At 37.9% G+C, this 144,179-nt stretch overlaps 1 protein-coding gene across 1 annotated transcript; it reads left to right on the top strand.

Annotated features, from left to right (window-relative positions):
* The first annotated feature begins 41,234 nt into the window (after positions 1-41,234).
* LOC149170224 (uncharacterized) lies at positions 41,235-115,817 on the top strand. Its single transcript, XM_089428955.1, has 6 exons — positions 41,235-41,707; positions 41,839-41,946; positions 114,447-114,611; positions 114,934-115,105; positions 115,279-115,352; positions 115,468-115,817. Exons 1-6 carry the CDS (start codon positions 41,387-41,389, stop codon positions 115,543-115,545), a joined length of 918 nt encoding a protein of 305 aa, XP_089285081.1. The 5' UTR covers positions 41,235-41,386; the 3' UTR covers positions 115,546-115,817.
* The last annotated feature ends 28,362 nt before the right edge of the window (positions 115,818-144,179 follow it).

Here is a 144,179-nt window from a genome sequence, read left to right as displayed (position 1 = left end):
ACTCTCTACCAATCCTTCTTTGGTGTCTAGGTGCACTAGTATACGAGCCATCGCCAGGCAACCTGTGTCTTGAGAGGTTCTATCATGATCCAAGTTGACACCTAAGTCTCCTCCCCCCAAAACTGTAACGGGAGAGCAGGAAAACGAACCCAAATTGGGCCAGCTCCATGGTTTTCCTTTTCTAGGTCGAACATCGGTGACCATCTTTTCAACAGCACTGGGGTCATCTCAATGTGCCAATACTGAGTAAGAACCCAGTCAACCTGATCCGGGTGGGCAAATATCAGAGCAAACCAGCCCCGGGAAAGCGAGAGAATACCTGGAAGCTGAATGAGAAGGTTTCCCCAAATCTTCGTCGTCCACTTTCGCAGGCGCATCGGAGTGTAATTTCTGCCTCTTACCCTTCCAACTAACACAGTGCTCTCAGTTAGAGCAGCTTGTGCCATAGTGATTCCTTCACCAAAAATTAAACGCCTGTCCCTTTCTCTGATTTTCGAGTTTCTTGATTTTTTTGGTCGCTTTGGCGGCGTCTTGGCAACCTGCTCACCTTCCGCAAGGCCAATGTCTTCAGAGTCTAGAGAGCAATTATCCTCCGTATCTTGATCTTGCCCAGGAATGCCTATGAAGCAGCTTGATGGAGGGGCGGAGCCAACCAGTTGGAAGGCCGTATAGAAAGGGGTAGACCCTAGGATGCCTAGCTGTTCAGGCAACAACCCTTGTGTAGAAGGTCGAAGACCACTCGTTCCTTCTCCTGAAGAGCCCGCGCCTCCTTGTGCATTTGTTCCTACCAGAAAGGCCTGCGACCATTTGTTCAGTTCCGAAGGAGAAGGGATGGGAAGGAAAGGTGACTCTGAGCCCTCTTCTGTGGTAAAAATACCCTCTGAAGCTGCCGGTAACTATTGCGAGTCTAGGGTTTGAGTTGTAACCTCCATGTCTTCCATTTGCAAAATAATTGCCTCAACCCTTGTGACTGGTAAACTGGCTGCCACCGGCTCAGTCAATGCAGGAACCGGTCAGGAGAAATTGACCCAGATGTCTTCAGTGGTCAGGGAGTTAGTAGAATAGTCTAAAAGCTGCTCGTCCATCCGAATGCCAGCTGCCTGGGAGATCAGTGCACCGTTCCTAGAAACCGGGGAAAGGAGGACCACTGTTGACCAACGATGGACAAAACACTTGGGAAAGAAAACAGAGAAGATGACTCCATTCCGTAACCTAACCTTCAGCTGTCGTGACCTCAGCGGCTTCTTGTGAATGCTGCAAGCACCTGAGACCTCTGGGATCTTTTGTCGTTCCCCTCCTTGAAAACTACTACTAACCCCTTAAACGGTTGCGGGTTTTGACAAATGACAAAGGGTTCTATTTTAATGAGGTTGCCAGACCTGACCCACAGACCCGTATCCGCCCGGCAAGTTGCTCGTGACCACAGATGGTCTACACCTTTTGATTATCAAAAGAAACTGTAATCAGACTTGAATGACGGGGAATACAAAAATAGAGGGTTATGCACCAGCGCGCTTCAACCAAACAGCAACTCTGCACCACAATAAACTTGAAGAAAATAACATTTATAGAGGGTTACATGGAATACAAAGCGCAGCCACCAGCCAAGAGCACCCAAACCCCAAACTGTTTAAACTTTACCTCTTTGGAGTTGGAGACCCACCATCGAAACCTGCAAAGGATCCCTCATCGAAACCTCCATTTGCGCTCCACCGTCCTCCCACCGTTTGCCATTGCGCAATGTATTATGTACAATGTTTTGCTTCTTCTTTTGATAGGCTTTAACATCTATTATTTCTACCATTTTCTAGTCATTGTTCATCAAACAATTCCCAAGTTATGCCTATGAAAATGGGCAATTGCTAAAAAGAACAATATAGTTTCAAAAGTGCTCACTCTCTTTTTGTTTCTGCTACCTTTGATTTCTCTATTATTCTCCAATTCTTGCAAATATATAATATAAACACACAAATTCCTCTTAACTCTACAAAAGCATGGCATGCACCTCATACTATGCAATGAAAGGAAAAGAAAGGAAAATAACATAAGATGCATCACAATACAAAATTTCTTTCAACTTTTTCAAAAGATTACCTAAAATGCATTCTTAAATTTTTGCAAGATTTACATATATAGTCATATGCTATTAAAAACACAAGTCCCTTGAAGCCAAGTAATTTGCAATATATTGCACACACATTAATTATAATATACTACACACATTAATTATAATATAATCACAAACACACCCCATAATACACAAATATCATTCAACTATCTCAAAAGTTATAGACGTTACGTTCTCAAATTAGAGCAAGTTTTGTATTATATAGTCAAGTGCAATTACTCCTCCATAAATGCGCATTTAAATTAATTCCACTATGTACGAGATAAGACTCCGTAGCAAATCTATTAATTATATAATTAATCAAGACGATGGGCTTTTTATCGTGAGGTTCTTCCTCACTCACGACGCTGTAGCAGATTCGTCGGTCTAAAGAATATGCTTTTTTTAAGACACGTGGCAATTGTGAGTTTATTGCAGACCGGCTATCCATTTGTCGTATTCTCTTCAAGGAAATGGTGAACGAAAGAGGCAGCGGAAGTCGTTGCGGAGGATGTGGCGGTGGTTTCAGCGTTCACCACCACGACCCTAGGCGTGAGGTTCTTGACGAGGCAAAGAAGTCGCGAGTTCGAGTCCAGGGAAGTGAAAGGAGAAGGCAACCGTGAAAGATTAACCACCAAGACCCTAGGCGTGAGGTTCTTGACGAGGCAGAGAAGTCGCGAGATCGAGTCCGGGGAAGTGAAAGTAGAAGGCAACAGTGAAAGATTAACCGCCACGGCCTCTTGCTCGCGGAGCATCAGGGACTCGATGTGGTCGATATGTAGGAGCTCGAATTTGAAGGGGACATTGAGTTGCTTCGCAAAATTGCATAGATTGTCTCTGGTAAGATGGAGCTCCAGGGACAAGGAGGCCGAGGAGCCGAGCGCGGTGATGCGGACAGGACGGGGCGAGGTGGATGGAATGATGAGAATGAGAAATTGCACTATCCCGTAAGATGGATCAGTTTGTTCTGCCATTATATACGTAATTATCAAACAATAGGCTCTCAACCTTCATAACGCTTACCCAACCGATCCAGCTTGACCAGTTCTATTGTTCGAATGAAAAAACCTACTCTCAGGAAACTTCACATTTTGGATCTCTTCACCAACCAGTTCATGGGTCAGATTCCCACCTCTATAACCGGTCTCCGCAACCTCACTACTCTCGATCTCCATGGAAACCTGCTCAGTGGCTCCATTCCTCTGTCTCTGGGAGAATTGTGTTTTCTGCAGACATTGGATATGTCTGACAATAGGCTCATGAGAAGCATACCGGATTCTATTGGTATGTTAACCAATCTGTCCCTCTTGTACCTCTTTAGCAACAAACTCAACTAATCATTACTGCAACAAATCATTCTACACTTCTTGTTATAGGCATGATAATCACACCGTTGGTGTCGTTTGTTTCACCGTCCCATTAGAGGGAAACAGTTCAACTGCAGAGCGCAAGACCATTCCCATGCTTTATACACCATTCCCTCACATAGTGCGTCATCAACCAGCTTAGCCACGGATAATCACCTGCAGGTCGTGTATATTATTAATCTCACTCAAGGTCATGCGTGTCCAGGTTGGACAAGATGGTGGGGAAGAGGAGGGCAAGCCAGCAGAGGTGATTATTCTGTGGGAGTTGAAGAAAGAGGAGGGCAAACAAGCGCTTCTGTCAAACTCGTCGTCGTGGGAATGGGTGGAGATTACACGAATGCCTCCTTTACTTTTAGAGCAATGGATGAGTAAAATTACGTCAACTTCTCCAGTGGATTTTCTATGGAATTGTTGCATAGGAGTGGGAGATCACGTGTGTTTTGCACCATCAGCGAAGACGGTTCGATCAAGAGAAGTGGTAGAGGTAGTTTCATACAATTTAGTTGATAACACATGGGATTGGCTTGCCAGCTGTCCAGTAAACCATCGTTGCGGAGATGAAGGTTGTAAGGGGGACTTTACACAACTATAGCGTTTAAACCGAACCTAGATTCGAAGGTCGAGTAAATCTTGCGTAGTTTACTTCCATTAAAATTTGTTCGAAAATTGAAGTTATATAATGTTTAGGTGATCTTGTGTTGATATAGGTTGATGTATTTAAATTTAGTCTTGAGAATTTAAGTGTATTCCCCGAATGACCTTGACGACAAGAGACAAGAATCAGCGCACTTCTGACAAAATCGAATACTTCGTCACTAAAATTCACAGGTCCATACAATTACATTATAAAATGTGTATATAGTGTTACACATGCACCAGATACGTAATATTCAAAATAAATATTATCTTGACCCATCAAACGCCTCAATGACACCAATCGCTGCTAACACAGTGTAACACATTTAGAGAATATCTATGTCAGGGCTTTACTCTATTGCCGCTAATGAGATAAGTGACTTACTCATGAAAATTGCCTAAACATCTTGCTTAACAAAAAAACGGTGTGGTCTAACGCAAACACAATTTTGGCTGGACGGCTAATTTTCAGTCAGAATTTGGTGAGAAAAACTTTAAAAAAAAGGTGTGGTCTAACGCAAACAGAATTTTGGCTGGACCGCTAATTTTCAGTCAGAATTTGGACGGCTAATTTTCAGTCAGAATTTGGTGAGAAATTGTTTTGAGAAATTTGATTAGGGAGTGTTTGGATCATTTTTGGAAATGGATTGAGCACCATTAAGAATATATGTGCACTCAAAATCTTGAAGCTTTACTGCTGTAAACCAATTTTTCAAAAACTTTAGCTAACTTTTCTCAAAATCGTGCCAAAATTCTCATATTTTTGTAGTGGCATGTTCAAATTGCGCAAAAAAATAAAAATAAAATAAAATAATTGCCTTGTTGCTGAAAATGATCCATCGATCCTATGAATTTCAGAGAAGAATGGGTATGGGAAGGGCTTAGGTCTTAAATGGGACACAAAACTCTTATAACCATAACTCTCTGCCCCAATTAGAGGGAATGTTTCAATGTCAGTGCCGGTGCGGTCGGCAAAAGTCCCATTTGCCCCAACACTGCAGTATAAACACACAAACTCCGTGGAAGAAACAAACAAAGTGTCAAAATCCAGATCACAACCGACAATGATCCAGGTGGATATTGGTGGCCACCCGCCAATTCCACTTGGACCCCCAACATTGTTTCTTTCAGTTTTTCAGTTTCCTTATTTGTAGCACAATTGACTGTTTGTGGCAGTTTTTCCGGCCCTGAACTTCTAGAGCCGTTTTGAGGCTCTAAACAACATTTTTTGGGAAAACTAGGAGCAACAAGGGGCGTTGGACTAATGCCACTCATCCCATCGTTGTAGTCCTCGAATAGATCTTTCTAATGAGGTATTGTGCATGTCAAACAGAGAATGTATGCCAAAGTTACGACCCCGGGAAGTTGATGTACCAATTTACCCAAAACGGGGCCATAGTTTGGCGCTTCATCTCCTAGGGTTAGGGTTTTGGATGTTTAGAGTTTTCCATTGTTTCTCAAAAATAAATAGGCCTTCGAGCCTCATTGTAAGACAATTCAGAGGCATGTAGCTGCCATATCTCTCCTCAGAGATAAGCTACCATCGCCCGAGCTAGTTTATTTCCATTTCTGTTTGTAAGGATATTTCACTGTTTTACATTAATGAAATGAAGTATTATTGCTGTTGCATCTCTGTATTTATGGTTATTTCTGTAATTTGTTGCATTCCTGTTTAAATCCGGATCAGTCTAGGAATAAAGAGATTTGCTTCTAAACTTTATTCATTTTTTATTTAAATGGATCCAATTGTCCATGACAACTGCCAGGTGAGCCATCCAATACTTAAGAAACCCTTAGTTGCCCTTACATTGTTAATAAGATAAGATGGCCAAAACAGATCTCCAATATCAATAATGTAATTTAAGATGATCCTATGATTTGTGTGGTTGGTGAAAGTGAACCAGTACTGTTTTCCCAAAGTTTTTCCTTGTATAGTGTTCCCAAGTGCATCGGAAGGGAAAAACTAAGAGAATAAAAATCGAAAATGTCTGGAAGGAAAGAGACCCACCAGCTTACAATTTTCTGTTGAAAATGGCAATAAGAAATGCTAAAAATAGCACTGTTATAAATAGCAGTTCGGATACCAATGTTGGACATAGCAACAAGGAATGAAAAATGGAAGTGGTAAAAATAGATTTGCTGTAAATAGCATTTTGGGATGGATTCGTATTTTAGTTAGTCCCTGAACTAAAATAGTGAAGTAAAATTCGAATTTGATCTTAGCAGTTGTTTGTAAATTAAATAATTAATTCATCTTGAGTTAATTAATTAAGGAAAAATAAACATAAAGTCTATGTGAGGACATGCAATAATTATTCCTTTGATTGAGGAATTTATCCATCAGTTAAAGAGATAAGGATGAGTTGTAATATTGAGTTGTAATTAGTTGGTTCAGTTAACTGAGTCAAGTCCAGTTAGATTAATTCAAACAGTTTGTTGAATTAATTGTGAGTTCAGTTAGTTAATGCATGCAGGCATGTAACTGTTGCACTTCAGATAACTGAATATTCTCTCATAAATAACTCATGCATGTCAGTTCAGACAGAGACCCAGTTGAGATCAGATGGAGGGGCAGTGTACTATCAGTTGGATGGATTTTTCCTATAAAGGAAACTCATCCATGCAGAAGGAATCATCTCCTTCAGGTTTGTGCAGTTATTTATGAGCCAAGTGAGCTGTGTGAAGTGGGAATTCACACAAGTGGAAGCATTGGACCCCAGGAAAAAATGCGCAAACAAATAGGAGGCTTGGAGGACAGAGGAGAAGGTTGTGAGAGCCTTTGACTATCTATGAGCAGTATTGTTTGATTGCAGAGAGAGCAAGATAGCTTGAGAGCTAATTCTTTTTGTAACTTGAACAAGATTTCCACTTGTATGATAATATAGAGATTGGGGTTTTAGGCTGAGGCTTTCCCTGGGTTATTTCTTTTGTGTTATGTGTCATTGATTTCTCATTCTCAATTATATGTGTTCTCATTGATCTTGCTCAATTCGATTAAGCTTCCGCAAAGTTTGTTGTAGAAGTAGATCTTGTATTTTGCTTTAGTCTATTGCATAATCTGTTGATCTACAATGGGAATTTCTACATGGTATCGGAGCAAAAGTGATCAAGGCGAAGAACATATAAAAGAAGGGAGAAGTTCGAAGTTTGCGGTTCCTAAATATAGAAATCGAGTTCTTATCACATCTCAATTTCACCAATGGCGTTCAACGGTTTAAGACTCGAATATGCCCTTGATGGCAGCTCGAATTATATAGCCTGGAAGGATTGCATGGAAGCAGTATTAGAGGATAACAGTCTAAAGAACTTCATTGATCAAGAAGTCCCCAAGCCGACTGATGCTACTCAATTGGCGGAATGGAAGAAATGTGTGGCTAGAGCAAGGAGATTCCTTCTGGAGGGGGTTCGAGACCACATAGTTTCGAGTCTCCATGGGAAGGAGACACCATTTTCAATCTGGAAAACATTGAAAGATCTATATCAGAACAACAACGATCAGAGGAAGCTGGCGCTGAAAGACAAGCTTCGGAAAATCAAGTGTGAAAAGGGAAACACAATCTCTACATATTTGAACAAGCTCACCACCTGCAAGGATGAGCTTGAAAGTGTAGGGATCACCACAGCCGATGATGACATGGTGAGTCTTGCACTCCTCGGCCTTCCTAAGAGCTAGCATAGCTACCAAGACTCGGTTAATGGAAGAGAGAAACTGCCAGATTGGGAACGACTTTGGTTGGATCTGATGCAGGAGGAGATAAGAAGAAGCACCAGAGATAGTTCTTTGCACCTTAGCGAGTAAGGCAAAGAAAGGGAAGGAGAAGGATTCTCATTCCAAATTGATTTCTTCCTATGGTGGGAAGAAGTTTGACAAATCGAAAGTGTAATGCTTTCGTTGTCATGAAGTGGGCCATTTTGCTACAAATTGTCCACTGAGGAAATCCAAGAAGGGATTCGTGGAAGGATCAGAAGGTGAGGCACTGGCATCACAGTTCGAGTTGGATTTCACACTTTTCGCATGCATGGTTTCATCCATGGTGGGATGTGGTTGGTTTCTTGACAGTGGAGCTTCTTTCCACATGACCGACGACAAGAGTTTGTTCAGTACCTTAGAGGAGAAAGATCTCCAGATACTCATAGCGATGGGTAATGATGAAAAGTATAGTGTCTTAGGTGTAGGTACGGTTGTTTTTCAAAGGGAGCATGGAGCTCGCATTACCTTGACCGATGTCAAGTATGTACCAGGATTGAGGAAAAATTTGGTGTTGATCGTAATGTTGGAAGACAAAGGTTATGATGTAGTGTTTAGTAAGGGAAAGGTTTTCCTTAGACACGTCACCACTAGACAAGTGAAGCAGATCGGTTCACGAGTCAAGAACCTGTATGCTCTTGAGGTTTAGGATGTATGCAAAGCCTTGAGGAGCAAGGCAACTGATGAAGACTTGGTGGTTGACAGGGAGAATACATTACCTCTCAACATGCAGCGCCAGAAGAAGTCTTAGACAATTGTGGAGGAGCCACAATTGGTGAAGCAGCTTCAGGAGGTTGTGGAGCAGCCACAACTAGAGAAGCCGAGAGGAGATCGAGTGGAGGCATCTACTCATGCAGAGACCTCTAGTAGGGGAAATTTTCGAGCCAAGTGGGCAGAGGGATCACGTGCATCCATACCTCTAGGTCGGAGGTGGGGCGATGTGGAGTGACATTCCCAAGAAGGTTGGAATAGGGGCAGGATCATTGAGTTACCCAACCTATCTGATTAGAACTTGCTACGGGAGCCTCTATGAGGAGTAGCAGGACTGGCTGAGTGGGTAGAGACAGATGCGGATGGAGCGGAAGAGAGAGCTACGGTGCAGGAATCCCAAGACAGTGCAGAGCTACCAGGCTGCAACAATGCAAGAGGCACTTGAGTGTTGCACCAGTGCAGGATGGCACAGAGAGGTGTGCAATGGTGCGAAATGCATGGAGTGTTGCAGTAGCTCAAAGGTCAGAGAGGGAGCACTTGTCAGCGATAGAGGGAGCTTCTGCATCAGAGTATGTTTCTAGCCCAACAGAGAGGTTAGTTGGGGTTTTTTTTTGTTTCTAGAGTTGCTGGAGCAACCACACTTAGGAGAAGTGTTGCATGCAGAATATTCCAAAGGTTCAGGATCAGGTTTGAGTTGAATGCCTTTCTTGTTGAGAGGGAGTGTTGAAAATGGCAACAAGAAATGCTAAAAATAGAATTGCTAAAAATAGCACTAATTTAAATAGTAGTTTGGGTACCAGTGTTGGACATAGCAACAAGGAATGAAAAATGGAAGTGCTAAAAATAGCTTTGCTATAAATATCATTTCAGGATGGATTCTTATTTTAGTTAGTCCCTAAACTAAAATAGTGAAGTAAAATTCGAATTTGATCTTAGCAGTTGTTTGTAAATTAATTAATTAATTCATCTTGACTTAATTAGTTAAGGAAAAATAAACATGAAATCTATGTGAGGACATGCAACAATTATTCCTTTGATTGAGGAATTTATCCATCAGTTAAAGAGATAAGGATGAGTTGTATTTAGTTGGCTCAGTTAACTGAGTCAAGTCTAGTTAGATTAATTCAAATGGTTTGTTGAATTAATTGTGAGTTCAGTTAGTTAATGCATGCATGCATGTAAATGCTGCACTTCAGATAATTGAATATTCTCTCATAAATAACTCATGCATGTCAGTTCAGACAGAGACCCAGTTGAGATCAGATGGAGGGGCAGTGTACTATCAGTTGGGTGGATTTTTCCAATAAAGAAAACTCATCCATGCAGAAGGAATCATCTCCTTCAGGTTTGTGCAGTTATTTCTGAGCCAAGTGAACTGTGTGAGGTGGGAATTCACACAAGTGGAAGCACTGGACCCCAGAAAAAACTGCGCAAGGAAATAGGAGGCTTGGAGGGCAGAGGAGAAGGTTGTGAAAGCCTTTGACTGTCTATGAGCAGTATTGTTTGATTGCAAAGAGAGCAGGATAGCTTGAGAGCTGATTCTTTTTGTAACTTGAATAAGATTTCCACTTGTATGATAATACAGAGATTGGGGTTTTAGGCTGAGGCTTTCCCGGGGTTATTTCTTCTGTGTTATGTGTGATTGATTTCTCATTCTCATTTATGTGTGTTCTCATTGATCTTGCTCAATTCGATTAAGCTTTCGCAAAGTTTGTTGTAGAAGTAGATCTTGTATTTTGCTTTATTCTATTGCATAATTTGTTGATCTACAGTGAGAATTTCTACATTTTCACCAGAGGCCTGTACTAAAATGAGAAAAAGTAGGGATATTCTGGTTAAGGGGAAAAAATGCTCCTAAAATTTGTTGTGCAGTTGAATTAGAGGAAGAGATTTCGTGCAACTTCTAAGGGTAACAAAAAATGAACACCCATACCTCTCGTTAAAGGAAAAATTGCTCCTGAAATTTGTTGCGCAATCGAATTAGAGGAAGTGGAACAAGTTTGGATACGAAATTCCACTCCCTTCTACAAGTGTTATTAAAATTTAGTAATAAAAATCTTCATCATCACGGAAATTTTAATGGAATTGTTCTAACCTTTGTTAATTTTCCTACATTTGCAACACTATGATAGCAACAAAAACTCACATAACATTTCTTCAAAGTCACAAGTTGAGCAGGAAGAGTTGGGTTTACTACGTAGTAAGAAATACATTAAAAAGGATTAGGAATTTTATGCTGGAAAATTCGAGAGGAACAATGGTATTCAATTTTTATCATCCTTTTGTGTGCATATGCCTTCTATAATTAGATTCTTTTCTGCACTTTTATGTGATCACAATAAAAGGAATGTTGATTCCTCGCTTCTTAAACTCGTTATGCAGAGCTGCTTCGTCGATTGCAGAGTGAAGAGCTGAAAAAGGCATGGATATTGTCGTTGGCCTTCAAGGTGGACAAGTGGGACTCGCACCTATCGCTGGCCTATGTGCTCGGAGTTTCCGATAGGCCCGAACCTGATCCCACTTTATGTTTGATTTAAATCTGATATCAAATCCACCACATTGGAACTCTTCTTATGACCCTTGTTTAAAATCTTTAATACCGCTCGGACACGATTTCTTTCAAAACTTCAATTTATTATGGCTCAAATATATGCATGTTGTTACTTAGAGAGTTCGTGTCATGGTCCTTCTAGAGGGTGGGAATTGCATAGTTCATGGTGACTTTCCTGTTTCTTTACATGACGATCCTCACGGTCATGGGTGTCAAGAGGGTCGATAATGTTTGCACCTGCATGAAATAGTGGTATGGCGTGGGTCGAGGTGAATGTCATAAGAGCGAGGTTGCGCCATGGAATTACCATCCCAATCGATCCTTTTAGTTAAGCGAAAGTTCCTCCTCGGGAGAATGGATATTAATACATGACTTCCAAATATGATTATATCGAAGTTGATGGTCTGTCACTACCAAGGTCACAATTGATGACCACCAGTATTCAATATTAATGAACAGGAAGAGATTTCGTACAATTTCTAAGGGTAACAAAAGATGAACACCCATACATCTTGTTAAAGGAAAAGCTACTCCTGAAGGGCGTTAAAAAATGAATCGAAGGTGGGAAGGCAAATCTTATACTCCATGCCACGATCGAAGCGCATCAAGATTGAAGGCATAGGCATTTTCTCGAGATTCAGAAGCAATTGATCGAGTTGACTCAGATGAACACCCACACCTCTTATTAAAGGAAAAGCTACTCCTGAAATTTGTTGTGCAATCGAATTACTTTTTTATGTTGCATATTGTTCATATCATAGGAGATTGTATCAAATGAACCAAGTGTAGTATTGATTAAGAACATGATATTATTGCTAAAGAAATCAGGGCATGGAGAAGAAGGTTTTACAAAAAGTTTTATTACCATGATGAAAATGATATTATATACTATTGGTTCATGGTTCTTCTGATAGGCCAGCTACCATGCCTCCCTATACCACTCTTTAATTTGATGTGGAATTATTGTCCTGGCCTTATATTGTTGAAGCATGCAAGAATGGTGGAAACTCTCAAATTCTGATGTTGGATGAGCCATTTCATTTCCAGAATTGAAATTTTTAGAAATGCCAAAAGCACCTGCATCTCACAATTATTCTTCTTTTTTGGTTGCATTTTTATTTTGATTCTGGACTGTCAAATGTAAACCTATGCTTCTTAGGCATTGATGTTTTATTTGTCGTGTGGGGTGAAAGGGTTCACACTATTTGCAAACAAATTTTTGATTCACTGCCCCTTTGTTGTTATGATGACACCATCTGCTTACAATTTTACTCATAGCATTTATGATGATCTGGACTTCTCCAAATCACCGGCCCAAAAAGATCAAGCAAATTCAAGGCGACAGAGTGCTTATGCAAGCAACTTTTGAAGGCGGGAAGGCTCATAATGCGATGTCACAAAGAGTCTAGCGAGAATGTGATGTTGCAAGGAGGTGAATGAGTCAATGCCATATCATTAGGAATAAGGCCACATCACAAAGAACAAGTCTTATCAGTGCCTCATCGCAAAGAAAAAATGTTCCTGGCGCCTCATCACAAAGAAGGGAGATTAATAGTAACTCAATCACAAAGTAGAAGCACTCATTGCGCTACATCGAATAGAATCAAGAATCATTGCACCATAGTGAAATCAAATGCATTATGTTGCCGCATTGCATCCCATTCTTGCGCCATTGTGCCATCTCAATCTGTTAGCCCACACTATTCAACTAACTTGCATTGCACTGAGAACCATCGTGTGTTACTAAAATAATTGTTTGTCCCTTTTCACTTTGTCCTCATCTAATCATTCTTGTGTAAAAATCCTTCTCCTAATTTCTTGAAAAGATCCATGTATGAATTAGATTTGGACATCGATCGTACCATGTATAAAGCAAAATCTCTAAAGGAGTGCTAAACTAGGGGAGGAGCTTGTTGTAATATTTTTTCAATTATAGTTACAGTGGTTCTACTTATGACATCAGATGAAAGAATACATCAATTGGAAAGTTGTAGATTCAATGGCTATGGGTTAAAGAACGTACCATTGTCATCTCTTCAAGAAAAATGAGAACTCACGATCCAGAGAATGATCTGATTGAATGCCCTTAAAGGAGTTGCTTCAAATATTTAAATGGCCAAAGTGGACCCTTCATGGTTTCCATGAATTATCAATTAGTGAACTGAATATGGAAATCTCCTCAACATGTTCAAGAAAATCTCCAAGTCTAAGGTTATCAACATAGATGATAATGAGGTCATGACATGTTAAGAAATACATCTTGAATTGAAGAAAATGGTTGCTAACGACACTTGCAGTAGAATATATTGGATTTTGTTTAACTTCTTGTAATGCAATTGTCTTCTTGAGGCACATCTCTTCATTTGTAAACCTTGTGGTCCAATTTTGATACCACCACTAGAGACGAGAGTAGCAGACCTGACAACAACAATTTTTGCTGAATTTCATAGCAAAATGGGTATGGGAAGGGCTTAGATATTAAATGGGATACATAGCTCTTATAACCATAACTCTCTACCCCACTTAGAGGGAATGTTTCAATGCCAATGCCAATGTGGTCGATAGAAGTCCCATTTGCCCCAACACTGCAGTATAAACACACAAACTCTGTGGAAAAAAAACAAACACACTGTCAAAATCCAGATCACACCAGTCTCAGAATAAAGAGCTTTGCTTCTAAACTTTATTCATTTTTTATTTAAATGGATCCAGTTGTCCATGACAACTTCCAGGTGAGCCATCCAATACTCAAGAAACCAATATTGTTGTATGGTTGGTGAAAGCGAACCAGTACTATTTTCCCCAAAGTTTTTCCTTATATAGTGTTCCCAAGTGCGTTGGAAGGGAAAAACTAAGAGAACAAAAATCGAAAATTTCTGGAAGGAAAGAGACCCACCAGCTTACAATTTTCACCAGAGGCCTGTACTGAAATGAGAAAAAGTAGGGATATTCTGGTTAAGGGAAAAAAATTCTCCTAAAATTTGTTGTGCGGTCGAATTAGAGGAAGAGATTTCGTACAACTTTTAAGGGTAACAAAAAATGAACACCCATACCTCTCGTTAAAGGAAAAGTTGCTCCTAAAATTTGTTGCGCAATCGAATTAGAGGAAGTGGAACAAGTTTGGATACGAAATTCCACTCCCTTATACAAGTGTTATTAAAATTTAGTAATAAAAATCTTCATCATCACAAAAATTTTAATGGAATTGTTCTAAACTTTGTTAATTTTCCTACATCTGCAACATTATGATAGCAACAAAAAATCACATAACATTTCTTCAAAGTCACAAGTTGAGCAGGAAGAGTTGGGTTTACTATGTAGTAAGAAATAAATTAAAAAGGATTAGGAAGTTTATGCTGAAAAATTCCACAGGAACAATGGTATTCAATTTTTATCATCCTTTTGTGTGTGTATGCCTTCTATAATTAGATTCTTTTCTGCACTTTTATGTGATCACAATAAAAGGAATGTTGATTCCTCGCTTCTTAAACTCGTTATGCAAAGTTGCTTCGTTGATTACACAGTGAAGATCCGAAGAAGCCATGGATATTGCCGTTGGAATTCAAGGTGGACAAGCGAGACTCGCGCCTATTGCTGGCCTATGTGCTTGAAGTTTCCGATAGGCCCATACCTGATCCCACTTTGTGTTAGATTTAAACTTGATATCGGATACACCACGTCGGAACTCTTCTTATGACCCTCGTTAAAATCTTTGATCCCACCCCGGACCCGATTTCTTTCAAAAAATCAATTTATTATGGCTCAAATATGTGCGTGATATTACCCGGGGCGGCTCGCATCATGGTCCTTCTAGATGGTTGGAATTGCAGAGTTCATGGTGACTTTCTTGTTACTTTAGATCATGATCCTCATGGTCATGGGTGTCAAGAGGGCCGACAATGTTTGCACCTGCAGGAAACAATGGTATGGTGAGGGTCGAGGTGAAGGCCATAAGAGCGAGGTTGCGCCATGGAATTACCATCCCAATCGATCCTTTTGGTTGAGTGAAATTTCCTCCTCAAGAGAATGGATATTAATACATGATTTCCAGATATGATTATAGCGAAGTCGTTGGTCGATCGCTACCAAGGTCATGACCGACGATGACCAATATTCAATATTAATGACATCGCACGACTTGCATTTGGAAAAGTCTTTGGAATGATATGGAGTTTGAGCTATACAGAAGGAATACAGTACCCCAAGACAACGAAAATAATCCACCCATCAGATATCTTGATCGGACCTTATAACCTTCGTGTAGGCCTGAATATTTCGAGAGTCGAAACTGAGTCATGACTCGTGGACATTGAAGTCTACAGGGGAAAAGGAAAGAAAATCTAAATACTATTTAAAATAATTAAAAAATAATAATAATCTAGATACTATTTAATATTCTAGATTTAAAAGAAAAATCAAAATTAATATTAATAATCTAGATACTATTTGGTTTTATTTTTATATAGGTTTGAAAATTTTAATTTCTTGATAATATTAATGATCAATTTTAGTGTTTTTTAAATGTTTGAACTTTTAATTTTGTTTATGATATTTATGATTTTTAGGCTATTTCTTCAGTTTTTGTGTGAAACAATTTGGTGTTGTTTTTCACCTTTCAATTCCACACAATTCCATGGATTGTACAAAACACTTGGTTTCTTCTCTTGTGCTCCAGATTGACATGGTATGGTATGCTATTTGAAAAGATGGACACCCCAACGTGCAAGCACCTTTTTGGAAGCTTTTAATTCCCATGTCTTACATTAAGAGTCATAGTTAAGCTTTGAATTAGGTTTTTCATGCTTCCGATGTATTGAGGCATAATACGTTAAGATTTGAATTGGGTATTTTATAGTTTGGATGTATTGTTTAACTTTGCTATTGATGAGCTCTTGATCTTTCAACAGGTTCCAGTTCCATAGAAGGCCCATATCACAACTTTCATATAGTCTCACCTCTGATAATGGACGATCGTCGATATCATATGCAGATGCAATTAGTTTTTTTTTTAATGTTTTGATGTGATATCACATTCGTTGTGTGAGAACTTTGCACTATAATAAAACACTCAATGCTCCGTTTTTTTCTAGATTACAGGGATAATCCAGGGGGCCGATTATGGAAGATCTTGTACTTCCGATAAGCTACAACCACTTTTAAATTTTCGGACTTTGGTTATATAATACGTTTATTATTATAAAGGGCCAATGTTATATGTATCGGAGTTTTGGTATTGCAAAATTCTCCGATCAATAAACTACAACCACTTTATGGAAATACACATTTGCTTTATAACCTAAAAGTCACTATTCAAACCTACTGAATATCGCAAGTATTTCGTCTTGTCTCATTTTAAAAGCTCTGATATCCATACCTCTGATACCACTCCTCCTCTACCACTTGTCACTTCCTAATAAGCTTTGTTTTACTCAAACATGGATGAACTTAGGGTCCGCATGTCCTATCGGCTTTACTTTGTGCGTCTTTATGCAAATGCTAGTTATAAACATTGAATGACATGAAGGAGTAATATGATCTTAAACATATTGGCCAATCATATTTAGAGAGCCATTTGTTTTAATCATATTAAAAAAATATCTCTCTATTTCCTTTCATTAAGCATTAGAATTGGCACACAAATATAAAGTCATAGGAAAAACTAATATGAAGTCAATGGGAAAACTCATTGCTATAGTTCCATCTTCAATGGGGGCTAACAAGACTCTTTTGTTGTTGACTCGAGTTGGTATGAAATTGAAAGTGCTTTAAAATTAGCCTCAAAACTAACACCATCTTTACTCGACAATGGCTCTAGCATTATAATGTTGCATTGGGATAGAGGAACTTTTCAATGGTGTCACTTCCCATTACCATCACTTGAGTTATGAAATTTAGAAAAAACCAAGATGGAACAATGAATTCGTGGAATCATGGATTAATTAGATTAGTCAAATTAAATCCTAGTTGACCTTTAGAAATAAGTTTGCATAGTATATAGGACATTTATCAAAGATATTTTTAGCAAATATTTTGATTTGAATTGGGATTTTTCTATTGTGTATTGGTCAAAGTGATTATTGGAAGTTTGAATTGGGATTTTCCTATTGTGTATTGGTTAAAGTGATTATTGGAGGAATGCTTATGGTAACTTGGAATCTACAAAATGGGTAGCATATGTTACCAAAGTTGCCAATATAGAGTTTATTGCTTTTGGATTCGGTAGTCATAAAGAAGGCACCTTATTGGCCTTTAAAGGCCTTCTACGAAAAATTCCAGTCTTCCAAATATTTTGTTGTAGGCTAGACTCAGCAAGTCAAGGACACCACTACCAAGAAGACAGAAAAGACTAAACATAACACCATGAACAAGGTCAACGAATATAAAGATATAGATTAGGCTTGGAAGACCAGGGATTATATAACACACACGATTCGAGAAAATGAAGATACCACTATGAATAAAGTGCACGAGTATAAGGATTCTATTACTCAAAAAACAAAGGTTTCCACTATTCAAAAAGCTAAGGGGATTTAGGTAAATTCAAGGCCACGTATCATACAATACTATTTAAACATTTGTCATAGTCACAATTTACTTAAGACTGAATACTTGATAAGTAGGCATACATAAACCTTTGAATGACATAACTTTCCATCACCATCACATGAGGTCTATCATTTAGAAACAAAGGTGCAATAACGAGTTTGTGGAGCTATACATTAACGATTTTAATCAAATTAAATTCTAGCTAGACCTTGGAAATATGTTTTAGAGAGTATATAGGCCATTCATTAGAGATTTGTTTAAGTAATTATATTAATTAATTTCAAATAGGGTTTCAGAGTTGTGCACTGGTTGAACTGATAATTGGAATAATGCTTCCAATAACTTGGAATCTGCAAAATGGATGATATATGTTGCCAAAGATGCCAATATAAATTCTACCATTTCTACATTGTTAAATCTCAAGGATAACACCATATTTTTCTTGAAAGGCCTTCTAAGAAATTTTTTTATAAGTGAGAGGCTCTGTTGCAAGCTAGATTCATGAAGTTAAGGACACCATAGTTGAGAAGACACAAAAGACTAAAGATTCCACTATGATCAAGGCCAACCAATGTAAGAATATCATGTGTAATAAGGTTTGATAGATAAATGATTTTGTAACAGATGCGACTTGAGAAATTGTAGATACTAGTATGAATAAAGTGCACGAGTATAAGAATTTTATTGCTAAAAAAGATAAGGATTTGATTTTTTGAAAAATTAAGGGAATTTAGGTAAATTCAAGGCCACATTCCATGTTTGGTCAATTCAATGTCCTTGAATTGGCAATCATAAATTGTCAACCAGGGTGTGTAGACTGATGAAGTATAGGTGCACAATATGTGCTTAGAAGTTGTTTACTAGGTCGTTATGTATTTGTCAAGGTCTAAACTTAAGATGGGGTGATGTTTGTCAATTGTATTAGTGTTGTAATTCTTAGGGATGTTGATTAAGTTTCCTAGGAATTAATCTCTATCCAATCCGTTTGTGGATGATGTGAGGGTGATTTTAATTATGTTAGATTGTTGGAATTTGATCTTAAATCTCTTTGTTGCAACTTCTAATTCTCTAAGTGCAAAATAAAACCTTACTCTAGCAGCTATGAAGGAATACTGTTGAACTCAATTGTTTTAGGAGAGGTCTTCTCGCTTGTTCAATTTATGCTCAAACAAAGTAATCCAAGCAACATCTATGAATTGAACACACTTCAATTATGTTGGATAATAAGCAAAGGAAATAATTGTGCAGTACCAGGTATAAAGCAAATTAAATAACAGTCTAATCTAGGTATAAAGAAAATTAAAGTTCTTATGCAGATAACAATTCGAGATCATTATACAACATTATCACACAAAACAGAGCAATTGAATAATTAAAGGAAATCAGATTGTATTTGATTAAAACCTGCCACTGTTTGTAGGGGCCCTCCACATAGCAGTTTAGAGCTTCAAATCAGTACAACGCTTGCACACAAAAACCAAATTCATTCACACGAAATTCACAAATTGTTTAGAAAACATATCATTCGGCGCACACCCAAATAACAGTGCGGCCATTAGCTTTATAGTAGGTCTCTTTGCATAACTGTATGAAGATCCTAAGCCTAATATCTCTTAATCCTATCTAAACTTATATCGTGAAACCGTCGTTTTGCTATTTCAAAAGCAAAACGATAAGGTTTCAACTGATCTCGGGTTTTGTTTTGCGTTAATCCGGTGGTTGACTCGGAGTTTGACCGCGATCTTTTGTGCCTCTTTTAGCAAACAGTTTCAAGTGGATATGAAGGTATCCATGAGGGAGTCATCCTCTATCCATCCGCACCTTTCATTTCTAACCTGGAACTCTAGAACCTCGTGAACAATGAAGACAACTACGGAATCCTAGACTAGCTGCGGAAACAGACTAATTCGGTAGCTAATTACAACTTTAATTAAAACAATAGGGTATACAGTTGAATATGAACAAGAAAACATACTAATGCATACCTTCATCAAAACTTGGTAGATATGGCTTTATTAAGTGGTAAATATATATGAAAAAGAGAGGATTATTGGGCAAAAGGATGTCATGGTAGGACAATCTTCAGACTCTACATTCCCCCAGACTGGAGATGTTGTATGTCCTCATACACTTCTTCCTTGTCTTCTGCTTGTGTCTCTTGTTTGTCATCTCCCTGTTTCACTGTTTTCTTCTTTTTGGTAGAGATTGGAATTCTAGGCTTCCTCATTAGGATTTTGTACTTTAAATTGATTATCTCTCTCTGCATAATTCTGTTCTCTTTCTTCATCTTCTTGTTTTTCTTATACCACAAGCTTAGATGTAGGATTAGATTGTCGCTCTTGGCAATCTGTATCTCACTCTGTGTCTTTAGGGCTTGATTTTCATTTTTAAGATACCGATTCAGTGTTTCTAGTTCAAATATCTCCTGCTTCAAGATGTTTGAGGCCGATTGTTCATTCACTTGGTTGCTTCCTTCTCCAGGGCTCTGTATTGTCTCCTTTGTTGTTGTCACCTTCCTTTCCAGTGACTCTATGTAGTCATATATTTCTTGCTATGCGGGGTCAATACCTAGACTATGTATCGGGCTTCTTAGAGGTGAGATGTAAGGCTGTGGTGATGATCTTGGTGACCCTTTTGGAGAATTCCCAGGGCTTCCAATTGGCTCATCCTCTATTGGCTCAATCTCTGTTGGAGTGTTCTCTGTTGGCTCAATCTCTATTGGAGTGTTCTCTGTTGGCTCAATCTCTATTGGAGTGTTCTCTATTGGCTCCTCTTCAGTTGACTCCTTTCCATTTGGCTCATTTTCCTCAAGGTTAATGTGTCCTGTAGTTTTTGAGGTTGTTTGTTGAGTCGTGCTCAACCTCGTGCTCCTTCTCAACCTTGGGGTTTGTGTTTTCTGCACTTTCCTCCTCTTATTCTCTTATTTTTCTTTTAGAGGAGAGGTTTTAGTTTGTGAGAGTTCTTCTTTACCTGGGCTAGCTTTCTTTCTTCTAGGGTTTCCCCTCTTCATTCTCTGCAAAATATTTACTATAGGAAACTCTTCTTCTGTTACCTCTGTCTGAGTTTGAGGTACCTGTTCCTTTATCATTTCTATGGTTCTTTTCTCCATATGAGGACCCTTTTGCTACTTGGTTTTCTGGGGATTTTTCCTCGAAATGGTTCCTTATTAAGAAACTTTTCCAGTCATCCCTTGTACTTCGGAGGTGAAATTCGACCAATATTTTCACCAGACCATGATGGTACATGGTGTTTTCTATGCATTGAATTTTCTTCTGAACATTTGTAGCCATTTTCCTGAGGCTTTTCAAGAGAAAATATGGGAGGTTCATCTGATGATCCTCAAGGAAGTGCATCATCATTCTAACATGATAAAAGTACATTTGTCCAAACCTACCCTCACAAGTGATAAACTTCTTAAGCACAAGCAATAAGTTTCTCCATTTATATTTAAGAGCAGAGCTTGGAATACCTTTTTTGTACACTGTTGTGCCCATGTTTGGATTGTTGAGGAAAACCTTCTAGTCCTTGCTATCAATCCCTATGTTTTTAAACAATTTTTCTCCATGCTTTGGCAACTCGGTGGCCTCAGCAATCATAGACTCCGTTACTGTGAGCTTTATGCCCCCAATTTAGGCCTCCATTCCATTGAAGGAATGTGCAAATGTCTCGGTTACATCTTTGTGGAAACCGCTAAATTTCACAATGAACTGCAGTCGTTGTCTTCTTTGTAGCAGCTCCCTAGTTTGTGGGTACCCCTCTAGGAATTGCTTCCCTGCTGGCTCAATTCGAACAATTACCCCCATGCTAAAGGATGCTTTGCCTCAAAGATTAGCTACCTTGACAGGAAAATGGGACTGGTAGGGTTTGCTAGCTGGCGGAAAGATGGAGTGATTGTGAAAGAATAGAGGAGTGTAGGAATAGGGAAGAATGGATGGGTTATCAAGAGGATTATGGGAATGGATTCAACCATTAGGTGCATTCAAACTTATGATTTGGTAATTAATTTGGCATATTTGGCACAAGGTCGTGACATGACTTTTAGAGTGGTGGCATATGATATTTCGTTAGACAGCCATTACCCTTAGGTTATAATGATTGCACTTTAGCACTATATTTTCTTACTCATACATGTTATATATATTTCCCTATTGCTAAATTAAAGCAGCACGTACCTTTAATTTTTTGTTGCTAACCTTATTTGTTGTCCTTTAATCTTCTGCAGGTAAACTATCCTTTAATCCAGATCACCAAGCATTCTTGTAGACTTCAAAATTATTGGGCTGCAGAAATTTGTTTAGCTGCAGAAACTTGTCCAAGCTATGGAAAGTTGTCCAAGCTGCGGAAAGTTGTTGTTTCTGCAGCTTAAGAGAAAGAAAGCTTTATATATATATATATATATATATATATATATATATATATATATATATTTGAAAAGAAAATTTGAAGTGCCAATAAATTGGTTTTCACTTAAAATTTTATGTATAAACATGCCAACAACATGTTGGTTTTCATGTTTATACAATTTTATTATTTATATTTTTTTCATATTATTATATGTGTATATATATATATATATATATATATATATATATATAACAAAGATATAATAAATAAATTTTATATATATATATATATATAATTTATTTATTATATCTTTGTTATATATATATATATATATATATATTTTGAAGAACAAATTGAATGAAAATTTCTAAGGTGGAAAAGAGGAATTCTTCTTCTTGACCATCTTTAGTTCTGAATTATCTTGAAATATTTTGACAAATTCTATTGAAAATGGCAACAAGAAATGCTAAAAATAGCACTACTAAAAATAGTAGTTTGGGTACCAGTGCTGGATTGGGCAACAGGGAATGAAAAATGGAAGTGCTAAAAATAACATTCTATTTTTAGCAGTTCATGATGGATTCCTATTTTAGTCAATCCCTGGACTAAAAATAAGAAGTAAAATTCAAATTTGATATTAACAACAGTTTGTAAATTAATTAATTAAGTCATCTTGAGTTAATTAGTTAAGGAAAATCAAACTTGAAGTCTATGTGAGGACATGCAACAGTTTATCTATTAATTGAGGAATTTATCCATCAGTTAAAGAGATAACGATGAATTGTAATATTGAGTTGTAATTAGTTGGCTCAGTTAACTTAGTCAAGTCCAGTTATATTTGATTTAAACAGTTTGTTTAAATTAAGTAAGTTCAGTTAGTTAATGCATGCTAGCATATAACTGTTGTACTTTGGATAACTGGAGATTCTCTCATGAATAACTCATGCATGCCAGTTCAGACAGAGACCCAGTTGAGATAAGAGAATGGACAATGTACTATCAGTTGGATGAATATTTTTCCTATAAAGGAAGCTCATCCACGATGAGGATTTATCTCCTTCAGGACTGCGTAGTTGGATCAGAGGTTAGTGAGTGTGTGAAGAGACCAATTCACACAAGTGGCTGCACTGGACCCCAATCAAAATTGCGCAAAGAAATAGGAGGCTTGGAGGGCAGATCAGAGGTTAGATAGAGGCCTTTGACTGTCTATGAGCAGCAGAGGTATTGCAGAGAGAGCATGATAGCTTGTGAGCTGATTCTTTTTGTAATCCAGACTATATTTCCACTTGTATGATAATACAGAGATTGGGGTTTTAGGTTGAGGCTTCCCCGGGTTATTTCTTCTGTGTTATGTGTGATTGATTTCTCATTCTCAGTTATATGTGTTCTCTTGATCTTGCTCAATTCGATAAAGCTTCCGCAAAGTGTTGTAGAAGTAGATCTTGTATTGTGTTTTAGTATATTGCATAATATGTTGATCTACAATGGGAATTTCTACATGGTATCAGAGCAAAGGTGATCAAGTAAGAACAATATACAAGTAGGAGAAGTACGAAGTTTGGTTTCTGGATATTGAATTTAGTTCTTATCACATCTATTTCACCGATGGCGTTTAGTGGTTTAAGACTCGAATATGCCCTTGATGGCAATTCAAAGTATATAGCCTAGAAGGATCGCATGGAGGTAGTACTAGAAGATAACGACCTAAAGGACTTCATTGATCAAGAAGTCCAGAAGCTGATTGATGCTACTCAACTGGCGGAATGGAAAAAGTGTGTGGCTAGAGCAAGGAGAATCCTCCTGGAGGGAGTTCGAGATCACATTGTCTCGAGCCTCCATGGGAAGGAGACTTTGTTTTCGATGTGGAAAACATTGAAATATCTTTATCAAAATAGCAGTGATCAGAGGAAGCTGGCACTGAAGGACAAACTTCGAAAGATCAAGTGTGAAAAGGGTGACACGATCTCTATGTATCTGAACAAGCTCACCACATGCAGGGATGAGCTTGGAAGTGTAGGGATCGTGACAACTGATGATGACATGGTGAGTCTTGCACTCCTCGGTCTTCCTAAGAGCTAGCATAGCTACCAGGACTCGGTTAATGGAAGAGAGAAACTGCCAGATTGGGAACGACTTTGGTCAGATTTGATGCAGGAGGAGATAAGAAGAAGCACCATAGATGGTTCTTCATCCATGGAGGATGAAGAAAATTGTGCCTTAGTGAGTAAGGCGAAGAAGGGGAAGGAGAAGGTTTCTCTTTCCGAATCTAGTTCTTCCCATGGTGGGAAGAAGTTTGACAAATCGAAAGTGCGATGCTTTCGTTGTCATGAGGTGGGCCATTTTGCTACAAATTGTCCATAGAGGAAATCCAAGAAGGGATCCGGGGAAGGATCTAAAGGTGAGGCACTTGCTTCACAGTTCGAGTTGGATTTCACACTCTTCGCATGCATGGTTTCATCCATGGTGGGAAGTGGTTGGTTTCTTGACATTGCAACTTCTTTCCACATGACTGGCGACAAGAGTTTGTTCAATACTTTGGAGGAGAAAGATCTCCAGATACTCATAGCGATGGGTAATGATGAAAATTATAGTGTCTCAAGTGTAGGCACGATTATTTTTCAAAGGGAGCATGGAGCTCGTCTTACCTTGACCGATGTCAAGTATGTACCAGGACTAAAGAGAAACTTGGTGTCGATCTCGATGCTGGAAGATAGAGGCTATGATGTAGTCTTCAGTAAGGGAAAGGTTTTCCTTAGACACATCATCACTAGACAAGTGAAGCATATCGGTTTACGGGTCAAGAACCTGTATGCTATTGAGGTTCAAGATGCATGCAAAGCCTTGAGCAGCAAAGAAACTGATGGAGACTTGGTGGTTGAGAGGAAGGGTCTATTACCTCTCAACATGCAGTGCTAGAAGAAGTCTCAGACGATTGTGGAGGAGCCATGATTGGTGCAACAGCTTCAGGAGGTTGTGGAGCAGCCACAACAGGGGAAGCTAAGAGGAGATGGAGTAGAGACATCTACTCATGCAGAGACCTCCAGTAGGGGGGAAATTCGAGCCAGGTGGGGAGAGGGATCACATGCAGCCATACCTCCAGGTAGGAGGTGGGGCGATGTGGAGTGATCGTCCCAAGGCGAAGGGGTAGGATCCTTGAGGTACCCAACCTCTTTGATTCGACTTTGCTATAGGAGCCCTGATGAGGAGTAGCAGGACTGACTAATTGGGTAGAGACAGATGCAGATGGAGCGGCAGAGAGAGCTACAGTGCAGGAATCCCAAGACAACATAGAGCTAGCAGGCTGCAACAATGCGAGAGGCACAAGTGTGTTGCACCAGTGCAGGATGGCACAGAGAGGTGTGCAACGATGCGAGATGCATGGAGATGTTGCAGTAGCGCAAAGGTCAGAGAGGGAGCACTTGTCAACAGTAGGTAGAGCTTCAGCATCAGAGTATGTTTCTAGCCCAACAGAGAGGTCAATTGGGAGTTTTTTTGTTCTAAGAGTTGTTGGAGCAACCACACTTGGTAGAAGTGTTGCATGCAAAACATTCCAAAGGTACAGGATCGAAGGAAGCCTTTCTTGTTGAGAGGGAGTGTTGCAAATGGCAACAAGAAATGCTAAAAATAGAAGTGCTAAAAATAGCACTACTAAAAATAGCAGTTTGGGTACCAACGCTAGATTGGGCAACAGGGAATGAAAAATGGAAGTGCTAAAAATAACATTTTATTTTTAGCAGTTCAGGATGGATTCCTATTTTAGTCAGTCCCTGGACTAAAAATAGGAAGTAAAATTCGAATTTGATATTAACAGCAGTTTGTAAATTAATTAATTAATTAATCTTGAGTTAATTAGTTAAGGAAAATCAATCTTGAAGTCTATGTGAGGACATGCAACAGTTTATCTATTAATTGAGGAATTTATCCATCAGTTAAAGAGATAAGGATGAGTTGTAATTAGTTGGCTCAGTTAACTGAGTCAAGTCCAGTTATATTTGATTTAAACAATTTGTTTAAATTAAGTAAGTTCAGTTAGTTAATGCATGCTAACATATAACTGTTGTACTTCAGATAACTAAAGATTCTCTCATGAATAACTCATGCATGTCAGTTCAAACAGAGACCCAATTGAGATCAGAGAAGGGACAATGTACTATCAGTTGGATGAATATTTTTCCTATAAAGGAAGCTCATCCATGATGAGGATTTATCTCCTTCAGGACTGCGTAGTTAGATTAGAGGTTAGTGAGTGTGTGAAGAGGCCAATTCACACAAGTGGCTGCACTGGACCCCAATCAAAATGGCGCAAAGAAATAGGAGGCTTGGAGGGCAGTTCAAAGGTTAGATAGAGGCCTTTGACTATCTATGAGTAGCAAAGGTACTGTAGAGAGAGCAGGATAGCTTGTGAGCTGATCCTTTTTGTAATCTAGACTATATTTCCACTTGTATGATAATACAAAGATTGGGGTTTTAGGCTGAGGCTTTCCCCGGGTTATTTCTTCTGTGTTATGTGTGATTGATTTTTCATTCTCAGTTATATGTGTTCTCTTGATCTTGCTCAATTCTATTAAGCTTCTGCAAAGTGTTGTAGAAGTAGATCTTGTATTGTGTTTTAGTATATTGCATAATCTATTGATCTACAGTGGAAATTTCTATAAATTCCTCTCTTGTTAATGGTTTCTGGTAAAGCTTGAGTCGATGTCCATTTACTAATAGAGAAGTTCTTTCTTCATCAATAGTCCTGATTCTAACTGCACCATTATCAAAGACATTCTCAGCCTCATAAGGTCCAAGCCAATGGGTTTGGAATTTCCCTTGAAAACTTTTGAATTTTGAATCAAAGAGCAATGCCCAATCTCCCGGATGAAACTTCCTTTCTTTAATGTACTTATCATGCCATCTTGACCTCTGTTATTGCATTAAGTTGGTCCTTTGAAAGGATTCTTGTCTGATTTCATCGAGCTCATTTGATTGTGTCATCCTTTGCTTCTAGAATTCTAACAAGTCAAGATCTAACTGGACTATTGTCTTACAGGTCTGGATCTGGAACTCTATTGGAAGTAAGACTTTCTTCCCATAAACAAGTTCACAGGGAGTATGTTATATACCTAGGGGGGATAATATGGGGTACCAAGGGAGGTATCTAAGGTAATAATGTAATAATGGGATGGGCCATAGTAATAAATAAGGTGGTTAACCCATGTCATGTAAGGGACCACAAGTAGTTAATAATAATATAATGGGCCCATGGTATTAGTTGATGGTATGAGGGAACCATGGTAATGACCCATGGTATTGTATGTATGAGGCCTATATAGAGGCTAGAGACTCCACATGGGAGATAGTGAATAATTATTGTATGAACAGGCATATGGCTTGTGGAGTGCTCTCATTCCTTAAGGAGTAAATGTATGGTGTTGCCCTACCTTAAGGGTTTGATCAATAAAGAAGTTTTTCTATCTATTTCTCTCTTATTGTTTCTGGGTTTATTTCCATTATCATATGTTTCTAGGTTATATCTACAACAAGTGGTATCAGATCTCTTTCTTGGGCACAAAAGTGGAGATTTTTTTTTTTTTTTTTTTTGCAGGGTTTCGGGGGCGGCAACTTTGCAGGTCAGATATGTACATTTTGGTGCAAGATCTGTAAAATATAATTATATATCTGGATTCTTTGTGCAAAAATAGTCGAATTCAAAAAAAAAAATCAGTTGAATCGGAGTTCGGATGAAGGAGATATCACTGATCTAAAAATCAGTGGGGTTGCAGACAATTTTCAGAGCAGCGATTTTGCGGCGCAGATCTAGACGTCCTGGTACAAGATCTACAAAATATAATTGCAGATATGAATTCTTTGGGAAAAAATACCCAATTTCAAAAAAAAAATCAGTCGAATCGGAGTCCGGATGAGGGAGATATCGCTGATTTAAAATCCGCTCTTTTTGCAGAAATTTTGGTGACGGTGGGAGAGTAGCAGCACAAATCTGAAATTTCAAGTGCCTGGATCAAGATTTCTACCACATGGGCAGATGCAGAATGATTGTTCCATTTCTAAAAACAGGTTATAATAGAGATTCTGAGAAATATTGACGAAACTATGACAATTTCAAATTTTCGCTAAGTGTGTGTTTTTTTTTCAAAACTCTCTTCATGGCTTCTAGCAAGGTTTTATGTTTTACAGGAACAGATAATGGTCCTACTATTGAAGAATGCATAAAAGAACACAAGTTATTATGGACACCTCATTGGAAAACTTTTATAGTGTTTAATTTTAAAGATGAGGCAGCGACATGGTGGGGATTACTTAACCAAAAGAAGTGTTCCGACCTGCCCGATGAAGGATTTGAAAAATTACTTTTAGACAGATGGTCTCATGCCAGAAAACAAGATAAAGAGAAACATGTGGGGTTATTTCCTACTGGTATATCCTTATTGCAGGTTCATGGATTGATTCAGAAAGAAAAGATCATTGTTTCTATAAATCCTAGTTGCAAGCATAATCTCATAAATGTCAACTTGGCAAAAAAATTGCAAGTTCCAGCGAAACAAATTGAAAGTACACAAGTTGATGATGAGGTTGTTCAAATTTATAAGGATTTGAAACTTTCTATGGATAAATATGTGTTTCATGGTGATTTTTATGCTTCAGATATGGATAACATGGATGTTGTTTTGGGATACCATTGGATGGAATTAGTGGGTACTATAAATATTAATGTGCAGAAGAAATTCCTAAAGCTCTGGTATAAAAAGAAGAAAATTACATTACAGGATATTTCCATTAATAAGCAGGTAGAGTCCAAGGAGGTTGAAGCAGAAGATGTTACAAGGACTGACATATCAGATGATGAGCAGTTGATGGTCGACAATCAAACACAAACAGAGGCTGAAGCCGAAAAGGTAACAGGTGCTGACACATTTGATGAGGGTTCAGTGGTTGAAGTAATATTGGAAGATAAGGCACCACATCAGGCACTACAACATGCACCAGATAACAGTCAGGCTCCAGTAAGGGGTGAATTAAAGAAAAAGACATCGTGGGTTAAAACTTCAACATATCATCACCCACATCACCCCGCAAGACAACCATCAAGATGGAAACCAAGTAGTCACATGACGGATAGCGAGGAGAGAAGATCCACCCACTACACATCAACATAGAAGAGCTTCCACGGTCAACTTCCATCTCAAGCGAGCGAGATCGAGGGCTCACCTTTCTCTTGGATGGCTAGATGCACGTGCATGGTATCAGTGGACTACTATTTTGAGTAGATCTTATTATTTATGTTCTTCCCATGTTTCGGGGACGAAACATGCTTAGGGGGGTGGAATGTTATATACCTAGGGGGGATAATATGGGGTACCAAGGGAGGTACCCAAGGTAATAATGTAATAATGGAATGGGCCATAGTAATAAATAAGGTGGTTAACCCATGTCATGTAAGGGACCACAAGTAGTTAATAATAATATAATGGGCCCATGGTATTAGTTGATGGTATGAGGGAACCATGGTAATGACCCATGGTATTGTATGTATGAGGCCTATATAGAGGCTAGAGACTCCACATGGGAGATAGTGAAGAATTATTGTATGAACAGGCATATGGCTTGTGGAGTGCTCTCCTTCCTTAAGGAGTAAATGTATGGTGTTGCCCTACCTTAAGGGTTTGATCAGTAAAGAAGCTTTTCTATCTATTTCTCTCTTATTGTTTCTGGGTTTATTTCCATTATCATATATTTCTGGGTTAGATCTACAACAAGTCAAGATCTAACTGGACTGTTGTCTTATAGGTCTGGATCTGGAACTCTATTGGAAGTAAGACTTTCTTCCCATAAACAAGTTCATAGGGAGTATGTCCTGTAGTATTCCTCCATGTAGTTAAGTTGGTCCTCTGAAAGGATTCTTATCTGATTTCATCGAGGTCATTTGATTGTGTCATCCTTTACTTCTAGGCTTCTGACAAGTCAAGATCTAACTGGACTGTTGTCTTATAGGTCTGGATCTGAAACTCTATTGGAAGTAAGACTTTCTTCCCATAAACAAGTTCATAGGGAGTATGTCCTGTAGTATTCCTCCATGTAGTCTTATAGGCCCATAAGGTTTCTAGAAGTTTCTCCACCCAGTCTTTCGTGTGTAGATGTACAGACTTTGTAAGGATAGCCTCGATCACTTTATTTGTGGACTCAACTTGTCCATTGGCTTGTGGATGATATGGAGTTGACTTTCGATGTTTTATCTTGTATTGGTCCACAAGCTTCTGCACTAGTTTAGATGTGAATTGTGTCCCTTGATCTGTTACAATTTCTCTTGGCACACCAAAACAAGTAAAAATATCCTCAAAAAGAAATGAAACTACAGTATTTTCAGTAGCAAAAGGAAGTGCATTAGCTTCTACCCATTTAGTGACATAATCAATAAATACCAGAATATACTTCTTTCGCTTTAAAGGTGGGTTGATTGGTCCAACAAAATCCAATGCTCATTTTTCAAATGGTTCGATAAGTACCTGTGGTTGCAATGGCATCTCATTTGAAGGAGTAGGTTTGCCCATTCTCTGAGAATTGTCACATCTCTTAACATATTCCTTGGTGTCCCTGAAAATGGAAGGCCAATAATATCCTAAAAGCAAGATTTTGTAAGCGGTTCTCTTGTCAGAAAAATGTCCTCCACATGGCTCGTCGTGACAAGATTTTAGTATCTTCGGTATTTTGCCCTCTCGAACACATCTTTTGATGATGAGGTCTGGTCCTGTCTTGTATAATTCCTCATTTATCCATGAATAGGATGTGCTATTATGGACTATTCTTCTTTTTTCTCTAGGAGTTAAATGAAATGGCATTTTTCGTGTGGCCAAATAGTTAGCAATATCTTCATACCAAGGTGATTTAGTAGATACTGCAAAAAGATATTCATCAGGAAATTTATCTTCTACAGATCGATCATTGTTTTCATTTTGTATTATAGATAGAAAATCAGCGATTGTGTTTTGTTTTCCTGGCCTATCTAGAATGGTTATGTTGAATTCTTGTAAAAGTAAGAGCCATCTGGTTATTCTTCCATTAGTGACTGGTTTATTCATTAGGTATCTAATGGCAGAATGGTCTGTGTGGACAAAAGTTTCGTAGCCAGTTATATAATGTCTGAATTTATTAATGGCATGAATCACAGCTAAGAACTCCTTCTCGGTTACAGTATAATTTAACTCTACAGGGGTTAAATTTTTACTGGTATAATAAATGGCATAAGGAGTGAGGTCTTTTTGTCCTAAAACAACTCCTAAGGCTGAATCTGAAGCATTTGTTGAGATATGGAAAGGCAATTTCCAGTTAGGTCCTTTTAAGATGGGTGCTTCAGAAATTCTCTTTTTCAATGTTTCAAAGGCAACTTGACATTCAGAATCCCAACTGAATTCACAGTCTTTTGTAAGTAATTTAAAGAGTGGGGATGTAATTTTTGTGAAGTTTTCTATAAATCTTCTATAGTATCTGGTAAAACTGAGAAAACTTCTGACATCCTTTTGACAACTTGGCACTGATAACTTGGAAATGACTTCCACCTTAGATGAGTCTACCTTAATTCCATCTCCGGAAATATGGTGACCTAAAACAATTCCTTCGTTAAACATCATGAAACATTTTTCATGGCTTAATGAGAGGTTTGTTTCTTGACATCTTATTAAGACTTTCTCCAAGTTTTCTAGTGCTTCATTGAAAAATCCCCATAGACTGTGAAATCATCCATGTATGCTTCCAAACAATCACGGATAAGGTCAGAGAAAATGCCATGGACTGCCCTTTGGAATGTTGCGGGAGCATTACATAACCCAAAGGGTAGTATCCGATAAGCATAAGTTCCCTATGGACAAGTGAATGTGGTTTTATCCTGATCTTCAGGGGCCACCTGAATCTGGTTGTATCCACTGAACCCATCCAAGAAGGGAAAATATTTTTTTCCTGCTAAAGTATCTAAGACCTTCTCTATGAAAGGTAGCAGAAAGTGGTCCTTTAATGTTGCTTTATTCAACTCCCTGTAATCGATGCATATTCTCCATTTTCCATTCTTTTTAGGAACGATTACTAGGGGTGCAACCCACTTGATGTCAGATATTGGATAAATTAAATTTACATTTAATAATTTCTGCAATTTTTCCTTAACAATTTCTTTTAGATTTTGGTTCATTCTTCGCTAAGGTTGTCTAACTGGTCTTGCATTTTGTTAAATGTAGATATGATGTATGCAAGTTTTAGGATCAATCCCTCTCATGTCAGTATATTCCCATGCAAAAGCAGAAGAATGTTTCTGTAAAATTTCTATCAATTGTTTCTTTTGAATGTCTTCCAAGTTTTCATTGACATTTAAGGTTTTTCCTGGAAAGATTTCTATCAAGGAATTCCCAAATTTTTCCATGGAAAACAATGATACTTGTTTGGAGGAGAGATATTCATTTCGACTACGCTCATAATGTGAGGAAGATTCATTATTTTCTAGCAGATTTAAAAGTTTGTCTTCCTCTTCTACTTGTTCAGTGACAAAAATAGGTTGTATGTCTTCTCCATCTTCTACCCATTCTTCAGTTTCTATATCTATTGTTGTTCTTGCAGGGGGGTATAATGTAAATTTCTTTGTAGAATTTCCATCTGAGATAAACATATCACCTGACCTACAGCCGATGAAAGCATCTGTTGTAGCCAACCAAGGCATTCCTAGAATTAAGGGATGTTCTCCTAGATTGTTCTTGGGTGTTAAGACCATGAAATCAACAGGATATTCCCAAGAATCTAAGGATACACAAACATCCTCTAACACACCATCTGGTTTAATAATAGATCTATCTGCTAATTGCAACAAAGTTGGTGTGTATTGAAGGTTAGGAAGCCTAAGTGTGTCCATAACTTGTTTGCTCATTATGTTTATGGCTGCCCCTAGGTCAATTAGTGTGTTTGGTATTTCAGTTCCATTGATGTGAATTTTTACAATGGGGCTTCCTGGGTCTAAATATTTTTGGATTGTCATCTTCCCCATCATAATGTTTGTAATTTTTCCTACTAATTGAATTCTTTTTATATATTTTCTTCTTCTCCCTGATCGTTGTGTACTTAATTCCTTAATTGTTTTTGCAAAAATTGGTATTTCTTTTATGGCTTGCAATAAAGGAATCTTAATACAAAAATTTCTCAATTCATCCATCATATTGTAATCAGGCAAGATAATTTGTTTCTCTACTCCTTCATCGATTTTCAACCTTTCTGAGAAAGGTGGTTTAACTGATATTGAAGGTTGTTCTATGATGGGAGCATTTATTGGAATTTCTTCTGTTTGTCTAGTTTCTTTTTGAGGGAGAGAGGTCTCCCCTTCTTCTGATTGATTCTTATGTTTTTGAAGATCCGATTTTGTTTTTTGAATGACAACATGAGGTTTTTTTGGTAATACCCTTCCAGACCTTAATTGGACATTGTTTAGGTCTAGTGGGGTTATTACATAAGTTTGAGGATTCTGACCCTCCATGTTGTATATTGGTTGTTGTGGTACTTTATTATTAGGATTTGGAAGTGGTTGAGCAGGTAGTTGATTTGATTTTTGTGGAAATGGTAGGGAAAGTTGCGGGTTTTGACTCTATATTGGGACTTGTGGCAATTGATTGGTTTGAGGAATTTGATTGGATGGGGTTAAGAATTGTGGTGGAATGTAGGATGGCGAGTATTGTTGATATTGAGCATAGGCTCCATAAGGATTTTTCCATCCTTGATTCCAAGGTTGTGATTGTGGCAGAGCCCAAGGCTGCCAGGCTGAATTCCAATTACTTTGTGAAGATTGGGAAAATTGTTGTGGTCTAAATCCTTGTGGTTGATTTGGTTGGGGTTTTTGCCATGGTCTTTTGGCTATAAAGTAGAGAGGGTCTACTGGTTCTGAGATTCCTTCATCATTGAATACAACCTTAAGACCTGGTAAGGATGGACATTCCTTTGTATCATGATTATCTGCACATATGACACAGGTTTCTATGGCTTTTGAGTCTAAGGGACACTCTCTCAGAGCATGTTTCTTCCGACATTTGGGACAGAAGATAGATAATGCAACATTTTTTGAATTTTGCTTGTTTTGTATTTTAAGGGTGTCTATTTGTTCACTTAAGCTCCCTAAAATATATGTTTTAAAGGTGTCAAGCAGATTTCCTATTTCTGCCCTACTAACTGTCCCAGCTGCAGACTTGTTTATTCTTGATAAGAGAGGGTCTCTAGGACTCTTTCCAACTCTTGCTTTTCCCCTTGAGATATGTACACATAAATCACAAATATCTGCAAATGGTAGTTGGGAAATATCTCCTTTTCCTGTTAGGTTAAGTAGATCGATCCATTCATCTTTAACGACTCTGAGTAAAAGAGATTTTAAGGTTTCTTCATCCAAATTATCCATTTTTTCTCTTTTAACATTATAAACAAATCTTTCTACCAAGTCTTCAAGATTCTCATCTTCTTTCTGTGTCATTTTGAAGACTTCATCTTTAAGGTTACTAGGCAAATAATCATTTCTATACTTGCTCAAGAAAGCCCCCTTCATTTATGCCCATGTTGTTATGGAATGCACTCCTAGACTCATGAACCATTTTAATGCTGAGTCTTTTAATGTGGCAGGGAACAATTTCAACTTTTGAGCATCATGCAGATAGTCATATGATCTGCATAATACTTCAAATTCGAAGAGAAATGTCTCTGGATCTTCGTTTCTTTTCCTAGGAAATTAGGAAGAATCGAAGGTGATATTTTTTTCATTGTGAGGGTTGTATCTTCATCAAGAATAGGGAATCTTGAAGGATATTGATTTCCTCTGCCTCTACCCCCTCCTATACCTCTGCCTCTTCCTCTTCCTCTGTCTCCAATCCTATCCTCTTCACCATGGACATTGTGTACTTCTCCTTGTTCTTCATCCATGATAGATTATTCAGAGCTAAGATAGCGCTCTTCTAATCTTTCTGGGTCCTCTATCAATGGTTGTTCAGAATAAGTTTCCAATTCCTCCTCTTCACTAGGAATTTCTAATTTTCTCCCACAATTTGTTCACGAGTGGGGGACATAAAGATTACTCCTGTGGTTGGGGATGTAGGATTTTCTTCAATTACAGCTTCAGTAGAAGAAGTAGGTGAAGTTTTGGATTGAATTTCTGATCTTGAGACTTCAGGAAGTCTTTGTCGACCTCTAAATGGAATTCGGGTTTGAGTAGGTGGTGTGGAATCTCGAAATCGTGGTGGAGTGAGTGGATTTGTGGGAATTAAACTTCTTTCTCGTCCTACAAATCTACCCCTACGCATGTCATGTTTTAAATTAATGATGGTTTTGTTTGTTTTTTTTTTAACTTCTAATTATACTTCCCCGACAATGGCGCCAAAATGTTTGGTCAATTCAATGTCCTTGAATTGGCAATCATAAATTGTCAACCAGGGTGCATAGACTGATGAAGTATAGGTGCACAATATGTGCTTAGAAGTTGTTTACTAGGTCGTTATGTATTTGTCAAGGTCTAAACTTAAGATGGGGCGATGTTTGTCAATTGTATTAGTGTTGTAATTCTTAGGGATGTTGATTAAGTTTCCTAGGAATTAATCTCTATCCAATCAGTTTGTGGATGATGTGAGGGTGATTTTACTTATGTTAGATTGTTGGGATTTGATCTTAAATCTCTTTGTTGCAGCTCCTAATTCTCTAAGTGCAAAATGAAACCTTACTCTAGCAGCTATGAAGGAATACTGTTGAACTCAATTGTTTTAGGAGAGGTCTTCTCGCTTGTTCAATTTCTGCTCAAACAAAGTAATCCAAGCAACATCTATGAATTGAACACACTTCAATTATGCTGGATAATAAGCAAAGGAAATAACTGTGCAGTACCAGGTATAAAGCAAAGTAAATAACAATCTAATCTAGGTATAAAGCAAATTAAAGTTCTTATGCAGATAACAATTTGAGATCATTATACAACATTATCACACAAAACAGAGCAATTGAATAATTAAAGGAAATCATATTGTATTTGATTAAAACCTGCCACTGTTTGTAGGGGCCCTCCACATAGCAGTTCAAAGCTTCAAATCAGTACAACGCTTGCACACAAAAACCAAATTCATTCACACAAAATTCACAAATTGTTCAGAAAACATATCATTCGACGTGCACCCAAATAACAATGCGACCATTAGCTTTATAGCAGGTCTCTTTGCATAACTGTATGAAGATCCTAAGCCTAATATCTCTTAATCCTATCTAAACTTATATCGTGAAACCGTCGTTTTTCTATTTCGAAAGAAAAACGATAAGGTTTCAATTGATCTCGGGTTCTGTTCTGCGTTAATTTGACGGTTGACTCGGAGTTTGACCGTGATCTCTTATGCCTCTTTTAGCAAACAGTTTCGAGTGGATAGGAAGGTATCCATGAGGGAGTCATCCTCTATCCATCCACACCTTTCATTGCTGACCTGGAACTCTGGAACCTTGCGAACAATGAAGACAACTATGAAATCCTGGACTAGCTGCGGAAACAGACTGATTCATTAGCTAATTACAACTTTAATTAAAACAATAGGGTATATAGCTGAATATGAACAAGAAAACATACTAATGCATACCTTCATCAAAACCTGGTAAATATGGCTTTATTAAGTGGTAAATATATATGAAAAAGAGAGGATTATTGGGCAAAAGGATGTCATGGTAGGACAATCTTCAGACTCTACATGCCATAGAGTGATAAGTTAAACTTTTAGCACAATCACAATTTGCTCAAGACTAAAAATTGAATAAGTAAGATAGGCGTGGAAAGAAAAATGGTGAATTACATTGCTTCTAAATTTTGATTTATTTATTAATTTTATCACCAATTTTAGAATTCCTCATTATCAACATTATATGACAAATCTGAGCCTAAAAGCCTTTGGTTTAAATGTTTGAAAAACCAATCTAGTGTTCTTTGTTATAGCTCTAAGTAAATGAAGTACTATTGATTGATTTTGATTGGTTGTTTTAATATTTTCAATAACAATAAAAGGGAGACTTAGGGCCATTTTGCACTAGCAAGCAAAACAATCATTTTTTATTAATATGGTTTATATGAGTAGTTTATCAAATCACAAATTTATCTTAAAATGTCTAGTTATAGGGGTAATATTATCAAATCATCACGACTTAATCTATCTTAACATGTTCAACTATAATGAGAGGAACTAAGTACTTTAATAATGGGTTGGATATATAGTTTCTTTTTTCAAAACATTAAATCTGCAAGAACACTAAATTTGAAATTACATATTACAAAAACATACATCAAATCGAAATATGATGCTTACTTGGAGATGCACTTATAATTCAAATCTGAATCTCTTAGTGCCTTCTCCTTCTAACACTTGTACTCCTCATATCAAATATCCAAATTGGTTCCAATTATGTATTAGGCCAAATTTTCTCGTCATTGTATCTTTTGATTAACTGATTTTGAAAAAAATCATTATTTTGCATGTAAAATGAAAATTAATTACTTATCAATAATCAACTCTACGACGACGAAAAATAAGTGATCCTTGCTTAGAGATAACCTATTTGGAAATGGATGCCTTTGGTCTAGACTTGGGTTTGTCTAGTTATAGGATCAAATTTCAGGACCTTGCACTATCCTCTGTAGTAGTGTGCCAAATTTAGCGGTGTGAATTTTCCAAAAGCCAAGGGGAAGTCATGATTTTTATACACAAAACCTTCCAATTTGATCTCGACACTATGCTATATAAGTTCACAATCTAATAACGCATATTCGAAAGTTCACTTGCAAATTTTCTTCTCCCAAAATTTTGAGCAGAAGTATAAATTGTGAAAAGTTCGATTGAACTCTACCTTTTCTCAAATGTTTGCTACTCCAGGAGATCAATCAAGGCACTGAATAAATGGAAACCATTATAAATAGTTTGTGGTGAATTAGAAGATGCTTCCTTGCAACTTACAACTTTCTATTTTGCATGTGAAGCTAAGTGGCAAAAGATATGAAGATCAAGGGAAATCTCGTTGGATGAAAGAATGACTACACTATTCATTACTCAACAACTTCGCTTGTGTTTAACACATGTGAATTGTCTAACTTTAAAGTGATGAACATTCGTTGCATAACTTTGATCGTTAATTGTTGGAGGACATCCAAATAACAAAGGAGAATGGTGATACACTTTACTAGTTTAATGTGATAGAACATATTTGATTTATAGAGTGATGAACACTAATGGAGTAATATCCAACAACATGAAAACCATAGTAGTGCACCAAATTTATTGGTGCACAATTTTCAAAATCCAAGAGGAAGTTGTGACTTTGATCTAAGGTAGCCTAAATTCACAACACAATAAAACAAAATCGAGAATTCACATGCAATTGTATAACATAGGGAATTGTCTGTCCTTAAAATGGTGAACAATAATGGAATAAGATCAAATTACAGACAAACATCAATATAATAACACCAAACAACATAAAGACTATAATAAACTCTCAAACATATTGACCAATCAAAATTTAGAAAAATATTTTTGATAATTATATTAAAAACAAAAAAAAATATTTAATATACCAAACATTAAATTTATTGAACAAATATAAAGTCAAAAACAATTTTTTTTTTTTTTTTGTAAACTAAGGAGGGACCATTCTTTTTCCATTACTTCGAATTGAAACCATTACATTTTCATGGTGGCCTCAACCCGCCCCGAGGGGAAACCGGGTCTGTTGGCCACCTTAAGTTTTTGACAGCCATCCAAAAACAAAAAATACTGATTCTTCTTGTCCATGCTATGTAAACTATACATTCAAAAAGATTACTACTGTCTCTTGTTTGCATTCTTAACTGAAAATAGAAACTAAACTATTCAACCATTTTCACAAAAAAACTACAGACAGTATACATATCTTCTAGTATTAGTCCGCCATGACTTCCTGCTGCTCCTCTTCTTTCTTTATACCCGGGTTGGTTTCCTTGATCAGCTGTTGAATCTCCTCCAGTTTTTTATCCTGCATTATCAGAGTGACCTGCATGTTTTGCAATTCTTTCTTCAAGTTTGGGATTCCCTGTGACAGTTCTGCCATCTCCATGGCCACTTGCTCCATCGCCTTCGCCAGCAGCCTTTTCATGACCCAGTAAACATGCAAGGCCTGTTTATACAGAGTCATGCGGCCTCTCGTGTTCCCTGGATCCGGGAGGAGGTATTCCCAGTCTTCCATTTCTGACCCTGATTGCCCCTGGGTTGCTTCTTCCTCCAGATGCTGGATTATCCTTCTGATATCTTTATTGGTGTTCTCACAGTATGCTTCCTCCGCAAACTGAATCCTCTTCTTTAATGTTTTCCTGTATTTTCTTGCTGGTGCTGGTTCATTCTCTACCCGTCTCCCTTCCGATCCTCCTCTTCCTCTGCTTCGTTGCCCTCGTCCCCGTCCTGCTCTTCCTCTGTTCCTGTAATTTCCCCTGCCTCCCCGACTCTTCGTGCCTGAGGTGCTTCCGAAGTCACCTCTCTCCTCTCGCCATTTGTTACTCCTGTCTACCTGCTCCCTGTCCTCCTGTCTTTTATCCCTTGCTGACCCCGCATCCTTCCATATCTTCTTGCGCGGTTGTTCCTCTCTATCCTGGTCCGAGTCAAACATTTCTACTTCTTCTTCCGTGTCATCTTGGATCGTCTGATACTCCTCTGCCGCTTCTCCCTCTTCGATTCCTTTCCCCTTCTTTCCCTGGCTTCTCCGTTCTCTGCTGTCTTCACCCTCGTCGTTCCTCATTCTCCTCCTTGTCGCCATTCGATACTTCCTTCCGGCGTTGTCCGCTTGTCTTCTCCGCCTTCCCTGCCTTACTATTAACCTGCCCAGAGCTTTCACTGCTCTGTCTCTTCGCTGATCCTCGGCACAATTGTTTAACGTTCTCCTCTGTTTATCTCGCCTTCCTTTATGATGTCTCCTCCGACGGTTCTCCTCGTCTCTCGTCGCTCGCTTTACCTGCCACCTGCCGATTTCATCACCTCCCACCTCCTTTCGTCCTTCTCCTGTGCGGTCATTCCCACGTCCGAGCTCTGCCGCATTACCTCCACCAGCTCCTTCCTTCATTACCTCGTCACCGTCCCTTCTCGATATGATACCTTTGCTGATCATCCCTCTGTCCTCCTTCATCATTACCTGACTGTCTTCTGCCTCGTCATCCTCTCTTACCTGATCTGTATTAATTGCCCTGATCGCCGCCGTTATCACCCCGATCGGGGGAAGTCAAAAACAAATTATTTTTTAGTAGAAGATCAACTTAAAATATTAAGTGAAAGGACAAATTTTAACTCCCTAATAATTAATTTCTTTACCTATTAACTAATTCACCAACAACTAGTTTTTAATGGCTATTTCTGGACAATGTTGCATCCTTACTATTTATTCTTTTTGATCGATGGATTTCTCACCTAGTCTTGAGGATGAACCACATTATTTGATGGATTTCTCACCTAGTCTTGAGGATGAACCATATTATTTGGTTAAAACGTGGACCAAATCCTATGAGTATAATTAACCCGAAAGACTTTCTTCTATAAAAGAAAAAAATATATATATTAGTAAATAGCTCTGCCAAAAATAAACCACACCAAAACAAGTTATTACAATAGTTCCACCTGAAATAAAATTAATAAAAATCCATAAAAATTACATAAGCAGTCCTTCAGCGAATGAAAAATAAAAAACAAAAAAACTACAGAGACCAAATCCTATCCATTTTCTTCTATAAAAGAATAAAAAAAATAGTAAATAGCTCTGCCAAAAATAAACTAGACCAAAACAAGTTATTACAATAGTTCCACTTTAAATAAAATTAATAAAAATCTATAAAAATTACATAAGCAATGTTTCAGCTAACTAAGAATAAAAAATAAAAAAACACAGACCATGATCCGTTACTAATGAAAGAAAGAAAGAAGAAATAAATTATTTTAACGTTTACGAGGCTAAAAATAGCTTATGGGACACAGTGCTTCTTCATCTACCGTATTCGACCCTTTTTCTATTTTTGTGAAGCTTTACAATAAATGCTCCCAATTTTTTGACAAATCCCTAATTAAATAAATTATCCCAAGAACTAGCTGCCACACAAAAACTACATACCGTTAAACTTAATGGAAAAAAAACCACATAACTGAATAAAAATTCAACTCAGTCATCAACTCGGAGCTTCGCTGTGTTGTGCACACGTGTCTCTGTTCCCAAGAAAGGTTTAAGCCAGGCAATATGGAGCCGAGTGAATCAGCCACGGGGAAGGTCGTTTAGGCTATCATTTGAAACAATCAAAACTTTCCAAGATACTATTCTACCCTTCTCAAATTTCTTCATTTCATTCGACCATGAACATAATTAGGTGGAGCTTCGTCAATGGCATCCGGAGAACCCGATGGCTGTCAATTTCATCATCAATTCACCGCGATCTCAATAATCCCCCGCTCTTCCATCCTTCTCAGTCTCCTCTGCGAAATATTAATAGGCCACTGCCCTACAATTTAAGGGCGCTTTCAGACGATGCATCCTCTTCTTCGATCCATGAAGATGTGAAGCCCGAGCCCACGCAGACAGGCTCGCAGGAGAAGCACACCGAGGAGGAGAAAAAGACGACTCATGACATCAAAGACGATCAGACTCGAGTTCTGCAAGCGGCGCTCGAACATGTGGTATGTATGTATTTAATATCACTGTTAATTTATTCAACTTGCTTTAATATTAGTGCTAATTTATTCAACTTGTTGATCACAAGGGTCTAGGGCTTTTATGATAATAATATTTTTTTGGGGATTTTGTACAGCCAAATTTGGGATGGACACATGAAGCGATGGTAGCAGGCGCGAGAGAGGCGGGTCTCTCACCTTCAATCGTGGGTGCATTTCCCAGGAAGGAGGCTGCCCTTGTTGAGGTATTTATTGTTCATTCGTTATTTTATTATTATTATTATTATTATTGTTAATTTTTAATTTTAATTTTACAAATTTTTAACTCCACCCCATGTTACAGATCTCCAACTCCTTCAGTGGAAGTATTTAGACTGTTAAAATCACCCGACACTTGCACCCAGCCTTACCCCTTTGAAACTCATGCTACGGATGGGATTTGCAGACTCCAGTGTGAGTGTGGACCCCTGGTGGACAACTGAATACTTCGTTGACCTAATCAGTGAACCAACACCTTGTTGGCATTCCTATCATCTATACCTTATTTACTCAGATACAAAATGTATGATATGCATTTTAGCTTAACAAAATGACATCTACTCGCAGTTCCGGACTCTTTTCAGCGCCCAAATACAAAATATATAATATCGATTTATCTTTTCAAAATGACATCTATTCACAATTCCAGACTCTTTTGTTTAGACTTCTCTAGAAGCTATGGCCGGTGTCCATAATCACATTTTGATCAGTGGTGTCTTACGTCTTTTGAGTAGCAGAACCAAACTTGGGTCAAGGTATTGTGATGATGAGTCATTTTGAAATTAATCATAATTGTATGAAACATGCTTTGTGCAATTCAATTAATTTCTGGCAAGTTCTATTGTAGAGTCAATATCCAAATCATGTTCTTTGTTCATGAGAAATTTGGATTTAGTGTTGCCAAAGGCTTATTCAGGGTACGAGAACATATTCTGTGAGATTTCAAAGCAGTTTCCTTGCTTCTTACATGACTTACTGATAATACCTTTAATTTTGCTAGCAGAGTATATGGAATATACCTTAATTTACTTGGTACTAATTCATATACAAATCTATGAACAAGTTGAATGTATTATCAATGTTTGAACACTTTACATACATTTTGCATTACTGACAAATATAAATGGAAAATTGGCATTATGATTTATCTCCTTATCCTTATTTTTTTTTGGTAAAGACCGGTTTCCAATAATCCTTATGCGGAAGTTTGGCCTTCCCCAATATGGGAGAGATTGACCTTGTTAGAAAATCAGAAAGGCAGAAATATTTTCTTATGTTGATAATTACTTGTGATATTATTATGTTCTTATTAACTTCTTTATGTTTTTCCTTTATCTTCTTCTCATCAAAAAATTATCTAGACAAGAACATGAAGATCATGGACACTAGATGTAGGCGCTTAGCCTGTTGAGAAATCTAAAGGGCAATGATTAGAGTGATTTCTCTTTCTTTGATAACTGCTTGTGATGTCTTTTTACTTATCTTACTTATTAGCTTCACTTATTATTATGTTTGTGTATCATCAAACAACTACAAAAAACAAGAAGAACAAGAACACAAAATATAGGCTGCAAGCCAGGGCCAAAACCTGTCCACTTAAGAGGAAAACTTGCAATTCTCTTCTCTTCCTTAGAGATTCTTCAATTAATGAATTCCAAGACCTTTAGACCAAGACCAATACCCTCTAAGACCAAGTCCAACCTTTCCGGATGATGTGCTTTCCTTGTCTAAGTCAAACATAGTCAAATCTCTTCCAGCAGCACAACTTCGACCTCCAGCTGCAAAATTTCCTCCTCTACTGCAGACCTGAAATTTTCGGCCCTCTTACAATTGTTGTTGCCACACGTGTGAGCTTCTTTTAGCCTCCCAGGACTTCTTTAGACCTTTTCTTGGCTTTCTCTGACTTCTGGAGCTTGAGGATGACTTCTTGTGACCTTTGCTTGACCTTCTTGCCTTCTCTTCTTCAAGATCAAACTTGTAGAGGAAAACCCTAGATCTGTTGTAGAAACCCTAGCCTTCCTTCGCACGTGTGAGAGAGAAATAGCCCAAAACCAAGTCTTCTTCGTCTTCTTTCGTTGCTGCCTTCTTCCTCTTCTTCCTTCGCTTGAATGAGTGAGAGATGAATGTACTCCAAGGAGGTCGAGTTTCCTCCTTTATATAGGCTTCTCAAAGGTGGACGTGGCTCCTCAAATTAGGCCGACTTGATCTTGGAGGGTATTTTGACACTTTTAAGGACAAAAATAATTTTCTTTACAAGTTACAATGTGCCCGAAGGGGTCTTCAACTTATGACAATGACTCTTTTGACTTCTTGACCTAGGACAAACCCTAGAAGCACTCAATGGGTGCTTGACCTATAAAATAAAAGACCTTGAGCATGAAACCCATGCTCCAAAAATAATAATAATAATTTTCTTTCATTTTACAATTTACAAGAATCAAAAGTACATTATGAAGACCGAACCCAGTTACACATTTTTCGACACTCCCTCTTAACTATGGAGGTATTCATAAATGGTATATGGACATTCTCAATCTAAAGAGATCTCATAAGAAGAGTCAGATTGGTAACCCATTTGTTTAGCATCATAACAACCAACATTGTCATATAGCAAGGCCTTGACTAACAACTCTATCTCTCCACAAGATCAAAGCACAATGCTGGTGAGACCAATGATTTATAGACACCATCATCATTGTCTCTCAAGGTACATACCCCACCTGGGTGTTGGGTGTTCACAGAGTATGACCTTCCTTGCACTATTATTATCTTGGATAGCTAGTCCTCAAAGAATATTGGTCCACGACTACTCTTATCTTGGATGCCCTACCTCATCTTCAAAGAGTATCGGATGCCAGATGCTTACCCAATCCTCCATTCTATCTTCCCTAGTGAAGACAAGAATGATGTGCCTATGTGCCTATCTCTCTCTCTCAACTAGGGAGGATACATCAACCAAACCAAGCTTGTTTCTCAAATACACAAGCTTATTATTAGGAAGAGATTTTGTCAATATGTCAGCTACCTGCTCATCGGTGGAGATATATTGTAGTTGCAACACACCATCTTGTACTAGCTTCTGAATGTAGTGATACTTGTTGTTGATATGCTTCGTTTTTCCATGAAACACTATGTCTTCAGATAATCAAATACAACTGGAGTTATCATAATGTATCATTGTAGGGCCCATAGGTCCTTCAAATATGTCAAATAACAACGTCCTCAACCAGACCACTTCTCTGCTTACTTCATAGGTTGCAATATATTTTGCCTCAACACTACTCAAAGCAATTGTATCTTGCTTTTTGCTCATCCATGAGATCATGGAGGATCCCAAACTGAAACATCCTCCTGTAGTGCTCCTTCCATCTTGCTCATTGCCTCCCCAGTCGGAATTTGTATATCCAATCAAGTGGACATCATTCCTCCTATCGTATTTCAGGCAATAGTGGATGGTTCCTTGCAGATATCTCATAATATGTTTTGCTGCTATCCAATGATCATGCTTCAACTCCATTTGGAATTGGCTAAGAACATTTACAACAAAGCATATGTTTGGTCGAGTATTCACCAAGCACATTAGGGAGCCAATCAATTATCTATACTTGGAAGGATCTAAAGGGCTCGATTCAAAACTCCTTAGTCTTTACAAATTTGTGATCATTGGGGTTGTCATTGGTTTGCAATCCATCATGTCAAACTTCTTCAACATCTTGATCACATACTTTCCTTGACCTAGATAGATCTCATCAGGTCCTGTTGACACCTAATCATTGGGACAGGGTGAATATATGTAAATAATGTAAATAATAAATAATGGAGGATAGGAATATGAAGGGACATTGACATTGGGAGGTGCAGCCCAAGAGTGTCTCCCTCCTTGTATATATCCATGAGCAATCTCAATGCAAAGACAATTTCATTTGAGGAGTTATCTCTTGGCCTGACATGGTATCAGAGTCAGCTCCATTTTTTTAGCTTTCCTGCCTTTGTAACTCCCTCCCATTCTACCTATTTTGCAAAACTGTCACCTTCTCTTCATCTTGCGCTGCCACGGTGATTTCTCTGTCTTATCCCTGCAAGATTCCGTGGAAGCGGTGGAGACGCAGTGGGAGTGCTGAATGTTAAATTATGGTATGTTCTATATGCTTAAGAGCAATTTACTTCAAATTTTCTTATTAGTCCAATATCATTTTCCAGAATAGCAATCACATCAGCATGATAGTAAAATGCAGATGGAACATAAATGTAAACAGTAGAAGACAAGCCAAGACAAGAGACACAAGATGTGGCATCAGGCAGGGACAAACCCCAATGCGGGGAAACCCTTGATCAATTCTTCCTATATTCTTCAATTCAATAGAGAGAGAGAGATAGTACAATTACACAATTCTGTAATTTTATGACAGCAACAACAAAAACCCTAACCAACAAAGTCAAAGTTGGTCAAATAGGTCAGAATTGACCTCAAGTCAACCTCAGTCAACTCGGCCTCCAACAGCAAGTACAGGCAGCCCAAAACAGTTTGAAAATGATGGTCAAACTGCAGCCAATGAAGGTGCAGGTCTGCGGTCAACCCTTGACAGTCAACGCTGGTCAAAGGGTGGTCAAACAGAGGTCAACGTTTGCTGTCCAGAACTGCGTCTTGCCTAGGAGAGGCTCCCCACACTAATCCGCAGTCAAAGATACCCTCACGCTGGTCAACGCTGCTGAAATAGTCCACCTGCACCTCAGTCAACCCAAGTCAACGCTGCCCTAGTTCAGATCTGCGTCCTCCTTTTAGCCACACGTGTGAGAGAGAGATTCTCCTCTAATGCGTAGGGGAGAGAGAAGAATGTGTGTTGAGATGAGTGAGTTTATGCCACAAGGTCTCCTCCTTTTATATGCCATGTTGAGGATAAGCTGGGGGTGTAAAACATTGTTTTGCTTCTTGGTCGACCTTGACAAATTGTCAAGAATACAAATAAATTTACATCTCCATGAATACATGTCGAAATTGGATGATCGTTAGATCAATCCTACGCCTCTCGATGAGAGGAATCCAAGAAAAATATCAGCTGCCATAAATAAGGTGATCCACATGGAGTTTGGCCCTTGTTGCCAATTTTAACACTGAAGGGTCGATTTGCTGCATTGAGGCATTGCTTTGCCTCCTGTGAAGACTGGAGCGCATTGCTGCAGGAAATTGTGTTGCCCGGAGGTGCAATTGCGTGAGTGGCACAACAGAGTGGTGTGACTGTGTGCGGAAGTGTGGCGCAGCTGGAAGCGTAGTGTTGTGGTCGACGCTGTGACTGCGACTGCGTTGAGGTTTGGGATATGTTATATGTCGATTTATTTTTATGACTGTGAGCCGGTATAATTGCCAAGTTTTTGTTGTGACATCCATACCACCGCTCCTTTGCAGGTGGCCTAAAACCACTGCTCGTGGCTCCCTGTTGCGTTGAATTCTATTACAAACATGCTCCAATACCATTACTGCTCCAATACAAACTCACTCCAATACCATCGCTCTCGGTCATACCGCTCATCGAATCCACCATACGTGTTTTATAATACTTGTAATTTTAATATATAATAATGCTGTCAACTTCCATACACTGTCGACTACCATACGCTATCGACTCCCAGTGTTACCGTGACTTCTCTACACAGTTAATACTGCCTCCTCCCTCCAGTGATATATCTCCGCCCCTCTACTACCTCCATATCACAAGTAATAGCGCTCTCTACTCCTGCGTTAACACCATACCATTGCTGCTCAGTACCTAACACTCCCCATTTACATAACACCCGCAACAGTCATACCACATGATGACTACACCTCCCAGTCCCGGTTATAATAACCCATGTCACAGGTCCCAAGACCGAACCTTGTCTGTTGCATAAAATATATAACACAACCCTCCACAACGTGGTCGCTCCTCCACTTGCGATACCACTGGTTTCTCCCTTCCACTCCTATACCGCCATCACACCATCACCATATGTTGAACGCTGTCCGGTTACCTATCCAGCTAATATCTCCCCCATATAACCCGTCCCCTATATAACCTTCTCTCCCTCATATACTCTCTCCCTTACATAATACCTCTACTACATATTTATATCATAATTGTAATTTTTTTTACAATACTACCATTGGAAGTGCAATTTCTTACAACATATTGGCAGCAGAAGTAATTTTTTTTTTTTCTTATATTACACACATTTAAAATGCATTCATTGATATCTATTGTTGGAGTAGTTCTTTCGGGAAAATAGAACTATCCTGAATGGTCAAGGAAGATAAAACACACTCTCATTTTCAATGAGCTGTGGAAAGCAGTTTGTGTCGGAGAAGGAGATAATGAACCTGTAAAGGCCATCTCAGATAAAGAGATCGTCATTTGGGAAAACAAGAACTGCAAGACCTATGCCTTGATTGCAACATCTGTAAATGAAGAGGCGAGTTGCCATATTTCACCATTTTCAAATGATTTTGAAGCCTTATAGAAGTTGAAGGAACTCTATGACTCACACTCTAAACTTGAAGTTGTCCAATTGATGATTAAATTGTTCAGTCTTGAATTGAAAAATGATGATCCTCTTGCTTTAGCATCAGAAGTAAGATCTATTATGCATGATATCAAAACCACTAATGTTCAACTAGACATTCCTCTCATAGCTTTTGTCAAGGCACTATATCCCACTTATTCAAATTATCTTGAGTCATTGCAAGCAAGTGGAAACCTCAAGGAGATTACCTTTGACTCCCTTGTGAAGAAATTTGCTGAGAGAGAGAAGGCTTTTGGGAAGAAGACAACTCCTCAGTCTTTTGAAGAAGTTGTGTGTCTTGCACATAGAGAGAAGAATCATGCTCAAGATTCTTCTAGAGGAAGAGGTGGTCGAAGAGGAAGAGGAAGAAGAAATTTCAGAGGCAGGGGGGGTAGACACTCTCAAGGAGAAAAGTTTGATCTTCATTGCATATGTTGCAATAGAGATGGACATGATGCATCTACATGTAAGTTGCCTTGGGACAAAATTGAGTAGGAAAGAAATCAAGCCAAAGGTAAAACCAATGACAAAGAGAAAGGTAAAGCACCTGAATCTGCTCACTATGTTGTGGCACATTGTAATATTGGAGTAACTGAAGATTTGTTCAATGTTTCACTTGCTTCTTGGAAAAATGATTGGTTGTTTGATTTAGGGGCAACTTGCCACATGACTTTTAGAAGAGATTTTTTTGAAGAATTTACTGACAATGTTGATGGAGCAGTATACTTTGCAGACAAATCAAACCTCAAGCCATCAGGGCTTGGTACAATCAGGCTCAAATTGCCTGGTCTTCCAAACTTTCTTCTGCATGATGTTTTAAATCTCCCACAGTTGAGGAGAAACTTGTGTCCTTGGTCCAGATTCGCCAGCAAGGACACTCCATTCATATGTTTGATGGCAAGGTTGAGGTCACAACAACATCAAATCACTCACTTGTCATGATAGGGATAGAAGAAGAAAGACTTTTGATGCTGCAAGGTACCTCTGCTCGTGCACAAAACTTCTAGTTCTCATACATTTCTCATTACGATGAAGGTACATTTCCATCAAGTCTTTTATGGCATGCTAGATTTGGACACTTGAACTATGACAACCTTCGCTTGTTGAAGAAAAATGGTGTTACTGGTTTGCCTACAATTCCTAGGAAACTTAAGCAATGTGATGCTTGTATTCTAGGAAAGCATAGCAAATAGTGTTTTCATGATTCACATTCCAGAGCACATAGAAAACTTGAACTCATTCGCTTAGATTTATGTGGTCCAATGCCCGTTCCTTCTGCAAATGGAAATAAATATATGTTGACATTTATTGATGGCTACACTAGAATGTGTTGGGTTTGGTTATTGAAGAACAAATATGATGCTTTTCAAACATTCAAGAATTTTCATACATGGATTGAAAATGATGCACAATCTCATATTGGCTCTATTTGCACTGATAATGGAAAATAATACACTTCAAATGAATTTGAAAACTATCTTCGCCAGCGTGGGATCAAACATCAAACAACTGTGCCTTATAATCCCCAACAGGACAGAGTTGCTGAGAGAATGAACAGGACAATCTTAAATATGGTACATTCTATGATGTTTTTCAAGAATGTAAAATTGATGTTTTGGGCTGATGTAGTTCTATGTGCTGCGTATGTAAAGAATAGATGTCCATCTAATGCTATTAGAAACAAGACTCCTTATGAAATGTGGTATGGCCACATTCCTTCGGTAAAGCATCTCAGGGTCTTTGGTTCCACCTGTTATGCCTTGATACCAAAGGAACAAAGAAACAAACTTGGTTCAAGGAGTTGTAAGTGTATCTTCTTGGGGTATTCAAATACCTCCAAAGCATACCGTCTCTATGATGAAGTTAATAAGAAGTTTGTTGTATCTAGAGATGTAATCTTTCTTGAATCTTCCAAAACTGACAATGTTGTTGAGCGATAGCTTGATTGCTTGGATAGATTCGGGCATGCAAAATCGTTTCAAGAATTTGATAATCAGATTCCACATCTTGAAGGGGGGATTCCTATACTAGATCAATCTGTGAAATCTTCTTCTGAAACACTCTCTCCCCCACATGAAGCTCCAACCACTGATGATACTTTGAGTGATGTGATTGACAAAATTGGGAGACTCAATCTTGATTCAGTCCCAACTCAGTCAACTGAGCAGCTTGGGCCATCTCAGAAAGGTCCTCTAAAATGGCTGACAAAGACACTTGAAAGTGTTCATCCTGATGAGGTTGGAAAGACAGGAACAAGAAATTCAACTAGGCAAAATGGAGGTGATGTAGATGATTCTGATTCACCTGTTGATATGGATGTTTCTTATGATTGTGAACTGAATTTGTCTACAGATTTTGAACCAACTTCCTTTAAAGAAGCGATGCAAAAGGAATATGATGCCTTGATAAAGAATGGCACTTGGAAGCTGGTTGATCCTCCATTGAGAACAAAATCAATTGGTTGCCAGTGGGTCTACAAGAACAAGTATAACGCTGATGGCTCACTTGACAAGCACAAAGCCAGGCTTGTGGTAAAAGGTTTTGCACAGATGGAAGGGGTCGATTATGAGGAGACTTTTGCCCCCATAGCAAAATGGGCTACCATCCAAACACTCTTTGCCTTGGCAGCTCAGAACGGTTGGAAAGTCCATCAAATGGATGTAAAAATTGCTTTCTTGAATGGAGATCTGAAAGAGAATGTTTTTATGTCCTAGCCAAAAGGATTTGTTGTGAAGGGCCAAGAACACAAAGTATGCAAGCTTGTGAAATCCTTGTATGGCCTCAAGCAAGCACTGCGAGCCTGGTATGAAAAGTTAACTGAGCATCTTCTGAAACTCAACTTCAAACATTATGATCTTGATGATGCAACTTTGTTTGTCAAGAAAGTTGGCAAAATAGTTGTATATCTTGTGGTATATGTAGATGATCTTTTGATGACAGGGAACAATGAGAGATACATTGCATCCATAAAGAAGGAATTGAGGGAAGATTTTGAAACCACTGACTTGGGCTATGTTCACTACTATTTTGGTATTGGAGTAACTCAACATCTGAAGTTTATATTCCTCTCTCAAAATAAGTACATTAGAGATCTGTTGAACATGTTTGGCATGGCTGATTGCAATCCTTTGACTACTCTAATGGAACAAAACTTGAAGCTGACATCCATTGAAGGAAAAGAATTTGAGGATGCAACAAAGTATAGACAACTTGTAGGAAGTTTCAACTAGCTAACTACTACTAGACCAGGCATTTCATTTGCTGTTGGAATCCTCTCTAGGTTTATGCAAAAGCCTTGTGAGGGACATTGGTTTGCTGCGAAAATAGTTCTAAAGTACTTGAAGGGAACTCAAGACTTTGGACTCAAGTATACACAGGTGGGTGACTTCAGCTTGATTAGATACTCCCATTCAGACTTCGATGGAGACAAAGAAATTGGAGTATTTACTTCATGTTATGCTATGAGTCTTGGATCAAGAGCTGTCTCCTGGAGATCACGCAAACAATCAGTTCCAACAGATTCCACAACAGAGGTAGAATATGTGGCAGTAGTTGAAGCAACAAAGGAAATTGTGTGGCTTAGGAAAATCTTGAAAGATTTGCAGGTGAAACAAGTGTATTCAACTCCACTCATGATTGACAACACCTCTGCAATAAAGTTGGCCAAGAACCCAAAGTTCCATGATCGAACGAAGCACACCAATACAAAATACCATCTGATTCGACATCATGTTGAGGCCAAGATAATCCATCTATGCCATTGTTCCACTAATGAGCAGATTGCAGACATCTTCACCAAAGCACTTGGAAGAGAAAAGTTTGAAAGGTTCAGAACGATGCTTGGACTCACGAACACCCCTTCAGATTAAGGGGGGAATGTTGACACCTAATCATTGGGATTGGGTGAAAATATGTAAATAATGTAAATAGTAAATAATGGAGAATAGGAATATGAAGAGACACTGGGAGGTGAAGCCCAAGAGTCTCTCCCTCTTTGTATATATCCATGATCAATCTCAATGCAAAGACACAATTTCATTTGAGGAGTTAACTCCTGGCCTGACAGGTCCTTGCCATACTTCTAGTCCCAAATAGTAGTGCATAAGCCCGAGATCCTTCATGTCAAATTCTACTGCTATTTGCTTCTTACATTCTTCAATTCGAATTTCCACATCTCTCAAGAGAAGATCATCTACATACAGAGGAATGATTATCGACTCTTCCTTCACCACCTTAATATAAAAGTTTGGATCAACATAATTCTTTGTGAAGCTTAACCTTTGAAGGTATGCATCCATTCTAGCACACCATGCCCTTGGTGCTTGCTTGAGCTTGAGGCCATATAATGCCTTCTTCAATCTACACACATAAGCCTTTCTATCTAAATTCAAATCCCAATGGTTGTTCTATATAGAATTCCTCATTAATTGTGTTATTTAGGAATGCAGCCTTGACATCCATTTGGTGGATGCTCCATCCCATCGATGCTGCCAAAGAGACCAATGAACGTATAGTTTTATACCTTTCTGTCGGAGCAAATGTCTCTTCATAGTTGATGCCTTCTTGTTGAGAGAAGCCCCTAGCCACAAATCTTACCTTATATTTATCAATACTTCCATTTGCTACATGTTTGATCTTGTAGATCCATTTGGAAGTTACCACAAATTTGTGTTTAGGCCTATGTACGATTTTCAAAACTCCATTCTTCATTCATGGCATTCTTTCATTCTTGGTGATTGACAACTTCTTCGAAAGTAGATGGCTCTGCTTCTATTAGTTTTGTCATGTAGGTTGCATACCCAAAGTAACGTTTGGGCTTCTTGCTTTCCCTGAATGTGCCTTGAGCTGCTCCATGACCTTCTGCATCAAGTAGTGTAGACTTCAACTAGTTAGGTCTCTTTCTAGTTTCAGGGATAACCACAAGTTGTATAGGTTCACTGGGACCTTCATCTTCATGATTTGATTCTTCTTCTTCCCTAATAACTTCTTCTTCAAATACTGGAAGTTCTTCATCATCAGAGTCCATAGGGAGATCCTTTGATTTCTTGAATGCAATACTTTCGTCAAATATCACATCTCGACTGACTTCTATTCGGTGTCCTTCCTTTATGTAGATCCTATAGGCCTTAGAGGAGTTACTATAGCCAACAAATGTTCCCTTCATGCCTGATGGATCCAACTTCTTTCTTTTGTCCTTAGGTATATGAATATAGACAGGACAACCAAAAATTCGGAGATGATCTACGATAGGTTTCTTCCCAGTGAATACTTCTTCAAGGGTTCTGTTATCTAGTGACCTGTGGGGACTTCGATTTTGTATGTATATAGTTGTCTTTATGGCTTCACCCCACAAAAATTTCAGTAAGTCTTGATCATGTAACATTGATTTTCTTCAATGGATCGGTCCTTTTTTTCTGCAACTCCATTTTGTTCGGGATTATATGGGACTATCAACTCCCTCTTAATCCCAGACTCCTTATAGAAAGCTATGATTTTCTTGGATGTATATTTTCTTCCATTATTAGATCTTAATATCTTGATTCTTCTTTCTGTAAGGTTCTCTACTTCAGCTTTGAATTCTAAAATTTTATAAATACTTCATCCTTGGATTTCATTAAGTAAACCCAAGTCTTCCTTGAATGATCATCTATAAATGTGACATAATATAGATGACCTCCAAGTGATTGAGGAGTCATAGGACCATAGACATCGGAATGAATAAGATCCAAGATTTCTTTTGATTGTGAAGCACTGCTTCCAAATGGTCTCTTGGTGTTCTTACCCAATGCACATCCTTTGCATACTCCGTGATCTTCTTTTAGTTCGAGGATTCCATCTACTATTGAACTTAGAGTTGGAAGGATTTTGAAATGGAGATGACCAAATCTTCTATGCCAAAGCTCACATGGGCTGATTTCAATGTGAACTAGGGCTTGAGCAAGAGGAGATATCAACCTGTAAAGTCTTCCTTCATGAATGCCAATCACTCTAGCATTTTCTATGCTTGAGTTTTTACTCCATACTACAACTTTTCCATCAATGAAAGCCACTCTATCACCTTTATCTTCTAGACTTGAAATGGAGAGTAAATTCTTATGCAAACCTAGAACAAATAGGATGTTGTTGAGATGAATATTGCCTCCATTCTCCAGTTCTATCGAGGTTGATCCAATTCCTCTTACGGGGTAGCTCTTATTATCTCCAAGTTCTATGGAGTAAGAAGATTTTCCTTTTGACAATGTCTTTAGTTGCTTGTGATGACCAGTCATGTGTCTTGATGCACCACTATTGATCACCCAAATGTTCTCATCTTGAAATGTTCTAGTGAGTGCCGAGAAGAGTCCTTCATCCTTTGTCTTGGTCACTTCCTTCTTTGGAGTAAATAGAAGATTCCATGCTTCCTTGATACCTTTCTTGAGATGGCTTGCTACCTTTGAACACTTCTTGAGAAATTTCTTCAATGTAGTAGAGGTCTTCATAATGCCCTTAACCAACCTTGGCTCTGATACCATGTTGAGAAATCTAAAGGGCAATGATTAGAGTGATTTCTCTTTCTTTGATAACTACTTGTGATGTCTTTTTACTTTACTTATTAGCTTCACTTATTATTATTATGTTTGTGTATCATCAAACAACTACCAAAAACAAGAAGAACAAGAACACAAAATATAGGCTGCAAGCCAGGGTGGGTTGTTGGGCTGCTGGGGTGGGGCGAGGGGGTTGGCGGCCAACCCCCCCACCCCACCTCGGTGGGCCACTCCACTTGAGAGGAAAACCCACAAATCTCTTCTCTTCCTTATATATTCTTCAATTGAATAGTTCCAAGATCTTTAGACCAAGACCAATACCCTCCAAGACTAAGTCCAACCTTTCCTGATGATGTGCTTTCCTTGCCCTAGTCAAACCCAATCAAATATCTTCCAGTAGCGCAACTTCGACCTCCAACTGCAGAATTTCGGCCTTTACTATAGACCTGAAATTTTCGGCCCTCATGCAATTGTTGCTGCCACATGTGTGAGCCTCTTTTAGCCTCCCACGACTTATTTAGACCTTTGCTTGGCTTTCTTTGATTTCTAGAACTTGAGGATGGCTTCTTGTGACCTTCACTTGACCTTCTTGCCTTCTCTTCTTCAAGATTGAACTTGTAGAGGAAAACCCTAGATCTGCTGCAGAAACCCTAGCCTTCCTTCGCACGTGTGAGAGAGAAATAGCCCAAAACCAAGTCTTCTTCGTCCTCTTCCTTCTTTGTTGCCTTCTTCCTCTTCTTCCTTCGCTTGAATGAGTGAGAGATGAATGTGCTCCAAGGAGGTCGAGTTTCCTCCTTTATATAGGCTTCTCAAAGGTGGGCGTGGCTCCTCAAATTAGGCCGACCTGCAAGCTGCCATGCTGACTTGGTCTTGGAGGGTATTTTGAGACTTTTAAGAACACAAATATTTTTCTTTACAAGTTACAATGTGCTCGAAGGGGTCTTCAACTTATGATAATGACTATTTTGACTTCTTGATGTAGGAAAAACTTAGAAGCACTCAAAGGGTGCTTGACTTATAAAATAAAAGACCTTGAGCATGAAACCCATGCTCCAATAATAATAATAATAATTTTCTTTCATTTTACAATTTATAAGAATCAAAAGTACATTATGAAGACCAAACCTAGTTATACATTTTCTAACATAGCAAGGGCTAAAACTCCTATATAAGGGGAAAACCTAGTAAAAAACTCTTCCTTTAGTAGATTCAAAATGAGATAGACCAAGACCATAGACCTTCCTCCTCCACCAAGTTATCCTTCTAAGATGATAAAACAACTTTCGATATTCTCCTTTTGTTCAGCAGCTATAGCCCAACAACAACCCATAAATTTCAGCCCCAACTTCTTTATAATTTCAGACCTACTTGCACTTCTGAAATTTTTCAGTTTGCTTGCACTTTTTGGTCTGCTTGCACTTCTCGATATGCCTGCACTTTTTCGCCTCCCTGCACTTCTTGGTCTACCTGCACTTCTCGGTCTGCGTGCACTTTTCCGCCTGCCTGCACTTCTTGGTTTGCTTGCACTTTTCAACTTGCCTGCACTTCTCGGTCTGCTTGCACTTTTCGGCTTGCCTACACTTCTCGGTATGCCTGCACTTTTCGGCCTGCCCGCACTTTTGAAATTCAACTTTTTTGTGCTTTTGAAATTTCGACTTTCCTTTGTATAGGTGTTTTTGCCCCTTTGTTAGGCCGACTTGGTGGTGGAGGCCTAGAAGACCTAAAATATAATAGAATAAATTTATTTCTTAACAAGAGAAGCCCAAGAAGGGTCTTTTACATTATGACATGGACAAGGACACTTGACATAAACCCTAGAAGCTTGCAATGGAGGCTATGACCTATAAATAATTGACCCAAGCATGAAACCCATGCTTGAATAAGTCAATTTCTTTAATAATAAAATTTCCTTTTCTTTCTTTTGATAAATACATTACATCATGACTCAAGTATAATTATGAATAACGACACTAGTTACATTTTTCAACACTCCCACTTAACTAGGGAGGTATTCGTAATTACAAATTTATATAGAGGTACATGGAAGATATCAAAAATGAACTACAAAGAGTTCTAGCACACTCGGTGTTGTAGACTAGAAACCTAAATAGGGTATTCTATCCGGGTGGGACTAAGATGGGTTCAAGCTTTCAGCTAGTCTAGATACAATCAGACTTACTTACTAACCATCAACCCAGGGATTTAGGTGCGTATCCAAGGTCGAAGCTCCATGACCAACGCCACCCTCCCTCTTCGAGATGTAGACATCAACACATAGGCCAGCCAGATGTCCTCCCAAGCATCTGCCATTAGATGCTTCATCTCTTCCTAATAAACTAGATATATCCATTTGTCCAAGCATGCTTCCCAAGTGTTCATTCTTCTCATGGAGAGATTTACTTGTACAAACACAAACCCCATCAATAATAAACTTTCAAATATACATACAAGTAAACACAAACCTTTGGGGCCTTCATTCATTTGGATGTTGCTTATATCATCATCAAGTTATCCAAATACATCTTGTCGGAAGCTTTCTTCTACCACTTCTTCAGCAACACCAAATATAGCGTTGGTACTTTTCACGAACATTTATTGATAGTAATTTTGCTTGCTTCAAAGTATTCACTGTCATAATATGCCTTCCCTCTCAACTAGGGAGATATACCATTTCTTCTATCCAGGATCCCTCTCATCTTGGGGAGATTAACCATTTCCTTCTTCCATAACATTAAAGAACCTTTCATGGCTCCATTCCTTCTTACGACATCAAGGTCATCTTAATCATCATAACTTCCTTAATCATGCTTATACGGACATCTTCATCATCTTGAAGATTATGTGCCTGCGAATCTTCAAAAGCAAGTATAACCAAATACAAATCGAAGCATGAAGTTAACCATATCAAAATCACGATAATACAATGGAAGCATTTAGACTTTAGACAACAAACACCTAAACCTAGTTAGGTTCAAAAACAAGAGACACATACTAGACTTCAACCTCTTGCTAGGGTTTTGTCAAAAACCCTAGACTACCTCATCAATATTTTAAGCAACTTAATGAAGATATCAGTCTCAATATATCTAGGGCTTCAATATTACTTTCAGAGATATATGACAAACTCTACTATGATTTATTGCAAACCCTAGATTCCATCTTCGAGACACAAAGCCTTAGATATCAACAATTCAATCAAATAACAATTCTACTATGCATCTAAGGTTTCAACACTATGTATTTACATGTCAGACTTCTAAAAGGTTTTGTTGCAAACCCTAGATCTTATCATCAAAACTAAATGATATCAATAATCGAAAATAATATCATCATATCCTAGAATATTAATCTTCCACTAGGGCTTTGTTACAAACCCTAGAATTCACAAACTAAAACATGAGTATTAAGTTTTAACAATTAGGTTAACATACTCACATATACATATCTAGGATTCATTTCACATCAATATCTACTAAATAAACCCAAGACACAAACATCAATACATCAAAGTTAGAAATACAACAATTTTTCTTCCAGGCTAGGGTTTCGATCAAACATATGAACATACACCTAGGGTTTCATTCCTAGAATCTTACAAGGGTTTTGTTCACGAACCCTAATTCACCAAACCCTAAAGGTCTAGGTTTCAATACATAACTTAGACATTAACAACAAACTCTAAAGGGCTAGGGTTTCTATCATAACAATACCAAAACATGAAAAGAATAGGATTTCTAGGTTTCATCAACAACCTGAAGTAGGCTAAGGTTTCATAATCAATATTGACATACCCTTAGCAACACGAGGCTAGGGTTTTATAGTGAACCCTAAAAGTTAGGGTTACCCAAGAATGATCAAATAATATCATGAGGGTAGATTCAATCTAATGATTAATCACCCTATCAATATTCTTTATGTTTCAAAACCCTAGAAATAACGATGTCAGTATTTCAAAAGAAGAATGATCATACCTTTTATATGAAGAGAACTTTATAACAAAGCTTACCAAACCTTGTAGGATATCAATTCTTGAAGGGTTTCCTTTGCAACAAAACTTCTTCCATGCTTCAAGTCTCCTCCATAGCCTTTGAATATTCAACAAGCTTTCCTAACCAAGGAAAATATAAAAAGAAAGATTATTAGCATATAATACAAACAAATCTCGATGTGAGGAGGAAACCAAACATGAAAAGATGAAACAAAGAATAAGATACTTATCTTTTGGTAAAATGGTGGAGGCTCCCTCTTAACCCAATCCTTTTGAGGGATACCTACAACCTATCAAAATAATTCAAAAATGTTCTAACAAGACATGTAAGCCCTATAAACTTTAGAAATCAAAACATAAAGGAAAACAATACAAAACTTAAGATAGAAGGATATGTAAGGGATAGTATCCCTAAGATTCTCTAGCAAATAAGTGTTTGACTTCAGGCTCTTCTGTCTTGTTCTTCTTCAGTGGAGCTTCATTGACAATATTTGCATGTTCTCTTTCTCTCTTCCTATTCCTTGGATTCTCAGGACAATGACTTCTATAATGACCCATTTTATGACAATTGTAGCATTCAATCTTTGATAGGTCAACTTTCTTCTTTGGTCTTTTGAACTTCTTGAAGGTTCCCTTCTTGTGATGAGCAAAATATGCATTTGAGGTGTTTTCTTCTTCATCCTCCTTTTTGTTGTTTACTAATGATATTCGAGCTTCTTCTTGACTGCATTCATTCCACATCTGTTCAAATGTTGGAGTATCCTTCCAACTATTAATTCCTGATGCAAAAACACTCCAAGATTTTGGTAGTCCTAGAAGAGCAATAATTACGAGCTCTTTTTCCGATATGATTTTAATGTTTCATCTATTGCTTGGAGTTCATCTCTTATTCTGGAGATTCTTACAAAATATGATGAAACGGTATCATCATTCGTCATCTTAACAGTTCTTAGTTCATTCTTGAGGCTTGCTATTTGACCAATGTTCTTGATTGTGAATAATTTGGAGAGAGCCTCATACATTTCTTGAGTGAAATCTATGTTGGAAATGTATGGAATTAAGTTTTCCTTTACTCCATCCACTATTAGGTTCATGGCTACAATTTCAGATTCTCTAAACTTCTCTTTCTCTGCTTCATCTGTTGGTTTCTTGACTTTCCCTTGAACAAGATTCAATACTTTGTGCTTTTCGAGGATAAGATCTATCCTCTTTTTCCATGCCCTATAGTTGGAGGCTCCTAGTGTGTTTTCTGCCTTCATTGAGTTCATCATATTGATATCTGCTATTCCTTGTGACCTAACCTTGAAACTCCTTATTCTCCTTTCAATAGATCTTTAGGCTGCCTTTTTCTTCCTCCTTTCACCTTAGCTCTGATACCATGTTAGAAAATTGGAAAGGAAAAAAGATTTTCTTATGTTGATAATTACTTGTGATATTATTATGTTCTTATTAACTTCTTTATTTTCTTCTCATCAAGCAATTATCTAGACAAAAACATGAAGATCATGGACACCAGATGTAGGTGCTCAGCCAGGGCTAAAACCCCTATATAGGGGGAAAACCCAGTCAAAAACTCTTCCTTCAGTAGATTCAAAATGAGATAGACCAAGACCTTAGACCTTCCTCCTCCACCAAGTCAGCCTTCCAAGATGATACAACAACTTTCGATAATTTCCTTTTGTTCAGCACCTATAGCCCAACAACAACCCAAAAATTTCGGCCCCAGCTTCTTCAGAATTTTGGACCTGCCTACACTCTGAAAATTTTCGGCTTGCCTACACTTTTTGGTCTGCATGCACTTCTCAGCCTACTTGCACTTCTCGGTATGCCTGCACTTTTCGACCTACCTGCACTTCTCGGTTTGCCTGGACTTTTCGGCCTGCTTGCACTTTTCGGCCTACTTGCACTTCTCGGTCTGCCTGCACTTTTCGGCCTGCTTGCACTTCTCGGTCTGCCTGAACTTTTGAAATTCAACTTTCTTGTGCTTCTGAAATTTCGACTTGCCTTTATATAGGTGTTTCTGCCCCTTAGTTAGGCTGACTTGTCCTTCTTTGAGGCCGACTTGGTGGAGGAGGCCTAGAAGACCTAAAATATAATAAAATAAATTTCTTTCTTAACAAGAGAAGCCCAAGAAGGGTCTTTTACATTATGACATGGACAAGGACACTTGACATAAACCCTAGAAGCCTGCAATGGAGGCTATGACCTATAAATAATTGACCCAAGCATGAAACACATGTTTTAATAAGTCAATTTCTTTAATAATAATTTTTTTTCTTTCTTTCTTTTGATAAATACATTACATCATGACTCAAGTATAATTATGAAGACCGACACTAGTTACATTCTTCAACAGGCCTTCCCCAATAAAAGCAGTAGCACAACCACAACCACAAACATCATTAGAGAGGCTTGAATCCTGGTGGGGGCAGTAACAATGCCCTACTTTCACTGACTTGGCAAACCACCATTGGCAAATCCTGTTAACTTTTGGTAAATGTTTTTGCTGAAGATATGGAACTATACTACATAATATTTGCAATATTTTTCCGAGTATAGGCAAGTTTTCTCAAGTTTCACTTATTGATTTTTATGATAGATTATTGTAGAAATTCTTCAAATTCTCTCTACAAATCTTGCTCTAGTGAGACCATGTAGAAAATCTGACTGTAGATTAACCCGATAATGCAATATAACCAAAGCAGAATACTAAAACCTACTTCTACCATCAATTTGCGGAAGCTTAAAGATCGAGCTGAACACATATAACCAGAAGAAGAAGAATCAATTGCACAATACACATGAAAATACTTTGGGGAAAACCTCAGCTAAAAACCCCACTATTTGTATTATCATACAAGGTGGAAATACATAGGAATTATACAAAGCCTTAGCTCTCATAGCTAGCCAGCTCTCAGTACAATCCTCACAGATGCTCACAAGTGTTAAAATTGGCAATTAGGGCCAAACTCCATGTAGGTCATCTTATTAATGGAAGCTGATATTTTTCTTGGATCCCTCTCATCGAGAGGTGTAGGATTGATCTAAAGATCATCCGATTCCGATAAGTATTCATGGAGATATGAATTTATTTGTGTTATGGGACAATTCGTCAAGGTCGGCCAGCAACCAAATATACCCCACTTGTGCTCAACGTTTTACTATAAAAGGAGGAGGTCTTCAAGTCATTTACACACACACTCTTCTTGTGATCTCTTCCTCTCCACATGTCTTTGGGTTTTGGTGGGAGGAGAGATACTAAGAGTATATGCTGGCCTAAGTCTTATGATGCCCTAGCCACAGTAAGGAGGATGCCCTAGCAGCAGTCTAGCCACAGTTAAAGGAGGAACATCTAGACGCAGTCAGAAGAGAAGTCTCTACGTAGATCTAAGGAGCAACTAAAGGAGGCTTCTAGCCACACCATTTAAGGGTGCCCTAGGCCACAATCAATGAGGGTTTTTATGCAGCAAGAGGAGGCATTTATACCCAGTAAAGGGAAGACCTTAATCCGCAGTTGAGGGTGATACTTACTCACAGAAAGGTCTCTTAGCCGCTGTTGGAGAGGCCCCAATCAACAACAAATGAAGGCCTAAAACCGCTGCCACAAGAGGCTTCTATCTGGCCCTAATCCGTAGTTAGGAAAGGTCCTAATCTGCTGTCCAAGAAGCACTTATATGCTGTCCAGGAGGAGCATTAATATGCTGTGGAAGAAGCCCTCAAACCATAGTTAGAAGAGCCCTTATCACAACATTAAAAGGAACCCTCAGACACAGCAAGGATAGAGATATCTAGCCGCAGAAAAAAGAAGTATCTAACGACAGTTTGATGTATGATCTATTAGTTGTCCAAAGGAGCTTCAATACGCTGCAAAAGAGGTCAACTAAGGAAGCCCCAACACATCAAGAAGAAGCATGATCAGATTGCTGTAGGTGACAGCTCATTGCTGTAGATGACAGTAATGTGATAGAGGCTGTTCCAGGTATGAGATTGTTTGTAGAAGTGAAAGCCACAGTCATAAGAGGAAACTGTGTGATGATGAAGTCTGCCCGCAGAGTTAGATCAGACCTAGTAGGACTGATTTCATATGCAGATTGGGTATTGTTATACTGATGCATTTATAACTGTTTTGAGGTCTTGTACTTCTGTGTTTCTATGTGCTAGGCCACAGGCCATAACACCATAGCAAAGGTTTCTTTGGGGTTGCTCTCTCTTAAGTTTGTTTTGAAGATCATATAGGAAGCATTGGACAACCTCAAATATCCTCATCAAATCAGCAAGCTTATACATGGGTCAGCTGCAAGCATGAAGAATCATGGACAACAACAGCATGATAAAGCATGGATAGCAACAGCATGATAAAGCATGGACAACAACAAGTATAGTGGGACAGCAGTAAGCATGGTGCAACAGTGGCACTATGTACAACAATGATAAACACTGGGACAACAACTGCATGAGGTCCCGGATTGTGATGATGGGTGCAGTGTGGTGCAACACGGTGAGCTGTATACAACACATGGACGAGATGCAGCGCAATGATAAGTGAAGCAGTCACCTTGGAGAATCAGTTGAAGCTGCATGTCTTCAATTGGTCTCATGTAGAGATGATCTATTCTCTTATCTAGAAATTCAAACTGTTGACTTCTATTGTAAATGTACTATCTCTCTCTCTCTGCTGAACTATTGAAGAACATAGAAGAAGAATTGATCAAGGGTTTCCCCACATTGGGGTTTGTCCCTGGCTAGCGCCACATCTTGTGTCCTCTTGTTTTGACTTGTCTTCTGCGATTTATGTTTATGTTCTATCTGCAGTTTACGCTGATGTGATTGCTAATCTGGAAAAGATATTGAGCTAACTGTGAAAATTGAAATAAATTGCTCTAAGCATAGAACATACCTAAAACTAACAACAGGCAATCCTGGCTTCTCTCAAGCCTTCCTCTCTGCCCTCCAAGCTCCTATTTCCTTGCACTGTTCCTAGTGGATGATTCTCGCCTCACCAAGTGGAACATTGCTCTCACACACTGTCAGAACTGCGCAATCCTCAAGGAAATTTTTTTCCCTCTGCATGCATGAGTTTTCTTTATAGGAAAACACATGCAATTGATAGTACACTGTCCTTGACATTTAGCTCAACTGGGTCTTTCTTAGAATAGACATGCATGAGTTTTTGATGAGGGAATCTTCAGTTAATTGGAGTACACTAGTTGAGTGCATGCATGCATCAACTGACTGATAACTCACCATTAGTTCCTCAAACAGTGTGGAACTAATTTCACTGGACTTAACTCAGTAAATTGAGTTAACTAATTACAACTCAAATATAACTCACTCTTATCTCCTAAATTTTAGGGATAGCTCTTGCATGACTGTAGAAAGACTTCTAACTTGAATTTCTTCGACTAATCAAGCCAAAATAACTTAATTAATTATTTCCAAGTAGCTGTTAAGACTAAATTTGATTTTAATTCACAATTTAATTCAAGGACAAATTAAATTGGAATATTCTTGTTGCCACATTTCAACAATTATAGTGTTAATCTAGTTTTACCTAATACAAGGCATAAGTTTGGTCACTTTGCAGATGATCCTATTTGACCTGGTAGCAACATCAGTAGCAGCACTATGCAACACTTTCTTGGACTCAGTAACTTCGACCTTGCTTGAGAGACTTTGACCTTGGCTAAGAGACTTCAATCTTGACTTAGGAACTTCGATCTTGGCCCAATACAACTTCTTCAGGCAACAACACCCAACAATAACAACTTCGACCTATACTTGTTCTAGCAGCAACAACTTGCAGCAACTAGTAGCGCATCAACAAGAGAACTTCAATCATCCAATCTAGGGCATGAATGAGAGAGAGAGATGCACCAAAATTTCAATTTTCCTTCCTTCTTTCACCTTGACCAAACTTGCACTTCTTTTAGCCCTCTTCCTTCACTTCGCACTTTTTCCAGCTTCCAAAGAGATATCGAACTTGCTTGAGATGTTCTCCTCCAAATGAATTCGAACTGCGTCTTTTATAGCCTTTAGGTGAGGTCGAATAGTCCTCCTTGAGGCTGACTTGGTGTGGAGGCAACATATTTCATTTTTGACTCAATACTAAACCTTTTTACATGATTCAAAAGCCCAAGAAGGGTCTCTCTAAAAGTACAATAAGTCTATTAACTCATAATAAATCCTAGAAGTCCTCAATGGGGAATTTGACCTAAAACATGATGACCCAAGCATGAAACCCATGTTTTAATAAGTCATAATAATAATAATTTTTTTTTCTTTATTCTTTTGACAAATACATTACATGATGACTCAAACACATTAATGAAGACATAACCTAGTTACATTTTCCAACAATTGTCATGTATGTTACATATTGTTAGAAAAAATTATTTGAGTCAAAGTTTAGTCAAAGAACTCTCCAAGACCAAGTCATAAATGCAAAACAGAAGTCGGCTTTCTCAAAGATCAAGTCGACCTTGGGACAACTTTAAGTCGCCCTCAAATGATGGATGAGGAAGTCTATATATAGGAGGACTCAACCTCATTTTAGGATCATCAATGATCAACTCAAAAGTTCGATTAACAAGGCAAGAAAGGGTCTCAATCAAGCGAAGAAGAAGAGGATTAGAGGAGAGATAAACTCACTATCTTTCAAATATGTTTTTGGGCTCATTTCCTCACACGTGTGACCTGCAACTAGGGCACATTCTCAACCGCAACAAGTCAAGATTACAACAAGGTCTAATATAGGTGAATCAAGGGTAAAATAAGTCTAACATAGCAAGCTGAATAATCAAAGGAAGGAAGTCTGCCCAAGAGAAGGAGAGGAGTCTCTAACATCCTCAATTTGTCACACATGCAAAAAGTAAAATCTATTTCAGGAGTCTGAGAATTGCAGTCGAGGATGAAAATTGTAGTCAAGAAGGTCGAGAACTTCAGGATCAAATATTGAAGTTGAAGAAGAGATTGCAATCAAGAAGAATCTATCTTTGACATGAGGCAAGTTTGACTTGGTCTTGGAGAAGTTCATTGTCAAAGGTCTAGGTCTTGGAATTCGACAATTGAAGATTCTATAAGAAGACGAATTCATTTGGGTTTTCCTCTCAATATTGGAGAGGTTTTGGCCATGGCTTATCACCTACATCTTGTGTCCTATTGTCTCATTGCTCTTTTGTTTTTGGTAGCTGCTTGATGATAGAAGAACACTAATAATAATAAGCAGAAGAAGAAGCTAATCAAAGTAAAGTAAAAATATATCACCATCAGTTATCAAGAAAGAGAAATCACCTACAGTGGCTACCCTCAGATTTCTCAACATTTCCAAGAATGATTTTCAGATTTGTCTTCCTCTCAACTAGATTTGAGAGAACTTCTTTATAACCAGTGAAATGTCTTGAAGCAACACTATCAACCAATTAACTGTAACAAGAATCTGCAGGAGAGGAACTAGAAAGAGTAGAAACAAGAACATACAGTGATTGTGTTGTAACTGCATTATTAACATAACTTGGGTTCCTTGATCCCTTGAAAGAACGATAGCTTTCTTTACGAACAATAGGAACTTCTCTTCTTCTTCTATAATCAGATCTGAAATTGTTTCTACAATTGTTATAGTTGGATCTTGGTGCTCTTCTATTTTCTGGACAATCATGAGTATAGTGGTCATGCTTGTGGCAATTGTAGCATTGAACTTTGGATAAGTCCTTGTTCCATTTATAGGAACTATTAGATCTAAGAGTAGGCTTTCTTGAAAAATGTTGGCCTCTTTTTCCTTTTTGCTTTTTGCCTTGGACAACAAAGGCAGTAGGCTGTCCCTCTTCATGCTTGGGAATTTTTCCTCTGGAAATTATTTTAGCCTCTTCTTGACCGCACTTTCCTAGGAGCTCATCAAATGTGGGAAAGTTATCATTGTTGTTGATGGCAGTAATAAAAATTTCCCAAGTTGGAGAAAGACCTCCAAGCGTAATCAACACCAATGCTTTATCAGATACAATTTTACTAACAGTTGATCGTTGATCTTTGATTTTTGATATCCTCATGAAGTATGCTTGAATGGTCTTTCCTATGTTCATCTTAATGTCCTTGAGTTGATTCTTTAAAGCAAGGATTTGGCTCAAGTTGTTTACTTGATACATTCCAATCAACTTGTCATACATTTCCTTATATTTCTTCAACTTGGAGACGTAGGTTATGAGATGGTCTCCAAGAGAATCGAGGATAATCTTCTTAGCTCTGACTTCTCCCTTCTTGAATCTGGACTTGACAACAACATTCAAATTTTGCGGTGGTTCTGCTACTTCACCTTCCACATATTCCAGTATATCATGTTCTTCAAGAGTAATATCCAATGTTGTCTTCCATGGACCAAAATTCGAAGCATCATTCAATTTCTCTTCATTCTTGAAGTAAGAAGAAGACATCTTGATCAAATCAAACAAATTTCAAGAGCTAATAAGATCTCTTTGAAGTAAAGTTTCTGCAAAAGGAGTGATAGCTGTTATCTTCTTGGGCAACAAATTTCAACAGCATGTAAGATCTCTTTGAAGTAAAATTTCTGCAAAGGAGTGATAACTCTTATCTTCTTGAGCTTACTTCACCAAAGCTTTGATAGCATGTTGAAATTTTGATGTTCTATGCTGAAACAATTACTTATTCCAAAAACTTCTTTCCGTTGCAATATTAGTCAAGCAATTTTAAATAGAACATAAACCAAATGCACAAAAGAAGACCACCAAGAACAAAATGAGACAAAAAATTTAGGTCCAATGATCAGGGCAAAACCCAACCAGATTCTTCTTCTATTAGATATCAATTGTTCAACAGAGATGCTAAGTATAATGAATGATCAAGAAAATGAGTAAGTTCACATAAACCTGAACAAGTTGTAGTATGAAGATCATTGGTAGTAGTAGCAAATGCAAACACTAAATCAACCTTCCCTTCAACTTAATCAACACAGAAACACTGAAGCATTAAATCAACCTTGACTCACCAAGTTCTGCTCTTACTCTCCAAGTCTCTATCTCTCTCACAATCTTCATCTAGTCTCTCCAACTCTCTCTTTCAAGTTCGAATTCTTCTTTCACAATGCACAAGTAGTAGTAGTCACGTGAGAAAACATGAGACATATATAGGAGGAGCAACAAATTCTTGTCATGAAGGAGGAGCAATACACATGTCTTGAGGAAGAGTAACATATGCCATTTAGGGGAGTATAACTCATGCCGTTAAGGAGAGAAACACATGCCTTAGTAACTTATGCCATTAAGGAGAGGTATGCATGCCTTAGTAACTTATGTTGTTAAGAGAGGGATGCATGCCTTAGTTAAGGAGAGTGTAACATATGCATTAAAGAGAGCATAAGAGGAATCTTTTATGACATGCCTTTAATGAGTGTAAGAGGAATATGACATGTCTTTAATGAGTGCGAAAAACAGTGTAACATATCATTAAGAGAGAGCGATAGAGTTACGTAGTGCCATGTGAGTCATCAAGGAGAGAGGTGCGAAGTGATTGAGGTTATGAAGGTAAGGTGACTTGTAATTTCTTTTACTACTAATGCCATAGTATCATAAAGGATAATAATAATATTAATAATTTTGATGATTAAGTCGAGATTAAACTATTAGGATTGATTAATGATAAGTGATTTTCCTTAAACTATTATTGATTACCAATTGATGCAAGGTGATTTACTATTTTTGGAAAGTCATACTTGAGATGCTAGACATGACTTTAAATTTTTAGAAAGTCACTCTAGAACTGTTAGGAATGAGATTTTATTTAAGGAAATTCATCCCTGAGCTACCAATTTTCAACACTCCCTCTCAGCTAGGGAGGAATTTCTTTCTGCAACGAATGTTAGGATATTCCGACACATAGGAAATAGTTAAGTACAACTTGGTCTAGTATAGAGTTAGGTAAAGTGTGTTTCTTTACTGTTGTACATTTTGTAACTTACAATCCGATGGTCACGATATGTAGTGATCCGACGGTTCATTCTCTCCTCGGTATTACTGACACTTGATCCGTGGCTTGACATCCGATTGGTCCATGAATTCTATTTAAAGCGCATGGAGGGTCATTTGTAGGGTAATCCGTGCATGAGAGAAACATATGTAAATTTTCATTCTTTTATTAATAAATTGCCTGAAGTGGCTGCGTTGGCTCAGGCCGTGGACTGTTTCCCTCTTTGAGGGTTTTAACCACGTCAAAATACTGGTGTATTGATCTGCGATCTGGTTGTGAGCGATGTCCTTTTGGTGTTCTGTCTGAGGAACTTACCCTGTAAATTCCTACATGGTATCAGAGCTATTTGAGGGCCGTGTCTGTTGGTGATCCAAATCTGAAGCCGGTAGAACTGCATCCGACTGCCGTTTCCTAGATTTGCTGTTTCTGACTGCTTTCGGGCCGAGAGGACTGCTCTGTTGTGTTGGGAGCATCTGTTCCAGTGAGGAACCCCTTTCGTTTCACGCGAAAAGGTTTCCGGTAGCCCTAGCTGCGTCATTTTTAAGATCTGGAGGTATACAATGTTTATTTGCAGTTTACTGTTATTTTCTCTCTGTTTATTTCGGTTTCGGTTTATTTAGCTTTTTTTATTACCGGATCTATACCTTTCATTTCTGCGTATGCTCTTTGCCCTGCGACTCTGTGCGATCTGGGCAAATCAGAAACAGAAAGGAATGATTTTTCTCATGCTTATGCTCTTTTCCCTGCGCCTTAGGGTGATCTCGGAAAATCAGAAACATTGAGGAAAATATTTAGTTTCCGGCCAAAGCTAACTTTGAGCCGCAAGGTTCATTTTTGAAAATATTTAGTTTTTCGGCTAAAGCTAACTTCAAGCCATAAGGTTCGTTTTCTTTGCATGTCCGTGTTGGGTTTTGTGTTTTTTGTTTTGTAGGGAAAAAGAGCTTTCTCAAAGCAAGCACGCAACCCAAAGCACCCCCCCCTCTCTCTCTCTCTCAAATTTTTTGTATAGATCAATTGGTTCAAAGGTATTTTAAGAGAGTAGAGGTCTTGGGTTCAAGTCTCCATTTTGTGGGGGCGGACTTTTTTATTTCCGCACATTCCCGCACTTCGTCGGCAACTTCAACAACTTTTTTTTCAAAAAGCCATAACTTCTTCATCCGGAAGCCGTTTTCAGAGCCGTTTTTTTTAAACCAGCCTAATTTTTCGAGATCTATCCATTGGAACACTTATTTTCAGCATCTTTAGCTTCAGTTTCCATTGAAATGGAAAGTCAATACCAAGTTACCCTTGACAGCACCAACTACTTCCAATGGTTGGCTTACATTGAGGATTTACTTAGAAGTAAAGGTCTCTACAGAATAGCCTCAGGCCAAGAAAAGAAATCGAAGGATGAAGATAAGGCTGCTAAATGGGAAAATAGGCAAGATCAAGCACGTGGATTGATAGGGATGTCTATTTCTCCAGATCTTAGATTCCATATTGCAGAAATTGATACTCCTGATGAAGCAATGGAACAAATCAATAAAGTTTTTGGGATTAAAAATGAAATTAGAGCCCATCAACTTGAAAATGAGTTGCTTACATTGGACCCTAATAATTTTTCTTGCATTGAAGATTTCTTGTCCAAGTTCAAGACCCTTAGATATCTTTTGGAAGGTGTTAAAGTTAAGAAAGAAGATAGTAACCTTATCTATTCCATTCTTACAAAGTTGGGACCAGCCTACTCTGTGTTTGTTTCCACCTTCCATTCTACAAGAGAAGCCTTCATTTCTCAAGGAACAGACTACAAGCCCCCTTCCTTTGACTCTTTTTGTGATTCTTTAATAAGAGAACAAGAAAAACTCTTACACCTTGGTCTTCTTAATCTTGGAAACTCTTCCAAGAAAGCGTTAGCCGCCCAGCAGCAACCAAATTCAAAGAATCCTAAGAAGTCATATCCTAAAAAGAATGGTCCTAAACCAAACAAGGGTCCTAAGCAATTTCAGCCCCAAAATGAAAAATCATTTCAACAAAATGATAAGACAAATAAAAACAAAGGGAAGAAGACTGATAGACATTGCAATTTTTGTAATCGAGATGGCCACTTAGAATCAAAATGCTTTAAGAAGATGGAAGCCTTGGAAGCAACAATGAAGAAGCATAACATCCATTTGGGGCAATCTTCAACTTCAACTTCATCTTCAGGAATGGCACTTTCTGCATGCGGTTGTCAAGCATCTCGGTCTGGCTATGCATTAAATGTATCTTCTTCTTCTCATTCTCATGAGTGGCTCATTGATTCTGGAGCTTCTTATCACATGGCCAAAAACAAAGCCATGTTTTCTTCTTTAAATGATTGTAACACCAAAATATATATGTTGGTGATGATAGATCTCTTAGTGTTGTAGGGACTGGAACTGTTCATCTAGACAATGGTCAGTTTAATGATGTATTATGTGTTCCAACCTTATCCTGCAACCTTCTATCTGTATATCAGATAACTCATTCAGGTGAAGGTAAAATCGTTGAATTTTCACCTCATGATGTTGTAATCAAGGACTTAAGAGATCCTAAACAGATTTTGGCTACTGGCATTGCTGATGATTCTACAAGGTTGTATAAGTTTCACAACTTTGGGTCATCAAATCTTCCCTCAGTATTTGTTGCTCATAACGATGAAGTGAGCAAACTTTGGCATGAGCGATTTGGTCACTTAAACTATCGCTCCCTTCAGCATCTATGTAAAGAAAATATGGTGACAGGTCTTCCTATGGTATCTTGCAGAGATGGTGTTTGTTTCGGATGTGTACTCGGAAAACATCATCGGGACAGTTTTGAAAAACGTGCCTCTTGGCACGCCTCAGCCCCTTTACAGCTTGTGCATAGTGATTTATGTGGTCCACTTCCAGTTGATTCATTCTCTGGCTGCAAGTATTTCTTAACTTTCATTGATGATTTCTCCAGACGCACTTGGGTATACTTCTTAAAACTCAAGAGTGAAGTATTTAACACTTTTTTGGCCTTCAAGGCCTTTGTTGAAAAACAATCTGGACATCAAATTCTTAAGCTAAGATCTGATAATGGCGGAGAATATGTTAAAAACACATTCATCAACTATTGCACTGAGAATGGAATTCAAATGCAACATACTGTTCCATATACTCCACAACAAAATGGTGTAGCTGAAAGGAAGAATCGCACCTTAAAGGAAATGGCTAATTGTATGCTACAATCTAAAGGACTTGGTCTTAGTTTTTGGGCAGAAGCAATTAACTGTGCAAATTACATAATAAATCGCACTCCTACTAAGGCTTTAAAGAATATCACTCCAGAAGAAGCATGGAGCTCAATCAAACCAGATGTAAGTCACTTTCGTGTTTTTGGAAGTGAAGCGTGGGCCCATATTCCAGATGAAAAGCATAAAGCTTTAGAACCTAAGAGTGAAAAATGTACTTTTGTTGGATATTCTGAAGATGTCAAAGGCTATAGACTTATTCCATTTAAGTCCAAAAATGTTATCATTAGAAGAGATGTAAAATTTGATGAAAATATATCGGCCTGCGAGCCTAGTCCGGCGGATGTGCCACCTCTCCCTATCTCTTCTACTTTTGAAAACATTTCTTCTTCAGATGATGAAAGTGAGGATGACAATCCTCCCCCACCATCTCAGGATCTTCCTTCAGCTCCTCAGCTTCCAAAATGGGTTCGTGCTACTCGAGATGCGACAGGTGATCTTGCCGGTGATCCTACAGATCAGCGACGTACACGTTCTCAGTTCGAGAGAGCCTCTTCTTTACTGGCTCAAGCTCCAGTAAATTATGATCCTGACACCTTTGCAGAAGCTTCAGGCCATCCAGATTGGGAAGCAGCTATGAATGAAGAATATCATTCATTGTTGGCAAATGATACATGGGATCTTGTTCCTCTACCAAAGGGACGAAAACTTGTTAGATGCAAATGGGTTTACAGAACCAAGTATGGACCAGATGGGAAAGTTGATAAACATAAAGCTCGTCTTGTTGCTAAGGGTTTTTCACAGGTTGAAGGCATTGACTACACTGAAACCTTCTCCCCTGTTGCCAAAATGAACTCTATCTGCCTTGTTCTTTCCCTTGCTGCCTCTTTCAAATGGGAAGTCCATCAGATGGATGTTAAATCTGCCTTCTTGCATGGGGACTTGCATGAAGAAATCTATATGGAACAACCCATTGGCTTCATACAAACAGACTCCAGCCTTGTATGTCGACTTAAGAAATCCCTTTATGGTCTCAAGCAAGCTCCTCGGGCTTGGTATGCCAAAATGGATAGCTTTCTTTTAGAATCTGGCTTTTCTAGGTGTCATTCTGACAATACTGTCTACACCAAGAAAGTGGGCAACTCTCTTATCATCCTTGTTCTTTATGTTGATGATCTTATCCTTACTGGTAGTGATCCCAACCTTATAAACCATGTGAAGTCTAGCCTTAAAAGGAAATTTGAAATGACAGACTTAGGACACTTACACTATTTTCTCGGTCTTCAAGTCTTGCAATCCAAGGAGGGTATTTCCCTTTCACAGTCCAAGTATGCTTGTGATATTCTACGTCATTTTCACATGGAAGACTGTAAGCCAGCCCCTTCTCCCTTTCAGTCTGGAGTCAAACTTTCAGTCACTTGTACTTCTCCTGAAGTTGATGCTACCTTATACCGTCAACTTGTAGGAAAACTTTTGTATCTAACCCATACTCGTCCTGACCTTTCCTTTGCTGTTGGCCTTGTTGCTCGGTTCATGCAAAACCCCCGTGAAAGTCATTGGAAAGCAGCTAAAAGAATACTTCGTTATGTTCGAGGTACAATTCAATTTGGGATTCATTACAGTGCCGAAGCATCTCCTCTATTGGTTGGTTTCACTGATTCCAATTGGGCTGGTGACCCTGATGATCGGAAGTCTACTGCCGGTTATGTGTTCACTCTTGGTTCAGGACCTATTACATGGGCTTGCAAGAAACAAGGTGCCATTTCTCTTTCATTAGCAGAAGCAGAGTATCGTGGTGCCGTAGAAGCTAGTAAGGAAGCCTTGTGGCTTCGTCAGATCCTATCAGAGTTTGGCTTTGAGCAGCAGCATCCGACTACACTTTGGTGTGATAATCAAAGTGCCATTCAGCTATGCAAAGATCCAGTCCAACATCAGCGCAACAAACACATTGAACTGCACATGCACTTCATCAGAAAGCTCATTCACGACCATGTTCTTGAAGTGCAATATTGTTCAACAGATGATCAAGTTGCAGACATCTTCACAAAGGCTCTCACAGAGGCGAAGTTCACTAAACTTCGATTTATGGTTGGAGTTCAGGAAGTTGTCACTAAGGGGGGATAGGCTCTAGTGCCTCCTTCCTTCTCCTATTGTGTCATATTTGTAAATCCTTCAATCCTATCCCAAGTTGTTCTTAAGGGGGGATGTTAGGATATTCCGACACATAGGAAATAGTTAAGTACAACTTGGTCTAGTATAGAGTTAGGTAAAGTGTGTTTCTTTACCGTTGTACATTTTGTAACTTACAATCCGACGGTCACGATATGTAGTGATCCGACGGTTCATTCTCTCCTCGGTATTACCGACACTTGATCCGTGGCTTGACACCCGATTGGTCCATGAATTCTATTTAAAGCGCATGGAGGGTCATTTGTAGGGTAATCCGTGCATGAGAGAAACATATGTAAATTTTCATTCTTTTATTAATAAATTGCTTGAAGTGGCTGCGTTGGCTCAGGCCGTGGACTGTTTCCCTCTTTGAGGGTTTTAACCACGTCAAAAAACTGGTGTATTGATCTGCGATCTGGTTGTGAGCGGTGTCCTTTTGGTGTTCTGTCTGAGGAACTTACCCTGTAAATTCCTACAATGAAGATCTTTGCTTTCTTTGCTCATCTCTGCTCTAAAACAATGATGTCTCAATCTAATGAAGAATAATCTTGTTGGGTTTTCCTCTGGTCATTGGACCTAAATTCTTTGTCTCATTTTGTTCTTGGTTGTCTTCTATTGTGCATTTGGTTTATGTTCTATCTACAATTGTTTAACTAATATTGCAATAGAAAGAAGTTTTGGGAATAAGTAATTGTTTCAACATATAATATCATCATAATTTCAACAATTTTTTTAGGAATTTGCTTCAAAAAAATACACCATGAATTTCTTTCTGAAAGACAAAATAAAATTGCACAATTTTTCACAATAGAATTACCATGCATGTCAAATAAAATTTGCAAATGTAAAACCCAAAAATGAGATAGATGTTGCAACTTCGGCTATATTTTATTAATGAAATTCTTTGGAGGAAATTTACATAACTATTTTGAAGAAAAACTTGGGGAATGACTCCTTGAAATTCTTGCCTCAGTATTCTTGCTGGTTCGACCCTCTAATGAACAATTCAACCCTCGCCCCCCACCTGACCCCTTGATGGATAGCCTCAACCCTCTTGAAGATGAGCAACATGGCCTTCAGAACTCATCCCTCTTCAATGGGTCAATTCAGCTTCCTTGATTAATTATTCTCAATTGTTATAGTAGGGTTTAATTCATTCCTTCAACAATAATTATTTTGACACCCTCTAGCAAATGATTCTCTTATGCAAGGCAATATGCTCAAGGAATTCCAATGATGTGGCCTTGTTGCTCACGGAATTCGACTCTCACCAAATATGGGGAAATATCAATTTAACCCTTGGGATATTAGTTTCTCGGAAGTGAACTCATTCTCCAAATCAATTCGTTCGACTCCTTTGATGCTCAATAATTCGACCCTTTTTCATAGATTAATTTGTTTCTTGGAAGATGCTGACTTGACCACTGTAAATGTAGATGAATTTGACCTCTTAGATAATGCAATAATTTGGCTTCTCTTCTGATGGATAAGCGACCTCCGTAGTGAATGATTCAGTCTCTTTGCAAAAGCAAATGATAAGTTAGGGTGGCTTTACAACCATCGAAATCTGTTGCCACTAGCTAGGGTGTATATTTCAACAGAAACTAGGAAATATTGAGGGATTCTCCCTTAGTAAGCTGCTTGAGCTGCTTGTCAATTCACCGATAACTCTTCATCTCTCCCCCCTTGAGTCTCCTCTTTTTTATAACATTTTCCTCCTTCAAAAACCAAGCATGGTAAGCAAAAACCATGGGTCACTTTCTAAAGTGACATTTGCCACCTTTATTAAATTATTTATTTACCTTATATTGTTGACCCCCTTTTTCATGTGAATAGCCCATGAGATCCAGATAGGAAATGACTCCGAACTCCTCATGCTTTTATGGATTTGAAAGGGACATTATAGTCCTCCCTTCCCGGATTTGCTTGTCTTCAAGCAATTGCAGGTTGGAGTGCTAAAACACTTGTTCACCTTCCCATGTAGCATCTTCCACTAGCAAGCCCTTCCATTGAATTAAATACTCATGGATGACTCTACATGACTTTCTCTCCCTCACATCTATGATCTCTTTTGGAATGAGGACCAATTGCCCTTCTTTGTCAAGGGGTGAAAGCTTTGCTATTGCCTTAACTTGTTGTCCAAACACCTTTTTAAGGCAAGATACATGGAAACCATTGTGAATCTTGCTTTCATTTGGTAGCTGTAATTTGTAAGCAACCTCGCCAACCTTTCTGATCACTTTGCAAGGTATATAAAATCATGGCTTCAATTTCTCAAAGCCACTCTTCTCTAAGGATGATTGCCTATATGGCTGAAGTATCATGAAAACAAGATCCCCCTCTTGGAAGCTTCGCTCCACCCTATGGCGATCTGCATACATCTTCCACTGATTTTGGGCTACCTATAGGTTCTCCTCGGGGGTTCTAAGGATATCTTGACTCTCTTGCAGCCAATCCTTGGCCATCGGTACCTTGTTGTTTCCTAGTGCCATCTCAATGAATGTGGGAGCATCATACCTATACAATGCTTTGAAAGGAGTCATCCTGATAGACATATGGTAGGTGGTGTTATGACAGTACTCACCCAAGTGCAACTCTAATCCAAGTTCTCTACTACACGGCCATCATACCTATACAATGCTTTGAAAGGAGTCATCCTGATAGACATAGGGTAGGTGGTGTTATGACAGTACTCACCCAAGTGCAACTCTAATCCAAGTTCTCTACTACATGGCCACATGTTTCCTCAAATATCCTTCCACCCACTTGTTGATGATCTCCATTTGGCCGTCTGTCTATGGATGATAAATGGTACTTGGTGTGAAAATTTGGAAACCCCGAATCCTATTGCATCAATTGATAATATTTCTCTTATTTGTTAAATTACTTAAACAAATTATTTGCAGTTTTCTACAACAAATATCGAAATACATACACTGTAGCCTTCACAAATAAAAATACTGCGGAAGAAAAATAACGCTGAAGAATAGATGCACACACACATATACACAATTATTTTTGGACAAATGTCCCTGTCAAAACCCAACCTGGGAAAACTGGTGCAACAATTGAGGGTTTGATTATTATGCAGTAGTAAATTTGAGTACAAGACTATGGATGCTCAAATCTAGCAATCCATGCAGAGAAAATAACTGACAAATGTCTAGTGAGAAAAATCTCACTTCCACTAGTGATCCGACACTGACCTTAGCTCAAGATGAGCTGCCCCTTGCTGCCTTTGCGTTAGCCTACGCGGATCTGTGTCAGCCTACGCAGATTTGCGTCAGCATGTTGGGACCAATGTCTCTCTCACTCTGCTGATCAACTGCTGCTTTGGAAACTCGATCTTTTGGCTCTCTGGGCTCCCACTTCGACTCCTGCCTCTGAAACTCGACTTCTCCTCAGCAAATACAGATCTCCCTCTAAAGCTTTGTGCTGCCTGTCTGTGGAGTACGCTGTCTCTCTGAAATGTACTCACCGGATTGGAAAAATTTTCTTCCAGCCTTACTATCCTTGACCCTCTCTCACTGCTTCGAAACTACTGAATCACCTCCGACAACTCACAACTGCTACTTTGGATTTCGATTTCCCAGCAATATCGAATTCCTGGTGGCTCCAAGTGTGTTCTCCAACCCCCATCAAATTTCTTCTTATAATATTTTGTTGAGACATCAACGACCAAGATTAAAACATAATCAATGGCTAAGATTAACTAGAACTCGATCCATTTCTTCTTCTAGAAGATTCTCACCATGACTTTGTCGGAAATACTGAGAGGGGGGGTGAATCAGTGTTTCTTTTCAATTGTTACTTTTACCAGTTAGATCACTTATATTTAGAACACAAAATGAATAATAGGAATAAATGATTTTATTAATATAATCTTTACAACAAATCAAGTACAATGTATATAGGGCTCCAACCCTAGATGAAGACACTGATTTTCAATTTCCCAGGCTCCAACTTGTTGCCAAGCACCAACTTCGACATTTGTGAGGCTCTGACCTCTAGGGCACCAACCCTATCTTCTCAAGGCACCAACCCTGCGTTTAGAGGCTCCAAACCCTAGGGCACCAACCCTTCTCTGGTACAAGTTTCGACCTGATTTCTTGAGGACACTGATCCTCTAGGGCTCCAACCCTATCCTCCAAGGCACCAACCTTGTATTTTTGAGGCTCCAAGCTCTTGGGCTCCAACCCTTGCTTTACTTTGTCAAGATATGTTTAGTTGTACTTCACAGCTCCCAATGTCTTCTTCACCGAGCCCTTTCAATCTTCAGCAATGCCTTAACTTTAGTCTCCACATTGCATCATTAATGATAACCTTGATCTCTTAGAAGGTGTCACCACTGCTCTTCATGTCACCCAAATACAATTCTCCAAGGTCACCTCATGATGACTTTAGCAATGCATCATGATCCTCAATAATGTTTCCAAGACCAGCTTCAAGATGTCTTCACGAAGTTGCTGAAGGTAAACAATTCTTCAAGTTCTCAAAGTTTTCAATCAAGGTATGACTTCAATGATGCTCCAAGGTCTGCTCCACTACAGTTCCTCAACAAGGCTCTTCAGATTGTATTCACAAGCTTTAAAAGAATATACAAAGAATCTTCTTTAAGATGTATCACTGGTTTCTTCAACAGATGCCCAATAATTCACTAGAAATCTGCTCTAACTGTGCTAACTAAAACTGCCTCCAAAATGGCTTCACTGCATTGTTGCACTGAAAGCTGTTCGTTCAACCAAGGTCTGGTCTTGTTATACGTCTGAGATATAGGTCCTGAAATTACTGATCCGAGATATACTCCTTTCAATGTTGAGACTGCTGGTCCTTTCTTCAAAAACTTCGAGCTGTGACTGTTCTACTTGTGCGAGCCACTGTCCACAGGTTTGAGGTTAAGTTCAAGCCCTTCTTCCTTCACTTTATGACAACTTTATTTTTATCCAACTTCACGCTCTTCCTACTGCAATCTGAGCCAAATTTTGCTGCCCATTAGTATCAGACTATTCACTGAAACTTCTGCGCAATTCACCTGAGGCAACCCTCTCACAGAGATAACACAAGGATAATGTCACCTGTCCGAAGATCCAAGGTGTTAATGCTACAGGTCTGAGATTTTCTTTGTATGAGGTATTTCAACGTTTGTCCAAAAATTTCGATCAAACGTCAACAATGACAAGCCTCTCGTCCTTATCTCAAGTTCACGTGATGTGAACTTTTGCTCTGCATTGTGCTTTCACCGAGATCCTTTGAACTCACAGGACTAAGATTCCTTTGATAAGCTCACAGGTGAATTATTTCAGATGCACAGTTCTAAAATAGGTCGCATAATCTCTTATTGTTCGAATTTCCTACAGTTCGAGTTAGAAAAGGAATCGTTGTCGGAAATCCCAAGCTTCATTAGAATCGTATTTACCTCCAAAAGCTAAATTGGAGACCCCAGTAAAAACATCCACTGAATATTGCAAATGACTATCTATTTAAATTCATGAGATGTGGACTGTTTTATTACCTTTTTTTGGTTTTGGAAATCAAATGCTCTTTAACATGTATTAATACATACGCATTTTCATGTCACGTATGTGGTGGAGTCGTCTTGAATGAATGAGGTAGAGCCGACCAATGCTCAATGATTGGAGAGCCGACATGTGATGGTGGAGCTAACCTTAGATTAAAGATTCCAGTGTATTCCAGCGTATTCAATATGTTTTTTTTTGTTTGTATTCATGCATGGTTTCATATGTACGCTTTTCAACATTATAAAACCTTTTAATATGTTTTTGTATTCTTTCATGGTTTGTTATATACGTTTGGTCATTAATTCTCAATTTAGGGATAAAAGTTAGGTTTAAGATTTTAGGGCAAGGGTTAATGCATTTTTTTTAGGGTTTACCATAGGATTGTCAAGGATTACAAGGTAAGGTTCAATTCAAGACCTTATTTGTCATTTGGGGTTTGAGGTATAGTTAGGGTTTAGGGTTTGAGGTATGGAGTTAGGGTTAGGGATAGATATTTAGGCTTTTAGGACATGTGTTTCAATACACATGTTTGACATATGTATTTAGGGATTTCTTCAATACAAGCTAGGCATTCTTAATTACGGCTTCAACATTAGGTCAACATAGACCTAGGGTTTCTTCAGAATGTTAGGGTTTCACCTTCTTCAACAGTGTCATTGACATCAATGACAACCTAGATTAACATACTTAATTAGTACCATTTAATTAATCAGTATTTCTAAGTTTAGACTTATGCACCATTTAAAAAAAGATTAATTATTTTAATTAAGTCGTCTCTAGGTGGAATTTCCAGAAACAATTTCTGAGTTTCAGAGAATACACGCATTCTAGCCTCTCCACCAAATTTTGTGGCTAGAACACATCCGATGCTAGAAAAATCAACACTCCCTCTTAGCGAGGAATGTGTTTTAGCGCTGCAACCCACTAAAGCAACTCCCTCTCTTTGTACCACCTCCTATTACGCTGCTGATGTCTGGTTGCTGCTGCCCACCAACTACTGCACAACTCTGATAAACGTTGCATCCATGTTGCTGCTGGCCCTGCTCTACTGCTGCCAACACTGCAACTCCCTCTCCATCTACTGCTGCTGCAATTGCAACAACTGCAACGGAAAAGCATTCAAAATACTGAACCAACTGTGGTCAGTATGATGCATTTGTCACCTAAGTCCTGACTGCTGCTAGACTTTGCGCTGCTGTTGACTCTACTTTGTGCCAACTGCACTGCTGCCAACTCTGCTCTGCGCTGCCCAGCATCTGAATGCTACTAGCCACTGCGTCTGTTACTCTGGCACTTGACTACACCAACTGCCACTAATCCATCCTGCTACTGCATATTTTGGGCTCCTGTAGCAAGGTATTGATTCATGAGGTGGACCTCAAGAGTTTTGGCCATCCCAGTGTTACTTGGGAGCTGGAGCGAAAGCGGGGAGCAGGAGCGGGAGCGACATTTTCAGAAGCTCCCGGTTTGGGAGCGAATCCCGGAGCTTTTTTTCTATAATATATATATATATATATTTTATATTTTGATACATATGTCAACAAAAACATGTAGAATAATGAATTAGATATAAAAACATAAAAAAAAACATAGATTGAACCATATAACAACAATCATCTAGAAGTTATAATCTTCATCAACCACGTCCACAGGTTAGTAACATAGTAACATACAACATATTGAGTCTCATGATTTATCAATCTTAAAGTTTCAAGCTTTAAAAATTCAATATATAACATTTATCATCATTGATCACCAAAGTTGTACTTGTAAGCTAAGTGTAACCATTACAACAAATAATATATAACATGAAATGAAATGTTATAAAATGATATGAAATGGAACAACTTTCAACTTTCATGAAGCATCATATTCATAATTCATTACTAATGAGTTATAATTGCCAACTTCAAACTTAAATTGTCATATATTGTTTAAAAAAATATCATAATAAATATGAAAGAGTCAATAGTTATAAAAGCCACTAGAAACTAGAAAAGAGAAGTAAATCTATTATCTATTTCTTATGCTTGGGCCTCTTGCCACAACGAGAAATGTCTGATTTTTTTTAGTCTTGTTGGAAAATCAAGATCTTTGTCATTAATATCACCCTCTAAGCATTAATATCCAGAGGTATCTTTGTCATTACCTCTGTATCTGTAGAGGGATCTTTGTCATTAATATCAACCCTAAGCATTAATATCCAGAGGTATCTTTGTCATTACCTCTATATCTGTAGAGGGATCTTTGTCATTAATATCACCCTCTAAGCATTAACATAAGATAGAAAAAGCATAGCATGTCAAGTCAAGATTTTGTTTGAGTGATGCGTACATTTTTAGAAGGGTCATGATAGAGGAGTTCGACAACCCATGTCACTAACATCAAGGTACATAGAGGGATTGGTGCTCTTGATTAAATACGAGTTCCATACCTTAATACATGACAAAATTCAATGGAAACATTGCAATCCCCCAATCTTGAAATCCTAAAAAACTGATAAGTCTACTGGATTTTGAATGAAATCTAAAATTCTACTTCCTCCATATGAAATCTAAAATTCTACTTCCTCCATATGAAATCCAATGAAGCCGGAACCACTCTCAAACATCCTGAGTCATTTCATGGTAATGTTAAAAATTTAAGTAAAAGGATGAAAATGAAGATTAAGGAGAATGTCACTTTTACTTTAAGAATTTAACATTACCATGAATAGCATATCAATACTAGGGCCTAGACTTGAACATCCCACTCAAAAATTATTTGTTTCTTTCAAAAACAATTGCATTTCGAACATTACTACGAAATTTTTTTGCAAAAAAGTCAAAACGCTCCCGAAAAGGCAGGAAGCAATTTTTTTTTTAGGGAGCGCGCTCCCAACCCACTACCAAGTTGCTCCCTCCCGGAGCGCGGATTGGGAGCGGGATCGGGGGGGGGGGGCTCCCCCGTAACACTGGGCCATCCTATAGCTCTCTAGGGCTACAAAACCAAATCACCCCACCTTACTCCTGGAGGTATCTTGGTGATCATGGCAAACTCTTCCTCCAATCCGGAGGACAATCTATCAATCTCTACGGATGCAGCATGCTGATCCTGCTTGTCCTCCTTGTCCTTATTTCTGAGAGGACATTGAGTGCTATAGTGGCCAACCTCACCACATCTGAAGCATTTCACATTGGAAATGTCCTTCTTCCTCCTGCGCTGCAACTGCTACCCCTTTGATGTGAGGGCCACATCTTCCTCTTCCTTTACTTGCTTCGTCCCACTGCTGCTGTTGCTGCTAGTGATGGTGGTCTTCACCAAATCTCGCCTCATCTCCTGCTGCAGATCAACCCTCATATGATCCCAGTCTGGCAACTTTTCTCTGCCCAGAATGCTCTGGACAAAAACTTTCCATTCTTCAGAAATGCTATTAAGAGCTAATCACATCAACTCTGAACTCTGTAGGCTAGGGCGTTGACCCTATTGAAGACAGTTGGTCCCGGACATCTTGAAGCTTAGTAAGGAAGGGGTCTATACGTTCACCTTTCTGCGTCCTCGTGCATCTCAGCTTCTCCTCAAGACACATCTTTTGTTGTTCGAAAGATCCTTTGTATAGCGTAGCTAGTGCCTCCCACATCTGTCGGGCAGTATCTTTGCCAACTATGTGAAATACCACGTGATCTCGAACTCCATCAAGGATCAACCTCTTAGCTTTCGCCATCTCCTTCTTGTACTTCTTAAGCATATCTGCATCAATGGGTACAACAACCACACTATTGATATAAATCTTGAGATCATGTTCATCTAGGAGGTAGGAAATTCTAGCCTTCCAGATCACGTAGTTGGAGGCTCCCTCCAAATGATCTTGATCTCTTAGCGCAACTGATGCCATCTCTCAGAAAATGTTAAATTCCTCCTCTTCTCCTCTGTGCAGTTGCTGACTAGCTATTCACACTCCCTTCTGGGGTGAGAAATTCTGCACACAACTACTATTGCTCTGCTAGGAAAATTCGAACTTCTTGTCTAGAAGTCCCCCGAGGAAAGAATTCCCTTAGTGTGTGCTCTTCCTTCCTCCTGACGCTATTTGCACTAGCAAATTGCTGCAAAATTTGCGTCCTAGTTGAAGATCTGCTCTGCAAGGAAAATACTACTACTCCCTTCTGCCTCTGGTAGGCTTTGATATGGAAAATCTAATTTTTCTGTCGACTCACTCAGAGAAATAGACTTTTCCTCAAAACTCAATCCTCTTGGCCCAAGGACTGCATTGCCTCTAGGGTTTTGAATCGCTGCCTATGCAGAAATTCGAACCTCCTTCTCCTCTCTTTCTTTGAGCTCTTCGACTTATGATATGTGCTCTGATACCATGTGAAAATTCAGAAACCCTGAATCTTATTGCAACAACTGATAATATTTCTCTTATTTGTTAATTTACTTAAACAAATTATTTGCAGTTTTCTATGATAAATATCAAAATACATACACTGTAGCTGTAGGAATTTACAGGGTAAGTTCCTCAGAAATAATACCAAAAGGACACCGCTCACAACCAGATCTCAAATCAATACACCAGTATTTTTGACGTGGTTAAAACCCTCAGAGTGCAAGGAGGGAAACAGTCCACGGCCTGTCCCAATGTGGGTACAGACAATTTATTAATCAAAGAATGAAAATTTACATAAGCTTCTCTCATGCACGGATTACCCGAACAATGACCCTCCATGCGCTTTAAATAGAACTCATGGACCAATCGGGTGTCAAGCCACGGATCAAGTGTCGGTAATACCGAGGTGAGAGTGAACCGTCGGATCACTACATATCGTGACCGTCGGATTGTAAGTTACAAAATGTACAACGGTAAAGAAACACACTTTACCTAACTCTAACCTAACTCTATACTAGACCAAGTTGAACTTAACTATATCCTATGTGTCGGAATATCCTAACATCCCCCTTAAGAACAACTTGGGATAGGATTGAAGGATTTACAAATATGACACAATAGGAGAAGGAAGGAGGCACTAGAGCCTATCCCCCCTTAGTGACAACTTCCTGAACTCCAAGCATATATCGAAGTTTAGTGAACTTCGCCTCTGTGAGAGCCTTTGTGAAGATGTCTGCAACCTGATCATCCGTTGGACAATATTGCACTTCAAGAACATGGTCAAGAATGAGCTTTCTGATGAAGTGCATGTGTAGTTCAATGTGTTTGCTGCGCTGATGCTGGACTGGATCTTTGCATAGCTGAATGGCACTTTGATTATCACACCAAAGTGTGGTTGGATGCTGCTGCTCAAAGCCAAACTCTGATAGGATCTGACGAAGCCACAAGGCTTCCTTACTAGCTTCCACGGCACCACGATACTCTGCTTCTGCTGATGAAAGAGAAATGGCAGCCTGTTTCTTACAAGCCCATGTAATAGGTCCTGAACCAAGAGTGAAGACATAACCGGCAGTAGACTTCCGATCATCAAGGTCACCAGCCCAATCAGAATCAGTGAAACCAACTAACAGAGGAGCTGCTTTGGCACTGTAATGAATCCCAAACTGTATTGTACCTCGAACATAACGAAGTATTCTTTTAGCTGCTTTCCAATGACTTTCACGGGGGTTTTGCATAAAACGAGCAACAAGGCCAACAACAAAGGAAAGATCAGGACAAGAAATCTTCAATGCAAGAAAAATTATTAGGATCCAAAGTAAGCAACTCATTCTCAAGTTGATGGGCTCTAATTTCATTTTTAATCCCAAAAACTTTAGCAAGTTTTTCTAATGCTTCATGAGGAGTTTCAATTTCTGCAATGTGGAATCTAAGATCAGGAGAAACAGACATTCCTATCAAACCACGTGCTTGATCTTGTCTATTTTCCCATTTTTCGGCCTTGTCTTCATCTTTGGGTTTCTTCTCTTGGTCTGTGGCTATTCTGAAGAGACCTTTACTTCTAAGTAAATCTCCCATGTAGGCTACCCATTGGAAGTAGTTAGTGCTGTCAAGAATGACTTGGCATGGACTTTCCATTTTTGAAAAAAAACTTGAAGCTGAAGATGCTGAAAGTAAGTGGTCCAATGGATAGATCTCGAAAAAATAGGCGGTTTTAAAAAAAACGGCTCTGAAAAAGGCTTCCGGATGAAGAAGATATGGCTTTTTGAAAAAAAATTGTTGACGTTGCCGGCAAAGTGCGCGAATGTGCTGGAATGAAAAAATCCGCCCCCACAAAATGGAGACTTGAACCCAAGACCTCTACTCTCTTAAAAAGTCTTTGAACCAATTGATCTATACAAAATATTTGAGAGAGAGAGAGAGAGAGAGAGAGAGAGAGAGAGAGAGAGGGGGGGGGGGGCCTCGATTTGCGTGCTTGCCTTGGGAAGGCTCTTTTCCCTACAAAACACAAAACACAAAACCCAACACGAATATGCAAAGAAAAACGAACCTTACGGCTCAAAGTTAGCTTTAGCCAAAAAACTAGAATTTTAAAAAAAATCTCAAAGTTAGCTTTTAACCGAAAAACTAAATATTTTTCTCAATGTTTCTGATTTTCCAAGATCACACTAAGGTGCAGGGAAAAGAGCATACGCATGAGAAAAATCCTTTCTTTCTGTTTCTGATTTGCCCAGATCGCACAGAGTCGCAGGGCAAAGAGCATACGCAGAAATGAAAGGTATAGATCCGGGAAAAAAAAGGCTAAATAAACCGAAACCGAAATAAGCAGAGAGAAAATGACAGTAAACTGCAAAAAAAACACTGTATACCTCCCGATCTGAAAAATGACGCAGTTAGGGCTACCGGAAACCTTTTCGCGTGAAACGAAAGGGGTTCCTCACTGAAACAGATGCTCCGAACGCAACAGAGCAGTCCTCTCGGCCCGAAAGCAGTCAGAAACAGCAGATCTAGGAAATGACAGCCGCATGCAGTTCTACCGGCTTCAGATTTGGATCACCAACGGACGCGGCCCTCAAATAGCTCTGATACCATGTAGGAATTTACAGGGTAAGTTCCTCAGAAATAATACCAAAAGGACACCGCTCACAACCAGATCTCAAATCAATACACCAGTATTTTTGACGTGGTTAAAACCCTCAGAGTGCAAGGAGGGAAACAGTCCACGGCCTGTCCCAATGTGGGTACAGACAATTTATTAATCAAAGAATGAAAATTTACATAAGCTTCTCTCATGCACGGATTACCCGAACAATGACCCTCCATGCGCTTTAAATAGAACTCATGGACCAATCGGGTGTCAAGCCACGGATCAAGTGTCGGTAATACCGAGGTGAGAGTGAACCGTCGGATCACTACATATCGTGACCGTCGGATTGTAAGTTACAAAATGTACAACGGTAAAGAAACACACTTTACCTAACTCTAACCTAACTCTATACTAGACCAAGTTGAACTTAACTATATCCTATGTGTCGGAATATCCTAACAGCAGCCTTCACAAATAAAAAATATTGTGGAAGAAAAATAACGTCAAAGAATAGATGCACGCACACATATACACAATTATTTTTGGACAAATGTCCCCGGAAGAACTCAACTTGGGAAAACCGGTGCATCAGCTGAGGGTTTGATTATTACGCAATAATAAAATTGAGTACAAGACTATAGACGCTCAAATCTAGCAATCCATGCAGAGAAAATAACTGACAAACGTCTAGTGAGAAAAATCTCACTTCCACCGGTGATCCGACACTGACCTTAGCTCAAGATGAGCTGCCCCTTGCTGCCTTTGCGTCAGCGCCACGTAGATCTACGTCAGCCTGTTGGGACCAACGTCTCTCTCACTCTGCTGATCAACTACTGCTCTGGAAACTCGATCTTCTAGCTCTCTGGGCTCCCACTCTGACTCCTACCTCTGAAACTTGACTTCTCCTCAGCAAATACAGATCTCCCTCTGAAGCTCTCGCTGCCTCTCTACACTGCATCAGTCTCTCTGTGGAGTACACTGTCTCTTTGCTATGCACTCACTGGACTGGAAAAACTTCCTTTTAGCCTTACTATCCCTGCCCTTCTCACTGCTTCAAAACTATTGAATCACCTTCGACAACTCAGAGCTACTACTCTGGAGTTCGATTTCCCAACAATATTGAATTCCTGGTGGCTCCAAGTGTGTTCTCCAACCCCCATCTAATTTTTTCTTATAATCTCTTGTTGAGACATCAACGACCAAGATTAAAACATAATCGATGGCTAAGATTAACTGAAACTCGGTCCATGTCTTTTTCTAGAAGATTCTCACCATGACTTAATTAATACCCTTTAATTAATCAGTTTTCCTAAGTTTAGACTTAGGCACCATTAAAAAAAGATTAATTATTTTAATTAAGTCGTCTCTAGGTGGAATTTCCAGAAACGATCTATGGGTTTTGAATACATGTATTCTAGCCTCTCCACCAAATTTCGTGGTTAGAACACCTCCGATGCTACGAAAATTAACACTTGGGGTTAGCTCTGTGCCGATTGATCTAAACAGTTTCTGCCAAGATGTGCTAAGGAATCTACTATTTTGGTCACTGACAATGTGTTTGGGGACTTCGTGTAGTCCGAAGATCTCTCGAAAGAATATCTCTACCACCTGTGGCACTGTGTAGTCTGAAGATATGGCCATGAAATGAGTGAGTTTTGTTAGCCTATCCACCACCACGAAGATACAATCTCTCCCTTCCACCTTCGGAATCCCTATAATGAAATTTTTGATCTGGGATTGACAACGACTGTAGTAGTCCTGTTGGATGGGTCTACTCGATTTTATTCCATTGGCAAATAACACATGCTACTATATGTCTCCAAACACCCCCCTTGAGTCCTTTCCACACAAATCTCTCTTGCGCCTTCCTATATGTTTTGAAGAATCCTTGGTGTTTGGCTAGGGGTGAGTCATGGATATCCCTCATGATCCTTTCCTTGAGTTGTGACTTAGGGGCCAAAAATATCCTCCCTTTGTAAAAGATAATGCTGTTACTTGTCATCTTGAACTACATCTATCAAGTCACATGCAAATTTTATCTTCGAGTACAAAACTAGTAAGAGTGCCTTCCAATCACTGCTAATCTCCGAGGGAATAGGCTACTAGTTTCCTAGAGAGAGTGTCAACCACCACATTCTTGTTCCCCTTCACATACTCGATGTCGAAGACATAGGCCTGAATTCTTCTGACCCATTTTTGTTGCTTCTTGTTGAGATCCTTTTGCTCCAAAAAGTATCTCAAGCTTTTGTGGTTTGTCTTGACCACTAACCTTCCTCCCCTTACGTATTGCCTGAACTTTGCTAGTTCATGCGCTATGGCCCACATCTCCTTGTCATATATCGAATAGAGCTTCTCTGGATCCCTTAGCTTTCGACTTTCAAAAGATATTGAATGCCCATATTGCATCAATACTACTCCTATGCCTTCCCCCAAGGCATCACACTCTAAAACAAAGGGTCGTGAGAAGTTTGGAAGTGCGAGAACGGGACATGAGCTCATTACTTCCTTGCACCTTTGAAAAGTGTGTTGTGCTTCTTTTGTCCATTTGAAAGTCCCTTTCTTCGTCAAATTTATTAGGGTTGCCAACATTTGAGAGTAGCCTTGACAAATCGCTGACAGTAATTACATATTCCCATGATCCCCCTCAACTCGATGAGTTTCTTGGGTGTTGGCCACTCAATTATAGGTCTAATCTTTTCCTGGTGGACTTGCACTCTTGCGCTGCCGATGTGTCAAAGATACAAAATCTCTGTCATTCCAAAGTCGCTCTTGGACTCCTTGGCAAAGAGAGGCTGCTCCTCTAATACGCTTAGCACCTCTTGTTGAAGAATGTAACTAGTGCCGGTCTTCATAATTGTACTTAAATCATAATGAAATGTATTTATCAAAAGATAGAAAAATAAATTTTATTATTAAAGAAATTAACTTGTTAAAGCATGGGTTTCATGCTTGGGTCAATTGTATTTAGGTCAAAGTCTCCATTGAAGACTTCTAGGGTTTATGTCAATTGTCCCTGCCCATGTCACAATGTAAAGAACCCTTCTTGGGAATTATTTGTCAAGAAAGAAAATTATTTTAATGTAAATTAGGTTAATTAGGCCTCCTCCACCAAGTCAGCCTCAAGGAAGGACAAGTTGGCCTCAAGGGAAAAATTCGATCACCTGGCTATTAGAGGGAGCCCATGATCATCCACCAAGAGAAAGATCATTATGTGAGGGTTCACAAGAATGACGCATACCTTAATGGGTTGGAGCTAGGAAGTAGGATGGCATATTGTTGGTTCTCTTCTAGCAGATCGAGCTCAAGAGAGGATGCTCATGAGAATATGGGCATGTCATTTCAGTGTTGTCTCTGTGTGAAGGCCACATCAAATTATGAAATACTAGAGAGGGTTGAGACCCTGTATTGTGGTGGTTAGTAGGCTGCAAGGTACATGATAAACATGAACACAAAGGACGATATTTCCAATGGTATATCACACCCAAAAAATATCCCAAGGGTTGAAGTGCTATTGTAGGTTGAAGTTAGGTAGTCAACTTTAGTTGAAGAAGTTTGGAGCTCCAGGCCACTTGAGAAGAAAATAAGGAGTGCACAACAGAAAGGAATGAACTTTGAACTAGTTTGGGGTCATCTGTCTGTTCAGGTCAGTTAATCTGTTCGGCGGTGTAGGTGTAAAAGAAGTCTCGAATTCGAGTTGTTCGGGGGTGCAGGGGCGTAAGGGTCTCAAACCCAAACTCATGAACAAAATTTTGTGTGATAGTGAAGTTCCAGTGTAAATTGGGCATTTGACCCTGAAGGTTTGTTTCAAGGAAACATAAGAAGAGTGGGTGAAATCAAATTCTCTTCTCATACATGTTGATGACATGGTAGAAGGACGTGGCCAGTGAGGTGGCACTGACTAGGCATGGATGATGAAGTAGCACCTTGTACAAGTAACATGTGGCACACCGTTTTGGAATTTTCGGATGGCCAAGTGGGCTAAGTCTATGTGACGTGTCATCATTTAGAGGATGCCATGTGGCAGGATGATGTCATCATGAAAAAAGAAGTATCATCAACTGAGGATGTGACATAACATTGGGAGTTGTGCCAGTTGGTGGTGTTTTGTAAATGACTTCTTGTTTTATAGAATTCTCAAAATTCTACTGAAGTTGGGTACTGGGCTTGAAACATCTGTTGATTTGGTAGTTCAGTCTTCGGGATGCCCTGCTCGAGCACAACATCAAATAAGGCCCAGACCCAAATAAGAGCATAAGCGAATCTTGTGTTAAGGTGTTGGTCATAATCGCGGTCATATGAAACAGGAGTTCAAGTCATGAAGAGCTTGGACAGTTAAGAATTTGGTACCAAGATCAGTTATGAAATTAAATGATTTTGTTGCATTGTTGGCTAGTAGAGAACTGTGGAAAACAGAGGATGAGATCTGATTTGCCGATGAGAAGTGATGGATAACCACTTGTAGAGAATGTCGTATAAGATTGAGTTTGATAGCTAGCACAATCACAACTGAAGATAGAGAAGCTTTAAATGAAAAGCGTGGTTGGTGGAATTATATATAGAGATGCTTGACATTTCAAGGAAAAGGAAAAGAGTGCCAGAGGAGACCTACAACAAACTATTGCTGAAATGAACTGAGTTAACTCCTCGAGCCAAAAAATAATTAATTGAAGTACCTATTCTCGAGCAGTGTGTAATCAAAATGAAAAAGAAGAGCAACAAAGAAGTAAAGTGTGTCACGAGATAGCCATAATGAGTGCACAGAGCAAAGAGAACGCAAAATTGAAAGCAGTTGAACTTGATAGTGAGTGAGTTGCAGAAGAAAAATGTTGTGGATTGTGTCTGTGTGTGTTCCTACATAAGAGAAAAGAGCCTATTAAGGCATATGTGATCTGCATAAGTTGAAGTGGTTGTGTGTGAACAATGGTAACAATTTGAAATTAAATTAAAGAACATTGTTGGAGGTCTCAATTTGAAAATCCTATTAATGAGTAGATCTAACTGGCAGTAGCAGGTTGGGGGTCTACACAGATCTGAGGTTGGTGCCGCTAAGCAAGTTCATGCTTGCTGATTTGAGGGGGTTGGGGCCTCCTGTGAGTGGGTGCTCACAAAAATTATTGATGTAAACATAGTAGGTGCCTTGAATTTACATCATAATAAAAACAAGCTTTAGTGATTTTTCTCCTAGAATGGTTTCCACGTTAAACACTTTGTACATTTGTGAATGCATTTTTGTTGTGCGATCATGTGGTATTTTTTTAAAGAATCAAAAATTTATAATTACTGATTCACCCCCCCTCTTAGTAATTCTTTATTCCCAAAATTTGGTATTAGAGTGGGTTCCTTTAAGAACAATTTAATCATTGGAAGATAGATCCATAGGGAATCATGCCAAATCAAGAAAATCAAGATATTGACACAAGCAAAGTACCAATATTTGATGGAGTTAATTATGTATTCTAGAGAGTCAGAATGGAAACATACATCATGTCTCTTGGAGTGGATGTATGGGCTGTAGTAGAATTTGGATACACAGTTCCAACAACTCTGCCTACAGATCCTGATGAAAGGAGAGTATACAACAATAATGTGAAGGCCAAGAATGCAATTGTAGCTAGCCTTAACCAATCCAAGCTGGTAAAAACAATGCAGTATAATTCAACTAAAGAATCTCAGGACAGGATCAAGAACTGCTGCAAAGGAGATGAAAAGGTAAAGCAGGCCAAACTTTAAACCTATAGAATGAAATTTGAAAGTCTTAGAATGAATGAGGAAGAAATCATTGTTGAATACTTCCTTAGAGTTAATGAAGTAGCCAATATGATTATTAGAGGGCTTGGTGAAGACATTAAAGAAGGGGCAATTGTCCAAAAGGTTTTAATATCACTTCCAATGAGATTTAATGCCAAGATTTCGGCCACAAAAGAGATGGCAGAGTTGAAGAATCTAACAATGGAGCAATTGCATCAAATCCTCATTGCCTATGAGATGAGAATTGGAGGAGAGAAGTCAAATCCAAAGGAAGCAACATTCAAAGCCTCAAAGAAATCCAAAGAACACAAAAGACACCAAGATTACTCCAACCGTGACTAAGATGAGGAGATGGCTCAGTTCATAAGAAAAATTAAAGAAGCTTAGGAAAATACAAAGGTAAGCTACCTTTTATGTTAAATTATGGTGTGTTCTATGCTTAGAGCAGTTTACTTCTTTTCTTCTTATTAGCCACAAATTAGCAATCACATATACATTAAGTGTAGATAGAACATTAAACAATCAACAAAAACAAGCCAAGACAAGAGACACAAGATGTGGCGGCTAGCTAGGGACAAACCCCAATGTGGGGAATCCCTTTGATCAAATCTTCTTTTATCTTCAATAGTTCAGCAGAGAGAAATAGTACAAAATCAGAATTCTGTAATTTTATATCAGCAGCAGCAAACCCTAGATCAGCAAAGTCAAACTTGGTCAAACGAGTTGAAATTGACCTCCAATATGCTTGGTCAATTTCCGGTCAACTAGCCCTCGAATAGCCTGAAGAAACAACCCTTGAACAACCCCAAAAACACAGTCAAACTGCTGTTGACTGAAGTCAACCTGCTGCCCAAAACTAGGGCAGTCAACACTGGTCAAACCTGTGGATGGATTGCCTCGATTTTTGTGCCAAAATCTGCGGCCTGCCTAGGAGAGGCAGCCACACCAAAACCGCACCCTTGATGAGTCAACGCTTGGTCAACACAGGTCAAAGAGACCTTCAACAACTTTTGCGTCCTCCTTTCAGCGTCCTCCTTGCCCTAATGCGTCCTCCTTCTTCCCACGTGTGAGCTGCTCCTTGTATAACCCAAAGCTAAGGAGAGAGAGAGAGAAGAATGAGTGAGATGAGATGATGAGAAAATAAATCAACCTCTCTTGTATTTATATGATTCACTGGGCATGTGTGCCACACATTTCACTGCTGGCCGACCTTGACAATTTGTCAAGTAAATACAAATAAATTCATATCTTCATAAATACTTGTCGGAATCGGATGATCTTTAGATCAACCCTACACCTCTCGACAAGAGGAATCTAGGAAAAATATTAGTTGCCATAAATGAGGTGACCCACATGGAGTTTGGCCCTAGTTGCCAATTTTAACACTCCCTCTCAACTAGGGATAACTCCATCTGTAATCCGTATGACCGTCGCTACTATCCCAGCCATCAAATGCACTGCCCTGTATTGCTTGGCCCTTCTTTGCTTTGCTCTGCTCGAACTATGAAGAAGAAGAAATGATCGAGGATGTATCATACCATCCTCCACTGACCCGAAGTCAGTCTCAGAGTGTGTCATACCACTCTTACTGATCCCAGATCAGTATCATTGATCCCAGATCAATGGAGGTCATCCTAGCATAGGGAGTATAGTAGATACAATGATGCGTCCATCGATAGTACTACTAATGGTCCCTAACCCTATTTCCCTACTCATTGATCAGATGAGAGGTAATTCCCATGAGTCCCAGACTGCATGGGTAGGATCCCTCAATAGGAGAACTACTCATCTTGTCCACAGGAGAACGAATCATCTTGTCTAACAGTCGCCATAGGAGAAATAGTCATCTTGGCCCACAGGAGAATTAATCATCCTGTTCCACAGTCGCCATGGAGAACTAATCATCCTGGCCCACAGGAGAACTAATCGTCTTGTTCCACAGTCGCCACGGAGAACTAATCATCCTGGCCTACATGAGAACTAATCATCCTGTCCTACAGTCGCCACGGGGTGTCATAGGGGAAGGTTGAACCTTTCACCCTGTACATAGTGCACCACCAGGAGATGGTGAGTTGCCCTGTGGTCGCATGTCGCTCCAAGAAATACCACACGCCCCCCTTGGAGCTCCCATAGCTCAATACATCATACTCGACCCTCATAAGAGGGTCTCTGAATGACACCAAGTCATTCTCGGGAAGTTAAGAATTTGACCTTTCCTAGGGGCTTCGTAAAAATGTCAGCCACCTATTCATCTGTACCGATATGTTGGAGCCTTATTGCACCTCGTTGCACCATATCCCGAATATAGTGGTAACTGATATCGATATGTCTGGAGCGATCATGAAATACGGGATTCTCTGATAAACGAATCCTGCTCTGGTTGTCACACAGGATCACGGTGGTATCCAATGCAAATCCAAACAGCTCATTGAAGAGCTTTCACAACCAAACCGCCTCACAAGAGGCCATACTAGCAGCAATATACTCTGCCTCGGCTGTGCTCAAAGCCGCTGACTTCTGCATCCTGCTCATCCAGGATATCGAGGTAGATCCCAAAGAGAAACAACATCCGGAAGTGCTCTTTCGGTCCACCACACTGCCTGCCCAATCAGCATCGGTATATCCATGTAGTCTCACATTTCCGGCAGTGTATCTCAACCCATGAGTGATTGTGCCATGAAGATATCTCAACAGATTCTTGGCACCAATCCAATGTGAGTGGTGAGGCTCAACCATATGGTGACTCAATGTGTTGACTGCAAAAACATATATTCGGATGAGAGTTCACCAAGAACATCAATGCTTCGATGAGTTGACGATACTTGGTAGCATTTCGTAAAACGGGTCCGGCAGCACTACCACTTAACTTCTTGAAGTCAAGCTCCATCGGGGTAGTCACGGGCTTGCAGTCCACCATATCGAATCTTTCCAATATCTTCACCACATATTTTCCTTGAGATAGGGAAATCTCTCCTGGCTTCTGCCAGACTAGTCCTAGGAAATAGTGCATCAGTCCTAGGTCCTTATCTCAGATTCAAAAGTCAACTCCCTCTTACATTTGTGAATGAGAGGGTCTGCACTTGTTAGAAAGAGGTCGTTAACGTACAACACCAGTATGAGAGGATTGTCATCTTCAACCTTAAAGTAAAGGTTAGGGTCGACTTCACTCCTAGTGAATCCTAGCTTCATCAAGTAGCTATCGATCCTCTCATACCATGCTCGGGGTGCTTGCTTCAGCCCATAGAGGGCCTTCTTCAACCTGCACACATGAGATTCTCGATCATGAATCTCAAATCCTTCGGGTTGCTCCACATAGACCTCTTCTTTGATCGAGCCATGCAAGAATGCAGTCTTGACATCCATTTGATGTAGGTTCCATCCTTGCGAAGCAGCAAGGGCTATGATCGAGCGGATGGTGGTATATTGGGAAACAGGTGCAAAAATCTCGTCATAGTCTATACCTTCCTTCTGAGAGAAGCCACAAGTGACAAAACGAGCCTTATACTTTTCCGCACTTTCATCAACTGCATGCTTTATCTTGTAAAGCCATTTCAAAGTGACAAGTGCTTTGTCTTGGGGTCTGGGGACCATATCCCAGACATCATTTTTCATGATGGACTCATATTCTTCAGTCATAGCATCCTTCCATACTTGATGCTTGACAGCGTCTGCGAATGACGAAGATTCATTTTGGATGATCGTGCTCATGATGGTCAAGTATCCCTAATACTTGGTCGGCTTCTTACTTTCTCGGAAGGTTCCCTGGGTGCTATGTGCCCTTCGGCATCATCAAGTGTCCCCCTAAGCCATGAAGGCCTCTTCCTAGAAGAGGAAGGCTCTTGCGGAGGGGGATCAATAGGATCCATAGGTTCTTCCACATCGGGCATCGTATCATCTTCCTTTTCCTTTTGTCCCTGGTGTAAGCTTCTTTAGATCCCCTTTGAGTAGGAAGATTGTCAACTTTGCTAAGAGCCATATCTTCGTCAAAGGTGACATCATGGCTAATCTCGATTTCCCTTTGACCAACCACATAGATTCTATAGCCCTTAGTGTTTTCACTATAGCCCACGAAGATTCCTTTCTTTCCAGATGCACCCAATTTATTCCTCTTCTCCTTCGGCACATGAAAATATATTGGACTTCCAAAAATTCTAAAATGAGATACGTTAGGTTTCTTACTAGTGAACATCTCTTCAGGAGTCTTGGAACCTAATGCTTGATGAGGGCATCGGTTTTGCACATATACGGCGGTATTCGCAGCTTCGGCCCATAGAAACTTTGGAAGTCTTTGATCGTGAAGCATAGCATGGACAACTTCCACAATCGTACGATTCTTCCTTTCCGCCACACCATTCTACTCAGGAGTATATGGTGTTGTAGTCTCCCTCTTAATGCCAGCTTCTTTGCAAAAGTCATGGAACTCATTGGAGTCATACTAAGTCCCATTATCAGTGCTTAAGATCTTGATTTTCTTTTCGATTTGATTCTCAATCAAGGCTTTGAAGTGACGAAACCAAGTGAACACTTCATCCTTCTTTTTCAAGAAGTATATCCAAGTCTTGCGAGAATAGTCATCTGTAAAAGTGAGGTAATATAAATATCCTCCCAAGGAGTTCACAGGCATCATACCAGATATGTTTGAGTGAACCAATTGCAATTTATTGGAGGTCTTGCTTTGGCTTGAGGGGAATGGTTCCCTTTTGAGCTTCCCTTTGGCAGATCTCGGACATACACCTTCTTGCTCTACTCGGAACTCGGGCATCCTTGTCACCATTTGTCTTGCATTGGGTAGAGCTTTATAATGAAGGTGAACAAACCTCCGATGCCATAGTTCGGACTAAAGTGATGTGTTACAAGACATGACACCCAGCAGACTTCCTCTGACCTGATATAATGAATCGACTTGAAACCCAAGAGTGAAAGCTTCTTTAAAATTCTTTTTCCATACACGTACCTTGCCATCGATGAAGACTACCTTGTAGCCTTTGTCCTCCATTGTCGAAACGGACACCGGGTTCTTTTTTAGATTAGGTACATATAGGACTTCTTGCAAATGGATTGTATTACCCTGATTCAATTGAAGAGTGACATTCCCTATGCCTTTCATGGGATATTTTGTGTTGTCTCCAAGAACAATTTCCTGGTTGGTCTCCTCTATCAGATTAGAGAGAGCTTCTTTGAAACCAGTGAAGTGCCTTGAGGCACCACTATCAATAAGCCAATTTCCCAGCGTGTCCGGGGGAGCAGTAGTAGAGAGGGCCGCTGGTAGACAATATTCATCTTGCTTATTGTTAACAACGTTAGATTCATACTTGGAGTTTCTTGCCTTCTTGAAGGGTTGTCCTCTTCCTTGATTTTCGACATTTCTTTTACCTCTGCCATTGGACCTGCCATTCCTTTGATTGCCTTGAGAGTGATTTTGGTCATCGTCATGGTGTGAGTCCCTTTTATCAGGGCACTCCCTCGCATAGTGGCCCATTTTATTGCAATTGTAACATCGTCCTTTTCTTCCACCCTTCGGTCCAACCTTTCCTTTGGATTTAGCCCTAGAATTATTTCTTCTTTTAGCATGAGAAGAAAAGGCAAAGGGATGGCCTTTAAGTGCGGGCATTTCTTGCTCTTCCATCCTTGTCTCTTCTTGAATACATCTAGCCATCAATTCCTCAAATCCTGGGATGACATTATTGTTGAGAAGAGTAGTCCTGATTATATACCATTCAAGTGGCAGTCGTCCAAGAGTTGTGATAGTCATTTCCCTATTAGGAACTACTTCCCCAATAGATAGGAGATCATTCTTGATCTCGGTGATCCTTAAGAAATATGCTTGCATACTCTCATCTTTGCCCTTCTTAATTTCCTTCAGCTTATTTCTAAGGAACAGAACTTGATTTGCATCATTAACTTTAAATAAACTCACCAATCTATTGTAGATTTCCTTGGAGGTTGTCAGCTCGGAAACATAGGCCACCAGGCGCTTGTCGATAGAGTCCCGAATGATCTTCCTTGCTTTGACTTCTCCCTTGGACCACTTGCTTTTGGCAGCAACGAATGCATTTGATGGAGGCACAACAATATTGCCTCTCACATGGTCCAACACTTCCTGATCTTCTAAAGTCAGATCGAGAGACATCTTCCATCCGTGATAGTCATACTTCTCACGGAGCTTGTCTTTGGTGGGGAAGAATGTTGAGGACCCCATGAAGTTTTTAGGATAGCCTTGCCAACCTTCTCTTCAGTGATTGCTCTTGCTCTTGCTCTTGCTTGGGCTTTGTCTTCACCTCAGCTCTGATACCATGTTAAATTATGGTATGTTCTATGCTTAGAGCAGTTTACTTCTTTTCTTCTTATTAGCCATAGATTAGCAATCACATATACATTAAGTAAAGTGCAGATAGAACATTAAACGATCAACAAAAAACAAGCCAAGACAAGAGACATAAGATGTGGCGGCTAGCCAGGGACAAAACCCAATGCGGGGAACCCTTTGATCAAATCTTCTTTTATCTTCAGTAGTTCAGCAGAGAGAAATAGTACAAAATCAGAATTTTGTAATTTTATATCAGCAGCAGCAAACCCTAGATCAGCAAAGTCAAACTTGGTCAAACGAGTTGAAATTGACCTCCAATATGCTTGGTCAATTTCCGGTCAACTAGCCCTCGAACAACGTGAAGAAACAACATTTGAACAGCCCCAAAAACACAATGAAACTGTTGTTGAATGAAGTCAACCTGCTGCCCAAAACTAGGGCAGTCAACACTGGTCAAACCTATGGACGGATTGCCTCGATTTTTGTGCCAAAATCTGTGGCCTGCCTAGGAGAGGCAACCACACCAAAACCACACCCTTGATGAGTCAACGCTTGGTCAATGCAGGTCAAAGATTCCTTCAGCAACTTTTGTGTCCTTTCAGCGTCCTCCTTGCCCTAATGTGTCCTCCTTCTTCCCACGTGTGAGCTGCTCCTTGTATAACCCAAAGCTAAGGAGAGAGAGAGAAGAATGAGTGAGATGAAATGATGAGAAAATGAATCAACCTCTCTTGTATTTATATGATTCATTGGGCATGTGTGCCACACATTTCACTGCTGGCTGACCTTGACAATTTGTCAAGTAAATACAAATAAATTCAGATCTTCATAAATACTTGTCGGAATCAGATGATCTTTAGATCAATCCTACACCTCTCAACAAGAAGAATCTAGGAAAAATATCAGCTGCCATAAATGAGGTGATCCACATGGAGTTTGGCCCTAGTTGCCAATTTTAACATTTTAAGTGTTTTGAATGTGGTAGAGTAGGACACTTTCCTTATAAATGTCCATATAAAGCTGAGAACAAGAGAAGGAGAAAGAATAGAACCATGGCAAAGCCCATAAATGTCAGAGGAGGAAGACTTGAAAGAAGAAAAGCTTCCACTCAAAGGAGGACAGTGAGTCATCAAAAGCCAACAATGAAGAATCATCTGAAGGTAAAGAATGCACGCTCATGGCATTTGAATATGAGACAAAGCTAGAAGACAAATAAGATTCTAAGAAAGGAGTGGTGGACCTTGAGATAGAACTAGTCAGTGCATTGGTGGAGCTAAAGAAGACTAAGAAGAAGAACAAGCTACTGAAAGAGAAACTACTAAGAGTTGAAGAAGGTATGTATAATTCTAATAAGGAAGATTATGAACTTAAAAAGTAAAGTTAGAAGAGACTGTAAGTCTTAAGGATATTCTAGTTCAACAATTAAAGGATTAACAAAAGTCCTGACAGACTAGAGGATGAGAATGAAGCCTTAAAGCTAGAATTGTTAAAAAGGCAAGGAAATACTAGCTTGGATACATATGATGGAGATATCATCTCTCTGAAAACCTAGCTTGAAGAAGCCAGGGGAAAAGAGAAGCTTTTTATGAATCAATTAGCTGAATGGAAAAATAATTGCTAGGAGTTAGAGACATAAGGTGTATATTTGATAACAGATCTCGTGAAGATCAAATCCAAGATGGTTTTACACCTCAGATTTACTAAAGGTTCAAAAGCATTGGATGATCTCCTCAGCTCTCAAAGACCATTAGTAAGCAAAGTTGGTCTAGAATTTAAAGAGCCTCAACAAACTTCGAAAGTAGAATCGAGCTCTAGATCCCAGGAAACAAGGAGTCTTAGAGCTATGTAGAAGCACTTAAAGGAAGAGCTGACAAGGATGAAAGGGTGACAAAACTAAGAGAAAATCAGAAGGATGTCAACCCAGTCAAGACCGTGACTACACCTCAGAGAAGACCTACCCATTATCAAGCAAGACAAGAGAATTTTGATGGATCTAACTGACCTCAACAAAAGATTATTTCAGGTACCCAAATCTATTATATTGAAATTGTTTTACGTCTCGTAACTTTGGTCATAAAGATTTTGATTTTAAGTTCATTAAAGTTGAAAGAGATGAAAATTATAGATCTAGAAAATTCCCTGTTGCACAAAGGAACTTATTCTCTCCTCTTATGAATGATATTGAGTGTTATGTGTGCCATAACTATGGGCACAAAGCTAATGAGTGTAGGAGTAAATTGTTTAATCCTGATAGTAGGAGTATGAATAACAAACTCTCCAAAAGAACATGAAAAGGTGGAAACAAATGATAGAAAACACGGAATGCGGTGTTGTAATGTATGCACATGACCAAGAGGAAAAGTGGCATATGGACAATGGATACTCTAAGCACATGACTGGAGATAGAAGTAAGTTCCTATTTGTTAAAGAAAATGGGAAAGGCGATGTAAAGTGTGGGAAAAATTCCCCAGCCGAAATAAAAGGAAAAGGAACAATCATCCTAGATAAGAAGACTAAGGTTCAAAATGTCCTATATGTGGATGACTTCAAACATAATCTTCTAAGCATTAGCGACATGTGTAATAATGGTTACGATGTCATTTTTCAATCAAAGGATTGTGAAATTTGAAGGGAAAAGAATGGAGAGCTTGTTGGGAAAGCAATCAGAACTCGAAACAATGCTTACAACTTCGATGATTCCATAGTAAAGTGCTATTTGAGCAAAGCTGACAAGACATGGTTGTGGCATAGGAGGATTGGTCATGTTAACTTTGACAGTTTGGTGAAAGTAAGAAAAATAGAGGCAATAAGGGGCTTAGAAAAACTATCAAAACTAGAAAGCTTAATATGTAAGTCATGTCATTGTGGTAAATAGGCTAAGGTGTAGTTCAAGACAAAGGAGTATTCTACATCTAGACCACTAGAACTAGTTCATACAAACATTTGTGGTCCAACCAGAGCACAAAGTCTAAGAGGTGAGAAGTATTTTATTTTTTTCATCGATGATTTCACTAGAGCCACGTGGATCATGCTATTAAAAGAGAAATCAAAAGCCTTGAGAAAATTTAAAATATTTAAAGCATAGGTTGAGAATGAAAAAGATTTGAAGATCAAATGTCTGCGGTCAGATAGAGGAGGTGAGTTGACTTCAAGGGAGTTTGAAGAATTCTGTGAGGCACATGACATTAGAAGGAAATACTCTGTTGCAGGAGCCCCTCAACAGAATGGAAGAATCTAACCATTTAGGATATGGTCAGGGCCATGATGGGTGAAGGAAAAGTGGAAAAAACTTTCTGGGGTGAAGCAACTCAAGTTGTTGTTTACTTGGAAAACATAGCTCAACTTAGGACGAACAGTGATAAGACACCCTATGAGTTATGGAAAGGAAGATGAGCCTTAGTAAAGAACCTCAATGTCTTCTGGAGCAAGTATTATATCAAGAGGAATGATAAAAATATTGGTAAGTTTGACTCTCGTACTGATGAAGGCATTCTCCTTGGGTACACAATCATAAGTAAAGGCTACAAGTGTTACAACAAAAGGACTAAGAGGATTGAAGATTTCATTGATGTGAGACTGGATGAAGATGTACACCATACAACAAAGCCTTAGGAGAAATCATATGTGGATGGTGATTCTATGTATAGATATGAAGAACCTAAAGAGATGGAGGAAGTAGAAGATAAGGTTTTACAAGAAGAAGGAGGATTTACAAAAATCATCTAAAAAATACAAAACTCCATCTAAATATGTGAAAAAGAAACATCTTGAGACGAAAATAATTGGAAGTAAAGATCTTGGTGCGCAAACCAGAAAGAGATTTATAGGAAGTCCCAGAAAAGCAAACTTTGTAGTGTTGTCACAGATAGAGCCCAAGAATTTCAACCATGCAAGTGAAGACAAGTGTTGGATTAAGGTAATGGACAAAGAATTAGATCAAATAGAGAAGAACAATATGTGGGAATTGGTTCCTAGGTCAAAGGATAAGAATGTCAATGGAAAAAAGTAGGTGTTTAAGAATAAATTGAATGAAGACGACAAGGATGTGAGGGACAAGGCCAAATTGGTATGTAGAGGCTACGATCAAGTAGAAGGTATATATTTCAAGGAAACCTTTGCCCCTATATATATAGACTTCAAGTCATTAGAATGTTTATAGAATTTTCTAGTTACAAGAACTTTAAAGTTTATCAAATGGATGTCAAGTCAATGTTTCTCAATGGTGAGTTAGAAGAGGAAGTGTATATTGAGCAACCAGAAGGCTTTCTACTCTCAAACAATAAATACCTTGTGTATGAACTGAGAAAATATCTACATGGGCTGAAACAAAATCCAAGAGCTTGGTACACTAGGCTAGATAAGTATATACAACAACCGATGTTCAAAAAAGGGACAACAAACAACAATTTATATATTAAATCTGAAAATGACAGTTTTTTGATTATTGTTGTGTATGTAGATGATATCATATTTGGAAGTGAAGTGATCTAGAGCAGATGGGACATCAATTTTCTGAAGCAATGTAAAAGGAGTTTGAGATTTACGTGCTAGGATAACTGACATTCTTTCTTGGATTGTAAGTCACACAGTTAACCAAAGGTATTTTCATCTCCCAATCTAAGTACCTCAAATAAACTTTGAAAAAGTTTGGAATGGATGATTGTAGACTTGTGTTTACACCTATGGTAACTGGTTGTAAAATAAGCAAAGGAGACGAGTCCCCCATAGTAAATCAAATGACATACAAATCCATGATTGGAAGTTTGTTGTACCTAACTGCTTCTAGGTTATATATCATGCAAGTGGTATGATTGTGTAACGAATAAAATACATATATAAATAAATGTAAAATAATGTAAATGATAATAAGCATAAATAATTATTAGTTAATTAGTAATTAGGTTGAAGAGGCATGTGTATTCATTCATTACCATTCTTATTCTTATTCACACATTTTAATCTATAATATTTGTATCCTTATGGATATCTTTATATTCCAAATATTTTGGAGTAATTAATTTGTAGAAGGAACTTTGTTCGCTTCATTTGGTATCAGAGCAGTTTGGTCCTCTAGGTTGTTTAACCGGTGCACAAAGCTCGTTTTTCGATCCAAGTCTTTGGCTATCGACTCTTCGTCAAAGAGTCAAATTTATTGCTGTTGCAGTGCAAGCGTTTCGCTAAATATAAATATTTGGGGTTTCTTCGTCTCGCTACCAGGCCTTTGGCTATATATATATATATATGTAACAAAAATAATAATAAAGATTATTTAAAAAAAAAGAAAAAAAAGAAAAAAAAAGAGAGATTAAAAAAATATAGAAAAAAAATCAAATTCAAAAAAAAGAAAAAAATAAAATAAAATAAGTGCATAATAAAGATAAGAGGGAATCTTTCCAAGTATATTTAAAACTTTTTACGTGGAGAAGCCCATGGTTTTAAAAACAACCCATGGTAATTGCCCATGGTATTTTAAAAAGTAAAAAAAAAAACAAAAAACAAAAGGAATACGTTTTACTTTTTACGTGGAGAACATTTTAATGGAGGTTTTAAAAACAACCCATGGTAATAGCCCATGGTATTTTAACATCGTGACCGTGTCATATGAAAAGACGTGACCTTTATATTTATTAAGTGGGGTGACATTAAAATTTTATCAAGGAAGTAATTAAGTATATAAAAAAAGGGACCAATTTATTATTAAAAAAAAGAAGTGAAACTATTATTATTATAAGATAATAAAGTTATTTGAAAAGGAGTCTTAATATAAAGAAATACATACATATATAGAGGGCAACAATATAAAGGAGTATTTTTTTAATGAAAGGGTATTCAAGTTTTTAACAATCCACATTAGAGGAGAATATTTGAAATATATATATATATATATATATATATATATATATATATATATAAGAAATAAGTGATATTTTATAATAAAAATAGCTCCTGTTGACATATTGTTTACGTAAAAACATCAAGGCAAAAATGGAGACTAGTAATGAAAGGTTTCCTGAAACCTTTAGCACATGTGTTTACACACTATTTAAAATAAAAGGATCACTCACAGGAAGAGATATCATAATCTCTATCAGTCCTGCTGAAAGAAGTAATTATGTTAGTCCTAAATGTGCTAACCAATTGGTAATTCCTGAATCAAATATAGTTGAAACAAATATTTTTGGCACATGTAACAAACAATACGACATAAGCAATCTACACCTAAATATTGGAGATTATACTTTTACCTCACAATTCACCGTGAAAACCTTATGTTTTAACGATAGTGACATTGTTTTGGGATCACCCTGGATGGAAACTCTAGGTTCCTTTATTCTAAATACTAAGAAAATGTTTTTAACATTTTCTTACAAGAAGAAGAAAATAACACTCCAAGATGTTACACTGAAACCTAATTCAGTAATGCCAAAAGATATATCGGATATTTCAAAAGTAATGTCCCAAGAAGGAAAAAAAGTATTACAAAATATGCAAAGTGAAATTGACAAAATCACTATTGTCAAAAATGAAGAAATTTCTCGATTTAAAAACCACAGCGAAAAATTGTTGACACAAATTAAGAAACTTAAGAAGGATAAGAAGTCATTAGAAAACAAGGTACAACAACTTATTGAGAAGGAAGCATCAAATGTAGGAATTCAAGTTGATGAAAAAACAAGTACCGATCCAATGAATATGACAACTCGAGAAGACAAGTTAGTTGAAGAAACGATACACACAGATGTTGCAGTTCAGACAATGAACATCCCTAGTGAATGTTTCATAACCAACTCTACAACATCTTCGCCAAAAGAAAATCTAAAAATTGCCACATGTTCAATAAGGGAAAGTAAAGTCCCATATTGGCATCCGAATCATAAGAATAGACAAATCAACCACGCTACGTATCGGGACCATTTAGACCAGAAACAACAAATTGATGTTCCAGAGAATAATGATGTAACATCAATCCAGTCTTGTGCTAACAAGTCATTACAAAATTACAGTAATCACAGTGCTACACAGAAGATTAATCTGGGATGGTCTGATCCCTTCTCAGTGCGACAATTTTGTTTGTCACTTAGAAGATCATATCAGCTTGTATCGACGAAGATGACTATTCCGAGACAGAAAGACTTTTGAAGCCGAAAAAGAGATCAAGCCTTTTTCATCGACAAGCTTTGAGGACAAAGCTTTTTGAGGAAGAAGGCAATGTAACGAATAAAATATATATAAATAAATGTAAAATAATGTAAATGATAATAAGCATAAATAATTATTAGTTAATTAGTAATTAGGTTGAAGAGGCATGTCTAAATGAGACATGACTCTTCATGAAGAGACACTTGCGTGGTATATAAGCAAGCTTCTCGTTCTCATTGTATTCATTCATTATCATTCTTATTCTTATTCACACATTTTAATATATAATATTTGTATCCTTATGGATATCTTTATATTCAAAATATTTTGGAGTAATTAATTTGTAGAAGGAACTTTGTTCGCTTCAGATTGGTGGCCATATTTCAAGCAAATATGAAGGAAAGTCATGTTAATGAAGTAAAGAGGATATTCAAGTATCTTTAGGGCATGATAAACTATGTTATTTAGTATAAACAAGGTAAATATTTACTTCAACAATCGATATTGATGTTGATTGGGCTGACAATATTGATGATAGGAAGAGTACTAGTGGAACAACTTTCTTTCGGGGGAATTTTCTAGTGTCTTGGGTAAGCAAGAAAGAAAATTCCATTTCCTTATCTACAATTGAAGTTTACATTGTTACAACTACTTGATGTACTAAAATTCTGTGGATGAAACAAACATTAAAGGATATCAAAGTTGAGCTTGATGACCCAATCCCCATTATGTGTGATAATACAAGTGCCATTAGTATTTCCAAGAACCTTGTTATGCATTCAAAGACAAAATGTATCCCAATTAAATATCATTTCTTGAGAGATCAAGTTGTTGATCATGTTGTGAGATTGGAATATGTGGCTATTAATGAACATGTTGTGCAAATATTTTTATAAATTCATTACCCAAGGAGCCCTTCAAGTGTTGATTTCCTTGAAATTCTACAACTTCTTGAATGAATAATCTAAAACTAATGGAAACTACAAACTAAAACAAAAAATTTTTTTCACTAAGACACAAAATTTCTCAATGCACATAAGCAACGAAATAATCCGAGTGATAAAAATATAGTGACACACAACTAAACAAAATTGTTTTTCTTGGGAAACCCAACTAGGAACACCCTCTCCTTGATGTGGTTTTATTTATTTTGAGCAATTGAATCAAATACAAAGCAATCTATCCCTCTAAGAACATACTTGTTCTCCTGCTGATATAAGCAGTAACTCAACTCATTGAAGGAGATCTCACACAAGTTCGAATTGCAGTAGCTGGAAGCAATAAAAGTGTGAAATTCAAGAAGGAAGAAGGAAAGGGCTAGCGAAGGAGGAGGTCATTATTTTGCTAAGGAAGTTGAAATTCTCCCTCTCTTGTCTCACACGTGCAAAGAAACTGAAGCTGCTAGAAGGCTGAAATTGCAGTCTTGAAGCTGGGCCGAAATTCTGATGCAGTAGGGTCGAAATTCTGTCCTTGATGCAGTATTGAAGCAGGGTTGATGCAATATCGTTGCAGTTGATCTTTGAAGGTTGAAAGAATAGTTTAAGGGCTGACTTGGTGGAGGAGGAAGGTTTGTTAGTCTAGGGTCTTGGTCTATCTAATTTGAATTACTGAAGGGAGTATTTTTGACTGGGTTTTCCCCTATATAGGGGTTTTGCCCTGGTTGTGCGACTACATCTGGTGTCCTCGATCCTTATGTTTTGTTTTTGGTAATTGCTTGATGAACTAAGATAAAAAGAAGAACATAAGAAAGATAGTAATAACTTAAGGAAATCACAAGTAATTATCGATAAGAGAAAATATTTTTACCTTTCCGATTTTCCAACATGGTATCAGAGCTAAGGTGACGAAGGAAGAAAAAGGCAGTCTGGAGATGTAATGAAGAAAATGAGATTGAAGGAAGGTCATTAAAGAGATCATATAAGGAGATAGCCCTACTATCTACAAGAACTATGTCAAACTCAATGAAGGGAGAAAACAAACTAGAAGGAGCCTCCAACTACAGGGCTTGGAAAAAGAGGATAGACCTTATCCTTGAAAAGAACAAAGTTTTGGATCTGGTTCTAGGAAAAATCAAGAAGCCTACAGATGAAGCAGAGAAAGCAGAGTTAAGAGAAACATAAATATTGGCTATGAACTCAATAGTGGATGGAGTAAAGGACAACCTCATTCCATACATATCCAACATAGACTCCGTTCAAGAAATGTCTGAGGCTCTATTTAAATTCTTCACTATCAAGAATATTGGTCAAATAGTAAGTCTCAAGAATGAATTAAGAACTATCAAGATGACAAAAGACAATACTATGGCATCCTACTTTATAAGGATATCTAGAATTAGAGATGAACTCCAAGCAATAGATGAAGTTGTGCCAGAAAAGGAACTCGTAATTACTGCTCTTCTAGGACTACCAAAATCTTGGAGTGCCTTTGCATTAGGACTTAACAGTTGGAAGGATACACCAACATTTGAGCAAATGTGGAATGCATGCAGTCAAGAAGAAGCTCGAGTATCGTTAACTAACAACAAGGAGGAGGATGAAGAAGAAAACATCTCAAATGCCTATTCTGCTCATCACAAGAAGAAGGGAACCTTTAAAAAGTTCAAAGGACCAAAGAAGAAAGTTGACCTATCCAAGATTGAATGTTACAATTGTCACAAGATGGGTCACTACAAAAGCCATTGTCCAGAGAATCTAAGTAATAAGAAGAGAGAAAGGGAACATGCGAATGTTGCTGATGAAGGACCACCAAAGAAGAACAAGATGAAAGAATCCAAAGTTAAAGACTTATTTGCTAGGGATTCTTAGGGACACTATCCCTTGCATATCCTTCTGTTCCAAGTTTTGAATTGTTTTCCTTTATGTTTTGATCTCTAGAATTTGTAGGTCTAATAGGTATTGTTAGAACACCTTTTATTTTGATAAAGTTGTAGGTATCCCTCAAGATTGGATTAAGAGGAAGACCTCACCATTTTACCAAAGATAAGTATCTTACTCCTTGTCTTATCTTTTATGTTTGGTTTCCCTATCTTATCAAGATGTGTTTGTATTGTATGCTAATAACCATTTCTTTATATTTTCCTTGGTTAGGAAGGCTTGCAGAATACACAAAAGTTATGGAGAAGACTTCAGAGGATAAACTTGAAGCATGAAAAAAGTTATGTTGCAAAGGAAGCCCTTCAAGAATTGATGTCATACAAGGTTTGTTAAGGAACAACTCGAGGTATGTCTTAAACTATAAGCTTTGTTATAAAGTTCTCTTCATGGAAATGGTATGGTCATTCTTTCTTTTAAAATTTACATTACTGGCATCGTTATGTCTAAGGTTTTTGAATCGTAAAGATTCTTGTTAGGGTGATTATTCATTAGATTGAATCTACCCTCATTCTATTATCATTTGATCATTCTCGTGGAACCCTAAAAGGTTCACTGTAAAGCCCTCACCTAAGGGTATGTCAATATTGATTATGAAACTCTAGTCTACTTAGGGTTGTTAATGAAATCTAGAAAACCTATTCGTTTTATGTTTTGGGTTTTGGTATTGTTATACTAAAAACCCTAGTCCTTTAGGGTTTACTATCTAAAGTTATGTATTGAATTGCTATATATTTAGGGTTTGATGAATTAAGGTTTATGAGCAAAAGTTAAAACCCTTATAATATCTATAGTAAGCACCTAGGAATGAAACCCTAGGTGCATGTTTGTATGTTTGATTGAAACCCTAGCCTAGATAAAATTCGTTGTATTTCTAATGTTTGTGTCTTGGGTTTACCTAGTAGACATTAATGAGAAATATTAGTGCATGAAATCCTATATATGTATCTGTGAGTATGCTAACCTAATTGTTGATGCTCATAGTTTGTGAATTATAGGATTTGTAACAAAACTTTAGTCTAAGAATGATATTCTAGGATATAATATTGTTTCCAATATTATTTAGTTTTGTTGATAATATCTAGGGTTTGCAACAAACCCTAGTAGAATCTAACATGTATAGTAGAATTGTTATTTGATCACTGATATCTAGGTTCGTGTCTTGAAGTTGGAATCTAGGGTTTGCAGTAAATCATAGTAGAGTTTGACATACCTCTGAAAGTAATATTGAGGACCTAGATAGAATGGGACTGGTTTCTTGATCGAGTTGCTTTATATTGTAGTCAAAGGGTTTATGACAATAAACCTAGCAAGAAGTATGTGTCGCTTGTTAATCATGAACCTAACTAGGTGTTTGATGTTTGAAAACCTAATTTCTTCCATTATATTGAGATGATTTTGATATAGTTAACTTCATGTTTCGATTTGTATTTGGTTGTACTTGCTATTAAAGTTTGCAGTTACATAAGCTTTAAGATGATGAAGATGTTCGATAAAGGAAGTTATATGAATGATGATGATCAAGATAACCTTAATGCCGTATGAAGGAATGAAGTCGTGAAAGGTTTTCCGATGTTATAGAAGAAGAAAGTAGTTGATCTCGCTAAGTTGAGAGGGAGCCTAGATAGAAGAAAGGGTACATCTCAACAGTTGAGAGGGAGGGCATATTATGATAATCATGATGGATACCTTGAAGAAGAAATTGGAGAATGAATGAAAGTACTACAATGTATTGAGGATGTCTTGATGTTGCTGAAGAAATGAAAGAAGAAAAGCTTCCGACTAGTTGCATATGAATAACTTGATATAAGTGGCATCAGGATGATTGAGGACCCCGAAGGTTTGTGTTTACTTGTATATGTATATTTAATAATTTATTGCTGATTGAGGTTTGTGTTTGTACAAATAAATCTCTCCATAAGAAGGATGAACACTTTGGAAGCATGCTTGGACAAATCTAGTTTATTAGGGAGAGATGAAGCATCTAATGGCAGATGCTTGGGAGGACATCTTGCCAACCTATGTGTTGATGTCTAGATCCCGAAGAGGGAGGGTGGCGTTGGTCTTGGAGCTCTGACCTTGGATACACACCTAGATCCCTGGGTTGATGGTTAGCTAGTAAGCCTGATGGTACCTAAACTAACTGAAAGCTTGAGTCCATCTTAGTCCCATCCGGATAGAGTACTCTGATAAGGAATCTTGTCTGTAGCACTGAGTGTGCTGAACTCTTCATAGTTCATTTTGAGATCTTCCATGTACCTCTATAGATATAGGTAACTATGAATACCTCCCTAGTTAAGAGGGAGTGTTGAAGAATGTAACGAGTGTCGGTCTTCATAATTGTACTTAAATCATAATGGATGTATTTATCAAAAGATAGAAAAAGAAATTTTATTATTAAAGAAATTTTATTATTAAAGCATGGGTTTCATGCTTGGGTCAATTGTATTTAGGTCAAAGTCTCCATTGAAGACTTCTAGGGTTTATGTGAAGTGTCCCTATCCTTGTCACAATGCAAAGATCCCTTCTTGGGAATTATTTGTCAAGAAAGAAAATTATTTTAATATAAATTAGGTTAATTAGGCCTCCTCCACCAAGTCGGCCTCAAGGAAGGACAAGTCAGCCTCAAGGGAAGAATTCAATCACCTAGAAGGACTATATATAAGCAACAACTTGACTCATTTGAAGGAGATCTCACACAAGTTCGAATTGCAGTAGCTAGCAGCAGTAAAAGTGTGAAATTCAAGAAGGAAGAAGGAAAGGGCTAGCGAAGGAGAAGGTCATTATTTTGCTATGGAAGTCAAAATTCTCCCTCTCTTGTCTCACACATGCGAAGAAATTGATGTTGCTGGAAGGCTGAAATTGCAGTCTTGAAGTTGGGCCGAAATTTTGATGCAGTATGGTCGAAATTTTGATGCAGTATGCTCAAAATTCTGTCCTTGATGCTGTATTGATGCAATATTGAAGCAGGGTTGATGCAGTATTGTTGCAGTTGATCTTTGAAGGTTGAAAGAACAGTTTAAGTGCTGACTTCGTGGAGGAGGAAGGTCTGTTGGTCTAGGGTCTTGGTCTATCTAATTTGAATTACTGAAGGAAGAGTTTTTGACTGGGTTTTTCCCTATATAGGGGTTTTTCGCTGGCTGTGCGCCTACATTTAGTGTCCTTGATCCTCGTGTTTTGTTTTTGGTCATTGCTTTATGAACTAAGATAAAAAGAAGAACATAAGAAATATAATAACTTAAGGAAATCACAAGTCATTATCAATAAGAGAAAATCTTTCTGCCTTTCCGATTTTCCAACACCTCCAAGTGTTTCAAGTGTTCCTCCCAAGTTCTACTGTAAATGAGGAGATCATCGAAGAAAACGAGTAGAAACTTCCGTAGTTGCCTCTTGAATATATGGTTCATACATGACTGGAAAGTAGCTGCTACATTCGTTAGTCAAAATAGCATGATGAGAAACTTAGAGTGCCCATAGTGAAACTTGAAGGATGTTTTCTTTAGGTCCTCTCGAACCCTAATCTAATGATAGCTTGACCTCAAACCAATTTTGGAGAAGTGCACTGCCCCATGCAGCTCATCCAAGAGTTCACTGATCCGTTGTATTGGGTATTTGTTCTTTATTGTCTTGTTGAGGGCTCTGTAATTTATGAACATCCTCATTGTCGCATCTTTCTTCTTAAGAAGGATGCGAATGTGCTAGTGCTAGTGCTGGGCCTTAGGTGCCCCATATCCAACAATTCTTTAATGGCCTTATCTATCTCCTCAAATCTTTTGGGGTGCCTATATGGTGTAGTGATCACTGGCTTGTCTCCCTCCTCTAATTCTATTGTATGCTCGAAACCCGTCTGGTGGTTTGTTTGGCGAAATATTCTCAAAGACCTTCTGGTGCTTATTCAACAAAGCTTGGATATCTTTTGGGTAATGCCTATCCCCATCATGCCTTTTGTTGTGTTCCCATGCACTGTGCAGCCCATGTCATGTCTCCATGCCGGAAAATAACTTCCTTTTTCTTAGCGGTGACCACTCTTGGAGCGTCAATGGTCATTCCTCTTTGAAGCACCCTTTGTCCTTCTGGCGTAAACATGGAGGCTATTGCTAGAGTTGTCTTGGCTTGCAACATAGCTAGGGTTTACAAGTCCCAAGGAAGACAATTGTTCTAGCATGGACAATTTGTATGAAACAAGTTTGTTGAAGCCAAGGAGGATTTGTTAGTGTTGATGTTAGCTTGTTGATATTTGATGGTGGCTAGGATTTTCATGGTTTCCCTAACCAGGGTTTTGGGAAGCTTGAAGATTTTATCGGGGTGTAATAAGTTGCAAGTATGTACATGCACTTCATTTCGCACACACACACAAAGTTTCCTGCTGTCTAAAATGGTGTAGTTACAAATTTGATTTTCTTGATTGGGTAGCTTCTGTTTGTTTGTTTATTACTGTGGTGTCTCCTAGTTTAATTTATTGGCAGCGAGATGGTGTGGTAGCTCAACAAGAGGAACTTAAGTAATCCGTTAGATAACCTTTCTAGCTTGTTGCAATGGGCTTTTATAGGTCGCTTATATCTTTGGTTCAAGGTTCACAGGGCAAACAAGCCGTTCATGCTGATTTGACATAACAAATTGTTGAAAGTGTTAAGTGACATCTCAAAGATAATATGGCAGATTTGCCGTTCTAAATTCTGCTCTAATAATGTGAATTTCTGATCTGGTTTATACTTGGAAAAGTGTGCCCTAAGGGCCAAATCATGTTGGCATATGTTTGGTATATTTTCTCCTGGGCTTCCTCATGTAATGGGTCAAAGTGTGATGTAACATCATCGAACATTTGCTGCTGCAAACCAGTATTTTAGATCAGTCCCAAGGATGAATTTCACCGGGACTAAATCCAAGGAACCTTTATGTGAGGTGAAATTTTTGTCATCCAGTAAAAGTCAATGAACTTGTAAATTTCTACAAGGTTCTCACCCTCTAGAATACCAATGATAAGTTCAGAAGAGAGAAGAATCGAATGGAACCACTATCAAACCCTACAACCTGCAATAAATGTAGAAGATAACATTACCAGGAAAGTGGACTCTTGAAAGAGGCCCTAGCACAAGTGCATTAGAGAGAGAAATTTGTGATAACTGCCAAGATAACTCCAAAATTGTAGTGCTAGAGCTGATCACAAGTGCGCAAATATGCTAAAGAAAACAATAACCAATGCACAAAGAAATGACTATCACAAGAGAACAACAAAGATGTAGGTAACCTTAGGTATAAAACATTATAATAGAGTGTTTGAGATAGATTTCAAGATGGGATATAGATACCCTTTTGCATAGAATACTTTACATGAGACAACGGTGAGTCGTGAGTGTGTATTTATGCACAACTCAAACAGTTGGGCACCCTTGGAATAACACCAAGATTTGGAGATGCAAAAAGTTCTTGAAATCTAAATTCTTTTTATATAATTTTTATGTTTTTATCTATAACAGCTCAAATCTTGGTGTTATTCCAAGGGCTATTCAAATTTTTGTACTCCATAATGTTGGTGAGTGTATGTTCTCATTATTGAAACTCTGAGCTTCAGGAATCTATTCTATCTTTAGCATTGTCTAACTAGACCTCTGAGAATGAGATTAAATAATATCATTAAATAATAAATGCTAGTTTGAGAAATACGCTTTTATGATTCTATCTATAGAACATGTTGGAATTTTAATGTTTTGATATTCAAAATGTGATGCAAATGTTAAAAGACATTAAGTAATGTCTTTCTTTTTATGCAGTACTTCATGGATGATTGTCTGCAAAGGCTACTGGGGGAGATTGAATCCCGTGAAGAAGAACTATCCCATCTGGTGCTTCATGATCGCCTAGCCAAAATCATTCGAATTCGTCTAGAAATGCAGGTCCCCTACATTTCTAAATGGCCTCAAGCATTAAGCATTCAGGTTTGTTGACTAGCTCATTCTTGCAGTATGCAAGTGCCTTTAAGGTCTATGGTACAAATGTATCGTTTGTCACTAGATTGACACTCTTGAAGATATGAATGGAAGGATAAACTAATGCCCTCTGTGTGTTTGTGACATTGTGATTGGCTTTTCTGGTATAACCGTTTTCATTCCACTTAGTCCATTCTCTTCTATTGAATATTCATCTTGTACTTGATTCTTTGCCAAAGATAGGAGTACAATCATATGCCCTTCTCCTTGGTTGCAATGCCATATTATTAGTTTGGGTTAGTCTTCTCACTTTTGTGTCTTTCTGCATCAGGCAAATCCACCCAATCTTCCAACAAGCTTTAAGCAAAGGGCTATTTTAATGGATGAAATTTGGCATGCTGCTGGTGACCGATCAACAGATCTTGACTGGTATGCCAAGCGTACCCTTCTAGGAGGAATTTATGCAGCAACAGAACTTTACATGCTAACAGATTACTCACCAGGTAATGGAACCTGCTATTTATTGGTGTACCAAGCATGTTCTTGGCTTCCCTTTTTCTTATTCAGCACTGTTTTATGCCTAGTGATATCAAATATTTTAAAATGTTGAGACTTGTAGAGGAAACATGACAAACAAACTCGTTATAATTCTATTTTGATCATATGCTTCAACCAGAATTTAGGAACACCTGGACATTTCTAGATCGCCGTGTCAGTGATGCAGTTGATTGTCGTAAAACTGTTCAAGAGGTAGTTGAGCAAACTTTTCACATTATGTTGTATTTATTGAATTTGATAATCTTGGCTTCATCAAGCATCTCTGTAAGAGTATTTATTGTTCGTTCAATTTTGCTGCTAAACACAGGCAACGCAACTGGCAACAGCTATTGGTGCAGGCATAGGAAATACAGTGCAGGCATTTCTGCGGAGACAAACTCATTAGTGGAATGTGTCTGTTATTTTGAAGTTAAAATATCTTGTGATCAGTGAGAGCTGTGTGTAAATAAAGTCCCCTCTTTTGAGTGTTGCAAAAATCTGTAAGTGATTGTGAATTTGTGTTCAAATACAGGTTGATGATAGTATAGAACACGGGCATCTTAAATCTTACAGAGATGCAATAGACATTTTTTGTGGATCATTAATAAAGTTTCATTAGATTGTGCTACCTGTATTATCTCTCAAGTATATTTAAGCAGGTACATATTGTTCTAGGAAGTTTGGTCTGGGACAATGTCTAAAGCAGTTTGTTGGCCAGTTCATAGCATATTTAAAAGAGCATAAGTAAATGCAAAAATATCTTTCTATATAATTGTAGTTGAAGACCTGCTCTTACTATTTATGCACTTTCTTTCAATATCTTTAAATCCCCTTGGGTTCAGCATTTGTTAGAGAATATCAATATATGCAGCATATTCCATCTTACTCAATTGCGTCCGGCAGATCTATTCAGTTTATGTGGTCTACGGCAAATCCTCAATAATATGGTTGCATTTGTCTGTGAAATTTATTAAAGTAATTAAAATAAGTTGTTTCTATTGATTTAAACTTCCCGGTATCACGTTATTGTGCTTGAATATGTCATGTTAAGTATGCAAGTCAAGGCTTCTGGGAAAAAAAATTGTAAGTCAAGTTTTGAAAAAAATTACAAAGTCAACACTCTGAAAATATTGAAGATGCGAAACTGCATTTGTATGGAGTTCACAGAGAGCGGCTTCAGCATCGGGGCAATATCAATTTTCTCCATGATAAAGACCTTTTTCAATTTTGGGCCGATGATGGTGGGCCTTGCTGTGCAGTTATGGCTCTCCCATCTCGTTATGCTAGAGTTTGCTTTAAAAGAGAACTGGATAAGTACTTTGTATAAAGGAACGTTAGGAGTGTTTTTGTTATGACTAAAAATTTGATGTAGGTTGTATTGTGAAATTTAAACAGAAACACACAAATAGTAGGCTTGCTATTTATTAAGAAAACTACTCCCAGCCTTTTTCAGTACAAGGTGTAATTGTGGAGCAGTTTTTGGGCAGTTTGCTGAACATAGCAGTGATTGTTAGTGCGGAATCTTTGCTTCAGATATAAGTGGTTAATATATAGCAAATATGTTAAAAGTATGGTGTATGTGCTTTTTGGAGGAGTTGCATAGTAACTACTTTGTTAGGCCAAAGATGGCATTGGTGGGAGGAGCTATAAATTTGTCTCTGCCGTGGTTAATGCAGAAATAGGAGCATATATTTGGTCAATGCGGAGTGGAGTGTCAGTGCCATTTTAGTTCTTGCAGGTTTTAGTTTTCATCCAACCCCGAGTAAACCAACATGTGGTTCTTTGGGGGCTTTTAACTTGGATGCATATAAGGAAAGGGTCATGTGATTGTCAGTTCAATGAAAATTATGAATGCGACCATTTATTATTGTTCATTTATTATTGTTCGATGACTGAAAAATATTGATTTATAACAAGTGTTACATAGTAGCTAGTCCCTGCGGTGTAGTTTGAATATCGCTATATTAAAGTAAAAAACAATAAAGATATAAATATTTCATCGAAAGTTTATATTAATTTGATAGTACACTGCATTAGTTTCCATTGCTTTTTTTCTACCTGCAGAGATGATACTGCTTAGTTATACAAATCCAACTCATGCATATGAAACATACTTATAATGCCAGTGGATATGATGGGATGGCCACATAAGAATTTTATCATTGTACAAAATCCTAGTTAAGCCAGCTCATGTACTTAGCAATGGATCTACTAAGTGCAATGAGATATCACGGAATAGCCATACAGGTTTTGGTCATTGTAGAAAATCTAGTTAAGAATGTACAACCAAAAGTTCTAGGTGAATATAATTGTAAATAACAAATATATCAATATAGATGACGATTTCATAGTAGATAAGATCAAAAGAGTATAAAGTAAGTAGTTTTAATTCTTTAATGCCTAAATAAATATATAAGGTTCTATAAAATTGTAATTTTAATAAATTTTAATCAAATAGATTCCGAGATGGATTTTGGCTTTTATGAAAGTTAATAACTTATTTGGTTGCGCATAGTTTCATTTTTACTTTAGTAGTCAGTGGAAAGAACACATTTTAATAATTTCATAATATTTATATAATATGTATAAATTATTTTCGTTTGAAAATTTAAAATGCTTAATCTCACATGTATTATTAAACAAATTGATAAAACTTTGAAAAAACAAATTAACTCTAAACCTTTGAAATAATCATAATTTACATATATTCATAGATACATAAATATATTTAACGAAGAGTTTATGAGAACATACTCCATATCACTTCAACCATCTCTTAGTTGCTTTAATTGTTTTCGCGGATTATGTGTTCCAATAGCTATCAACTTCTTACCCAAAAAACAAACAACAATTGCTATGACTAGAGATTGCCACATTTGTTATTCTTATAATGTTGCAATAAACACTAGAAGCTAAATTTTGTTTATGTGATAAACAATTAAAAACAATATGATCTATACCAATAAATTGATCACACCATTAATGCACGACCAACATTTTCAATGATGCTTTAGTGAGAATATCTAACTTGCCCAATAACAAAAACACCTCATTAAATAGTGTTCGTACATAACCTAGGGCATGATAAATGTACTTGTCAATGCTTCACGAACAGTTTGTTTTAAATGTATCTCCACATCTTTGATGTGGCCATGTCTTTCTAAAGTGAATAAAATAGCTTCGAGCCATCTCTGTGTGCCAAATTGCCACACAAATGAAAAAGAAAATGGCAATCCTACCACCCTGTTATTGGTTAATTTTCCTAGTGTTGTTTACGGTGGTGATTTGACTTCAACTTTGTGACCACCTGGTTATTCAAATGTGATTTAACTATTCACTTCTTTAATTCAACTTTTGCGTGAGTGCTTGACATGACAATTTATAGCCACACCCCCTGACCAATTGTGCTTCAGACATAAGCTAGTCAAGCTAGTACCTTTGAGGAATCATTCGTCTCATATTGGGAATGTTAGACTCTTTTTGATGTCGTTTCAACCTGCAATTAAGTCAACTAGGGTAATCCTTACAATGGTTGTTTGAATCGGTTTGGATGACCAGAAGAATTGTACTTCATATCCAAACTAAATCGTTACAGAAAAAACCTCCAAATCTTCTTGTTCCCTCAATCTAAATTGAATCTATGTTATCATCGAATTTGAAATGCCTATGCTAACGAGCCGAATGCCTAGAAGATCTGTTAGCTTACACGAAGAGGATCACCCATTAATTACTATCGCGACAGAGGTTGGATGGAGCGCATGCCAGTGGAGGTTGGATGGTGTGCCTATTGAAGAATCAAGGGCAATGATGTATATTAGGATTCTTCTTGACTTGATAACAATTTGTGAAGCACTTTTACAATTATCTTAGCTTGATCTTCTTCTTCTTATTAGTGTGTGTGTGTGTTTCATCAAACTGCTACCAAAAACATAAAGACAAGAACACAGATGTTGGCTCTTTGCCAGGGCCAAAACCTCTCTCTCTTAGAGAGGAAAACCCTTTGGTAAGTTTCTCTTATTGAAGCTTCTTATTGATCAATGCCAAACCCTAGACCCTTGACTAGGATGTCCTCCAAGCACAAGTTAAGTCCTTCCTCTATTCTGTAATTTGTTCCCGGCACATAGGTTTCCTCCTTCCGACACTTTGCTCCCTAGCACTTTGTCTTTTTCTTCACCGCTTTGTCTAGAGACCTTGGCTATGTTAGCTTCTTGATGAGATATTCTTCTTCCTTTCTTCAAGATGTTCTTCACTTAAGGAGACACCCTTCTCTTGATCCAATGACATTCTTCTTGAGGTAGGTCTACAAACTTGATGTGACTGAACAACAGCCCTAGTTTTGCCATGTATGGTAGGAACCCTAGAGAATTAGGGTCATTTTCCTTCTCTAGAGAGATAGGCTTCTTCGCTTGACTTGGGAGGCCTTATAGGCCTAGTTTCAAGCCCAAACAACACTAGTTCATGGACTGTTTTGTCCTTGTTGTCATACCCACAGACTTGACCTCCTTTTCTTCGCACGTGTGACTATTTCTAGCCCTAGAAACAATCCTCTTCACTTCGGTTTTCCTCCTTCCTTCACTGCACTAGGAGACCCTTTAGACAAGGTTTTCCCTTCTCTTTTTCGGCTACTTCACTTCGCTGATTTCATAGATGTTTTTCGTTGTCTTTTGAGGGAATGGACAACCTCTATTTATAGAGGACTTGCTCACTGTAGGCTGACATACATTTTCTTCATCAATTTTCATCGTTTAGCCTCTTTTGAAGGACGTTGCTGCATGGAGAGGACTTGTACTTGGCTTGGAGGTATTCCTTTGACCTTATACAATATTCTACATAGTGTAACATGCCCTCTAAGGGTCTTACATAAATACATTGACGTTTTGACTTCTTAGAAGCACTTAAACATGTGCTTGACCTACTTCAATGAGCAAGAAACTCATTGACAAATAATATAAAAATAATTTCTTTTTTTTTTGAATAAATACAAATGTCAAAATTACATTTATGAAAACCGAACCTAGTTACACTTTCTTCAACACTCCCTCTTAACTATGGAGGTAGTCATAACTCGTTACAAGGTGTTCGACTATTTTTCAATCTTGAAGAATTCACATAAGAGAAACCGGATTGACAATCCATCTGTTATAGCATCATAGTAACCTGCATTGTTTCCACAACAAGGCCTTGACTGAAAACTATATCTCTCAATAGATCAGCGCACAATTATAGTATACCTAGGGGGGATAGTATGGAGTACAGAGGGAGGTACCCAAAGGAATAATGTAATAATGGGATGGTCCATAGTAATAAATAAAGTGGTTAACTCGTATCATGTAAGGGACCACAACTAGTTAGCAATAATTTAATAAGCCCATTGTGGTATTGAGGGAACCATGGTAATGACCCATGGTATTTTATGTATGAGGCCTATATAGAGGCTAGAGGCTCCTCATTGAGAGATGTGAAGGATTATTGTATGAACAAGCATATGGCTTGTGGAGTGTTCTCCTTCCTTAAGGAGTAAATGTATGGTGTTGTCCTACCTTAAGAGTTTGATCAATAAAGAAACATTCTATCTATATTCATTTCTTGTTATTTTTGGGTATATTTCTATTATCATATATTTGCAGGTTAGATCTATAACAAGTGGTATCAGAGTGTTTTCTTGGGCAAAACAGAGAATTTTTATTTTTTATTTTAGTAGGAACTTTTTGGGGTGACGAGTTTGTAGATCAGATATGTATGTTATGGTGCAAAATTTGCAGAATATCATTGTAGATCTTGGTTCTTTGCAAAAAAATACCCAATTTGAAAAAAAAAATCAGTGAAATCAGAGTGCGAATGAGGGAGATACCACTGATTTAAAAATCAATTGTGTTGTAGACATTTTTCGGGGCGACGACTTTGCAGATCATATCTGTACGTTCTGATGCAAAATTTGCAGAATCTAATTAGAGATCTAGGTTCGTTACAAAAAAATACCCAATTTAAAAAAAGAAAAAGTCGAATCAAAGTCCGGATGAGGGAGATATCGCTGATTTAAAAACAACTATTTTCTCAGAATTTTTGTGACGGTGGGATAGTTGCAGCACGAATATGGAATTCCAGTGCCTATATCGGGATTTCTATTACATAGAAAGATGCATAATGGTTGTTCCATTTCCGAAAACAGGTCATAATAGGGATTCTGAGCAATATTGACTAAATTGTGACCATTTCAAATTTTCGCTAAGTGATTTTCTTTTCAAAGTTCTCTTCATGGTTTCTAGCAAGCAATTTTTTACAGGGAAAGATAATGGTCCTACTATTGAAGAATTCATAATTTTTTTTAAGAAAAAACATCAGAAATATTGGAGAAGTTTCCTATGGCATAATGTGAAGGACGAAGCTGCCATATGGTGGTACTCACTTGGCACCCAGAAGTTCGAATTTTTAGATGAAGAATTTGAAAAACTCCTTGTGGACAAATGGTCTCGTACTAAAAAGGAGGAGACCACAAAACTTAACAAAGATTTTATTTTTACAGGAAAAAAAGGAAACCAAGAAACCTAAAGGGTTATTTTCTACTGGTATCTCCTTATTACAAGTTCATGGATTGATTCAGAAGGAGAAGATCATTGTGTCTATAAATCCTAGCTGCAAGCATAATTTTATCAATGTTAATTTGGCAAAAAAATTGCAAGTTCCAGCAAAACACATTGAAAACACATAAGTTGATAATGATGATGTTCAAGTTTATAAAGATTTGAAGCTTTCTATGGATAAGTATGTGTTGCATTGTGAATTTTATACTTCAGATATGGATAACATGGATGTTGTTTTGGGATACCCTTGGATGGAATTTGTGGGTACTATCAATATTAATGTGCAGAAAAAATTCCTGAAGCTCTGGTATAAAAAGAAGAAAATTACATTACAAGATATTTTCATCAATAAACAGGTAGAGTCCAAAGATGCTGAAGCAGAAGATGTTCGAGGGACTGACACATTAGATGATGAGCCCTTGATGGTCGACAACCAAACACAAACATCAAACCAGGTACGAGAAAAACAGGTAGAGTCCAAGGAGGTTGAAGCAGAAAATGTTACAGGTACGAAATCTGTGGTTGAAGTAATATTGGAAGATAAGCAACAACAACAGATGCCACAACATGTACCAGATACCAATCAGGCTCCATTAGGTGGTGAATTAAAGAAAGATACACTGTTGGTTAAAACTTCAGCATATCACCACCCACATCACCCTGCAAGAAAACAACCTACAAGATGGCAACGAATTAGCCACAAGGACGACAACCCCTGCATGACAGATAGAGAGGGGCGACGATCCACCTACTACACATCAACATAGAAGAGCTGCCAGGGTCAACTTCCATCTCAAGCGAGCGAGGCACCAGCTAGATCGAGGGTTCACCTTTCTCTGGGATGGCTAGATGCACGTGCATGGTACCAGTGGACTACTCTTTTGAGTAGATCTTATTATTTGTGTTCTTCTTATGTTTCGGGGATGAAGCATGTTTAATGGGGGGTGGAATGTAGTATACCTAGTGGGGATAGTACGGGGTACAGATGGAGGTACCCAAGGGAATAATGTAATAATGGGATGGGCCATAGTAATAAATAAAGTGGTTAACCCGTATCATGTAAGGGACCATAAGTAGTTAGTAATAATATAATAAGCCCATTGTATTAGATAGATGGTATTGAGGGAACCATGGTGATGACCCATGGTATTGTATGTATGAGGCCTATATAGAGGCTAGAGACTCTTCATTGAGAGATGTGAAGGCTTATTGTATGAACAAGAATATGGCTTGTGGAGTGTTCTTCTTCCTTAAGAAGTGAATGTATGGTGTTGCCCTACCTTAAGGGTTTGATCAATAAAGAAGCATTTCTATCTATATTCAAATCTTGTTATTTTTGGGTATATTTCTATTATCATATATTTGCAGGTCAGATCTATAATAACAATGTTGGCGAGACCAATGACTTATAGACACCTTAGTCATTGTCTCTCAAGGTACATACCCACCCGGATGTTCACTGAGTATGACCTTCTAGGACTATTCTTATCTTGGGTTCCTAACCCTCAAAGAATATCAATCCTCTTGCCTACTCTTGTCTTAGATGCCCTAGACATCCTCAAAGAGTATCAGATGCCAAATTATTAACCAATTCTCCCATTCTTTCTTCACAAGTGAAGATAAGAATGTTGTGTCTATCACTTCCTCTCAATTGAGGAAGACATGCCCAAGTATCCTCTAATAAGGCACTTGTCCAAGTTCCTTTGTAATCAGGAATTTTTTATAACTCCCTCTTAGCCAGGGACTTGTCCATGCATCAACAAATTCTTCTGCGCGGGTCCTCCAGCGGCTTGATCTCCTTCCTTCCTTTGATGTCATGAAGTCTTTATTCGAACTTCTTCTTGGTAGGGCACCATCCATCGATCACTGTCCTTCCTGGTTTGTCATGTCATTGCTTCCTTCGTGGAAAGTGGCTTTTTGGTCATATTTCAGGTTCTCTTGCCATCTGGTTATTCCTTGTCATCTTGCCTATGCTTCAGACTACTCTTCACATGGATGCTTCTTTGTACTTTCTTGTTCCCATGTTTTGATCTAGTAGCCCTTCATGACTTCATCCTGATATTGCTTCAACACTAAATGATGTTTTTGTTGGATGGCTTCTTCATCATGACATATTTGTAGAGTAGAATCAATTATATGCACCTTTCATATCTCCAAGGCCTTCATAGGTGTCAAGGGTCCTTTGATCTTTTTCTTCCTTTGTTAGAGTTGTCATGCCTTCTTTCGGGAGATGTCTTCAAAGTATCTTGTCAGATAGTGATTCTTGGTGATCATGGTGTTCTTCACATGCTTGATCTCTTTCTTCATTTGTTTCTTCTTCGATATATTGGTCAACCACTTTCTGTGCCTTGTGAGAGCACTTCTTCATTGCTTGCTTCTAGGACTAGTCAACATTTCTTCTTTACTTGCTTCTTAGTTAGCAATCTTATACTCCTTATGTGAATATTTTCTTTTGTTGACCTTCATTGCATTGTAGTACATGCCTTCTAACATGTCATTAGTGAAAGAGATTCTTCCCTACTTGATCATGTTATAAAACTATTCTCATGACTCAATAATATACAAATGATAACATGACTAAACTTTGATGCATAAATACCTCATCTTGATTCTCATTTGATCATCTTAGCTTCATTTGGTTGTCCTTGGTGTGGCCCTTCTTGCTTCATATTAGCTTGCTTGCATATCATCCTTTTCTTGAATCCCATGAATGGGATTCCCAATGAGACATCTGCTTTTGTTTATGAATCTTCTTTTGAAGATTCCATCATAGGATCTTGAAGACCCTTACCTTGAAAATGTTTCTTTCCTTTTGATGATGGAGGTCTTCTAAGATTCTTAATCATGATCAATTTTATTTCATTGTGGATGAGGTCCTATTCTAGGTATGCTCCTTCTACATGAATATCTTGAGCTATATCTGCCATGCTCCTATATTCTAGAAGATATTTCTAACCATGCATTTTTTTTAATTTATAAATGCTCTTTTTACATGAGTAACTAGAATTCTATGTACTTCATACTTCTAGATTCTAGAAGATGTTTCTAGCCATGCAATTTTATTCTATTCCTAGATGCTCCTATCCTACTCAAAACTTTGAAAGAAGACTTTAAGAGTTTGACTTAGTCATAGTAGAGATCCGAAGGATCTTCCTTATTTTGCTTCTTTTCTTCTTCTTTCACCTCTTGAGTCATGTGAGGTTCTTCCTTTTTTCTTTCATTGTTGTTGTCCTTATTTAGTTTAGGACAATTCCTCTTGTAGTGTCCTTATTCTTGGCATCCATAGCATTGGATTTTGGACATATCTTTGTTGTTTGTTCTTCGTGGACCAAATTTGTCAAATTTTCCCTTTCTCTTGGCCATGGTAGAAAATGCTTGCTCCTTTGATCCCACATATTTCTTTGCTTTAAGCATTGTTTCCTATATCTTGCATAGAGACCACATTTCACTTAGTGGGGTGGATTCCTTCTTGGCATATATGCTTGATGTGTAGTTGCCCCAATCCTCAGGTAGAGCATTGAGTACTACGGTTGCCATTTCTCTGTCAGACATGACTTCCCCTAGCTCTTGAAGTTGATCCCTCATCTCAGAGATATTCATGAAGTAGGGAGCTATTCCTTCCTTTGATATCTTCATCTTGTACAACTCATTTTGAAGACATATTACTTCTCCAGCTGTGCTTACCGAGAATAGGTCTACTAGTTTATCATAGATTTCTTTTGATGTTTCAAGTTTGTAGACATAAGGAATGAGAGAGTCTTTGATGGATTTTATTAGAATCCTTTGGGCTCTTTTCTCATCCTTATTATACTTGGCTAAGGCTTGAGTTTGTTCCTTAGTAGGAATAGTGACATTCCCTTTGATGTGTTCTAGGAGTTCATTCTCCTTGAGAAGTAAATTAGTCCTCTTCTTCCATGCAAGAAAGTTTTTGGTACCTACCAATTTATTGCTTTCTTTGCAAAAATACATTGATGTACATTCATAAGGGGACATATACTTGATAGATTTTTGAGATGTAGTAGAGTTGTTTTCTCTTTAAATACTTGATGACTTTCCTTCCTTAGATCTTGATGTTCTTCAAATTTCCTTCTCCAAGTGGACTTGCTTGATGACTTGTAGCTTGATGTAGGTCTTGCTTTGATTTTCTCTTCTTGTAGGTGCCTTTGTGTAAGGCTCTTCTTCTTGCTTTGTAGACTCCCTTGATGAATGATAAATGGTAGACCTTCTTGTCCTTGATGTAATATAGACTTCTTGGCTAGATGCTTCAACTTTTGTAGATGTTCTTCCTTGATGAGTGTTCTTGAGATGCCTTTTCCTTGATGTGTCACCTTATCTGACACCATGTTGAAGAATCAAGGGCAATGATGTATATTAGGATTCTTCTTAACTTGATAACAATTTGTGAAGCACTTTTACAATTATCTTAGCTTGATCTTCTTCTTATTATTAGTGTGTGCGTTTCATCAAACTGCTACCAAAAACATAAAGACAAGAACACAGATGTTGGCTCTCTGCTAGGGCCAAAAATTATCTCTCTTAGAGAGGAAAATCCTTTGGTAAGTTTCTCTTGTTGAAGCTTCTTATTTATCGAGGCCAAACCCTAGACCATTGACTAGGATGTCCTACAAGCATAAGTCAAGTCCTTCCTCTATTTTGCACTTTGTTCCCAGCACATAGGCTTCCTCCTTCCGACACTTTTATCCCTAGCACTTCGTCTTTTTCTTCACTGCTTTGTCTAGAGATAGACCTTGGATACATTAGCTTCTTGATGAGATATTCTTCTTCCTTTCTTCAAGATGTTCTTCACTTAAGGAGACACCCTTCTCTTGATCCAACGAGATTCTTCTTGAGGGAGGTATACAAACTTGATCTGACTGAACAACAGCCCTAGTTTTTCCACGTATGGTAGGAACCCTAGAGAATTAGGGTCCTTTTCGTTCACTAGAGAGATAAGCTTTTTTGTTTGACTTGTGAGGCCTTGTAGGCCTAGTTTTAAGCCCAAACAACACCAGTTCATGCATTGTTTTTTTCCTGCTGTCATACCCGCATACTCGACCTCCTTTTCTTCGCACGTGTGAGTGTTTCTAGCCCTAGAAACAATCCTCTTCAATTTGGTTTTCCTCCTTCCTTTGCTGCACTAGGAGACACTTTAGACAAGGTTTTTCCTTCTCTTTTTCAGCTACTTCACTTCACTGATTTCAGAGATGTTTTTTTATTGTCTTTTGAGGGAGTGGACAACCTCTATTTATAGAGGACTGTCCCTCCTTTAGGCCGACTTGAGGCCGACTTGCTCATTGTAGGCCGACATACATTTTCTTCATCAATTTTCATCGTTTAGCCTCTTTTGAAGGACGTTGCTGCATGGAGAGGACTTGTACTTGGCTTAGAGGTATTCCTTTGACCTTATACAATACTCTACATAGTGTAACATGCCCTCTAAGGGTCTTACATAAATACATTGACACTTTGACTTCCTAGAAGCACTTAAACATGTGCTTGACCTATTCCAATGAGCAAGAAATTCATTGACAAATAATATAAAAATAGTTTATCTTTTTTTTTTAATAAATACAAATGTCAAAATTACATTTATGAAGACCGAACCTAGTTACACTTTCTTCAACAGTGCCTACACATTCATCGCTTCAGTAATAATCATTTGTCTTACAAAGTTAATTACTCACATGTCAAACTCTGTACATCACCATTATCACAAAATAAGAGTGAAGCCCAGTAAACTAATCATAATTCAAATACACATAAAATTAAAATATTAAAAAAAATAATTTCATTTGATAATGTGAATTTTAGATATTGTGATTTAGTTTTTAGTCAATGAATCGAATGCGTTATTACATAGGGACAACAAGAACACGAGCCAATACTTTCTTTTACATTTACGAGAAATGTTGTTACTTTGAAGTTGTAGATGGTAAAATCATATTGGAAGGGGTGGTTATTGCATTTTACTCAGTTCCTATGATAAAAATGTTTGTTGGTTCTCCATTGATGAGTTTCCGGGATTTGTGGATTGAGAGATTGTAGTGTCATGTATTAATAGTATAGTCTAATCTCAAACAAAGAAGGGATACTAGGAAACTTCAGGTATGATCAATACATTTTTGTGGAATTGACATGGATACCAGAACAATTTCATTTTTCATGTGGTGTGCATTCTCACAATAAAATGTATTTGTGTATACAACATTCCTTTTCTAAAAGCAACAAAGTGATTGCAATTTCATTGTGGTTGAGAAAGACTTATCTCGAGTTAATATTTTTTAGTTATTTCAATTTTTTTTTTGACTCGAAACAAAATGGTAATCTGATCATGATAATTAATATATTATTTAATATGGTAATAAATGACACATTCAACAACATGTTAATTAATATGTTAATGAACTACACATATTTTCAAGAAATGAGTGGAACAACTATTTAATTAACATGTTACTTAATATGTTAATGAACTACACATATTTTCAAGAAATGAGTGGAACAACTATTTCAGAAGACATATGGCTTGGCTTATCCCTTTATATATCAACATTAACCTAAAACAAAAGTCAATACCTAGTTTGGTTTACCCTTCAATTTCAGCACTTAGCATGTGAAGAGTTACTCAATACCCAATTTGGCTTATCCTTCAATTTTAGCACTAAGCATGTGAAGAGGTATGATTTGGCTTATCCTTCAATTTCAGCAACTAGCGTGCCCAAAGGCATGGTTCTTAGAGGATTTTAATAGCAATATGAAATAGTATGTATTTGTGAATATTTAACCACTAACTTTTGAAGAATGAAACTTCATTTAAATTTATTAAAACATATTTTTAATTTCTCAAACTTATTTTTTTAATTTCCCGAACTTTTGTGGAGGGATATGAGTTTTATAATAGTTTATGATGTTTCACTAAATAATATAGATGTGACTAATTAGCTTTCAATTTATGAAGAATAAAAACACCAACCTAAATTTATCGAATATAGTTTTTCTTTTCAATTTATTTATTTATTTTTGCAGGGGAGGAGTACATGAATTATGATATAATACTACATGATGCTCCCTTTTCTTGTATCTATCATGTTGGATTATGGATCCATAACATGAATTATCTTGTTGTTGAGATAAAATTCATCACATTAACATTATAAGTTCAAGTAAATTGAACAAATTTTAATTATGAAGAAAATTGTTTACATTATAGCTATGAGAAGCTTCGAATAGATGAATAACTTAAAATTATTAAGACAAATGTTGAGTACAAAATTTAGAAATTTCCATCAATAATTTACACCTTTAGTTAGGATTGCATTTTAAATGTTTTCATAAATACATAGTTATTGCCAACTTTTGCAAGATTCCATGTTTCCTTTCTTTTCTTTGTCCTCATGATAATTCACACTATCATTATAAACTCAAATCTGTCATTATTTGGTTTTCTTGGAACTATTTAGTGTCTAATGTTAGACGAATCATATTGTAAGCTAATAGTTTCCATTGTTTCATCTGAAATTAATGTCCCAAGCACGAGTTCACATTGAGAATGATTAGATTTTGCATTGATGCGAGTGGATGCTAAATAAGTAAAAACTTAACATTCACCATCAATAACGAGGTTGGAAAGGATGCAATGGAGGAGCTTGAGAATTCTTATAATTGCATGAGCTCGTTCTTGAAACCCTAGGTATTGACAATCTTGCCATATCATTTATAGTCTATCCTTTCATTTATGTGACCCTAGTTGGTTCCCAACTATGGCACTTTCCCATCCATATGGCCTTATGGAGCATGTCATGACTTGTAAAGAACTTGATAATCCTCTGAATGTTGTTTCCAACACAATTAGTTTTGGTGTCGTTATTGGCATTTTGTAAGGCGACATATTCAAAACTCTCACTAAACATCCTCATAAGTTCATCTTGAAGATGTTCTAGGAGGTAATGAATCCACCAAGTAAATTCCAATGAATATTTCAATTTTTAAATATGGAAATATTTTTATTCAACTCTCAATAAACATCCTCATAAGTTCATCTTGAAGATATTCTAGGAGGTAATGAATCTACCAAGTAAATTCCAACGAATATTTCAATTTTTAAATATGGAAACATTTTTATTTAATACTCAACATATTTTTCGATTGTATCCCTCCAAAGGGTATGGTGATTCTTGGATGAAAGATGGTACATCATCACTAGGGTTGCTAGGATATTGATAGCTTGACCAAATATTTTTTCCTTTATTCCTTCACGAAGTTACATGCCATGGGGAATGAAGAAAGTTTGTGGATTCTAAAACCATTTTCATCTCATAGCCCCAACTTGAGAGTTGCATTTAAGAAAAATGCCTACATATTGGTTGTGAATTCATCCTCGACATCCAATTTCCTATTGAACTTATTTCAGATAAGTGTTTAATGTCCTTTCTCAATGTGATGGTATGTAGGTTTGATGTGATAAGTTGATGAATTCATTTTAATATGAAAAAGTTGATCCATAGATGTGCTTGAGTTGCATTAAGTTTGCTATTTAACTCACATTGAATTAAGTGAAATATATGGGATAAGTGTATTTATTAACATGCTATTTAATGATATATGGGTTAACAACATGGAAGTTATTGATGAGAGACTACATGAGTTCACGTGATTATATAGAGTCCAGGACAAGATATTCCCAAATTTAATGGAAGTCAGGCCACATTTTGGAGAAGGGAATTTGGGTATATTGTGGGATACATCAAACAACTCGAAAGTGCATATCATGTATTGCTTTATACCTGTTCTTTAAGGCTCACCGACATTTAATTTATTTGACATCCTAGTAACTAAGGGTGAAGGCTTGTTAGGGATGCATGTAAGACTCACCTCTTATGTGTAATGAAGATAATATCATGGAATACCAAGAGCACTTGCTAAGCAAAATTATGATAAGAATAATAAGGAATGCAATTTAAGAATAAAAGAATCCCTCTTACTAGTAAGGTTTTGCAATATAGAAAAGGACCTTGGACTAGCGTTAAAGCACACCTTAGCCCCACAAAATTCAAGGGAAACCATTATTGATGTTATGGTTTCCTTGGTCCAATTGTAGGAAGGGAAACAAATGAGTTGTGAAGTGGGAAGGGATAACATTTGAAGTGGATGAGGTAAACTTATGAGGATCGGGGTTGAAACATTAAAAGATAAAATAAAATATATGTACAATCAATTTTAGAATGATTATGTGGGGAAGAGTGAGAGATAAAGAGGTATCTCACAACTTGCTTGATTTTTATCTTTTGGGGACTATCTTACCTTCTAACATCATATTCCTTACCTAAGTTTAACTTCCTACATACTCCAATTTATCTAGTAAATATATCAATAAATTGATAGGAAAGACAAAAGGGGCCATCATTTAGGTTTGAGTTTCAAACATGTTTTTTTGGAATTTGAATTTATCTTTCCTTATTGTTTGCATGGATGGCTTAGGTAATTTAGACTTGTGCTGAATATCATTTTTGATCCATGGGGCATTGTTTTAATGGGTTTAATGTGTTGAAATATGTAACTAGGTTCGGTCTTCATAATGACAGATGTAATCATGATTTTATGTATTTAATGAAAAGAGAAAAATAAATTTATTATTGTGAGTCTTGAGGCATGGGTTTCATGCTCAAGAGAATTTATTTTTATAGGTCAAAGCACCCATTGAGTGCTTCTAGGTTTGTTATAAAGTCATTGAGTCATTGTCATGTATGAATGACCCTTGTGGGCATGTTACATATTGTAAAGAAAAATTATTTGAGTCAAATTAGAGTCAAAAGACCCTCCAAGGCCAAGTTAATCATGCAAGCATCAATTCAGCCTAATGAAGCAACAAATTGGCCTAAGAAAATGTTAAGTTAGCCTAATAGGAGGCAAAAGGAAACCTATATCTAGGGCACTTAACCTCATTTGGAGGGGGGCACTCTCACTTACAAAAGTTTGATCACAGAGACAAAAAGAAGTGCGAATAAGAGGAGATCAAAGGAAGGAGAAGAAATCGAAGTTTTGGGTTTTTTTTTTGGGCTACATCTCTCCACGTGTGTGAAGGAATTAGGGCACATTTTATTGTAGTAAAGCCGAGTTGCAGAAGTGAAGTTAGCTCACTAAAAAGAGTTGTTCTGGAAGCCGAATTATGTAGGAGAGAGAATCTAGGCTAAGCAAAGAAGAGAGGCTGTAGTTTCTAGGAAAAATTGAAGTTGCAGTTACAGTTTCTGGTTGCAGTTGAAGTTGCAGTTTCTGGGCAAGTCGAATTTGCAATTTCTGGGCAAGTTGAAGTTGTAGTTTCTGAGCAAGTCGAAGTTGCAGTTTCTGGTCAAGTTGAAGGTGCAGTTGGAGGATAGGTTGAAGTTGTTGGAAAGAAGAGCTACTAAAAAAAGGAGCATTGAATTGGTCTTGGAAGGGTTCTTGGTCAAGGGCCTAGGTCTTGGAATTCATCAATTGAAGATTCTATAAGAAGAATAATTCGTTGGGTTTTCCTCTCAAGCTTGGAGAGGTTTTGGCCCTAGATGATCACCTACATCTTGTGTCCTTTGTCTCATTGTTCTTTATGGTTTGGTAGCTGTTTGATGAAGAAGAACACATAATAATAATCAAGTACAAGAATAATCTAATTAAGAAAAGGTAAAATTCCTCACAAGCAATTATCATTACAAGAGAAATCATCTAATCTCTATGCCCTAGATTTCTCAACATGGTATCAGAGCTAAGGTAACAAGTCAAGGAAGGGAAGCTCAATAAAGGACACTCAAGGATCAAAGTTTGAGAAAAGTATCAAGGACATAAAAGCATCAAAATGATTCCCTCATCTCCAAGGCATTTCAAGGACAAGGATCACATCATCATCTTGAAGAAAGTCAAAAACCTAGTTTGTTCAAGGGAGATCTCAAAGACCCTATCTCTACTCAAGAAAGGAAGGACTTGGATTTGAAGCATATTGAAGACTACTCATCCAAGGGTAGCTAAATCAAAGGAGTTTTCATCAATCTCCCTCTCTTTGAAGCAAATGATTTCATCTCAAAATAAAATCCTTATCCTTAAAGAAGATCATCCAAGAAGCATCAAGACATCATCGAGAAGTCACCAATCATAATAGACAAAGGCATCAAGTTGAAGAGTTCATATTCACTTGACAAGTAAGTATCTTTATTCCTATAATTAAATTTGGTTGGGTCATCGAACTTCCTTGCATGGAAAAGGAGGATAGAATTAGTCCTCAATGAAAATGAAGTATTTGATCATGTCAATGGAAAAGTCTCCAAACCATCTGAAGGGAAAGAAATATTTAAATATATGAAAAAGTATGTAAGGGTTCAAATTATTCTTATAGAATCCATCAAGAATTCTCTCATCCCATATGTAGTAGAGTTGGAGACATCAAAAGGGATATATGATAAGCTAATAGAACTATTCTCTGAAACCACGAAAGGAAAACTCATATCACTAAGATCTGATCTATATAAATTGAAAGCATCAAAGGATGAAGGGATATCTTTATGTCTAAGAAAAGCATCCCAAAGAAGGAATCAAATTCAAGATCTAGGAGAGATGATATCCGATAAAGAAATGATTTCCATTGTTTTAAATGCTCTAGCTGATGAACAAGGAAACCTTGTATCAAAGGCCTATGAATAGGAGAAAGCTATCTTATTCAATAATTTGTGGTCACTATGAAAGATCGAAGAAAACTAGTTGAAGGCAAAAAGTGATATAGGATCAGATGAGCAGGGTCAAACGTTTGTTGCCATGTCAAGAAGCAAAGGGAAATTTGGCAAGTTTGGTCCTAAGAAAAAGAAGAAGAATAATATGTCTTAGATCCAATGCTATGGATGTCAAGGATATGGGCACTACAATAGAGACTATCCTAAGCTCAAGAAGGACAACAAAAAATGAATAAGGGAAGAATCCCATATCACTAAAGAAGTGGAAGAAGTTGAAAAGAAGAAATTCAAGAAGGAGGAAGTAAAATATCTCTACTATTATTGAGATAAGTTTTCCTCACCTAGTTCTTCTCAAGTTTCTATTTTTTGTTATAAAGTATAACTATCATGTTAGGAATCATTAGAAGCATGATAAGATGCATCATGTTAGGAGATGACATCATAGAAGCATACGATTGAAAGCAAGAGCTCGTGACATCATCATAAAGAAGCATGAAAGAGAAGTCTATGGATGTCACCTATAGAAGGATATAACTCTTGGTAACCTCATTAGAAGCATAAGTAGTACTTATGGGAAAAAGAAAGTCATCTAGCATAGAGCTCATCATACATCATTCAAAAGGAGCATTTGCAGGATGAGGATGATCAAGATCCTCCGTTGGAATCTTCATTGGAAGGTTCACCTACTAGAAGAAACAAGTGTCTCACCAAGAATTCCAACTTGTATGGAATTTAGGGGATGATGGTATGATGTCAAAATAAGTGAAGCAGGTCAAGGGATTGAAGTTATTTCAATCAAGGAAGCTGTTGAAGGAAGTCTAGATGACCTAAAGGAAGAAATGAGGTATGTATGCACATATATATATTAAGTCATGTCATATGGTTGTAGATATTATGAATGCTCTACTTCGAGAGCATGATCAAAAGAAAGGATCTCCTCCTTTGGAAGGATGCAAGAAGGCATGGGTCACACATTGACTAGATGAAATCAACATAATATGTCCTCATATGAAATATGAGGTGGTTGAAAAATTTAGAGGAACTCTGATTGGAAGTTCCTGGAAGAAAATGTGTGAAGAAAGAAAGGAAGATATCATGAAAAATGAAACTATGGAGAAGGAAATCAACATCCAAGGACTGAAAGATTTGACTATGATATCTCCATGAGAGGTATGAAGAACCCGATGAGGTCTGAAAAAAAGAGACCCTTGAAAATGTATATCTTTTGGAGACGTTTCAATATGTATGTAGGAAAACAAGAAGATGTCATGATGAAAGACCATCACAAAGGTAACCTTGATTTAATGTTCATTTTCTATTTTTGAACAATATATGGATGGGCTTGATGCAGGAGCATCGACGGCCCAAATTGAAAATCGAATTTTGGAACATTCCAAAGGAGAAGGCATTGCGTGAGGATGAGATTTCCTCCAATCTGATTAATTTTGTTTGTAATTTGTTATTTATTGGCACAAATAGGAAAATCGTTACAAATCTTAGCGATTGGTTGCTGGCTCGCAAGATTATTTAATTCATTAGATTAAGAAAATCGTGGATTTGTCATGATACACATTATTGTAATTTTTATTTAAATTATAATATGCAACATTGTCGTAGGGGGCCATTAAAATGAGATTCAGGCTTGTAGAGATTCCAAGGGTGTTCTCGGTGTGTGAATTGAGATGCCTATTGATAAGTGGCCATTTGTGTGGGAATTGGGCCAGCCATAGAACCATAACTATGAGCGAAATTTGTAATAGAGGGTGTGGATTTTTGTATTAATTAATAATCGAGTATGATGTTGTGTTTGTTCCAGCATTGAAATAGTACGAGATTGAGCAATCAAACGTGGATTGTAGGAATAGTTTTTCAACATTGATTGTATGATGAACAATGCCCAGTTCATGTGAATACGTTAATGTGTGTGACATGATACAAGTATGTGTTGTGAGTTTGAATGACGAGTAGAAATCAGATCCTTGCGAGGAGGTGGTATAATATTGAAGGATTATTGAGTATAATTGTTGTAGAGACGAGATCAACGTATTTCGTGGGCCCATAACCCACAGGTCCATGAATTATGTAAAGGTGCAGTTTTGCTGCATCACAATGGTATCAGAGCAAAAAACGATTCTGTGTAGAGGTGCAAATATGTTGAAGATTGGTGAGTTTCTGGTCTTTATATTGTCGTACAGGTAGCGACAGAAGAATGTGAGAAGATTGCAACAACCTAGAGCTAGGAGTGCTTAATTGGTTCTAGAAGAGAGAACCAGAGAGATGCCGAAAGACTAAGCTCAGAGGAGAGAAACTTGGTGAGGTATCGTGTAGCAAGGAGGACTTGTTACTGCAGAGGTTTTGTTGCAGCTCATGGAAAGATCATAAAGGCAATTCCATAGAGGATGTGGGTAGAATTGCTAAGGGATGAAGGAGACATATGACTAGGAGGTCATAAAACTTTTGTACCTCGGGAGTCTGATGCAGGAGCATCGACGACTCAAAGTGAAAATTGAATTTTGGAACCTTCCAAAGGAGAAAGCATCGCGTGAGGACGAGATTTCCTCCAATCTGATTAAGTTTGTTTGTAATTTGTTATTTATTGGCACAAATAGGAAAATCGTTACAAATCTTAGCGATTGGTTGTTGGCCCGCAAGGTTATTTAAGGCATTAGGTTGAGAAAATCGTGGATCTGTCATGATACACGTTATTGTAATTTTTATTTAAATTATAATATGCAACATTGTTGTAGGGGGCCATTCAAATGAGATTCAGGCCCGTAGAGATGCCAAGGGTGTTCTCGGTGTGTGAATTGAGATGACTGTTGATAAGTGGCCATTTGTGTGAGAATTGGGCCAGCCATGGCACCATAACTATGAGCGAAATTTGTAATAGAGGGTGTGGATTTTTGTATTAATTAATAATCGAGTATGATGTTGTGTTTGTTCCAGCATTGAAATAGTATGAGATTGAGCAATCAAACGTGGATCGTAGGAATAGTTTTTCAACATTGGTTGTATGATGAACGATGCCCAGTTCATGTGAATACATTAATATGTGTGTGAGAGGATACAAGTATGTGTTGCGAGTTTGAATGACGAGTAGAAATCAGATCCTTGCAAGGAGGTGGTATAATATTGAAGGATTATTGAGTATAATTGTTGCAGAGACGAGATCAACGTATTTCGTGGGTCCATAACCCATAGGTCCATGAATTATGTAAAGATGCAGTTTTTCTGCATCAGGGCTTATGCAAGGTTGCTAAGGGAAGGGCTATGGAAGTCTTCTACAAATGATGATCACGTGGAAGGATGAAAGGTCCTTGAGGAAACATGGCATGAAGATGGAAGCAAGGCATGAAGAAAGGCCATATATGGACCAATGAATCACTTTCCAATGATAGGAATGATGATACGACTAACATGGCTCATGGATGAAAGTGATGGATGGTCGATGCCCTACGGAGAAGTCCCAAAAACTTGAAGACTCCTGAATAAAGAAAATAAGTTCATGACATCGTAAGGAGGAGTTATTCAAGCAATTGGTTGTCCCATGATATCCACCTAAAGATATGTTGTAGGTCCCTAATTGTGAGGGAGTCTGGAAACAAGTTTCTAAATTGGCAGAAACTTGGGAGCAAAATTCCTAAGCCAAGAGGGAGCTTAGGTACATTCCTTCATTGGAATAGGTATATCTTCCCTAATTAAGAGGGATATATAGACACATCATGCTTGTATTCACTTGGGAAGATAAAATGGAGGATTGGGTAAGCATATGACATCAATACTCTTTGAGGTTTTGTTAGGGAATCCAAGATAAGAGTAGTTGTAGAGAACCAAAATTCTTTGAGGATTGGGGATCCAAGATAATAATAGTTATGGGGGAACATACTCTGAGAGAACCAGGGCAGGGTATCTTCCGAGAGAGACAATAATGAAGGTGTCTATAAATCATTGGTCTCACCAACATTTTGCTTTGATCTTGTGGAGAGATGGAGCTGTTAGACAAGGCCTCGCTATATGACAATGCTAGATGATATGATGCTAAACAGATGGGTTGCTAATCTGACTCTTCTTATGATAATTTTTAGATTGAGAATGTCCAAGTACCTTGTATGGATTATGAATACCTCCCTAGTTAAGAGGGGGTGTTGAGACATGTAACTAGGGCCGGTCTTCATAATGACAGATGTAATCACGATTTTATGTATTTAATGAAAAGAGAAATAAATTTATTATTGTGAGTCTTGAGGTATGGGTTTCATGCTTAAGAGAATTTATTTTTATAGGTCAAAGCACCCATTGAGTGCTTATAGGTTTGTTATAAAGTCATTAAGTCATTGTCATGTATGAATGACCCTTGTGGGCATGTTATGTATTGTAAAGAAAAAATATTTGAGTCAAATTAGAGTCAAAAGACCCTCCAAGACCAATTCAATAATGCAAGCATCAAGTCGGCCTAATAGGAGGCACAAGGAAATCTATCTATAGGGAACTCAACTTCATTTAGAGGGGACACTCTCACTTACACAAGTTTGATCATAGAGACGAAAAGAAGTGTGAAGAAGAGGAGATCAAAGGAAGGAGAAAAAATTGAAGTTATGGATTTTGTTTTGGGCTAATTCTCTTCACATGTGCAAAGGAATTAGGGCACAATTTTTTGCAGTAAAGCCGAGTTGCAGAATTGAATTTAGGTCACCAAGAAGAGTTGTTCTAGAAGCCAAATTCTCTAGGAGAGAGAATCTACCTAAGAGAAGAAGAGAGGTTGGATTTTCTAGGAAAAATCGAAGTTGCAGTTACAGTTTCTGGGCAAGTTGAAGTTGCAATTTCTAGGTCAGTCGAAGTTTCAGTTTTTGGTAAAGTTGAAGGTACAGTTGCAGGATAGGTCGAAGTTTCTGGAAAGAAGAGCTACTCAAAGAAGGAGCATTGACTTGGTCTTGGAAGGGTTGTTGGTCAAGGGTCTAGATCTTGGAATTCATCCATTGAAGATTCTATAAGAAGAATAATTCGTTGGGTTTTCCTCTCAAGCTTGGAGAGGTTTTGGCCCTGGCTGATCACCTAGATATTGTGTCCTTTGTCTCATTATTCTTTATGGTTTGGTAGATGTTTGATGAAGAAGAACACATAATAATAATGAAGTACAAGAATAATCTAATTAAGAAAAGGTAAATAGTCCTCACAAGAAGTTGTCATGACAAGAGAAATCATCTAATATCTATGCCCTAGATTTCTCAAAATAATGGATGTTTTGCTAATGGAATTCATATGTGAAAGGAGGAGGAAAATGTGTGAAGTTGTGCAAGAATGACCATTGCTAAAAGTCAACAAAATTGTTCATTTTTTCAATGAATTTTTTTCCTTTTTTTTCCACATAATGTGTTTTTGAGGAAAACTCATTGGGCACTTTGCGTCATTCTAAGAATGGTATCCATGGCAAATCAAATTCTTGAAAGTTCAAGGTTAGTGCAATATCTCAACAACAATTGAATCAAAAAGGGCAAACATGTCACAAAGTGTGATTTCAACCCAAGTGGGGGAGTAACAACTTTTCCTCTTAGCCACTTGACCTACACCCACATGATTTCTTCAATAAATTAGGAGGGGGTTAACCAAATTTGATAAATAAACTTGCTATTAGTGTGGGAGCGATATAACTAACTACGATTAGCTTGGATTGCCAATCTAGGAGGGAAAAAACTACAATATCCTATTTCTACTTCTTTAAGTAGATCACATTATATTTATATGGGAAGGTTGTGCAATTTTAATTCCTTCGATGTAAGGTGTCTATGTGGTTGTCCTAGGTGCTTTCATTATACCTAGTGTTTCTTTTGGTTGTTTTATTTCCTTGAATTTTGCATTATGATTCTAGTGAATGTTGGTGGGATCAATTAGAGAAATAAATACAATATTAGTAGTGAGATAGCGAGTGGTTGAGTAGCCATGATGTAACAACCCTGGTGAAAATTCTATGTAATAATGTAATAAAGGAAAAATAAGACCATGGTAAGGGACATGTATTCCAAGCTGAATGTTGGGCAAAGATATCCTAGCGGGCATCACTAGATGTGTGTTTTGGATAAGGAAATGGTAAAGGCAAAGACATTAAAAGGCAAAAATTACTTTTTGGCACATTTATTTATGAAAATAAAGGAAATTAGGAGAAAAGTAAGGTGAAAGGTCACATGTTGCATGTGAGGAGGAAATTGAAGGCAAATAATGGAAAATGAATAAAATAGAGGCCTCACTAATAAAAAGGCTTCTAAGGATTAGTTGGCAAGCTCTTGGCTCAAGCTTGGTTATTGTGAAGCTCTTGGTCAATTCAAGTTTGAAGCTCTCTCATTATTCTCTCTCTCTATCACTCTTGGTCACTTGGAGTTTTCTTGGAGCACTCTAGTTTGGAGCAAGGAAGGAAAATCAAGCAAAGGGAAAGGGAGGAAATCAGGTATCAAGGATGAAAAGCAGGGATCCAGGAAGAAAAGCAGGATCAAACAGCTTCAACAAGAATACTTGTAGGTAACTTTTTTCATGTGTGATTTACTAGCTGGTTTAGACATGCATGGCTTTGCATGTTGGTGTATGGTTCTCTTGCTGTCAGTGGCATGATATTGCCGGGTTATGAAAATGGATTTCAGACTATAATAGACTTTTTCCAGATGCCATGGTGTGTTGGGATGTTGATCTCGATTTTAGAACTTTGGAATTGCTAGATGGATTTTGAAATCTGAGGTGGAGGTGGTCTTAAGGTTCATTCCCAAAGGTCTAGGAATCCCTTGACCGGTTTTGGCGGGATACACGGTAAAGCTTGAGGGAGAAATCTCAGTTTATGGCCTAGTGATCCGGTCTTGGATTACGGTAAAGCTTGAGAGACAAGGAGACTACAAGTTCCTCAAGGATAGTGATGGATTCCGGATGGCATTCCAAGTTCTGTTTGGTTGTGATCGAAGCACCGGTTTTGGTGTGATCATGGTTTTATGAGGATGGAGGTGGTTTAACCTTTGGATTCCCTTGGTTGTTCTTGGATTGGTTGTTCTATGAGATCCCACATTCATGCTTGGAATATGAAACGAGGGTGACTGGATGAAAGAGAGATTTGGTTCAGCCATGTCTATGGTCGGGTGGTATGTGGAAGTCTCGAACCTGGTCGGATTTGCCTATGATTAATAAAACCTAAGTTCTCTTACTTTTGCACTGATTTATATGTGGATTTAATGGTTGTCATATCTCTGATATTTATATGGTTTTATGATGGTTATAAGCATGGTTATGTCATGGTTATTTCATACATTTACTTGTAACTGTTAAATGTATCGATGCAAGACCTAATTGATGATGTAGTAGTTTAATGGAGAAGGAGGTGATCCTTCTGGTTATGTTTCATAAGTTGTTTTAGTCATTTATGCTCTATCTTGTATCCTAGACCTGTAGGTTGCATTGATGCCAAGTGTTTGACATAATGTCAGTCCCGGTTGGGGATGCTCAGGCCTAGTCCTGAGGGTGATTTTTGATTGATCAAAATTTTTATTATGTTTTTAATGAATTCTAGAAGCTACAACAATTTCTGGGTAGAGGCCAGGATTCTGGGCTAGAAAAGTGGCTTAAATACTGAGGTCGTTGGTGCATAACTGGAAATTCTGGTCCATAGTCGTTGGTAGGCATGCCTATGAGAGCAACTTTAGGTTGCTGGCTGCTCCCTTGCCAATAGCATGATAGAAACTATGGCCTAAGAGTTGCATAATAGCAGTGGGACCTAGGACAAGTTGTCTGAGTGGCTGAATTGTCTCCTGAGGGTTATGTTGATGATGTTGGATGACCGTATGTGATGTTTCATTGATTCCACTTCCTTAAGGTGACATAGGAGGTAAAATTTGATTGTAGTAGCCTCTCTTCTCATGTTTACCCCAGTTGGCATGGCTACTTTGGGTAGACCTAGGAGGGGGTGTTACACATGACAATAAATCCTTGCCCATATTGGAAATTTTAAAACACAATAGATTTTAGAAAGAGAGGAGTACTTTCATAAAATACGAAGTGGACAATTTGTGCACTGGAGTGGTCTTGAGAAGAACAATTTTAACTCAAACTCTTTTACTTATATATTGTATTAAATTAAAAAAAATGAAGGCTAAAAGGCTTTGAGAAAGTTTAATTTTTATGTGGATATTTAGGTAAAATTATTTATCATGCATGTTCTCACTTAAATTTGGGCGAAAACCTAATAGTGGAAAGCCCTCTGATAGTTAATTATACAATATTATTTTGGATGACTACAAGAATAATTTTTGTACTCGTCAAATTATTAGAAAATTGTAATTTTGTTATGCTAACATGACTATAATTTATCAGTCAATGGCCATAGATCTTGAAAACCTTAACACTTTGGTTTCTTTAATTATTCCAACCTCATTTATATGAAAGAGCACAAAGAATCTTAATTCCCTTGTGTTTTTTTAATTATACTAGCTTTCAATGTGAACTACCTTGTAGGTTTGATTGTATTGTTCTTTATATTAATCACTTGAACAATGAAGGTAAATTTATACATTGTAATGCTAGGATCTTATAATCTTATGGTATGCATGAATTAGCATTTAGCCTACAAAATCAAATTATGTAGTTTTGGTGAACTTCTAGATTGCCCAAATGATTAAAAATTGTTTGTACAAATCAATGAAATAATTATACCAATCTATCTACTATTAATCTCTATGATGGGGATCAAGTAGTGTTGTATGAGAGGGTGCCAAACATACACAAGAACTAATAAATGATATCCATGAACCTTCACTTGATCAATACCTAGTTTTACGTAAATTTCTAGATGTCTTCCTCAAAGAGTTACCAGGTAGGAGTGGAACCTGCGCTCATGATTCCTTGTAAGTTGATATAACAAGAACCATGTGAGATACTCATTCAAATAAAATAAATGATGAATTTCAAAATTCTAAGACCAAGTGTATCAACATTAAGTACATCCATTATTCATAAACATAGAATATGCGTTATTTTGCTAATGCATAAATTACAGTTAGCTAAACAAGAAAATGGTCAAGAATAAATATCCCTTGTTTTGAATTGATGACTTATTAAACTAGAGGAAAGGGGGCAAGATATTTAAAAAAAAACAGATTGAGATTATGATATCACGAATGTGTATTCAATCATATTACAATGACAATGTTTGTACACCTTTCTAGCGATAATGCAATGTTCACAATTATTCATGCATTGAAATAGCCTAGGGACAACAGAAGCTTGCACAATAGTAAGTCATTACAAAAAATTGTCAACATTGTAACTCACATGGTACTAAGTGATTAAGATAAATATTTTTTGAAAGAATTTACATGCATGTAATTGATTGTAAATGAAAGGCATCACATATCTTTCATGTTAGTAAGTCATGAAAACATGAAAATAAAATAAAATTTAGTTGACATGTTATTACACCATTAAAAAATAAAATAAAATAATATTTATAAACTCTACACATTGTATAAAGTTAATAGCAATAAGTACACCCTCTACATTACCACAGTTACAAGTACTAAACAATACTTGAGGCCCATTAGAAGGCATGTGCTGGAGATCAAAATGCAAAGGAGATCATTATTACTAATTTGAAAAGTAAAATGAGAAATAATCATGGCAGATCAATCCCAACAATATCAAGCTTAGTATATGATGGTTTCATGTAATAAAATCAAGCTTATGACAATTGTTAGCTTATGAAGCTAGAAAAAGTAATCATGGTTTTATTGTAATGAAGGGATGAGGTGATTTGTATTGATATTTCCAAGTATTTAGTTAAAAAATTATAATAACTATTATTGTGGTTCAAGACATGTATGCTTAAGCTTACTAAAAATAATTGTGAGCCATCAATTTAGAAGTTCATCATAAGAATGGAGAAGAGTGAACATAACCACATTCTTAGTGCTTGGAGTACTATATACAATTCCATGAGGTTGTTTTTAATGGAAAGTGCCTTCATAGGAGAAAATTTGTGGGGAATAAAGAGCCAAAAAAGTGCCTTCCAAGGAAAGAATTCAATGCCAAAAGGTGCTTAAAGGATAGAATTTGTGGGAAAGAAATCTATTGAGCAGTCCAGTAAGGGTAGGAAAATGAATGATGGAGAAAGATTTCAAATATTGTGATCCTTTGTCTTTGGAAATTTATTGAATTTCATCAAATTATTGTTAGTGTACATTATTGACAGAAGGTGGTCAAATGGACTCCTAAAATGATCTTTGTATGAAGTATTACATAATGTTTAATGAAACTTCAAAGAAGCTAATAATTGAAAAAGGTTAGGTTAAAAAACACAACGATAAAATATACAATAAAAGTGTAAGTGGAGAAAGAAACAACAAAACATAAGGTGACTCAATTCTCATCATCCACCACCATAAAAACACTAAGAATATTCTGAAGAAAATCATCCTTGAATGTCATATTGATATGGTCTCCTCATTTGTGAGGTTCTAATGTGTATACGAGATGGGAAAATAAAATGATTCTATTTGTATCCAATGTATTGCCGCTCCTATCATCCATAGCTGAAGCTAAATGTTTGGAAGAAGAAAGGAAATATCAACAGAAGAAATAGAAGCAACATACAATGAAGAAGGATCATTTTAATTCTCTACCAATGACCCCCAAGACATAAGAGCATAAAAATGTCTTTAAAGTTTTAATCAATTTATAATTGACAAGGAAACATTACATTTGTTAAGTAGAAGTTAATATCTTTAGAAGAATATGCAACTCAATAG

This window comes from Pinus tabuliformis, chromosome 4_2 (genome assembly GCF_031772625.1).
Source record: "Pinus tabuliformis cultivar Carrire ecotype Pingquan chromosome 4_2, CPIR1, whole genome shotgun sequence".
NCBI lineage: Eukaryota > Viridiplantae > Streptophyta > Pinopsida > Pinales > Pinaceae > Pinus > Pinus tabuliformis.
The sequence above is the reverse complement of the archived record's forward strand: the minus strand, read 5'-3'. Positions and strand labels throughout refer to the sequence as shown.

Excerpts from the sequence above, each read along its gene's own strand:
- LOC149170224 (XM_089428955.1), top strand. The coding sequence starts at position 41,387 with ATGAACATAATTAGGTGGAGCTTCGTCAATGGCATCCGGAGAACCCGA. Across the intron at positions 41,708-41,838 it reads AAGCGGCGCTCGAACATGTG|CCAAATTTGGGATGGACACA; the intron begins GTATGTATGTAT and ends GATTTTGTACAG. Across the intron at positions 115,106-115,278 it reads GCTAACAGATTACTCACCAG|AATTTAGGAACACCTGGACA; the intron begins GTAATGGAACCT and ends TGCTTCAACCAG.